We start from the raw sequence: 144,179 nt of genomic DNA, 5'->3' as shown, positions 1-144,179 counted from the left end.
TAGAGAGAATATTTCCCTTGACATTTATTATTTCATTCAAATGTTCTTATAGAACCAACGTTAACACTGAATACCAAATGTTAACTTTCAAATTTTGAATGTAATATCAAATGTTTTTCCAATATTTTCGATGAATATTGATGTCCATAGACTTACATTTAACAGCTGCATTTTTTGGTAGTACTTGTGTTGCAAAATGCTGCTTATAAAATTTGAAGTGCTCTAACGTACAGGTTAAATTTGACTATAATGTCCCTTTAATGTTATTAAGCTACCACGTGAGCAAGCAACATCGAAAGTTCAAAAACTGTAGATTGTGCCTTTAAATTGAGCCTTAACTCTTTTTCTAAACAGAAAAATAAAAGAAAAACTAAACAAGTGCAAAATATTTTTTACCCAGCTAAACCACTTTCAAACTTTGTTTGATAAAGCATAACTTAAAAAAAAAAAAAATAAGCTATAAATCATAAGACTAGAACACAGATATATTAATTTTAAATTCAATTTGCAATTTCAAACATAGCAAAAAAATTGTGACATTTATAGAAGTTTAAAGAATCAGGTCTGCATATGGCAGCACAAATAGTTAACCAGCCAAAACATTGCAATATTATTTTTAATTTCCTTTAACAAAAACAAAGAAGTTTACATTTCTGTGAAAAGTCTGATCCCTACATATTTTCTAAGGAATTGTGCCTGTGAATTATATTTTTTTCCCTTCATCCAGTACATAATGAACATCATCTGTACTTTGTATAAACTTTAGTTATTATTATAAAATATTGCTATATTGGGCCACATTGTGATGAAAATGATATGAGTTTTTAAGGATTGATTTAATATTTGATAAAGATGATTGTGAAATGCAGAGAACCACACACATACAGTATATATTGTAAACACAGGGGCTGAGTATTTGATAGATAAAATCTCAGTTGTCCTTTTTTTGGTCCATCCAGCTAAAGGATTTTTGTACACATTTTTGTCTTTTTTCCATCTACAAAAGGCATTTTATAATATAATCTGTACACAAATGTGATGTTCCAGTTATAGATAAACCAACTTTTTCCTGTGAAGTTTATGGATACTGGTCCCTCTCCGCTAATGGAGATAGGGGAGTTGTCTGTATTAGCCACTCAACATTAATACAGAAGTATCAGTTGTACACAGTTTTCATGTTTTAAATTACATTTACCTTTATGATCTTTTTTCATGCAAAAATATTTTAACATTAGTTGTTCACAGGCTCAACAGAAAATAAAGCATAATGTCCCTTTAAAATTTTAAATTTTACACCACTTGACTTTTTTCCTAGTTAAAGTTTTTTTTTATGTATTTATTTAAATAAAGTTTGGTTAAAGTTGTTTAAATTACCTTTGATACTATTAGGAAGTGCTTCATTGTGCACAATCCATTCTTTAAGGCAAACTGCCCATTGGCCAATAGGTGGAACTCTCAAAGCATTATTGGTTAACAGTGACAAACCCCACAAGCTTAACATATTCCTAACACAGGGACATCTGTTTGTTTTTGTAAAAAATTAAGAAGAAATGTGTCCACAAATATACATATTTTTTATTTACTGTTTTGGTTTACCAAGTATTACAAATACTAACTCAGTTATGGGCACACCAAATGCATTAACGGGCAAAATATGTACACTGAATCCTCGTAAGGATGGGTGATATTTTAACCCTTATCTTGTTAGCGTCCACTTTATACAACTGAGTTTTGAACTAAAAAGAAAGGGAGGAATGGGTAATGATTACCCTAAATGGCAGGATAGGGTCTTGGAATGTTATATGTACATTCTCTCCTTTAGATATCTATCGCCAGTCATTATTCTGAATGGTGGAAAGTCACGACTTTACAATCCATCCTGTAAACCAGTTCATCCCTGACTCCCACTGGTGATGTATATTTTCTCTAGATATTACAGTAATAAGAAATAAATGCTTCAGGCAGCAAGTTTATGGGAAAAAAAAGGCATATAGATTTTCAGTACAGTGAAGTACCAGTCTGATCTGCCTGTTCTGTAAAGGCTTATTCCTACTATTCTTAAAACAAATACCATGATGGTTCGACTGAACAGACAGGCAAAGGGAATAGAAGTGTTAGAGAAGAGAAAAATACAGACGGGAATAAGCAAAATAAAAATAAGTGGATGCATTGCTGTTCTGTTTATTTATACACACACACACACACACATACATATATATACACACACACACACACACATATATATATATATATATATATATATATATATATATACTGTACATATGTGTGTATAAATATATAGTATTTTTTGCTTTTATCTATAAAGGGTGAGGGTGTGTGCATACTCCGCGAATGGGAATCTGACCCTGCAGTATTCTACACACTGATTGCTTGATCAATGGAGAAACTCAATAATAATGTCTCTTTTTGCCACTACTAAAGAGGTAAGATAAACCATATAATGTTTAAAAAGTATACGCAAAACAAAGCAAATGTTTCTAATATTACAGTTTTAAAAGCTTTTAAAATAATTACCTTGAATTTAGCTATTTTGCAATGCACAGTTGGATGGTGATTTATACTATGTAGAAGGGGCTGGGCTGTACTTTTTAAGGGGGATCTCATATAATGCAGCTATGTTTTTATCTGTGAAAAACAAGTTGTCCCAGGGAACAGCAGCTAGCTAATTATATATTATACCTTTTTTTATTTCCTGGCTGAGAGTTTCTCTCTTTTTATAAGGCAAATCATTTATACATGCCAAATTTATATATTTATGTTGTCATTTATGAAAAACATATAAAGAGATAATTCCACAATCCACATCACTAATATTTTATCTTTTATCACTGTTTCAATAAGCATTTAAATGGCAGTAAAATCTACAACAGTTTTTGCTATACACTTTTCAATATAAAATTGTGTAATGTCTTTGCTTTTAATTCGACAGCTTCTGTGTATATTTCACCTCAGAAGGAAAATCTATAACCTTGTATCAGGCATTAAATCTAGTAAATACATTGCTTTATAGTATAATACAGCTTAAAATAACCAGTAAGATTCCCCCACATCTAGAAAGAGAGTATTTTAAAGTATGAACACATTTCAGTAACTGAAAAAGAAATGTGCAGAAGTAGATAAGGGACTTGGAAAAAAAAGTGCAAAACTGCATAAACTAGTCAAAATAAAAATGATAATATTTTATATAGAGTGATATGCAAAGTAAATTGGCGATCTCCCATGAATTTGTAAATTATTTTAAATGTGTCTCAAACAAAACATTAGGAATAACTTATTGTTACTTTATCACAAAAATGATAAAACTGTTAGATACATATTAAAATGTAATGAAGAATAGATACAGGAAAAATACATGATGGAAGGAATCAGGGTGTCAAACATATTTTGTACAACAAGAATAATTAATCAATGTATTGACTACAAAAGATCAATGGGTATAGAAGACAGTGCTTCTAATTTACATCATGTGAGATCAATAAACACATTTTTCTGTCAGTGAGAACTGAATCAAATTAATATAAATATAATCACCAGTTGGTGGATGTAACCAAGTGAGTAATATAACATTTTATATTCATAATTTAATGTAAAGTAATAACAATGATTGATAAATACAATGCAGAGTCAATAAGCAGGATGATTAAAGAGCTGTATAAATCCTTTGGAGATAACTGTAATTCTGACAGGATCAAATAATACAAACAGTGAGACAACTACTGTAAGTACATAAGATTTTTGACCTGTGCTGAACGCAAAAGTCTTTAACAATACCCAAATCACAATAACGTTATACATTGATCATAACCCTTATACTGGTAACTGTATAATATTCAACATTTAAAGGGACAGTCAACACCAAAATTGTTATTGTTTAAAAAGATATATAGTGTCTTTACTACCCATTCCCCAGCTTTGCACAAACCAATATGGCTATAATAATTTAGTTTATAACATTTAAAGCTCTAAATGTCTGTCTGTTTCTAAGTCACTACAGACAGACTCTTACCACATGTTTTTTAATTAACTTATCACAACAAGAGACTGCTAATTCATGTGTGCCATATAGCTCTGTCCTGTGGAGTTGTGCATGACACTGCACCAATTGGCTAAAATGCAAGACAGTAGATAATAAATAAATTGCCATGTGATCAGGGGGCTGTCAAAAGAGGCTTAGCTACAAGGTAATCGCAGAGGTTAAAAGTTTATTAATATAACCAAGTTGGCTGGGTAAAACTGGGTAATGGGTAATAAAGGGATTATCTATCTTTTAAACAACAATCATGTTGGAGTTGACTGTCCCTTTAAGATCACAGCAATATGATCAACATTCAATAATAATTAAAGATACATTAAACAAAACTTTGAAGCAGCATAGCACAACAGGTTTATAATTGATAATTGTTTTGCCATGTCCTGTGCAGCTTTGTTTTATACAAATTATACATTTGTGCGTTTTTTCAAGAGCTGTTGCAACCCACACTCTGATATGTATCAATGTGATTAACCAATAAGAATTCTGTTTAAAGGAGACGTTCATGCATGTGCAATCAGAGCATGTGACATTGGGTTTGATGTTATACAGCAGTCAGGGACAGAATTTGGTTAGAAAACACATAAGAACAGGTAGAATAAGCATTGTGTAGGTAGCCACTCACAAAACTTCTGTTGAGTGATGTCAGCAACTGGTAATTGAAATGCTTGTGTGCATAGCTCCAGCTGCACACAATATATATGCAGGCCCATTATGTGCACGTGCACTTGCATGTGTGCGCACTATGGGGCCTATCTATCAAGCTCCGGATAGAGCTTGAGGCCCCGTGTTTCTGGCGAGCCTGCAGGCTTGCCAGAAACACCAGTTATGAAGCAGCGGTCTAAAGACCGCTGCACCATAACCTGTCCGCATGCTCTGAGCAGGCGGACAGACATCACCGCAATTCAACCCGATCGAGTACGATCAGGTTGATTGACACCCCCTTGCTGGCAGCCGATTGGCCACGATTCTCCAGGGGGCGGCGTTGCACCAGCAGCTCTTGTGAGCTGCTGTTGCAATGCTGAATATGGAGAGCGTATTGCTCGCCGTATTCAGCAAGGTCTGGTGGAACTGATCCGCACTGTCGGATCAGGTCCGCCAGACTTTGTTAAATATGGGTTTATTCAGTAATCTCCCTCATTCTGCTTGACAATCATGGTGTAAATCCGCTACCCTTTTGCTAATAGTACATTGTTCACAATTACATTTTAAATGCTGTTTTGTAATAGTTTAAGTATTATTGCGACTCAAGATTAAAGGGACATTCAAATGGAAAGTTGCATTGCGACTCAAGATTAAAGGGACATTCAAATGGAAAGTTGCATGCCAATTTGTTAGATAATATAATTTTTACATTACTTACACCAGCTAGCTATATGTTAAACACATATGTAAAGACCAGTTCTCAACCAGAACACAACCAATGATTGGCTAGCTGTTTAAAAGCCACTTATGATTGGTTTAGCTGCCAATTCCTGCTTCCAATGCTTGCAGTTCCAAGTGGAATTTTACCAATGTACTTACTGTTTAACCCATTTGTAAGTTAAAATAATGTAACTGTTTTGATAGTAAATAACAAAGTAGTCCCCTGTATTCAGTTAGGATTAAAGGGATAAGAAAGTAAAAATTAAACTTGCATGATTCAGATAGAGCATGTAATTTAAAAAAAAAAAATTAAATTCACTTCTATTTTCATATTTGCTTTGCTCTATTAGTATCCCTTGTTGAAAAAGAATACACACATATGCTGCACTAGTGGGAGCTAGCTGTTGATTGGTGCCTGCAAATGTGTCTCTTGTGATTGGATAACTATATGTGTTCAGCTAGCTGCCAATGTTCCTTCAGCAAAGAATAACAAGAGAATAAAGTAAATTTGATAATAGAAGTAAATTGTAAAGTTGATTAAAATTGTATGTTATATGCTTATAATGAAAGAAAATGTTGTTGCTTCCTGTCCCTTTAAATGAACTTGCCACTGAAAAAAAAAAAAAAACTTTCTAAATATGATCTTGTGGAGCTGATTCACTAACATGTAGAGATTTTCCTAAATGTGTTGTATCCTTATTTACCAAAAATCTAATTTAGGAAACAACTTATACAAAGCAATGAGATTTCACAATTCTGAAGCACTGTTTTCGCAGAACTTTGACATATACATTAATGCACTAATATCAGTAATGAAGATACTACTTACCGCACACCACAGAAACTAAAAGTTGTAACAGAGACAAGACATGTTTATCCATTCCGATCTCAGGTAAGCTCAACAAATATCATAAGTTATAAGCATGTGAGGCAAGCGAGTCCTGAGTCAAAAAATGAGTGAGGTTTGTCTTATCTTCAAAAGAAAAGTACTTAAATGAGAATCAGCTTCATCCTCTGCAGATCCAGAATCCACACTACAAACCAAAACTAGATAGCCAAAGGCAGCAAAAGGGGTCAGCAATTTCCTGAGCTCCAGTTAATGTCTCAGCGTATTAGAATCACTGCAAACACAATTGAACTAACAGCTTCAGAATCCCGGCAGATCCTGTATCCCTCTGCATCTCAGACACCAGCATCAAGCACCAAACTCCTCCCCTGCTTCCAACAAATTCTGCACTCTTTGTTCACTTAAGGTGGATTAGCACAGTTGCTGCTCGATTAATGAATAATCACAGTATATAAACCTAATTTAATTTAAAGGGACATTATACACTAGATTTTTCTTTGCATAAATATTTTATAGATGATCCATTTATATAGCCTATACAGCTTCTTTTTTTTTTTAAATGTATTGTTTTGTTTATTTTTTAAATATCATTTCACTGATTTTCAGACTCCTAACCAAGCCCCAAAGTTTTAGAAGAATACTGATGTATACCTACTCCAGCTTGCTCCTGTTTGTGTTAAGTGTCTTTTCATATGCAGAGGAAGGGGGGGGGGATTGTCTGCTCTTTTTGCAATATAACCACTTTCAAAGGGTGTTCCAGCTAACCTTTTAAACCTTTTGCTAAACTGTTTGCTTCTAAGTAAGTTATTAAATGGTTTTATGCTGGATTTTTAGATCAGTTTCTGTGCATATTATTCTTTATTGTAGTGTCTATTACATGCAGTTAAATTAAAAGTGATGTATACTATCCCTTTAAAGGGACAGTCTAGTCCAAAATAAACTTTCATGATTCAGATAGTGCATGTAATTTTAAACAATTTTCCAATTTGCTTTTATCACCTAGGAGGTTTATATGCTAATATCTTGAAGGCCACCTCTTTTCTGAATGTATTTTGACAGTTTTTCACCACTAGAGGGTGTTAGTTCATGTGTGTCATATAGATAACACTGTGCTCATGTACGTGGAGTTACCTGGGATCCAGCACTGAGTGGTTAAAATGCAAGTCTGTCAAAATAACTGAAATAAGGGGGCAGTTTGCAGAGACTTAGATACAAGATAATCACCGAGGTAAAAAGTGTATTAATTCAACTGTGTTGGTTATGTAAAATTAGGGAATGGGTAATAAAGGGATTATCTACCTTTTAAAACAATATGCATTCTGGTGTAGACTGTCCCTTTAACTGTATGTACTACTCAAATATATACTATTTCATACAGATAGAAATGCTTCTAAGTGCAAAAAGAAAATGTGTAGAGTATTTTATTACTGTACTACTGACTGCATATAACTACTTTTAATACACTACTGGAACTTAGCTAAACACATCTGGAGAGCCAATGACAAGAGGTATATGTGTATAGCTTCCAATTACCAGCTAGCTCTCAGTAGTGCATTGCTGTTCCAAAAGCCTACCTTGGTATGCTTTTCAACAAAGGACACCAGGTGAACAAAATAAATATGAAAGAAAAACTAAATTGAAAAGTTTCTTAAAATTGTATGTTCTATCTAAACCATAAAAATTTAATTTTGATCTTTAAACATGTTTAATTGCCAAAGACTAAAATTTATATAATTTCCAGCCTCCAAATTTTATAAAAAGACCTTCATTTTAAAACTGGTTCCATAAGTACAAAAAGCAACAACGTTTCAGACCTGCAATAGGCCCTTAATTATATTATAACATGATTAAGGGCCTATTGAAGGTCTGAACCCTTGTTGCTTTTTTGTACTTATGGAACCAGTTGTAAAATAAAGGTCTTATAAAATTTGGAGGCTGGAAATTATATGAATTTTAGATTGTGATTGGGACTCGGCAAGTCTTTTTTCCATACCGTGCCCCATATATCAGGTGTGCTGTCTTCCTACCTTGGATAATTTCCCAATGATAAGGCCCAATGTTCAAAGCATTGTCACACTTGCATTATATTATAAAGATATATGCGCTGCAAACAGATTGCAGGTGAAATGTTCTAAAGGGATCTAATCATTGTGTGAAGGTTGTCTCGCCTTTGACTGTGGGATGTGATGGTTTTCTGCCAGTGGCGGAATGTTCAAGGCAGCATTACCATGTGCAGTTGTGTGTAATGTAAATGATCCCTTTAGACAGTATTGAATGACACTACAATTTACATGTGTGAACTGAAACCAACTCTTTTTGCTACAGTACAATAATTAAACTTGTACATGAGTAATAACCAATCTGAGCTGGACGATATATTGCACATGTGTATATAACGTGTAATTATACACGTAATATATGTGTATCCATATTATTATTATGGATTAAAAGTTGTTTTGTTCTTTCTTTGCAAATCCAGTGAGCGCAGTCTTTCTCTTTTGTTTATATATATATATATATATATATATATATATATATATGTGCACATATGTATTTATTTATTTATATGTGCATTTATGTAAACTATTAACCCCTATATCCGCCATCAAACCCACACCGCAAGTAATAATTAAATTATTAACCCCTAAATCCGCCATCAAACCCACACCGCAAGTAATAACTAAAGTAATAACCCCTAAATCCGCCAACGCCAACATCGCAAACTTCCTAATAAAACAATTAACCCTAATCTGCCATTAACCCACAAATCAATAAACCTATTAAAGTATTAACCCCTAATCCGCCATACCCACACAACGCAATGCTAATAAATCTATTAACCCCTAAACCTCCAAAGCCCACAACACAATTAAATAATTAAATTACTAAGCCTCCTAACCTAACACCCCCTAAATTACCCCAAATTACCTACATTCAAAAATACTAAAGTTGCTAACTATTAAAATAAAAAACCTAACATTACTTCAAAATAAAAAAATAAATAAATTTAAATTAATCTAAAATTACGGAAAATAAAAAAATCTAATATTACAGAAAATAATAAACAAATGATCAAAAATTAAAAAAATAAACCTAATCCCTATGAAAATAAAAATCCCCCCTAAAATAAAAACACCCCCTAATCTAATGCTAAACTACCAATAGCCCTTAAAAGGGCTTTTTGTAGGGTATTGCCCTAAGTTAAACAGCCCTTTTACATTACAAATAAACAAAGTCCCCCCTAACAGTAAAACCCCCCACCCACCAAACCCCCCCAAAGAAATAAACCTAACACTAAAAAACTTAAACTGCCCATTGCCCTGAAAAGGGCATTTGTTAGGGGATTTAGCTCTTTTAAAAAGTGCCCACTCTAATCTAAATTAAAAAAAAAACAAAAAAACCTAGGTTGGTACTCACCATTCCTGAAGTCCAGTGGAGAAGGTCCTGTTCCATGCGGTGAAGTCTTCTTCCAATCGGCGACCTCTTCTTTCTTCTTCAAGGAACAATCTGGCGCAGAGCGGAGGGCGGAGCTGAAGACCGATGACCGCGCTATTCAAATCAGCCAATAGAATTTCAGTAGTTCTCATCCTATTAGCTGATTTGAACAGCCAACAGGATTTCATTAGCTCTCATCCTATTGGCTGATTTGAATTTGAAGAATCAAATCAGCCAATAGGAATTCAAGGGACCCCATATTTAATTGCGTACCTTGAATTCACTATTCAGTGTACGGCGGAGATCGTACAAAGAGGATCCTCCATGCTCCATTGCTCCGCGGTTGCTGCTCTTCAGTTCAAGGGTCGCCAGTCTTCAGTTCCAGCGTCACTGGTCTTCAGCTCTGCCCGTCGCTCTGCACCGGATTGTTCCTGGAAGAAGAAAGAACAGGTTGCCGCTTGGAAGAAGATTTCACCGCATGGAACAGGACCTTCTCCACCAGACTTTGTTTATTTTGAATGTAAAAGAACTGTTTAACTTAGGGCAATGCCTTAAAAAAAGGCATAGTTTTTTTTATTTTAATAGGCACGGAAAATAAAAGAACAAGCAGGAGTCATGATACCCAATGTCTCTTTCTTTTTCTCAGTTTATTTGGTATTACAACAAAAACAAACAGAAACAACAACGCTATGGTTGTCGGTTAAAAATGGCTATGTTGATAAATATGCTGTCAGCACTAGTATTTGAATTCCAGTGGGAGAGGGGAAACACCAGCTGACGCGTTTTGGCTCGTGGCCATAGTCCTAGCTGTTAAAAGTTTAAAATAAACCGCCCTATTTAAAGGGCTACCCTCCCTCCCATTGGACCAAACCTGCACCGAGGCGCACATAACATAACACTGTACTGTTTTTTACACAGACTATACAATATAGAATAACACCTTGAGGGGATCATATTATTAAAATTATCCCTTGTTCCTAAGATGAACAATTTGACTCTGCTTAGATTATGATATTAAACTTGTGATCTAACTTTAAACATCGTAAACGACAGTACATTCATTGTTAATTCTACATAGGTATTGAAGACAAGATTACTGTCAAATTATATTAAATATCATATATAGCCTTTAAATAAGCAAATTAATTATTGGCTTGATCATATATATAATATAAAGATTGTTCAGTTTAACTACCGCTATACACATCCTAGTGCAAAACCAACTCCAAAGATACGTGCATAACCAGAGTGTGAACTGTGGACACAGAACCACATCTAATGTGTAACATAGAAAAAGGTGGAACAGAAGATTTATTTACATAACAAAATGTGTGTTGGTGTTAATAGATTGTATATGTGTACCAGATGGGGTAGCTAATTTAAGCCAAAAATTGATGAGGTCATAAACTGAGTTTAGGCCTCCTGGTAGTCTCGTCTTCAATTTGAAGATCCAATGGACCTCTTGTTTCCCAAGGAGTTTCTCTCTGTCTCCTCCACGTTTAGGTATCGATACCTTCTCAATGATAATCCATGAAAAACTCTGTGTTCTTCTCGTGCACTTGTACAAAATGTTGCACCAGAGGGGCACTAGAACTACCTGTTCTAATGTTAGATACATGCTCTCTAATTCTGGAGCGTGCCTCTCTGGTAGTCAACCCCACGTACTGTACCGAACACTGTGTACATGTTATCAAATAGATAACGTATTTGGATCTACAATTCAGACAGGTATTGATCCTAAATTCTTGTCCAGTGATAGTGGACCTAATGGAGTCTCCTAATGTCACCTTTTCACAAGCAATGCAATCTCTAAAGTTGCATCTATGCATGCCCTTTATGATCAGCCAAGCTGATCCATCAGCTTGTTTTCTTCTCAATTTTGTCGAAGATACCATATTTCCAATGGTTTTATTCTTTTAATATGTGAAAAGGAAACCTTTGTTTGTAATGTTGGCTAAATCGTCATCTGCCGACGAAAGTGAAAAATGTAACTTTATTATCTTACAGATCTTGTAGTATTCTTCTGAATAATTTGTAACAAATTTATTTTAATAGTTAGTAACTTTAGTATTTTTTAATGTAGGTAATTTGGGTTAATTTAGGGGGTGTTAGGTTGAGGGGCTTAGTAATTTAATTATTTATTTGCGTTGTGGGCTTTGGCAGTTTAGGGGTTAATAAATTTATTAGCATTGTGTTGTGTGGGTATTGTGGGTTAGTGGTTAATGCTTTAATAAAGTTTATTTCGTTGTGGGTTAATGGCGGATTAGGGGTTAATTGTTTTATTCGGTCGTTTGCGATTTGGGGTTGGCGGATATAGGGGTTAATACTTTAGTTATTACTTGCGGTGTGGGTTTGATGGCAGATATAGGGGTTAATTTACTTTATTAGTTAGGGTTGGCGGTTGACAGGTAGCTAGATATTGCTAGATATTGCGTATGCGTTAGGTGTTAGTTTATATTTTCAGGCAGTTACGGGAGTTACGGTGCTCCCATACTCAGTGCAAAGTTTGCTGCGGCTGCCTTTGTGTAGTGAGGTGAAAATTGAGTAAATTTCTCCATTTTCGCCACGTAAGTCCTTGTGCTGAATAATGAATACCGATTTGCGACGCAGTCCCATGTTAGCTTATGGGAGTAAAAATTGCGGCCGACGGGTGAATTATACGTGCCGCATTTATATGCGGCACTGTATATAGGATACCAAAATTGCGGAAAAACTGTTTACTTGAGCACAATTGAATTTAAAAATCTTACTCCATTTTCACCTCACCATACGAGGCAGCCGCAGCAGGCCTTGCGCTGAGTATGGGAGCACCGTAACTCCAGAAACTGCCTGCAAAAATAAACTAACACCTACATGCGCAATATCTATCTACCTGTGAACCGCAATCCCCCACCGCAATAACTAAGAAAGTGTATTAACCCCTATATCCGCCATCAAACCCACATCAGAACTAATAAAAGAATTAACCCCTAAACCGACAACCCCCCACAACGCAATATGCCTAATTAAACTATTAACCATTATATCCGCCATCAAACATACAAACTACCTATTAAAAAATTGACCCCTATACCACCAAAGCCCACAACGCAATAAACCTATCAAAGTATTAACCCCTAAACCGCCAAAGCCCACAACGCAATAAACCTACCACCCCCTAAATGAACCCAAAGTACCTAAATTACAAAATACTAAAGTTACTATTAAAATAAAAAAACATAACACTACTTTAAAAATAAAAATAAACTAAGTATAAATTAAAGGGACAGTCTAGTCAAAATTAAAATTCTGGTATAGACTGTCCCTTTAAGCTACAATTACAGAAAATAAAAAAATCTAAGATTACATAAAATAAAAAACAAAATTACCAAATTTTAAAAAATTATACCTAATCCCTATGGCCTAGATTTGGAGTTTGGCGTTAGCCGTGAAAACCAGCGTTAGAGGCTCCTAACGCTGGTTTTAGGCTACCGCCGGTATTTGGAGTCACTCAAAATAGGGTCTAACGCTCACTTTTCAGCCGCGACTTTTCCATACCGCAGATCCCCTTACGTAAATTGCGTATCCTATCTTTTCAATGGGATTTTTCTAACTCCGGTATTTAGAGTCGTTTCTGAAGTGAGCGTTAGACATCTAACGACAAAACTCCAGCCGCAGGAAAAAAGTCAGTAGTTAAGAGCTTTCTGGGCTAACGCCGGTTTCTAAAGCTCTTAACTACTGTACTCTAAAGTACACTAACACCCATAAACTACCTATGTACCCCTAAACCGAGGTCCCCCCACATCGCTGACACTCTATTAATTTTTTTTAACCCCTAATCTGCCGACCGCCACCTACGTTATCCTTATGTACCCCTAATCTGCTCCCCCTAACACCGCCGACCCCTGTATTATATTTATTAACCCCTAATCTGCCCCACTCAACGTCGTCTCCATCTGCCTACACTTATTAACCCCTAATCTGCCGACCGCAAAGCGCCGCCACCTACGTTATCCTTATGTACCCCTAATCTGCTGCCCCTAACACCGCCGACCCCTATATTATATTTATTAACCCCTAATCTGCCGACCGCCACCTACGTTATCCTTATGTACCCCTAATCTGCTCCCCCTAACACCGTCGACCCCTGTATTATATTTATTAACCCCTAATCTGCCCCCTCAACGTCGCCTCCATCTGCCTACACTTATTAACCCCTAATCTGCCGACCGCAAAGCGCCGCCACCTACATTATCCTTATGTACCCCTAATCTGCTGCCCCTAACACCGCCGACCCCTATATTATATTTATTAACGCCTAATCTGCCCCCCACAACGTCGCCTCCACCTGCCTACACTTATTAACCCCTAATCTGCCGAGCGGACCTGAGCGCTACTATAATAAAGTTATTAACCCCTAATCCGCATCACTAACCCTATAATAAATAGTATTAACCCATAATCTGCCCTCCCTAACATCGCCAACACCTAACTTCAAGCATTAACCCCTAATCTGCCGACTGGAGCTCACCGCTACTCTAATAAATGTATTAACCCCTAAAGCTAAGTCTAACCCTAACACTAACACCCCCCTAAATTAAATATAATTTCCATCTAACGAAATTAATTAACTCTTATTAAATAAATTATTTCTATTTAAAGCTAAATACTTACCTGTAAAATAAATCCTAATATAGCTACAATATAAATTATAATTATATTATAGCTATTTTAGGATTAATATTTATTTTACAGGTAACTTTGTATTTATTTTAACCAGGTACAATAGCTATTAAATAGTTAAGAACTATTTAATAGCTAAAATAGTTAAAATAATTACAAAATTACCTGTAAAATAAATCCTAACCTAAGTTACAATTAAACCTAACACTACACTATCAATAAATTAATTAAATAAACTACCTACAATTACCTACAATTAACCTAACACTACACTATCAATAAATTAATTAAATACAATTCCTACAAATAAATACAATTAAATAAACTAGCTAAAGTACAAAAAATAAAAAAATATTTACAAACATAAGAAAAATATTACAACAATTTTAAACTAATTACACCTACTCTAAGCCCCCTAATAAAACAACAAAGCCCCCCAAAATAAAAAATGCCCTACCCTATTCTAAATTACTAAAGTTAAAAGCTCTTTTACCTTACCAGCCCTGAACAGGGCCCTTTGCGGGGCATGCCCCAAGAAGTTCAGCTCTTTTGCCTGTAAAAAAAAACATACAATACCCCCCCCCCAACTGATCGGAACAGCCAATAGAATGCGAGCTCAATCTGATTGGCTGATTGGATCAGCCAATCGGATTGAACTTGATTCTGATTGGCTGATTCCATCAGCCAATCAGAATATTCCTATCTTAATTCCGATTGGCTGATAGAATCCTATCAGCCAATCGGAATTCGAGGGACGCCATCTTGGATGACGTCCCTTAAAGGAACCGTCATTCTTCAGTTGGACGTCGCCGGAAGAAGATGGGTCCGCGGTGGAGGTCTTCAGGATGGAGCCGGTCATCATCGGATGAAGATAGAAGATGCCGCTTGGATCAAGAATGGATCGCCTCTTCTTCCCGGATAGGATGAAGACTTTGGAGCCTCTTCTGGACCTCTTCAGCCACCGGATGATGGATTGCCAACCCCCGCTTGGGTTGGATGAAGATTTTGGAGCCAGGATGGATCGGTGATACCTGGTGAGGTGAAGACAAGGTAGGATGATCTTCAGGGGCTTAGTGTTAGGTTTATTTAAGGGGGGTTTGGTTTAGATTAGGGGTATGTGGGTGGTGGGTTGTAATGTTGGGGGGGGGTATTGTATGTTTTTTTTTTTTACAGGCAAAAGAGCTGAACTTCTTGGGGCATGCCCCGCAAAGGGCCCTGTTCAGGGCTGGTAAGGTAAAAGAGCTTTTAACTTTAGTAATTTAGAAAAGGGTAGGGCATTTTTTATTTTGGGGGGCTTTGTTGTTTTATTAGGGGGCTTAGAGTAGGTGTAATTAGTTTAAAATTGTTGTAATATTTTTCTTATGTTTGTAAATATTTTTTTATTTTTTGTAACTTAGTTCTTTTTTATTTTTTGTACTTTAGCTAGTTTATTTAATTGTATTTATTTGTAGGAATTGTATTTAATTAATTTATTGATAGTGTAGTGTTAGGTTAATTGTAGGTAATTGTAGGTAGTTTATTTAATTAATTTATTGATAGTGTAGTGTTTAATTGTAACTTAGGTTAGGATTTATTTTACAGGTACTTTTGTAATTATTTTAACTATTTTAGCTATTAAATAGTTCTTAACTATTTAATAGCTATTGTACCTGGTTAAAATAATTACAAAGTTGCCTGTAAAATAAATATTAATCCTAAAATAGCTACAATGTAATTATAATTTATATTGTAGCTATATTAGGGTTTATTTTACAGGTAAGTATTTAGCTTTAAATAGGAATAATTTATTTAATAAGAGTTAATTTATTTCGTTAGATTAAAATTATATTTAATTTAGGGGGGTGTTAGTGTTAGGGTTAGACTTAGCTTTAGGGGTTAATCCATTTATTAGAATAGCGGTGAGCTCCGGTCGGCAGATTAGGGGTTAATAATTGAAGTTAGGTGTCAGCGATGTTAGGGAGGGCAGATTAGGGGTTAATACTATTTATTATAGGGTTAGTGAGGCGGATTAGGGGTTAATAACTTTATTATAATAGCGGTGCGGTCCGCTCGGCAGATTAGGGGTTAATAAGTGTAGGCAGGTGGAGGCAACGTTGAGGGGGGCAGATTAGGGGTTAATAAATATAATATAGGGGTCGGCGGTGTTATGGGCAGCAGATTAGGGGTACATAGGGATAATGTAAGTAGCGGCGGTTTACGGAGCGGCAGATTAGGGGTTAAAAATAAAATGCAGGTGTCAGCGATAGCGGAGGCGGCAGATTAGGGGTTAATAAGTGTAAGGTTAGGGGTTTTTAGACTCGGGGTACATGTTAGAGTGTTAGGTGCAGACGTAGGAAGTTTTTCCCCATAGCAAACAATGGGGCTGCGTTAAGAGCTGAACGCGGCTTTTTTGCAGGTGTTAGGTTTTTTTTCAGCTCAAACAGCCCAATTGTTTCCTATGGGGGTATCGTGCATGAGCACATTTTTGAGGCTGGCCGCTTGCGTAAGCAACTCTGGTATTGAGAGTTGAAGCTGCGTTAAAAATGCTCTACGCTCCTTTTTTAGAGCCTAACGCAGCCTTTATGTGGACTCTCAATACCAGAGTTATTTTTATGGTGCGGCCAGAAAAAAGCCGGCGTTAGTTTTTCAGGTCGTTACCGACAAAACTCCAAATCTAGCCGTATGAAAATAAAAAATCCCTCCAAAATAAAAACACCCCCTACTCTAAGAATAAACTACCAGTAGCCCTTAAAATGGCTTTTTGCAGGGCATTGCCCCAAGATAATCAGCTCTTTTACACCAAAATACACAAAGTCCCCCCTAACAGTAAACCCCCCCCACTCACCAAATCCCCCAAAATAAAAGAACCTAACACTAAAAAACCTAAACTACCCATTGCCTTGAAAAGGGCATTTGTTGGGCATTGCCCTTAAAAGGGCATTTAGCTCTTTTACTGCCCACCCTAATCTAAATAACCACCCAAAAATACATTAAAAAAACCCCTAAGTCTAACCCCCAGGTTGATACTCACCATTCCTGAAGTCCGGCGGAGAAAGGTCTTGTCCCATGAGGTGAAGTCTTCTTCCAAGCGACGGCCTGTTCTTCCAGGAACAATCCAGCGTGGAGGGCGGAGATGAAGACCGGCGACCCTGGAACAGAAAACCACGGAGCCATGGAGCATGGAGGATCCTCTTCATACGATCGCCACCGTGGATAGAGAATTCAAGGTATGCGGTTAAAAATGGCGGCCCTTGAATTCCTATTGGCTGATTTGATTCTTCAAATTCAAATCAGCCAATAGGATGAAAGCTACTCAAATCCTATTGGCTGTTCAAATCAGCCAATAGGATGAGAGGTACTGAAATTCTATTGGCTGTTTTGAATAGCCAATACACACACACACTTTAGTGCCCTTTCCACTCAAATACCTTAAAAGTTGAAAATTAATATTTAATCAATTTTAATATTTAGCAATGTGTTTTAATCTGTTTTTACTGTACCAAACGTGTTTCATTTTAATAACATGTTTGATCACAATAGTAGAACTAAACTTCTAATATCAGGTTGGCACTGTATTAAACGTGATATTAAAATTTAAAAATACAATCCTAAAAACCCCCTACTTTAACATGTTTTAAATAGTGCAATGTTTAAAAAATGTACAATAGTAAATGCTGCTACTGTCTTCTATGGGATATTAATATCCCCTACACAATATCATGTTCCTACAAATGAAAAAACATACCAAAAAGTATAGTACCTACATATAACACATCCCATCTAGATTGTAAGTTCCCACGGGAATAGGACCCTCAATTTCCCCTGTATTTGTCTGCAAAATGTCTTTTGTCTTTTATTGTATTGTTTCTCCATTGTACTTGTATCCTTGTACCCATGGGCAGTGCTGCAGAATCTGTTGGCACTTTATAAATAAATAAAAAAAAATAATAATAATAACACACCATATACACATGTACAATATATCCAATAACCCCCAGCTCATATAGGTTTTTTATTAAGGTTTTTTCTTTTGTTCTTTATTAACAAGGGACAACACATACATATAAAATATAAGCATACCATGTGAGTAACTTGTATAACAATGGGGAACCTTTACAGGTATGTTCCTATGTTCTCAATAATCCCTTCTAGTTTAGGTAACATTTTCACACATACCTGTCTAACCAGCCTTTTAGTAGTGAGATAAACAATTTTAAGAAATGTATTGCATTCACTGTGAAATTTAGCTTGTTTATAGATTATTTGAGCTAAAAGTAGCGAGGTCCTGCGCTGGGTAAAGCAGCCAACAGCTTCACCCAGGAGCAGGGCCGGTACAAGATAGTGTGCTGCCTGGGTCAGAGAATAAAATGACTCCCCCCCCAAGCAGTAACATTATTGATTAGCATAACAACATACTAGCCTGGCCGCTGACCTACTAAGTCTGCCAACCTGCATGTAACTAATGCTTATGCACCATTGCGCAATAAGTGGGAAGGAAGTTGGGGAAGCACTTTTTCTACCTTGAATGTTGCCCCTGACCGGCTCTGTGTCTTTGTGTATGATGAGGCTATGCTGCTGGGAGCCTACGACTTTCCCTACAGAGACAGAGGAAAAAAGCGTTCTAGGTCTGACAGTGACTGACTCAGTCCCTGAAGTGCCATCCCCTGTGCATGATGCGATCATGTGCAGCAAGCCTGCAGCTTCTCCTACAAAAGGAGACGGAGGGCAGGAGTTGTCTGGGTCTTACAGTGACTGACTAAGTCACTGAAGTGCTACCCCTTGTCAGGTGCTGCCTGGAGCTGCAGGACCCACTCTGTCCCATGGTTGATCCGGCCCTGCACAGGAGCACGCTACATTTAGTTTAACAGCGCGATTGGGCAAGCTGTGATTAGACACAATTTTGAAACAAATAGCTGAGCAGAAGAGGACGATGATGAACTTAAGGTAAATAAACATTTTGGGGGTTAATTCTTTAATTTCCTTTCTGTTTTTTACAGGTACAGTTAGCATGATGTTGCATAATTCAGCACATAGAACAGTAATATGTAACACTAATTCCTACGTTTACTTTCCCTTTAGGTACCATAATGCAGTGGAAAGCAGATATGATTTGTTGTTAATTTCATAGGAGAGAGCTTGCATTTCTGCTATGGTTTTACTGTGATTTGGTTATTCTTCAGCTTAATCTAGGATTTACTAGGAGATCAGCGTTTCCTGCACAGGCTGCTGTTCTCTGTATTTTAACTACTTTATATTTAGTTGTTGGCAACAGCATTTAACAAGAAGTTGTCTGCCTTGGTTTCTCACTTTTTGGCTAGGTTACAATAAGGAAATCTGCTCTTTTTTTACACCGCCCTATTGACATACCCCATTCTTACCTCCAAATAATCCGCAGCTGAACTAGAGAGCGCTGTGTTACTGATAAATTGTTTCTTCTATCAAATACAAAAATCGTTGTCATTTTTATTTTGCATTTAAGATGTAAAGAGATTTTTTTGAAAATACGTAAATCTTTATTACATTTAAAGTAATATGATAGAAAAAAATTCTGTTCTCAGAACACTGTGTAAAAGAGCAGGGATATGAAACCCAAAAATGTTCTTTTGAGATTCGGACAGAACATACCATTATAAAAAGTTTTCCATTTACCTCTATTATCAAATTTGCTTCATTCTCATGGTATTATTTGTTAAAGAGATAACTAGGGAGGCGTCTGGAGAACTACATGATAGGAAGTGATGCTGCCATCTAGTGTTTTAGTAATTGGATAACAACATTCTTGCAAAACTGCTGCCATATAGTGCTCTAGACATGTCCATGTTCCTGATCTAAAAGTGATCGTAAATTTAAGTATCGATTAATTATAATTCTTTACCTGTGCATTTTATATGTACTGGTACATTTGTATGCTGCTACGATAGTGTCCCATACCTTATATTTGTTCCGTTGTTTTTATTTTCTTAACCTCCCTCTGCCTGCCCACTTCATTCTTCCTTTTTTTCCTGAGGTGATGTTTTCACCTAACATCCAATCAACAATGAAAGGACCCTAATGTATGTGACACTATTGTAGCTGCATACAAATGTACCACTACATATAACAGAATGCAAAGATTAAGAATTGTAATTAATCTACTTCAATTTACCATCACTTTAAATCCCTGCTTTTCAACAAAAGATAGCAAAAGTTTTGATAATAGAAGTAAATTAGAAAGTTGTTTACAATTACATGCTCTGTCTGAATCATGAGATAAATTGGGTTGCATATCCCTTTAAAGAAATAAAAGAAATTGATCAATTAAAATAGCAGAGTAATAATTTGCAGTGGGCTGCTATTCGGCAGTTTTGGTTTTAAAGATATACATATACAGTACATGCACACAAACTTCTTATAATGCCACAGTTTAAGTTCCCAGTCAAAATTTAAAAAGCAAGGAGATTATGGAATTAGAAAATACAATTATATTATCTTATCTTATTAAATGTAGGGGGAAGAGTTTGTTTAATTACAGAAATTCCATGAATTTGCTAATTATGTTTTTACATGAACTGCTATTTGCTAGAAATGTATCTGTGTAACCACATGTGTAGTGAGTGTGTGTGATGGTTGTGTATTATGTGTAGTCTAGCTTGTGTGTGCGATGTTTGTGTATTATGTGTAGTCTATCTTGCGTGTTTGTGTGTGATGTTTGTGTATTATGTGTAGTCTAGCTTGTGTGTGTGATGTTTGTGTATTATGTGTAGTCTATCTTGTGTGTGCGATGTTTGTGTATTATGTGTAGTCTAGCTTGTGTGTGTGATGTTTGTGTATTATGTGTAGTTTATCTTGTGTGTGTGATGTTTGTATATTATGTGTAGTCTAGTGTGTGTGTATGATGTTTGTGTATTATCTGTAGTCTATCTTGTGTGTGTGTGTGTCTGTGTGATGTTTGTATATTATGTGTAGTCTAGTGTGTGTGTGTGATGTTTGTGTATTATCTGTAGTCTATCTTGTGTGTGTGTGTGTCTGTGTGATGTTTGTATATTATGTGTAGTCTAGTGTGTGTGTGTGATGTTTGTGTATTATCTGTAGTCTATCTTGTGTGTGTGTGTGTGTCTGTGTGATGTTTGTATATTATGTGTAGTCTAGTGTGTGTGTGTGTGATGTTTGTGCATTATGTGTAGTCGAGCTCGTGTGTGTGCGTATGTGTGTGTATGTGATGTTTGTGTATTATGTGTAGTCTAGCTTGTGTGTGTGTGTGTGTGATATTAATGTATTATGTGTAGTCTAGCTCATGTGTGTGTGTGTATGTGTGTGTGTGTCATGTTTGTGTATTATGTGTAGTCTAGCTTGTGTGTGTGTGTGTGAGATATTAATGTATTATGTGTAGTCTAGCTCATGTGTGTGTGTGTGTGTATGTGTGTGTGTGTCATGTTTGTGTATTATGTGTAGACTAGCTTGTGTGTGTGTGTGTGTGTGTGATATTAATGTATTATGTGTAGTCTAGCTCATGTGTGTGTGTATGTGTGTGTGTGTCATGTTTGTGTATTATGTGTAGACTAGCTTGTGTGTGTATGTGTGCATTTATGTGTGTGTGTATGTGATGTTTGTGTATTATGTGTAGTTTGGCTTGTGTGTGTGATGTTTGTGTATTATGTGTAGTCTAGCTTGTGTGTGTGATGTTTGTGTATTATGTGTAGTCTAGCTTGTGTGTGTGTGTGATATTAATGTATTATGTGTAGTCTAGCTCATGTGTGTGTGTATGTGTGTGTGTGATGTTTGTGTATTATGTGTAGTCTAGCTCATGTGTGTGCGTATGTGTGTGTGTGATGTTTGTGTATTATGTGTAGTCTAGCTTGTGTGTGTGTGTGTGATATTAATGTATTATGTGTAGTCTAGCTCATGTGTGTGTGTATGTGTGTGTGTGATGTTTGTGTATTATGTGTAGTCTAGCTCATGTGTGTGCGTATGTGTGTGTGTGATGTTTGTGTATTATGTGTAGTCTAGCTTGTGTGTGTGTGTGTGTGTGTGTGTGTGATATTAATGTATTATGTGTAGTCTAGCTCATGTGTGTGTGTATGTGTGTGTGATGTTTGTGTATTATGTGTAGACTAGCTTGTGTGTGTATGTGTGCATTTATGTGTGTGTGTATGTGATGTTTGTGTATTATGTGTAGTTTGGCTTGTGTGTGTGATGTTTGTGTATTATGTGTAGTCTAGCTTGTGTGTGTGATGTTTGTGTATTATGTGTAGTTTAGCTTGTGTGTGTGATGTTTGTGTATTATGTGTAGTCTAGCTTGTGTGTGTGATGGTTGTGTATTATGTGTAGTTTAGCTTGTGTGTGTGATGTTTGTGTATTATGTGTAGTCTAGCTTGTGTGTGTGATGGTTGTGTATTATGTGTAGTCTAGCTTGTGTGTGTGATGGTTGTGTATTATGTGTAGTTTAGCTTGTGTGTGTGATGTTTGTGTATTATGTGTAGTCTAGCTTGTGTGTGTGATGGTTGTGTATTATGTGTAGTCTATCTTGTGTGTGTGATGGTTGTGTATTATGTGTAGTCTAGCTTGTGTGTGTGCATATGTGTGTGTGTATGTGATGTTTGTGTATTATGTGTAATCTAGCTTGTGTGTGTGTGTGTGGGATATTAATGTATTATGTGTTGTCTAGCTTACGTGTGTGTGTGTGATGCTTGTGTATTATGTTTAGTCTAGCTTGTATGTGTAATCTATCTTGTGCGTGTGTGTGTGTGTGGGATATTAATGTATTATGTGTTGTCTAGCTTACGTGTGTGTGTGTGATGCTTGTGTATTATGTTTAGTCTAGCTTGTATGTGTGTATGTGTGCGTGCGTGCGTGTGTATGTGTATGTGTGTTTATGTGATGCTTGTCTATTATGTTTAGTCTAGCTTGTGTGTGTGTAAATGTGATGTTTGTGTATTATGTGTAGTCTAGCGTGTGTGTGTGTGATGTTTGTGTATTATGTGTAGTCTAGCGCAGTGTTTTTCAACCAGTGTGCCGTGGCACACTAGTGTGCCGTGAGAGATCCTCAGGTGTGCCACGGCAGACTGACAACAGTGTGACATATTTTTTAAACTTTGCTTGTTTTTTACTCCCAGTGCAGGGGTAGTTTGTAGGAGGCATGGAATAACAGCACAATACATACAGTATGTGTGTGTTTGTGTGTATGTGTATATATATATATATATATGCTGTATTAGGCTACAATGTGTGATTTTTTTAAAATTTTGGGATGGTGGTGTGCCACAGGATTTTTTAATGCAAAAAAGTGTGCCACGGCAAAAAAAAGGTTAAAAATCACTGGTCTAGCGTGTGTGTGTGTGATGTTTGTGCATTATGTGTAGTCTAGCTTGTGTGTTTTTGTGTGTGTGATATATTTGTATACTACGTATATCTAGCTTGTATCTGTGTATGTGTGATTGATGTTTGTGTATTATGTGTAGTCTAGCTTTTGTGTGTGTGAGTGATGTTTGAGTATTAAGTGTAGTCTAGCTTATGTGTGTGTGTGATGTTTGTGTATTAAGTGTAGCCTAGATTTTGTGTGTGTGTGTATGTGATGTTTTTGTATTATGTGTAATCAAGCAAGTGTATGTGTGTAATATTTGTGTATTGTGTTTAGTCTAGCGTGTGTGTGTGTGGTTTGACTTCCACTTATTACATGCTAAAAGAATTGACTAGAGATACTCACTGCCCTCCAGGATACAGCTCCATACAGACCAATATCTAGAAAAACAACTTCCACAAACCTACCCTGCTAAATTACTATTGAACATATCTCCATTTATTTTTTCAGCTGTTTACTGATTACATTTAACTCTCTGTAGATGTGTTTTGTTACTGGATAGTCATAGGTTGTTTTTTTTTTTTTTTCGATTTTTGGGTTTGATAATTTTGAAGATCTACAACACAGTAAAGTTAATGGCAAGACTTATAGTGATTTTAAAAGTTAATTTTATTTTGCTTTATCGTTTGAAGATATATATTTTAGAAGTTTGGCATATGTATTGTTTCAGGGACATTACCTAGGGGTTTGTGTAATATTAAAACCTCTAATTTTACAAAAGGGAATGCAAAAATGTGAGCATTAAAAGTGTTAACCCCTTAACGACCAAGGACGTACGCCACACGTCCTCAAAAAAAATACAGTTAATGACCGAGGACGTGTGGCATACGTCCTTGGTCCGGAAAGCAGCTGGAAGCGATCCTGCTCGCTTCCAGCTGCTTTCCGGTTATTGCAGTGATGCCTCGATATGGAGGCATCCTGCAATAACCCCCCTTGGCCATCCGATGCAGAGAGAGACACTCTGTGGCCCTCTCTGCACCGGACATCGGTGGCCGGTATGGTTGGCGGGTGGGAGCTTACGTGGGAGGCGGGTGGGCGGCCATCAATGCTGTGTGTGGAGTGGAGGGGGGCGGGATCGGGGGCGGGACCTACGGGGGCGCGCACGGGAGCGCGCGCGTGCACGGGGGGGTGTTGGGCGGGCGCATGCACGGGCGGGAGCGGGTGGGAACCGCTACACTACAGAAAAAAAAAGTTCAAAGTAAAAAAATAAAAATACATTTTCAGTATTATAAATCTAATCTAAGGGATCTGGAAGGGGTTGAGGTTGGTCTTGGTGGGGGGGGAAGCTACACTACAGAAAAGGGATTTTTTTTAAAGAAAAGCCACATTTTTTACAAAACTGGGTACTGGCAGACAGCTGCCAGTACCCAAGATGGCGCCCATTAAGGCAGAGGGGAAGGGTTAGAGAGCTGTTTGGTGGGGGATCAGTGAGGTTGGGGTCTAAAGGGGGATCCTACACATCAGCATATGTAAATATGCTTCTTTTTTTTTTTTTTTTAAAAAGGGCCAAATACCTTTTATTTTAGTACTGGCAGAGTTTCTGCCAGTACTTAAGATGGCGGGGACAATTGTGGGGTGGGGGAGGGAAGAGAGCTGTTTGGGAGGGATCAGGGGGTCTGATGTTTCAGATGGGAGGCTGAGCTCTACATTAAAGATAAAATTAACCCTGCAAGCTCCCTACAAGCTACATAATTAACCCCTTCACTGCTAGCCATAATACACGTGTGATGCGCAGCAGCATTTAGAGGCCTTCTAATTACCAAAAAGCAATGCCAAAGCCATATATGTCTGCTATTTCTGAACAAAGGGGATCCCAGAGAAGCATTTACAACCATTTGTGCCATAATTGCACAAGCTGTTTGTAAATAATTTCAGTGAGAAACCTAAAATTGAGAAAAATTTAACGTTTTTTTTAATTTGATCGCATTTGGCGGTGAAATGGTGGCATGAAATATACCAAAATTGGCCTAGATCAATACTTGGGGTTGTCTACTACACTACACTAAAGCTAAAACTACCCCAAAAAGCTCCCTACATGCTCCCTAATTAACCCCTTCACTGCTGGGCATAATACACGTGTGGTGCGCAGTGGCATTTAGCTGCCTTCTAATTACCAAAAAGCAACACCAAAGTCATATATGTCTGCTATTTCTGAACAAAGGGGATCCCAGAGAAGAATTTACAACCATTTATGCCATAATTGCACAAGCTGTTTGTAAATAATTTCAGTGAGAAACCAAAAGTTTGTGAACAAATTTGTGAAAAGTGAACGATTTTTTGTATTTGATTGCATTTGGCGGTGAAATGGTGGCATGAAATATACCAAAATGGGCCTAGATCAATACTTTGGGTTGTCTACTAAAAAAAAATATATACATGTCAATGGATATTCAGAGATTCCTGAAAGATATCAGTTTTCTAATGTAACTAGCGCTAATTTTGAAAAGAAATGGTTTGGAAATAGCAAAGTGCTACTTGTATTTATGGCCCTATAGTTTACAAAAAAAGCAAAAAACATGTAAACATTGGGTATTTCTAAAATCAGGGCAAAATTTAGAAACTATTTAGCATGGGTGTTTTTTGGTGGTTGTAGATGTGTAACAGATTTTGGGGGTCAAAGTTAGAAAAAGTGTGTTTTTTTCCATTTTTTCCTCATATTTTATAATTTTTTATAGTAAATTATAAGATATGATGAAAATAATGGTATCTTTAGAAAGTCCATTTAATGGCGAGAAAAACGGTATATAATATGTGTGGGTACAGTAAATGAGTAAGAGGAAAATTACAGCTAAACACAAACATCTCAAAAATGTAAAAATAGCCTTGGTCCCAAACGGACAGAAAATGGAAAAGTGCTGTGGTCATTAAGGGGTTAAAGGACCATTAAACTTGACATTTCAACAACGCATAAAATGTTTCTTTAATAATGAAACATTATTCCAATATATATTCATTATTTAGTTTGCTACCTTTTGCTGTGAAATACATCTAGATATGTGTTTGTTTTACTTTATCCCAGCGAGGTTTGAGTTACTACTTTTAGGAAATTTATGCAAGTTTTTGTTTACTTTTCGCTCGTCCCTAAGCTAGTCAGCAGTCACATGTTTGTAAAAGGTGGATTATCAGTTTTGCATCAACAATCAGGATAGGAGAATCATTCTTTGCAATAGCAACTAAGTTGAATCAGTGCTAAACCACCTTAAGAGAAGAGATAAGGGCAGGCTTCCCCAGTCTCTCTCAACTACACATGTGCAAACAGAGTTCAAGCTATATCTGAATATTAGTTTGTGATTTTGTTCTGGGGGACAGGGAAATCATCAAAATGAATAAACATAAACCAATATACTCATTTGATAATATAAAGCTGCAGTTTTCATTGCAAATTTATTTTTAGATATGGAGGTTCAAAATCATGTAGTTTACAATTTGTGTTTAGTAATCCTTTAAATGGACGGGTGTTTATGTGCATAGTTTAACCACAAATTCCTGAGGGGAGATAATTTGAGTAGTAGTATTATTTGTTAACACTATTAACAAGATTATCTACAGAAGTGATACCTTAAGAGGACGTGTACAGTGTACTGTACACAGCAAAGACATTGAGGTTCACAGGTTCAAATCTCAATGAAAGCAGTTAATTTGTTTACTTTTTAACTCTATATTAGAGCTTATACTGGCATTTCACAAACCTACAAACAGTTTTGAGGTTCACTTAGCTTAAGATAATATATAAATAATGACGTGTTCTGCAGCAGGTACATGTAAATTGTATTAATAATAATAATTATTATTATTTTAGTAAAATTATTATTATTATTATTATTAATATTATTATTATTATTATTATTATTATTATTAATATTATTTTGCTAAAATTATAACAACATGGAAAGTAATTTTCTCTCCAAAGTGGGATTCTTTGATATATAAATATAACAAATTTAACTTAAATTATTTTTAGATGTAATAATCAAGTGCATTTTCCATTTTGTATGTTTCCTGCTTATCAAAATGATATACTAGAATACTTTACAGTACATGCATTTAAATATATAAATAAAGATTTTACAAATTTAAAAATCCAAAATGCTTTGTTTTTTATCATTCATATATATATATATATATATATATATATATATATATATATATATATATATATATATTCATTAAAATTATGGTGGAGATAACATTTTGAGACTAAAATCCTCCATGTCTCAAAAGTAAATCAATAAAACATTTTTGCATAGGAAATTAGCACATCTAGGCAAGTATCCCCGCTTGCTTTTCCCCAATAAAACTCCATATACATTGTTACCAATTCACAAGAGGATTCTGTTGATTTGCTGTTTCACAAATTTTGGACCTAATGCGCATGCGTGCCAGCGTTATCACATACATAGACGCATACCTCACTGGTAAAATATTTAGAGCTGTGAAATTCCAGAGACTCAGCTTTAGAGTAGTAGTAGAGTAGTAATAGTAATGGGAGTAGTTGCAGTGGGGGGCAGAGTTCCGAATATTGCTGAGGAGCCAAATAAACAGCTTTCCATGAGCGCACCATTTGTGATACAAAATCCCACGCATGCGGCCAGATATGTGATGACGCTGGCACACATGCACATTAGGTCCAAAATTTGTGAAATAGCTGATGTAACGTCACAGGAAGTGACAGGGTTCGCTGTTTTCCAAAGTTTGCCCTCTTACCAGAACAGGGGAAAAGCAAATGGGGATACTTGCCTAGATGTGCTAATTTCCAATTTTTTTTTTATATATATATCTCAGATGAAGCACGTCTGAGCATGCACGAAACGCATCAGATCTTCTGCACCTGTCCTGTTCACTGAAATGTGCCTCACTTGCAAACTTGAATAAATCACTTTTGGTTATTGATTCTGGGAGTCCTCGTTTCTGTTTGCTTGTATTGTATATATATATATATATATATATATATATATATGTATATATATATATATATATACAGTATATATAAATAAATATATAATTTCTCTTTAAATCTTCTAAAATGACATCCTTTAAAATTCTAAACTGCATTTTACATTTTTTGCAGTTAAATACATTATGTGTCATAGAATTTATTTATAACAGAATTTGTTGAATTATTCATATAAGATCTTAAAATAATTGTGTTCAAGTATTTGCTAACATAAAGGTAAAAACAATTTGGAATGCCTGCAAAATATTTTAGGACTACATTCAAGATATATTTTTGTCATCCATGTGCTCTTCCTAGATAAGGTATCACTCTCTGACAAATATTCTGAGCCAACGCTGGCATTTATAGGGGGTTTACAAGCTTTCTTAACTTAGTCTATAATTTTAGCATCTTTTCACATACATATTTTTTTACTATAATAAATAGTTGGCAATAGATAATGTTTTTATTTTTTTTATCACTATCCAATGTTTTTCATTTTGATTTATGGACATATAATTCAGACCAATTTTCCAGTCTTCATACTGCAAATAATTGCATAGATTTAGAGTTCTGCGGCCAAAGGGGTGCATTAGCTACGCATGCTTTTTTTCCACCGCACCTTTTAAATACCGCTGGTATTTCGAGTTCACAGAAGGGCTGCATTAGGCTCCAAAAAGGGAGCGTACAGGCATATTTACCGCCACTGCAACTCTCAATACCAGCGGTGCTTACGGACGCGGCCAGCTTCAAAAACGTGCTCGTGCACGATTCCCCCATAGGAAACAATGGGGCCGCTTGAGCTGAAAAAAAAAACCTAACACCTGCAAAAAAGCAGCGTTCAGCTCCTCACGCAGCCCCATTGTTTCCTATGGGGAAACACTTCCTAAGTCTGCACCTAACACCCTAACATGTACCCCGAGTCTAAACACCCCTAACCTTACACTTATTAACCCCTAATCTGCCGCCCCCGCTATCGCTGACCCCTGCATATTATTATTAACCCCTAATCTGCCGCTCCGTACACCGCCGCAACCTACGTTATCCCTATGTACCCCTAATCTGCTGCCCCTAACCCCCGCCGACCCCTATATTATATTTATTACCCCCTAATCTGCCCCCCCCAACGTCGCCGCTACCTACCTACAATTATTAACCCCTAATCTGCCGACCGGACCTCACCGCTACTCTAATAAATGTATTAACCTAAAGCTATTAAATAAATTAATCCTATTTAAAGCTAAATACTTACCTGTAAAATAAACCCTAATATAGCTACAATATAAATAATAATCATATTGTAGCTATTTTAGGATTAATATTTATTTTACAGGCAACTTTGTATTTATTTTAACCAGGTACAATAGCTATTAAATAGTTAATAACTATTTAATAGCTACCTAGTTAAAATAATTACAAAAGTACCTGTAAAATAAATCCTAACCTAAGTTACAATTAAACCTAACACTACACTATCAATAAATTAATTAAATAAACTACCTACAATTATCTACAATTAAACCTAACACTACACTATCAATAAATAAATTAAATACAAATACCTACAAATAAATACAAATAAATACACTAACTAAAGTACAAAAAATAAAAAAAGAACTAAGTTACAAAAAATAAAAAAAGAACTAAGTTACAAAAAATAAAAAAATAATTTACAAACATTATAAAAATATTACAACAATTTTAAGCTAATTACACCTACTCTAAGCCCCCTAATAAAATAACAAAGTCCCCCAAAATAAAAAAATGCCCTACCCTATTCTAAAATAAAAATTGAAAAGCTCTTTTACCTTACCAGCCCTTAAAAGGGCTTTTTGCGGGGCATGCCCCAAAGAATTCTGCTCTTTTGCCTGTAAAAGAATTCTGCTCTTTTGCCTGGCGTGCCTCGAATTCCGATTGGCTGATAGGATTCTATCAGCCAATCGGAATTAAGGTAGGAAAATTCTGATTGGCTGATGGAATCAGCCAATCAGATTCAAGTTCAATCCGATTGGCTGATCCAATCAGCCAATCAGATTGAGCTCGCATTCTATTGGCTGATCGGAACAACCAATAGAATGCGAGCTCAATCTGATTGTCTGATACAATCAGCCAATCGGATTGAACTTGAATCTGATTGGCTGATTCCATCAGCCAATCAGAATTTTCCTACCTTAATTCCGATTGGCTGATGGAATCCTATCAGCCAATCGGAATTCGAGGGACACCATCTTGGATGACATCCCTTAAAGGAACCGTCTTTCGTCGGGAAGTCGTTGGCCAGGATGGATGTTCCGCGTCGGTGGGATGAAGATGGAGCCGGAAGAAAGAAGATTGAAGATGCCGCTTGATAGAAGACTTCAGCTGGATGATGGACCTCTTCAGCCCCCGCTTGGATGAAGACTTCAGCCGGATGATGGACCTCTTCAGCCCCCACTTGGATAAAGACTTCACCCGGATGATGGACCAATTCAGCCCCGGATAGGAGGAAGACTTCGGACCCCCTTCTGGACGGATCGTGATACCCGGCGTGGTGAAGATAAGGTAGGAAGATCTTCAGGGGCTTATTGTTAGGTTTATTTAAGGGGGGTTTGGGTTAGATTAGGGGTATGTGGGTGGTGGGTTGTAATGTTGGGGGGGGGTATTGTATGTGTTTTTTTACAGGCAAAAGAGCAGAATTCTTTGGGGCATGCAAAAAGCCCTTTTAAGGGCTGGTAAGGTAAAAGAGCTTTTCAATTTTTATTTTAGAATAGGGTAGGGCATTTTTTTATTTTGGGGGGCTTTGTTATTTTATTAGGGGGCTTAGAGTAGGTGTAATTAGCTTAAAATTGTTGTAATATTTTTATAATGTTTGTAAATTATTTTTTTATTTTTTGTAACTTAGTTCTTTTTTTATTTTTTGTACTTTAGTAAGTTTATTTAATTGTATTTATTTGTAGGTATTTGTATGTAATTAATTTATTGATAGTGTAGTGTTAGGTTTAATTGTAACTTAGGTTAGGATTTATTTTACAGGTAATGTTGTATTTATTTTAACTAGGTAGCTATTAAATAGTTATTAACTATTTAATAGCTATTGTACCTGGTTAAAATAAATACAAAGTTGCCTGTAAAATAAATATAAATCCTAAAATAGCTACAATATAATTATAATTTATATTGTAGCTATATTAGGGTTTATTTTACAACTAAGTATTTAGCTTTAAATAGGAATAATTTATTTAATAAGATTTATTTTATTTCGTTATATTAAAATTATATTTAATTTAGGGGGGTGTTAGTGTTAGGGTTACACTTAGCTTTAGGGGTTAATACATTTATTAGAGTAGCGGTGAGGTCCGGTCGGCAGATTAGGGGTTAATAATTGTAGGTAAGGTAGCGGCGACGTTAAGGGGGGCAGATTATGGGTTAATAAATATTATGTAGGGGTTGGCGGTGTTAGGGGGAGCAGATTAGGGGTACATAGGGATAATGTAGGTTGCGGCGGTGTGCGGTCGGCAGATTAGGGGTTAAAATTTTTTATTAGAGTGGCGGCGATGTGGGGGGGGGCCTCGGTTTAGGGGTACATAAGTAGTTTATGGGTGTTAGTGTACTTTAGAGCAGAGTAGTTAAGAGCTTTATGGACCGGCATTAGCCCAGAAAGCTCTTAACTCCTGGCTTTTCTCTGCGGCTGGAGTTTTGTCGTTAGATTTCTAACGCTCACTTCAGCCAAGACTCTAAATACCGGCATTAGAAAGATCCCATTGAAAAGATAGGCTACGCAATTGGCGTAGGGGGATCTGCGGTATGGAAAAGTCGCGGCTGGAAAGTGAGCGTTAGACCCTTTCCTGACTGACTCTAAATACCAGCGGGCAACCAAAACCAGCTTTAGGACCCCCTAACGCTGGTTTTGACGGCTAACGCAGAACTCTAAATCTAGGCGAATGAGTCTTATCTGTAAATCTATGTAAATCTATGTGAATTATTTTGAAATTAAAACCTCAAAATGTGTCTAAAATATGCATTTGTAGAACTTTTTATTTTAGGTCTTTAGTTTTTTTTGGGTATTGCATTAATTACATGTATATTGGATGGGTTGAATTGGTCCATAATTACCAGCTATAGATATTGTAAAGATTTCTGTAATGATGATAGTTGTGTAAGCATCTCCCAAAATAGGAATATCCAACAAAAAGAAACAAACCATAAATAAAAAATGCATACAGTGAAATAGCGTGAGTACAATTTGATTGTTATTTAAAGGGACACTGAACACAAATTTTTTCTTTTGTAATTCAGAAAGATCATGCAATTTTAAGCAACTTTCTAATTTACTCCTATTATCAATTTTTCTTTGTTCTCTTGCTATCATTATTTGAAAAAGAAGGCATCTAAGCTTTTTTTTGTTTTAGTACTCTGGATAGCACTTTTTTATTGGTGGATGAATTTATCCACCAATCAGCAAGGACAACCCAGGTTGTTCACCAAAAATGGGCCGGCATCTAAACTTAAATTCTTGCATTTCAAATAAAGATACCAAGAGAATGAAGAAAATTTGATAATAGGAGTAAATTAGAAAGTTGCTTAAAATGTCATGCTCAATCTGAATCACAAAAGAAACATTTTGGGTACAGTGTCCCTTTAATTATTTGTAGTCATTTGAAAACCAGTCCATATAATTAATACATACTTTATAAAACAAACATAAATATTATCTGATATGAATATATGTGGTACTCACCAACTAATTATCATTATGTTGGCATAAATGGAGGATATAAGGGCTGTGCCATGTGTCCTCAGATTACATCAGCCATAAAACTAATTATGTGTAAGTGGTAAGTTAAAAACTGTGTCACAGTGTGCCTAGTCCAACACTATGCAGAACTTAAGTATACAGTATAAATACACTTATGCCCCTAGTCACCTATATCTTGTCTTCCATTTAAGTGATTTTCAATTATAATGAAGCATTCTTTATAACTAAGAAAGCTGCCCATATTTATCACTAATTGATGGAACTAAAACAATCTACAAACACAAACAATTGTTCAACAAGTTAACCCAACCTATCCCTGCTATAATTAGTCACTTGTGGGTTGACAGAATTTTTGTGAACTTGGGGAAGTTTCCCACATAAAAGGTATATAAATAACATTTGATTCATTAGCACTGCTTATAATAATAAATAGAGTATATCTTTCAATTTTTCCTTAAAAGTCAAAGTATGATTTCCATTTAACTGCACATTTTCCAGGGTCTTCAAATTGCCTAAAAGCTTTAGCTACATAACCTTTTCTGTTTAGCAGCACTAATAGTAACTTAATAGTGATGGATATCCTGTATCATGCTTACAGTTAAACATCTGAAAGAAGCTTATTAAAGGTACTCACTATGACCTGTTAAAGTTAAATGGAAATATTTACATACTTGCACTATATACTGTAATATGTCAGTGAAGACATTGAAGTACCTGAACACATCTGATGAGCCAATGGCATCCAGCTAGCTCCCAGTATTGCATTGCTGCTTTTGAGCCTATCTAGGTATGCCTTTCAACAATAGATATCAAGAGAATAAAGTAAATTTGATAATAAATTAAACTGAATAGTCTTATCAAATTGCATGCCTTTCATGTCCCTTTAATGGCTAGCTGCCAAAAAACAGCCAGCAACTCCTACATACAGATTATAACATAGCATTATGTTTTCAAACATGATTAATTGACTATAAACATATTTTTGGTATTCCTTTTCCTTAACCCTTTCATGCCGGGGTTAACGTGTCTACATCGGAACAACTGTTCCGATGTAAACAAATTGAAATCTCGCAATCATGCACGTGATCACGAGATTTCTATGATGGGATCGTGTCAGGGGGGCGTCCCTATGATGCTAGGCATGCCCTCCAGATCGCGATCCCATCAGGGAAGCGCTAGTGGCTTCAGGAAAGCCAAGCTGTTAGGATGTTGTATTCCATCCTTCAGCGCTAAAGCAGAGAAAAATTTGGACGGAATACAATGTCCTAATGGCGTTAAAAGGTTAATCTGGTTTATAAGAAAAGTAGTTTTACTCTGAGACAACTTCAACAGAATTTTTCCTACTAAAATGTACCTTTATAGGGCCAGATTACAAGTGCCACGTTAACAGTTATTAGCGAGCGATAAGGGGTTTATAGCGGGTGTTTCGGGGTTTCGGTTCCTCTGCTCATATTACAAGTTAACCGTAATCGCAATTTATGCTTGAATGATTACCACGTCCTCAGAGCTCTGGTTTAGTGTTTCACGAAACAAAAAAGTGTCACAAAACACATCAAAAGTTCATTACAAAGTACAGTTCCACTCATAATAACACCTAATAACATTTTCAAAAACAATATTGCACAAAAAGGTTATAAGGGCTCAAAAATGAAGTCTCGGGTCTTAATAAAAAGCAAAAAAATGGCTTATGTAAGAGGAGTAAGTATATTGTAACAGCAACACATCTATCAGAGACATCAGGGGATATATACTGTATGTATATATATATATATATATATATCCTGTAATTTACAGATGCAAAATCCTACCTTTTTCTTCAGTGTTGATTATGTCTTTCTCCTTTGTTCAGGGCAAACAAATTATATTCCGATGATTATCTTCAGTTAGATATTTTCATATTGTGTGATGTCACTTTCAAAATATTACATCCCTTCAGGCAGCATATTTTAATCTTCTTTTATACATTCAGTTAAAATATTAATGTGCTTTAATATATACGTATAACGATTTTAATTACATTTTTAATATTGTAGCCTAAAGCTTGTGTATGTTTTTGTAATGAAATCTTAAAGTTGTGATCTATGATCCATCTATGATTTTGCAATGAAATGCAATTGCTTTTTTTAACCTTTTACTAGTATAGGGAATGGCTATGCATTTCCAATCAATGAGGCAACTCTGTTAGCTCAACGTTAATCCAATATTACAGTCACTGGTCAACCATGCATGCTTTCCTAACTATAACCATTTTCTTAGCTACTGTATTATATTATGCTATTCATTTCGATCAAATCTCTTTACCTCTTTTTCAATTGTCCTTTCCCTCCAATATATTTTATGTATCCATATAAATTTGTAGTATGAATTGAATTAAGGTTTCAGGTTACTGCCACAGGAAAATATGTAATGTATGACATCCTAGACATGTGTATAAAATAAATAGCACATGATAACACTTGAAGGGACAGTCTACTAAAAATAAATATTTTTTAAAAAGAAAGATAATAGTTAATGGTTATATTAATATACTTTTTATCCCTGTGATTACCTTGTATATCTAAGCCTCTGCAGACAGCCCCCTTACCTCAGAGCTATTTCTTTATTATCTATTGACTTGCATTTTAGCCATTTAGTACTGTGTCCTGCATGACTCCACAGGAGTGAGCAAAATGTTATATGGCACACATGAATTAGCAATGTCTTGTTGTGAAAAGCTAATAAAATAATGTGAGAAGAGGCTGTCTGTAGTGGCTTAGAAACAGGCAGAAATTTAGAGGATTAAATGTTATAAAGTATATTAATATAACAATGTTGGTTGTGCAAAGCTCGGGAATGGTTAGTAAAGGCGTTATCTATTTGTTAAACAATAACAATTTTGGTGTAGACTTTAAGATATTAGACAGAGCTACTGTGTCTGGCATCTATTAATCATAATGTTCACATTATCTCAGTACATGTATAATACGATTCCCATAGTTATAAGTGAAATTGCAAGAACGTATCTAGATGCTTTTAGCGGATGTGGGGACTATGGCTATTTTCTTTGAAGGTACAATATAAATGGTCTTTAGCACCAGATTCAGGATAAAACTTGATCAAAATTTTTCAGCAAAGCTATTAAACATAATGGCAAAGAAATACAGCAAAAGAAGGTTGGAGCGTGTGTGATGAGTCACTCCGTGACCCGCTGAGGCACTTCATCAGGAGCCGTAATCATAGCTAAGGTTACTAAGGCAATCCATGTCCTTTATACCTAAAAAGATCAGTAATTGGCTAAAACAAAGCCTTGACATCACCAACACACCTCTCACATTTCTAAAGGATTTATAATACTGAAATACTGATACATAAGATAAATATGGCAATATTCAAGGTAAGTGCATGCAGAATCAGACAGCATATAAACATATTGGATATTTTGTGAACATACCTAAGTTAACACTAAACACACCGGACACATACTGGTTAGTAATGCAACACATGAATATAATAAATTCACAAAACTATGATGCGGTATAGCTACAATATACTAGAAACTTTTTATTTATTTCAGTATTAATCTGTGAAAGTACATGCACCCAAATGAACACCTAAAAATTTAAATTTTTGGGATAACAGTTGTGCAGTGCTAATGAGCAGTTTTCCCTCACTGCTCACTTGCAGACAATGCTGGTATTACAGGTTTTTAGAAACCCGGCGTTAGCCGCAGAAAAGTGAGCGTAGAGCAAAATTTTGCTCCACATCTCACCTCAATACCAGCGCTGCTTACGGTAGCGATGAGCTGGCAAAACGTGCTTGTGCACGATTTCCCCATAGGAGTGAATGGGGGAGAGCCGGCTGAAAAAAAACCTAACACCTGCAAAAAAGCAGCGTTCAGCTCTTAACACAGCCCCATTGATTTCTATGGGGAAATACATTTTATGTCTACACCTAACACCCTAACATGAACCCCGTGTCTAAACACCCCTAATCTTACACTTATTAACCCCTAATCTGCCGCCCCCGACATCGCCGACACCTACATTATATTATTAACCCCTAATCTGCTGCCCCCAACATCGCAGACACCTACATTATATTTATTAACCTCTAATCTCCCGCCCCCAGTGTTGCCGCCACCTACCTACATTTATTAACCCCTAATCTGCTGCCCCCAATGCCACCGCCACTATATTAAAGTTCTTAACCCCTAAACCTAAGTCTAACCCTAACCCCCCTAACTTAAATATAATTTAAATAAATCTAAATAAAATAACTACAATTAACTAAATTATTCATATTTAAAACTAAATACTTACCTATAAAATAAACCCTAAGATAGCTACAATATAACTAATAGTTACATTGTAGCTAGCTTAGGATTTATTTTTATTTTACAGGCAACTTTGTATTTATTTTAACTAGGTAGAATAGTTATTAAATAGGTATTAAATATGTAATAACTACCTAGCTAAAATAAAGACAAATTTACCTGTAAAATGAAACCTAACCTAAGTTACAATTACACCTAACACTACACTATAATTAAATTAATTCCTTAAACTAAATACAATTAAAATCAATTAAATACAATTATCTAAAGTACGAAAAAAAAACACTAAATTACAGAAAATAATAAAATAATTGCAAGTTTTTAAACTAATTGCACCTAATTTAATCCCCCTAATAAAATAAAAAGCCCCCCAAAATAATAAAAAGCCCTACCCTATACTAAATTACAAATAGCCCTTAAAAGGGCCTTTTGCGGGGCATTGCCCCAAAGTAATCAGCTCTTTTACCTGTAAAAAAAGTACAATACCCCCCAACATTAAAACCCACCACCCACACACCCAACACTACTCTAAAACCCTCTCAATACCCCCTTAATAAAACCTAACACTAACCCCTTGAAGATCACCCTACCTTGAGAAGTCTTCACCCAACCGGGCCGAAGTCCTCAACGAAGCCGGGCGAAGTGGTCCTCCAGACGGGCAGAAGTCTTCATCCAAGCTGGGAAGAAGAGGTCCTCCAGACAGGCAGAAGTCTTCATCCAGACGATCTTTTATCTTCATTCATCCAGCGCGGAGCAGCTCCATCTTCAAGACATCCGACGTGGAGCATCCTCTTCAAACGACATCCAACTGAAGAATGAAGGTTCCTATAAATGACGTCAATCGGAATTAAGGTAGAAAAAATCCTATTGACTGATGCAATCAGCCAATAGGATTGATCTTGCATTCTATTGGCTGATCCAATCAGCCAATAGAATGCAAGCTCAATCTTATTGGCTGAGTTGATCAGCCAATAGGATTGAACTTCAATCCTATTGGCTGATTGCATCAGCCAATAGGATTTTTTCTACCTTAATTCCAATTGGCTGATAGAATTCTATCAGCCAATCGGAATTAAAGGGACGCCATCTTGGATGACGTCATTTAAAGGAACCTTCATTCTTCAGTTGAATGTCGTTTGAAGAGGATGCTCTGCATCAGATGTCTTGAAGATGGAGCCGCTCCACGCCGGATGGATGAAGATAGAGGACTGGATGAAGACCTCTGCCCGTCTGGAGGACCTCTTCTTCCCGGCTTGGATGAAGACTTCTGCCCGTCTGGAGGACCACTTCGCCCGGCTTCGTTGAGGACTTCGGCCCGGTTGGGTGAAGACTTCTCAAGGTAGGGTGATCTTCAAGGGTTTAGTGTTAGGTTTTATTAAGGGGGTATTGGGTGGGTTTTAGAGTAGGGTTGGGTGTGTGGGTGGTGGGTTTTAATGTTGGGGAGTATTGTACTTTTTCTTAACAGATAAAAGAGCTGATTACTTTGGGGCAATGCCCCGCTAAAGGCCCGTTTAAGGGCTATTTGTAATTTAGTAAAGGGTAGGGCTTTTTATTATTTTGGGGGGCTTTTTTATTTTATTAGGGGGATTAGATTAGGTTTAATTAGTTTAAAAAACGTGTAATTATTTTATTATTTTCTGTAATTTAGTGTTTGTTTTTTTCGTACTTTAGATAATTGTATTCAATTGTATTTAGTTTAGGGAATTAAGTTAATTATAGTGTAGTGCTAGGTGTAATTGTAACTTAGGTTTTATTTTACAGGTAAATTTGTCTTAATTTTAGCTAGGTAGTTATTAAAAAGTTAATAACTTTAATAACTATTGTACCTAGTTAAAATAAATACAAAGTTGCCTGTAAAATAAAAATAAACCCTAAACTAGATACAATCTAATTATTATTTATATTGTATCTATCTTAGTTTTTTTTTACAGGTAAGTATTTAGTTTTAAATTGGAATAATTTAGTTAATGACAGCAATTTTATTTAGATTTATTAAAATTATATTTAAGTTAGGGGGTGTTAGGTTTAGGGTTAGACTTAGGTTTAAGGGTTAATAACTTTATTATAGTGGCGGCAACGTTGGGGGCGGCAGATTAGGGGTTAATAAATTTAGGTAGGTGTCAGCGATGTTAGGGCAGGCAGATTAGGGGTTAATAATATTTAACTAGTGTTTGCGATGCGGGAGTGCGGTGGTTTAGGGGTTAATATATTTATTATACTGGCGGCGATGTCCGGTTCGGCAGATTAGGGGTTAAAAATTTATTTTAGTGTTTGCGATGTAGGGGGGCCTCGGTTTAGGGGGTTAATAGGTAGTTTATGGGTGTTAGTGTACTTTTAAGCACTTTAGTTAAGAGTTTTATGCTACGGCGTTGTAGTGTAAAACTCTTAACTACTGACTTGACAGGAGAGGGTCTACCGCTCACTTTTGGTTAGACTCGTAATACCGGCGCTATGCAAGTCCCATATATAGGATACGCAATTGATGTAAGTGGATTTGCGGTATTTCCGAGTCTGGCCAAAAAAGTGAGAGGTGAGCCTCTCATTTCAAGACTCGTAATACCAGCGGGCGTTAAAAAGCAGTGTTGGGACCTCTCAACGCTGCTTTTTATCCCTAACACACAACTCGTAATCTAGCTGAATGTATTTACTCCTAAAAATAGAACCTATAAGATTTGACAATATTCATATATATTTGCAATACTCCTCATCTTAATGTCTATAAGATAGGCTACATATAGTTTGGGTACTAAATAACCACCATTATATTTTATATCATCTATTACATTCAACTTACACAAGACTTTATCTTGTGCCATAAGTATCAAACTTCTGGGAAACGCCTACAAATTATACATAAGTGTATCTTAAGTGTGGAAGTATTTTTAATGTAAGGTGAGATAGATAAGAGAGTGAGAAACCAAGGGGCCATTAAACAAATTCACTGCCAGAAATTAATAACATCCTATTTGGAGTTCAGATTATGGGGCACCCTGGTCTGCAAACTGTGTATCCAAACAAAACCTTGCTTGGCTAATAGGGCATGCCTATCGCCTCCCCTCTTGTTGGATGACACAACCTCTATCACCATCCATGTCAGGGTGTGGATCTGTTTATTATGTCTGTGCTTAAAATTATGTACTGAAGGGGTTCACAAAGATTCCTGTTTGATATTAGACAAATGTCCCCATATTCTGGACCTAACCGTTCTGGTATTGAGGCCTACAGTACATACTGTACCTCACAAACAGTGCAGGTTAGTAAGTAAACAGAATATGTTGATCGGCAATTGAAACAGACTTAATGTTTGAAGAATTCCCCAGTCTACATACACTTGAACCTACTACCTACTACCAAAAATTCACAGGCTGTACAATATGAATTACTGCATTTGTATACTCCATAAAACTGTAACCAAGAGTTATGTTCCTCAGTTAGAGGTTTTAATTGTGTAGGGACAACTATATTGCCAACAATTTTTCCTCTTCTGAAGGCAAATTTGCACCCACAAGAAACAACCTGTTAATCCATCGTCTGCCTTAAAGAGTTAAAAATGCTTTTGAATAATGTTGCAGTTTTGGTGGTATTGAAACAAGCAAATAGCTTACAACATAGATTTTTAGAGAGAGGCTATTAAAAGAAAATATTGAAAAAATGCACTAGAGCGGACCTCCTTATTGATAAAAAAAAAAAGTTAACAGAATTCAATCAATACCACCAACATTGTCACAATCTGTCGATCATGTCTATCATGCTACATCGTATTTAACAATAGCTCCTGGTCTGATTTAAATCAATACACACAACATAAGTAATATTGCTCACTAGGGGAGGCAGCTAGCTTGTCTGTTTATTGTAAATTGGACACAAACCTATTGTTAAAAGTAGTTTCACACTGAACCATCAGGTGCTGACGATACTTTTGTGTTTGTTCCTTTCTTTGCAGCTCCACTATGCAGTCTGCCTCAAGAAGCCCTTGACTGTGTGTCTCTTTGCCAGTATGTTGTACAAGGTAACAGCCTATCAACACCATCCTGCTATGGGCTACTTTTATGCTGTGAATATTGTAGTACTTCATTTTCCTTTTAACCTGGTAATCTAAACTTGGTATTCACAAATGGCATTTTGGTCTTTGTATTTTGCTCGTTCGTGTTTGTGATCTTGCATGATCTAGATTCTGTTTCTATTTGTTTTGTCCTAGATCTAGTAAATGCAGGCTTTTGTCATTGGTATTTTAAATGTTTATGATAATAACTAAGTCCTTGAGAAGAGGACATCATGGTGCATATCTCCATGAAAAACAAAAATGAAATATTGGTAGCTACATGGTATAGGGTTAAAAACAAAAAGCATTAAAGGGATACTTAACTCAATTTGTTTTCTTTCATGATTCAGATACAGCATGCAATTTTAAGTAACTTTCTAGTATACTCCTACTATCAATTTTTCTTCATTCTCTTGCTATCTTTATTTAAAAAGCAGGTATTTAAATCTTAGGAACCAGTGCATTTTAGGTTCAACACCCTGGATAGCTCTTGCTTATTGGTGGCTATATTTAGCAAACCAATAAGCAAGCATAACCCAGGTCTGAAACAAAAATTGGCCGGCTTTTAAGCTTTACATTCCTGCTTTTTAAATAAAGATAGCAAGAGAACAAAGAAAATTGATAATAGGAGTAAAATAGAAAGATGCTTAAAATTGCATGCTCTATCTGAATCATTAAATAATTAAATTGGCTTTAGTGTCCTTTTAATATAAGGGATCCATTTGTGAAGGTGTGGATGCAGAATGTATTCTGACAAATTGTATGTGATATCATATGATGCAATATTTAACATAAGCTTTCAATTCAAATTTTTACTATAAGATTTGAATGACATAATTTTTTACTTCGTTTTTTTTTCTTACTTCCTAAAATAATCATCTTTAAATGGGTTTCAATGGAAATGAAAACGTTTTCTACATTTTGGCCCAGATTACAAATAAAGCACAAAACTATTAGTGCTGTTCAGTGCTAACACTGCCCAAGTTAAATCAATAGAGCTTCTATTCTTGCGTTCATATTACAAGATGAAAGTAAAATGAAAGCAATTGAGCAAAAGTCTAGGGGCCTATCTATCAAGCTACGAATGGAAGACTCGCCAGAAACAGCAGTTATGAAGCAGCGGTCTAAAGACCGCTGCTCCATAACCCTGTCCGCCTGCTCTGAGCAGGCGGACAGGAATCGCCACAATTCAACCCCATCGAATACAATCGGGTTGCTTGACACCCCCTGCTGGTGGCCGATTGGCTGTGAGTCAGCAGGGGGGCGGCGTTGCACTAGCAGCTCTTGTGTGCTGCTGGTACAATGCTGAATACGGAGAGCGTATTGCTCTCTGCATTCAGCGAGGTCTTGCTGATCCGAACTGTCGGATCAGGTCCGCAAGACCTTTCATAAATAGAGGCCATAGGCTTCTATAAACTTTTCTGGCTTTCATTTAATCTCTAAACCAAAGGTGCACTAAGCCAAAGATCATTAAGATAAAATACCTTTGTTCTTCACTCAGAAGAAAATGTTATTTTATATATATACAGTGTATATATATATATATATATATATATATATATATATACAGGGAGTGCAGAATTATTAGGCAAATTAGTATTTTGACCACATCATCCTCTTTATGCATGTTGTCTTACTCCAAGCTGTATAGGCTCGAAAGCCTACTACCAATTAAGCATATTAGGTGATGTGCATCTCTGTAATGAGAAGGGGTGTGGTCTAATGACATCAACACCCTATATCAGGTGTGCATAATTATTAGGCAACTTCCTTTCCTTTGGCAAAATGGGTCAAAAGAAGGACTTGACAGGCTCAGAAAAGTCAAAAATAGTGAGATATCTTGCAGAGGGATGCAGCACTCTTAAAATTGCAAAGCTTCTGAAGCGTGATCATCGAACAATCAAGCGTTTCATTCAAAATAGTCAACAGGGTCGCAAGAAGCGTGTGGAAAAACCAAGGCGCAAAATAACTGCCCATGAACTGAGAAAAGTCAAGCGTGCAGCTGCCAAGATGCCACTTGCCACCAGTTTGGCCATATTTCAGAGCTGCAACATCACTGAAGTGCCCAAAAGCACAAGGTGTGCAATACTCAGAGACATGGCCAAGGTAAGAAAGGCTGAAAGACGACCACCACTGAACAAGACACACAAGCTGAAACGTCAAGACTGGGCCAAGAAATATCTCAAGACTGATTTTTCTAAGGTTTTATGGACTGATGAAATGAGAGTGAGTCTTGATGGGCCAGATGGATGGGCCCGTGGCTGGATTGGTAAAGGGCAGAGAGCTCCAGTCCGACTCAGACGCCAGCAAGGTGGAGGTGGAGTATTGGTTTGGGCTGGTATCATCAAAGATGAGCTTGTGGGGCCTTTTCGGGTTGAGGATGGAGTCAAGCTCAACTCCCAGTCCTACCAGTTTCTGGAAGACACCTTCTTCAAGCAGTGGTACAGGAAGAAGTCTGCATCCTTCAAGAAAAACATGATTTTCATGCAGGACAATGCTCCATCACACGCGTCCAAGTACTCCACAGCGTGGCTGGCAAGAAAGGGTATAAAAGAAGAAAATCTAATGACATGGCCTCCTTGTTCACCTGATCTGAACCCCTTTGAGAATCTGTGGTCCATTATCAAATGTGAGATTTACAAGGAGGGAAAACAGTACACCTCTCTGAACAGTGTCTGGGAGGCTGTGGTTGCTGCTGCACACAATGTTGATGGTGAACAGATCAAAACACTGACAGAATCCATGGATGGCAGGCTTTTGAGTGTCCTTGCAAAGAAAGGTGGCTATATTGGTCACTGATTTGTTTTTGTTTTGTTTTTGAATGTCAGAAATGTATATTTGTGAATGTTGAGATGTTATATTGGTTTCACTGGTAAAAATAAATAACTGAAATGGGTATATATTTGTTTTTTGTTAAGTTGCCTAATAATTATGCACAGTAATAGTCACCTGCACACACAGATATCCCCCTAAAATAGCTATAACTAAAAACAAACTAAAAACTACTTCCAAAACTATTCAACTTTGATATTAATGAGTTTTTTGGGTTCATTGAGAACATGGTTGTTGTTCAATAATAAAATTAATCCTCAAAAATACAAACTGCCTAATAATTCTGCACTCCCTGTATATATATATATATATATATATATTTATATATTTATATATATATATATATATGTGTGTGTGTGTATTGGAATGTTTGTATGTATAAATGTCTATGTGTGTGTACATATGTGTGTGTACGCATACATTCTCACACATACACATATACAGTATATACATATGCACATAATAATCCACACACAAATATGTTGAAAGTATAGGTAATTCTGTTTAACCATTCACTTGTAATACCAGATTGTGTACTATTCTAAGCATGGGTCTGTGATATTGATATCTCACCCTGTACTATGAATAGTGTTCCACTTGTAATCTAGGCCTTTTTGTGTTTTTCTGTCAATTATTTTAGTAAGTACTGAGTATTAAGTATTCCATAAAAGACTTTAAATTTATTTTGATTGACTTTGTCCTCTAAGGTAGTTGAATTAATAGGATATTGTCAGATGTTTAGGTGGTAAAGGAGAAGGCCAACTCTAGAATTGTCAGAGTTTAGGATCTTTTCTGAAGAAGACCCAAAGGCTAGAATAAGTTAATGATACACTTTAGCACACTGAATATAATCCAGGACGTGACCCCCAGAGACAGCTGTAAAGAATTTAGTTAGTGCTTTAGAATAACTCACGTGTCATTGAATAATGAGGATCAGAACAGGAAGATAGGTAATTCACTGATTCTGAATGAAAGCTGGATTCAGATCAAATGCAGAATTAAGCACTTCAGGTAATTCAGGCAAGTAAGTAACAGGTTAATAAAGGCTTCGACTGAATAGCTTGATAGAGGTTAAATGCAGAGTTAAACACTTCAGGTAATTCAGGCAGTTTAGGAAAGTAACAGGTAAATGCAGGCTTTGACTGAATAGCTTGATACAGGTTAAATGCAGAATATAGCACTTCAGGAATTTCAGGCAGTTTAGGTAAGTAGCAGGTTAACACAGGCTTTGATTGAATTGCTTGATACAGGTTAAATGCAGAGTTTAACCTCAAAACATATATAAAGATTACTGGCACTGTGAACAGTACTAAGAGAAAAGGATCTAACTTCTAATTAGGTAGGTTCTCAACTTGCGAAACTGTCCGCCCGCCTTCACTACATACAGGCAGCGGATCTGTTTGTTCGCTGGCCCGTATGCATCATAACAACCTCATTGCAGTGTGTATTGCCCACCCCTTCATTTGCATGACCAATCGCGTGACTGAAGGGGCTGACAACCACAGAGGTGGTGTAGGGTGTAAGAAGCAGCTGTCTAATGCCCACTGCTTCTTACATTGCGGGAAGCAGGCTCACATATGCAAACCTGCCCCGCAAAGTCTCCTGAGCAGCTCTCACTGCTTCGTTCATAGAGCCATAAGTAACCATGACAAAAAACCCCACCACCACCTAAAAAAAATGTGATACACCCCCTGTTTCCTGGCCGATAACTGGATACATCGGCTTCAGGGGCCAGGGGTGTAAAGCATGGGAGAACAACAAACGCGTTTCGGCCTTGACACAGCCTTTCTCAATGTTTTTTTTTTTTTTAAATGCAGCGTTTAAACAGTTCAGATATTTCAGGTAGCTTAGGCAAATAGCGTACTCACAATCAGGCAGAGAGGTTAACAGGTAGCCACAAAGTTGAAAGAAAAAACTAATGGGAACCAGAAATCCTGCAGTTCATGGCTAAATAGGCATGTAATGTCATCAGGAGGCCGGCGATAAAGGCCTATATCACGTTGCTAGGCAAAGTGGTGCAAAATACCTCTTTATCAAGCAGAGAAGGAAAGTGCCGGAGTGAATCATGACAAGAATTGGATTAGGTAAGACAACAGGACCAGGGCAGTATTTGACAGGTGTCATATAAGCAGAGTATATTCCAGCTAATTGTGTTTTTAGGAAAAATTGATCTTAAATGTGGTTTTTCACCTGGAAATGAGCATCTAGTTTGAAATTTTTATCAGCTAAACAATAATCTTTGAGACTGATTAATCTTTGAGAGTGATTAAATTTAGACTGCAGTGGACAAAGAGTTGGTGGGTGTCAAGGGTTATGGATAAAGGGATATTAAAGTCAAGTAATCCCCTGACATTTGCTTCACATAATTACAGTTTATATGGTTTTAAAATATTTATTTTGTATAAGGACCTTTTTCAATGCAGTTCTTTGTGGATTATACTATAAATATATTAAGAACATAAGATTGAAGTACTTTTAATGTATTGAATTCAGCTGAAGGGAAAATGACACAAGAAGACTCTCAGTGATTAGCATTATGGTAAGTTTTGATTAGCAGTTATATCAATAATACTATCACCTCCATTTAACGAGCTGCAGATGCAGCTTTGGAGATCCAGCTATAAGATAAAGGACCATTAAATACAGTGATCCATAATTAAAAAGTTCATAATAAAAAGATATTGCAATCACAATTACTATGAATTTCAAATAAGCAGTTAATTTTTCCCATTTGCCAGCCCCCTGTATCATGTGACAGCCATCATCCAAGCACAGATTAGTATACGTATACTCTGTGAACTTTGTGCAAATGCAGGACCTGGTGCATCAGAAAGTGTGCAAATAAAAAGACTAAGCACAATTTTATAATGGAAGTAAATAAGAAAGTCTCCTAAAATTGCATAATCTATCTAAATCATGAAAGTTTAATTTTGACTTCACTGTACCTTTAAGTAGCCGTGGTCACACAGTGCAGAATTATATAACATTATTTAAGTGGTAACTTAAAAAATTAAAAGTATTTTCAGATGTTGCAGTGTAACGTTGGACTCTGCTCCAGGATCTACTAAGCGAGTCGTGGATATCCAAAGCGCTTTGCAGGCTTGCTGGCTAGTCATAGCACACCCGGTCGTGCTATTGGAATAAATGTAGCTTGCTCCCGCTCTGGTCTAGTAGCGGAAGCGAGCTACATTTATTCCAATAGTGCGACCGGGCGTGCTGTGACTAGCCACCAAGCCCGCAAAGCAATTTGGATATCCAAGAACCGCTCAGTAGATCCTGGAGCGGAGTCCAACTTTACACTGCAACATCTGAAAATACTTTTAATTTTTGAAGTTACTGCTTAAATAATGTTATATAATTCTGCACTGTGTGCAGAATTATATAACATTATTCTGAACCTTTACTGTCTCTTTAAGAACATAGCTACTTAAACATCCTGGTCAGAATAATTTGAAATGATTGACAAGTCCTGCTCTTGCAAAATAAGTTGCACAAGAGTAGGGGGTGCAGCTACACAAGCAATTGCTTGCTCATACAGACTTTAAAGCAATGGTAAATAATGTATTCTTTAAGGCAAACTTTTAAATCAATGCATTGCCTTGAGGATGTAAGTATCTTTTTTTTTTTTTTTTTTTTAAAAGCATTATTACATCAATATTTTTAATCTGATTCAGTCACCTTCATTATTCAGTTGCATGCCCCCCACCAAGATAATTATTTTCCATTCTACGGTACAGCCTATCAGAAGATGTGTCATGCTCTGTCAATAGGGTATTCCTCTAAAACACCCAAATGTGCAAACCTTGAGTAGGCTGAGACCCCTATCCCATGTTTAGAAATACACTGCTGGGTGGCCAGATCTAATGAAATTAGGTATGACATATAAATAATTCTTATGGAGAAAAAAAACTTTATAAAAGTTTGATTGAATATTAAAAATGTACGAGTCCTATATGATTGAAATACTTAATTCATATTTGTAAGTTTACCACCACTTTAATAAATAGGTTTCAAGCAAAGGTAAGCTTTTTTGATGATATAAAGTTGTGTAAAAGCTGAGGGATAAATGACATCAGTGTTGAGTTAAAAATGCTAAAGCAGTAGATTGATATTTTGGAATGGTATTATGACAAAGTGCACAGCACTGCCTAAATCACAAAAAAACAAGAGAGGCTGAATATAGGTTTTATGGTATGTTAACACAGCAAAAGAAAAGGAAAGATGTACTTGGTAGTTATTATTTCTAATCATTTAAAAGTAGAAATAAATGCAGCAAAGGTATCTAGAAAAGTCACTAGGTTTGTTTGATGATCAGCAAAAAGATCTTAGTTGCAGAAAAAGAAATGTACTTATGCCACATTACAGATTATTAGGGAGAACATGAACACATTACAAACTGTTACAAAGTCTACTAAATGGTGGGTGGTCAGAAAGCTAAGACTTACAGCCCCAGAAACAAGTATTTTAAATGAAGTAAGGAATTAAATAATGGCCAATATATAAAAACATTGCCATGCAGAAAGAGTATGTTAAATAGCCATTATAGTAAACAAAACAAAACAAAAAATTAAAGAAACATTACGTGCTCTAATCCATTAGAACATATAATTTGAAGACTATCAACCTTGGACTGCTGTGGGTCCCAAGCGAAAAACACTGCTTATCCAATCAGTAGCAGTAGTCGCACGACTCAGATATGGAACTACCGCTGTGTTTTCACCTTGGGACAAGCAGTAGACAAGAATGCTCTAATGGATTCGATTAGATTTGCATTAAAGGACAGAAAATTGAAAATAGTTTTCTCCATAAACGTTTAATTATGCATAATTTCAAAACTTAGCAATACACTTTCATTATTTATGTTGACTGCTTTTCCTTTGAGAATTGTAGGGTTCCCTCTCCTCCCAGAAAGGCTGGGCAGAAAGGCTGGGCTGCATTCCATTAACGGAATAGGAAACTCCAAAATTGTCTTTCATGATTCAGATAGAACATTACATTTTAAACAACTTTCCAATTTACTTCTATTATCAAATTTGTTATCATTTTATCCTTTGCTGAAGGAACAGCATTGCGCTACTGCAGCTAGCGGAACACATCTAGTTAGCCAATCACTAGAGACAAATGTGTGCTAGCACCAATCAGCAGCTAGCTCCCTATAGTGTATGATATGTGCGTATTCTTTTTCAACAAAGGATTCCAAGAGAATGAATCACTTTTGAAAATAGAAGTGAATTTAAGAGAGTCTAAAAATGACATGCTCTATCTGAATCATGCAAGATTCATTTTGACTTTCCTATCCCTTTACATGCAGAACCCTGACACTCTTTACTTTCTGCACAATGATTGGTTGATACATGCAGGAACTTATCTATATGTATCCCTTATTGAGGGCAGCAAAAGATGTAAGATAAACAACTCTAAATTGGGCTTTAAAGGTGTGTCCTGGGACTGTAAAAAAAAAAAAGGCATAGTTTTCAGTGCTTTTAAAATGCATTTTACAAGCAGATCTTTCTGATGCATTAATAAAAATTGAAAGTTCTATCCCAAAATGTATTGGGATTGTTTAATGCGGCGTTGACAAATTCCACAATAGGCTCATTCATCTGGAGCATTTAAATCACACTGTATAACTTGCATGGGGGCAATTAAACACCACTATTCCAATTAATCAGAAAACATGTTTTCAGTTTGTTTTGTTTTTTGTTTTTTCCATTTTTTACTAAAATGTTTAAAACCTGTTAAAATAATATTTGACTTCATTCACGCACCCAAATAGTACTCTTTATAATCAATAGAAATCACCCAAAATGTGCTCAAAGATATTTGAGTTTTTACAGTGAACTTATGACTATTTATTATATCAGTATATCAGAGTGTTAAACATATTAAAAAATATTTGTTTCATAAAAATTAAAATAAAGTACATGATTATGTACAACTGAGCCCTGAGACTCTACTGCTCACTGGTTGGCAAGGACAACTCCCATAGAAAAAAATAGCACAGGAGCATCAGAATTTTTTTTAAATCAAAGCAATGTAAAGAATTTTGAAACATTTTCGATTAGACAGACTTTTGAGTATAATTTATTTTTAAGTCACTGATAGGAGCAAATGACAAATCAAAATGGGTTCTAACATTTTTTGTTGGACATAATAATATATAGATAAAAAAACTGAAATACAATTTACACGTTGCAAACGTATCACAATTACATTTAAAAGTACAGTCTCTCTCTCTCTCTCTCTCCCCCCCCTCTCTCTTTCTCTCTCTCTCTATCTATCTATCTCTCTCTCTCTCACAATCGCTCTCATTCTCTTTATCTATCTCTCTTTCTCTCTCTCTCTCTCTCTCTCTCTCTCTCTCTCTCTCTATATATATATATATATATATAAAGTCCATATAGAAAACAAGGCAACAGCACCACAGTACAGGGTCCTTTCTTAAAGGTGAAAAATGTTCTTTATTGAGGTATTACAACCATAAAAGCGACGTTTCGGACCTACATGGTCCTTAATCATGCATCATGTAGGTCCGAAACGTCGCTTTTATGGTTGTAATACCTCAATAAAGAACATTTTTCACCTTTAAGAAAGGACCCTGTACTGTGGTGCTGTTGCCTTGTTTTCTATATGGACTGTATACATTGGAGCTTGGCTGATACTCCTTGGTAACGAGCACACAGAAAACTGGTGAATTCTATGGTGCTGGACTCGATCCCTCTACCTTTTAAATATATATATATATATAAAGATAGGGTCCCAGAAATATATGTGGAACCAAAGAAGGACAATGCTGCACAGGATATCATTTTAAATCAAACGTTTTGTTAAAGGGGAGATAAGAACTCCAGATCTGCCTTTACAAATAAAATAATAAAATATTATACCAGACAACAGGTAGAGCTGATTATGCACATAACAAAGCTGCAGCAATCAAAAAGAAAAAATTCCCTATCCCATGCTAGCATGTACTCTCTAGGCCAAAATAGTCCAGTAAACATTCCGGGCACTTATTGTAAAGACACGCTCCGGTAAAATCACAACCAGGTACTGTCCCAAATACTCTGCTGTAATCCGGGCACTTAGGTGTAAATACACGCTCCGGCAGCCATATTATAAGTCCGGTCTCATATGTATTGTAAGAAGGCTGATGACAACCTTCCAACTGGCCGTATGCTCAAACACAGTTCTCAGGGAAATCATACCGGGTGCAAGACTTAAACCGCATGGCTTACCTTCACAGCCTTGACAACCTTGACAATTCAGGGCGATACTTTCTGAATATCACTTGCCTCTGTGTCTTTATATCGCATGATACCTATGTCGATGCAGTACTTCACTTGCTAAACTCCGGTGAGTGCACAGCATGTGAATAGGTACATCAGAGCAGCTTCACCTGTGGCGTTCTCCTTGGCTGCACAAATTAGACTCCACACATTATATTAATACTTTTAATACATTACATTAAACAAAATACGCATTAGAGGTGACACACCTTCATGACTTATTAACAAATGTTAACATCAGCATATTGTACGTCAAATTCTTCAATTCAATATAAATAGAAGACAAATATATTCTCACAATGTCTCCCAATACATATTGTAAGATTCCTTTATATACTTCATGTATCATAATTAATTCAAATGACTACAGAGTCATAGAAAACAGGCATATTCAATCTTTTCATTAAGGCCTGTGGGGGACAGTGTGTCCAATCTATACAACCAGCATGATTCATGCTGGAGTAATATTTGATCCACACTGCCCCCCTCTCCTTTTAGGTTTCACATGTTCAATGCCAAGTATTTTTAATTGTGCATAATCTGAGTTATGGAACATCTGGAAATGTCTGGCCACAGGGCTATCTTGATCGTTATCTTTGATGCTATCCCTGTGCTCCCTAACTCTTTCTTTCAGTTCTCATGTCGTTTTACCAATATAAAACTTTAGGCATGAGCAATGTAGCAGGTAAATTACATTTTTAGTGTTACATACAATTCTTTCATTGATATGATACATTTTATCTGAGGTTTCTGTACTAAAGCTGGATGATTTTTCAATAAATTTGCAGTATACACATCGACCACATGGGTGGCATCCTTTTACTACCTGAGATCTAGTCAACCAGTTTGTAGGAACCTCCTTTTGAAATTCACTGTGCACTAGCTTATCTCTTATGCTAGGGGCCCTTTTGGCAGTCATCAGGGGATATTCTGATATATATCTCGCCACTGAACTATCACTGGACATTATGTGCCAGTGCTTGTTGAGTATATTACGAAGTTTATTCCAGTGAGAATTTTGGGACGGTACCTGGTTGTGATTTTACTGGAGCGTGTCTTTACATTAAGTGCCCGGAATGTTTACTGGACTATTTTGGCCTAGAGAGTACATGCTATCATGGAATAGGGATTTTTTTCTTTTTGATTGCTGCAGCTTTGTTATGTGCATAATCAGCTCTACCTGTTGTCTGGTATAATATTTTATTATTTTATTTGTATAGGCAGATCTGGAGTTCTTATCTCCCCTTTAATAAAACGTTTGGTTTAAAGTGATATCCTGTGCAGCCTTGTCCTTCTTTGGTTCCACATATATTTCTGGGACCCTATCTTTTTAAGTACGGTATTCATTCTTTTGGGACTGCTTGCACGGAGCATGCACTTATTTGGTACAATTCTGAGTGCCCCCTTTACTTGTTAAACAATATATATATATATATATATATATATATATATATATATATATATATATATATATATATATATATATATAAATCTCTCTCTCTCTATCTCTCTCTCTCTCTTTTTTTAATATATTTTTTTTTAACAAAGTCATTATTCTAATGGAGACCACTTTGGAGTAATGTTTTGATGGGACTACTAGGTATAAGTAAGCAGTGGTACAGATGTTGCTACTGTTCTGTTTGCATAATGCATTTGCCATATCGTGATGTCCTCAAGGAAATACGAAATAAGAAATTTATATATAGGAAAGTCAAAATTAAACTTGCATGATTCAGATAGAGCATGTAATTTTAAGACACTTTTAAATGCACTTCTATTTTCAAATGTGCTTCATTCTCTTGGTATCCCTTGTTGAAAAATAATATGCACATATCCTACACTAGTGGGAGCTAGCTGCTGATTAGTGCCTGCATATCTTTGTCTCTTGTGATTTGCTAACTAGATGTGTTCCTCTAGCTGGCGGTAGTGCAATGTTGTTCCTTCAGCAAAGGATAACAAGAGAATGAAGCAAATTTGATAATAGACGTAAATTGGTAAGTTGTTAAAAAATGTATGTTCTATCTGAGTCATGAAAGATTCTTACGAGTCGGCCATCTTTGGTTCATCACCTGGGTAGTGCTTGCTGATTGGTGGTTAAATGTAGCCATCAATCAGCAAGCAAAACCCAGGGTGCTGAACCAAAATGGACTGGCTCGTAACCTTACATTCCTGCTTTTTCAAATAAAGATACCAAAAGAATGAAGAAAAATTTATAATAGGAGTAAATTAAAAAGTTGTTTAAAATCTCATGCTCAATCTGAATCATGAAAGAAATAATTTGGGTTCAGTGTCCCTTTAATTATTAAATCTTGGTAGGTTGTTTGTAGTGTTTTTGCGCTGTCTGCAAGCAATGTTCTTGTTTTATGTCTGCTATATTGGGCTGAGAGCTAGAAAGCAGATGAGGACTGGTAATGTGTTATCTGAAGAAAGAGATGTATGGCCATGCAGACTTTTTGGTGTGTGAGTTCTTTGCAGTTCTACAAAGTAAATGAACTGGAATGTATAAAAGACAAATGTAAGTATAATAAATAACATTTCTTTCATGTAATTGGCAAGAGTCCATGAGCTAGTGACGTATAGGATATACAATGCTACCAGGAGGGGCAAAGTTTCCCAAACCTCAAAATGCCTATAAATACACCCTCACCACACCCACAATTCAGTTTTACAAACTTTGCCTCCCTATGGAGGTGGGCCATTTCTATGGCTGATATTGCAGCTGCATCAACTTTTTGGTTGGAAAGTTTAGCGCAACAGGAAATGGATCCTGATTTGTATAGCATTGTTTGCTTGCTTCAACATGCTAATCATTTTATCTGTGATGCCATTTTTTGATATCATCAAAATTGATGTTAGATCTATGTCTTTAGCTATTTTAGCTAGAAGAGCTTTGTGGCTCAAATATTGGAATGCTGATATGGTATCTAAGTCTAGATTACTATCTCTTTCTTTCCAAGGTAATAATTTATTTGGTTCTCAGTCGGATTCGATTATCTCAACTTTCACTGGGGGGAAGAGAGTTTTTTGCCTCAGGATAAAAGACCTAAGGGTAAATCTAAAGCTTCTAACCGTTCTCGTCAAAATAAGGAACAGAAACCCAATCCTTCCCTCAAAGAATCTGTTTCCAATTGGAAACCTTTTTCAAGTTGGAATAAATCCAAACCGTTTAAGAAACCAAAGCAAGCCCCCAAGTCTGCATGAAGGTGTGGCCCTCATTGCAGCTCAACTGATGGGGGGGCAGATTAAGATTTTTCCAAAGCATTTGGGCAGATTCTGTCCAAAATCAATGGATTCTGAGTATTGTCTCTCAAGGGTATCAAATAGGATTCAGAGTAAGACCTCCTGTGAGAAGATTTTGTCTCTCACGCATCCCAGCAAATCCAGTAAAGGCTCAGGCTTTCCTGAAGTGTGTTTCAGATCTGGAGCTTTCAGGGATAATCATACCAGTTCTGTTTCAAGAACAGGGTCTGGGGTTTTATTCAAATCTATTCATTGCCCAAAACAAAAAAAATTAATTTAGGCCAGTTCTGGATCTGAAAATTTTGAATCGCTTTGTAAGAGTGCCAGCTTTCAAAATGGTGACTATAAGGACTATTCTGCCTTTTGTTCAGCAAGGTCATTATATGTCCACGATAGACTTACAGGATGCATATCTTAATATTCCGAATTATCCAGACCACTATTGGTTTCCGAGATTCTCTTTTCTAGACAAGCATTACCAATTTGTCGCTCTTCCATTTGGCCTAGCGACAGCTCCAAGAATCTTTTCAAAGGTTCTCAGTGACCTACTCTCTGTAATCAGAGAACGGAGTATTGCGGTGTTTCCTTATTTGGACGATATTTTGGTACTAGCTCAGTCTTTACATTCTGCCGAATCTCACATGAATCAACTAGTGTTGTTTCTTCAAAGACATGGTTGGAGGATCAATTTACCAAAAAGTTCCTTGATTCCTCAGACAAGGGTCACGTTTTTATGTTTCCAGATAGATTCAGTGTCCATTACTCTGTCTCTAACAGACAAGAGACGATTAAAATTGGTTTCAGCTTGTCGGAGCCTTCAGTCTCAATCATTCCCTTGAGTAGCTATGTGCATGGAAGTTTTAGGTCTCATGACTGCAGCATCGGACGTGATCCCCTTTGCTGGTTTTCATATGAGACCTCTCCAACTTTGTATACTAAATCAATGGTGCAGGGATTATACAAGATATCACAATTAATATCCTTAAATCCCAATGTTCGACTCTCTCTGACTCGGTGGTTAGATCACCATCGTATAGTTTAAGAGGGTTTTGTTCGTCCAACCTGGACTGTGATCACAACAGATGCAAATCTTTCATGTTGGGGAGCTGTCTGGGGATCTCAGACAGCATAAGGGGTTTGGAAATATCAAGAGGCGAGGATACACATCAATATTTTAGAACTCTGTGCTATTTTCAGGGCTCTTCAGGTTTGGCCTCTGTTGAAAGAAGAACTGTTCATTTGTTTTCAGACAGACAATATCACAACTGTGGCATATGTCAATCATCAGGGTGGGACTCACAGTCCCCTAGCTATGAAAGAAGTATCTTGGATACTTTCTTGGGTGAAATCCAGCTCCTGTCTAATTTCTGCAGTACATATCCCAGGTGTAGACAATTGGGAAGCGGATTATCTCAGCCGTCAGACTTAACATCCGGGGGAGTGGTGGCTCCATCCAGATGTGTTTTCTCAGATTGTTCAGATGTGGGGTCTTCCAGAAATTGATCTGATGGCTTCCCATCTAAACAAGAAACTTCCCAAGTACTTGTCTAGGTCCAGGGATCCTCAGGCGGAGGTGGTGGATGTGTTAGCAGTTCCTTGGTGTTACCAACCTGCTTATATCTTCCCGCCTCTAGTTCCTCTTCCAAGAGTGATCTCCAAGATCATCATGTAACAATCATTTGTGTTTCTGGTAGCTCCAACATGGTCTCACAGGTTTTGATATGCGGATCTTTTCCGGATGTCCAGTTGCCAACCTTGACCACTTCCTTTAAGACCAGACCTTCTGTCTCAAGGTTTGTTTTTCCATCAGGATCTCAAATCATTAAATGTGAAGGTATGGAAATTGAACGCCTAGTGCTTAGTCATAGAGGTTTCTCTGACTCAGTGAATAATACTATGTTACAGGCTCGTAAATCTGTTTCTAGAAAGATTTATTATCGAGTTTGGAAGACTTATATTTCATGGTGTCTTCTCATAAATTCTCCTGGCATTCTTTTAAAATTCCTAGAATTTTACAGTTTCTTCAGGATGGTTTGGATAAAGGTTTGTCCGCAAGTTCCTTGAAGGGACAAATCTCTGCTCTTTCTGTTTTATTTCACAGAAAGGTTGCTAAGCTTCCTGATATTCACTGTTTTGTGCAGGCTTTGGTCCGTATCAAGCCTATTATTAAATCAATCTCTCCTCCTTGGAGTCTTAATTTGGTTTTGAAGGCTTTACAGACTCCTCCTTTTGATCCTATGCATTCTTTGGACATTAAACTACTTTCTTGGAAAGTGTTGTTCCTTTAGGCCATCTCTTCTGCTAGAAGAGTTTCCAAATTATCTGCTCTTTCTTGTGAATCTCCTTTTCTGAAATTCCATCAGGATAAGGCAGTTTTGCGGACTTCATTTAAATTTCTACCTAAGGTTGTGAATTCTAACAACATTAATAGGGAAATTGTGGTTCCTTCTTTGTGTCCTAATCCTAAGACATCTTTGGAGAGATCCTTACATTCTTTGGATGTTGTAAGAGCTTTGAAATATAATGTTGAAGCTACTAAAGATTTCAGGAAGACTTCTATTCTAATTATTATCTTTTCTGGTTCTAGGAAAGGTCATAAAGCTTCTGCCATTTCCTTGGCATCTTGGTTAAAGCTTTTGATTCATCAGGCTTATTTGGAGTTGGGTCAGGCCCCACCTCAGAGAATTACAGCTCATTCTACTAGACCAGGCTCCACTTCATGGGCTTTTAAGTATGAAGCTTCAGTTGATCAGATTTGCAAAGCAGCAACTTGGTCTTCTTTGCATACATTTACTAAATTCTACAGTTTTGATGTATTTTCTTCTTCGGAAGCAGTTTTTGGTAGAAAAGTTCTTCAGGCAGCTGTTTCAGTTTGATTCCTCTGCTTATGTTTAAGTTTTATCTTTTCAACTATGAGAATAAACTTATATTTTTGGTTGTGGATTCATTTTTTCAATGGAAAATGGCTCTTATTATTTTTATCCCTCCCTCTCTAGTGACTCTTCTGTGGAGTTCCACATCTTGGGTATTACTATCCCATAAGTCACTAGCTCATGGACTCTTGCCAATTACATGAAAGAAAACATAATTTATGTAAGAACTTACCTGTTAAATTAATTTCTTTCATATTGGCAAGAGTCCATGAGACCCACCCTTTTTTATGGTGGTTATGATTTTTTGTATAAAGCACAATTATATTTCCAGTTCCTTTTTTGATGCTTTTTACTCCATTCTTTATCACCCCACTACTTGGATATTCGTTAAACTGAATTGCGGGTGTGGTGAGGGGTGTATTTATAGGCATTTTGAGGTTTGGGAAACTTTTCTCCTCCTGGTAGGATTGTATATCCCATATGTCACTAGTTCATGGACTCTTGCCAATATGAAAGAAATTAATTTATCAGGTAAGTTCTTACATAAATTATGTTTTTGTGTGTTCCTGAGAAGAGAAAAATTAAAGTTAAAGTAATATATGTCTATATTTCCTAAATGTGCTGGGATTACTTTGTGTCACCCCCTTAAGAGACCTCAGGCTGCAATTTGTCTATGTTGTGGTGAAGCATTTCTTCTCATTTGTCATAGGACTTTTTTTTAGCAAGATCTACTCCATTTTTCTTCTGTGTCAACCTTCACTTGTTCTATGCTGAGAACAACACTGCACCATTCTTTACACAGATTTTTTTTTCTAATTGTTTAGTTGGTCACTGGGGAGGGACCTCTAATTCCTAAAAATCCTACAACTATGTGATCTCATCAACCTTGTGATTCAGCAACAGTACTCTAGTCAATCTTGACACTTTATGCCTCCTAATATACAAGGCATAGTATCAGCAAGCAAAGTACTTTCCAACACTTCCCTAGTCCCTAGGACTAATAATATCTTGTGAGTTTAGGATACTGCATGAGGGGTCTTGAGAAGGAGAAGTTAGTACTAAGCTCTGAAGGTAAAATGGCACAAGGGAACCATAATGTGTTTAATAATGTTTTAATATGTTTTAATATGATATGATATTATAACCACACTCAGGACTTTACCATGGCAGATTCAAGGCCAGATCACAGATCTTCTGCTGTTAGGGACACTACTGATAGAAGTTCTAATGCAGCTACACAAAGTAAGGGAAATTAATCTTAAAGTTGGAGATTTAAGTTCTGTAGATGTAAACTTCTCTCCTTTTTTATGTTTTTAAAAGTTAAAGGCAGTTAAAGTTAAACCTTGAGATTTCAATCTAAATATTTAGTTCTGAATAGTGTGGTTCTTCTAATTCTTAAACTGGCAAACCAATGCACTTTATACTAAGATAATGACCATGTCTAGCCTTGTCTGCAACTCATGCCCAGATTGGGACCTTCAAATAAGGCATGGAGGTGGGGGGAGTATGAATATTCAAAGACAGATGCTTTAACAAATGTTTAGACTTGGTTGAAATGTTATTCTATAGCAAGATAACAGGAATGTCTTATAATTACACTGTGATTTCTGTCCCTTTAAAACAATTAATCAATGTGTGAAATTCTGAGTCTAGACTGATTGAATTCTGGTTATATATTGATAGATGACATATAGGAGACCTCTTAAAGGGACATTAAACTGTTGAGTACAACTACAGTAACATGGTTACTACATATCATGCTATTGTTTTTCCTCTTGTGCTTGCAGCTCTCGTCAATGTTTTTCTCTTACTTTAACCACTTTTAATTATCAGTTAGTGAAAAAACTTTTAAACTACGCAAAAAACTTCCAAAATGTAACACTTCTGCTCTCTTATCTGAGCTAAACTTAACTGCAAAATACAAAAAGCCAGGTCTGTAAAAGTGCACTGCTTCTGTCACAGGATGCAACGATATGTGGGCTACAAGATGGCAGTTCCCAGTATAAAATGCAGAGCAGCTGGATTATGAGTTAAAATAAGAGTACGGCTTTAACACCTTAAAGGGACGTAAAACCCATTTTTTTTCTTTCATGATTTAGATAGAACATAAAATTTTAAACAACTTTCTAATTTTCTTCTATTATCATATTTTCTTCGTTTTTTTCTTGTTCAAGAGTGTGCACGTGTCTACAGCACAATATAGCAGCATTTTTGCAACAATATTATACATTAGCAGGAGCACTAGATGGCAGAACTATTTCCTGTCCGGTAGTGCTTCAGGCATGAACACGCTACCTTCCTCGGTATCTCTTTAACAAAGAATAACATGAGAATGAAACATTTTTGATAATAGAAGTAAATTGGAAACTTTTTAAAAATGTTATTTTCTATCTGAATAATGAAAGAAAATGTTGGGGTTTAATGTCCCTTTAACAACAGTTGTTCCCTTACCCCATTATGTTATTCTGTAATATTGCATGTCTGCATGTCTTTCTCTTCGGATATGAGGCATGCAGTACTAGCGCAGCTTCCGGGCTGTTGCCACGCTGCGCTATTAAATCCCATAACAACTGCATGATGTACAGGGTATGTTGGTTGTTAAGGGGTTAAAGAAAGCAGCTGGAACATGAGGAAACACAATATTATGGTGAGTAGTAACCATGCTACCATAGTTGTACTCAGCAGTTAAATGTCCCTTTAAATTAAAATCTAATTGAGTGCTTAATTGCTATTAATCTATTTGTTTACTCATTTTTGTGACAAGCATTGTGAACTGAATTCCTAGTTTTATGCATCATAGATAACAGGCACTTTTATTCTGTTCAGACTTATTTTAATGCACTTCAAAGCATGGGTATGCAGTCATTATTCACTGACTGCGCACTAAATTACCAATATCAATCATACAGGTAATTTCATAAACATATTTGGAAAGTACCAACAAAGTCATTTAAAACTGTATATACAGCCCTTGCAATTTTAGACAAATGTTCTGTAAACTATATTATTTAATCTTGCTAATGATTAAAGAAGAAAAGCCCAGAGTTTTCATTATCTCAGTATAAGTTATAAAATATGTATTCTATTCCAGGCACTTTTCATTTCTGAATTTGATTCCAACACCTCTTATGTGAGGTTAAAAAAAATACGCCTATGGCCTTCTATAATAATAATTAAGCAAAATAAATATCAATCTTATTTAAATGTTTTGTTTTCTTGATACGTATCCTTAGGCAGAAAGGACGTTAATGTGATTTGTGTGACTTTTATCATGACAAAGACAGGAATGTCCAGAAGAAATTTATATTGACTATTGTCAACATAAAGAAGCAAATATAGGGCTAACATGACATAAGTGTTTATATTAGATGAGCTTAGATTTTTAGTTTAGTTTTCATTTTGAATTTACATTATATAAATGTTCTAGATTGGTGTAGGAGGTCACCTTCTGAATATTATACAGTTACTTAAAGGGGTATGAAACCCTGTCATTATTTAGATACAGATTTCAAATTTAACCTTTTAACACCGTTAGAACGTTGTATTCCATCCGAATTTTGCTGGGCTTTAGCGCCTAAGGACAGAATATAATGTCCTAACCGCTTGGCTTTCCTGAAGCCACAGGGGCTTCCCTGATGGGATCGTGGTCTGGAGGGCATGCCTAACATCATAGGACCGCCCCCCTGACACAATCCCATCATTAAAATCTTGTGATCACTAGTCATGTCGCGAACAGTTCGCCGGAGAACAGTTCCCGGCGAACATAGTTTGTTCGCGTTCGCTGCGGCGGGCGAACATATGCGATGTTCGATCCGCCCCCTATTCGTCATCATTGAGTAAACTTTCACCCTGTATCTCACAGTCTGCAGACACATTTCAGCCAATTAGCAGCAGACACTCCCTCCCAGACCCTCCCAGCTCCTGGACAGCAGCCATTTTAGATTCATTCTGATCCTGCATTCTTAGTGAGAGGAGGGATAGTGTAGCTGCTAATGATTTTATAGGGAAATTGATAGCTAGGCTAGTGTATTCAGTGTCCACTACAGTCCTGAAGGACTCATCTGATCTCTGCTGTAAGGACAGCACCCAAAAATGCCCTTTTTAGGGCTAGAACATCAGTCTTTTTTTTTTTTTCTTTGTAATCTAATTGCATTTGCCTGCCTGTCAGCGTGTGTCAGACTCACAGCATATACTGTGCCTACTTGCTCAGTGCCACCACTCATATCTGGTGTAACAGTAGTGTAAATTTAAAAAAAAAACTTTTACATCAGTCTGCTAGTGTAATCTAATTTCAGTTGCCAGGCCAGCCTGCCACTGCCAGCCTTGTGTCAGGCTCACAGCATATACTGTGCCTACTTGCTCAGTGCCACCACTCATATCTGGTGTAAAATAAGTGTAAATTTAAAAAAAAAAACTTTTACATCAGTCTGCTAGTGTAATGTAATTTCAGTTGCCAGGCCAGCCTGCCACTGCCAGCCTGTGTGTCAGGCTCACAGCATATACTGTGCTTACTTGCTCAGTGCCACCATCAGTCATATCTGGTGTAACAGTAGTGTAAATTTTTAAAAAAAAAACTTTTACATCAGTCTGCTAGTGTAATCTAATAGCAGTTGCCTGCCTGCCACTGCCAGCCTGTGTGTCAGGCTCACAGCATATACTGTGCCTACTTGCTCAGTGCTACCACCAGTCATATCTGGTGTAACAGTAGTGTACATTTTTTTAAAAAAACTTTTACATCAGTCTGCTAGTGTAATCTAATTGCAGTTGCCAGGCCAGCCTGCCACTGCCAGCATGTGTGTCAGGCTCACAGCGTATACTGTGCCCACTTGTCCAGTGCCACCACTCACATTATCTTGTTTAATAATAGTAACATTTAAAAATAAAAAAAATATATTTTGACTGTGAAACATCAGTCTGCTTTTTTGTTTCAGGTTCACAGCGTATACTGTGCCCACTTGCCCAGTGCCACCACTCATATCTTGTTTAATAGTAGTGTAAGTGTACATTTTAAAAATAAAAAAACTATTTTGACTGTGAAACATCATTCTGCTTTTTTTGTGTCAGGCTCACAGCGTATACTGTGCCCACTTGTCCAGTGCCACCACCACTCATATTATCTTGTTTAATAGTAGTGTAAGTGTACATTTTAAAAATAAAAAAACTATTTTGACTTTGAAACATCAGTCTGCTTTTTTTTTTTTTTTTTAATTCTGTTTCATTGAGGACAAGAGAAAGTGTACAAATAAGTTTGCATCTATACATCCAAGACAACATCATCATGAATGAGTGAACACTTGTACATTTAAATACAAATAAGTACAAAATAAAGTGATGCCATACATCAAATTCTCAGGCCCCATTTCTTTGGTTTCAGTTTCTTTCCATTTCTTATGGAGTATCAACATATATTAACCTTGTAAACTCAAACTTAACTTAGCTAAACTCAATCTAATCAACCGTGTGATGTCGAGTCTATTATCGTAGAATAAATCAACCTTGGTTCATACCTTGTGGGCTGCGAAAAAAAAAAAAAACACACACAGGGGTTTGGAGGGGGGTAGGCAAGCAGGAATTGGGACAGGTAGGCAGGTTCTACTCACTAGATATTAATACTCTCTCTCCCCTCCCCCCCGTCTCGTCGTGTCTGGTATAGAAATCCCCACTCTCCCCTCAGAGAGGCTGTCAGCATATATTCAGTGTGTGCAAAAGGAACTAATAATTGTCTTTGTGAGTCCAGACTTAAAGTCCCGATGTATTCCCGCCATTTATTTATAAAGTGTCTAAGTCTTCTATCGGTGTCCATCTTAGTGTCTAGTTGTTCGATGAGCAGTTGTTTGTGTAAGTTATGTTTAAATGCATTAAAGGCGGGAGCAGCGCTCCCCGTCCAGACCCCAAGAATGACTTTTCTGGCAATTAAAATCATAGTAGTGAGTATAGGGATGTGTCTAGGGTCCTGCTCCCTCCACTCCAGAAAACAAATTTGTTCCACTTCTATCTGGACCCTGATTTTGATGACATTTGTGATCCAGAAGGCTATCCTACCCCAAAACTGTCTAACTCGTGGGCAGGTAAAGAAGTAATGAAGAAAATCTGGGTCACTAATTTTACACCTATTACACTCATTCGCCACCCTGTGCTTCCATTGAGCTAATCTTCGTGGGATAATATAATCCTTATGCAGCATTCTCATCTGAGATTCTCTCAGAGTCATAGACAGCGTTGCTCTTTTAACATTCTCTGTGCTCTGCTGAATTAGCTCTGACAGGTCCTCCCTCTCCAGATTTCCCCTCCACTTATTTTCTAACAAAATTAAGTTTTTAGATTCAATATGACTCAATAGTGTTTTGTATATCCCTGAGATTGAGAAGTTTCCGAGCTTGAATGCGGTCATTGACACGCTGAATGCGTGCGGTTCCCAAAATTGTGGGTCCTCTCTAATTAGCTGGTCAGTGTAATGCCTCATCTGGAGGTAGGCATAAAAGTGGGCCCTCGGTAGCCCATATTGAGTTTGCAGATCAACAAAAGACCTAATGCATTTTCCAGAGAGATCCAGAGCATCTCCCACCAAGCATAGTCCCTTGGTTTCCCATATAGCAAACGGGGAGGTGTCAATCCCAGGGGGGGAAACAAGTGTTATTTCGCAGCGGGATTAACCTAGGAGACACAGAACGACGACCAATGTGTCCAAGGGCTAATCACCAAGCCCTTAGTACATCTTTATAAAGAAAGCTATCCTTGACCTCCGCGGGGATGCTATTAGGCAAGGCATAGGGTAGGAACGAGATAGCAAATCCCCCCAAGGCATGTTCCTCTAATTCAGATGTATAGAAGTGCTTTGTTTTTAGTTGCCAATCCAGCATGAGGCGACTGAGTGTTGCCCAATTATACAGTTTCAGATCGGGAAGACCCAGTCCACCACATGAGGGGTGTGCATATAGTTTCATGAGTGCTATTCTAGGTCTGCCCCCCTTCCATAGAAACTTTGTTAGGGCCCTTGTGTACAGCGCCATGTCTTTTCTAGTAATCAGAAAAGGCAGCATCAAGAGGGGATACAGAATCCGTGGCAGGATTACCATTTTTACCAAGTTAATTCGTCCTGTAAGGGAAACCGGTAGGTTCCTCCACCCCTCTAAAGTTTGAGCAATGTCACGACACACCTGCGTGACATTATTATGGTATAAAGTTTGACTGTTGGTAGATAATTGAATGCCCAGATAGGTCAGGGTGGCCTTGGCCTCCCGAAATGGGTAGGAGCATAACTGAGCCTTGCGTTTCCGAAGCCACAGGATTTCCGATTTAGTTTTGTTTATCCTATAGCCCGAAAAGCACCCGAAGGCTTCAATTGTCGCCAGGATTCTTGGGATGTGCTTTTCCGGGTGCTCTACAAATAGGAGCATGTCATCCGCATAGAGTGCTAGATGCAGTCTCTCTTTTCCCAGTGCCATGCCTGGGTAAGTTTTACGTAATTTTACAGCCAGTGGCTCTAAGGCCAGGTTAAAAAGAAGGGGGGATAAAGGGCACCCTTGACGAGTGCCCCTCTGCAGAGTAATACGCTGCGAGAACAAGCCGTTAGCCATGATGAAGATCCATGGAGCAGCGTATATGTTGCCAATATAGTGAAGAAACGATCCCGAGAAGCCAAATCGTCACAATGCATCCAACAAATTGTCCCATTCCACCCTGTCGAAGGCCTTCTCCGCATCCAGGGATAGCAGGAAGGCCTCCGGTTTATCTTGCGTTTCCAGGAGTTCCGATCCAGTCGCATAATGTGCTATAGTATGCAATACCCTTCGCACATTAGTCACAGACGTTCTGCAGCACATGAATCCGGTTTGATCCGGATGAATAATGTCAGTCAGAATTACTTTTAGCCTGTCGGCCAAGATTTTCATTAGTATCTTGTAGTCCGAATTGAGTAGGGAAATGGGACGATAAGATTCAGGGAGACCGAGGTCCTTCCCCGGTTTCGGGATCAACGATACATGCGCCACTGTGAACGCCTGAGAAGGAGTCACCAACTCTTTATAATACAAGTTATATAATTTAGTTAAGGTAGGTGTGATCTGGGGCTTCAGCAACTTGAAGAACTCAACAGGGAGGCCGTCGGGACCCGCTGCCTTCCCGTTGGACATAGAGGATATAGTTTTTAGAATTTCCTCAGGGGAGATAGGTGAGTTCAGGGCCACCACCTGTTCCTCTTTGAGTTGTGGGAGATCAAGGTCCTTCCAGAAAGACGTTATGATCCCCTGAGAAGGTTTCTTTTGGCTAGCATATAGGGTGGTATAGTAGTCTGCTAAGGCCTCCACTATGGATTCTGGGGTTTTATGCATCTTGTTGCGGTAGGTGATAGCTGCAATAGGTCTACGAGCAGTCCGCCTGTTTACCAATGAGGCCAACAATCTACAAGATATGTCTCCTTCTCTATAGTATTTAACAATGGTTCTGAGAAGTTGTGTAACCGCTTGGTGACTCAAAAACACATCCAGTTTGCCCTTTGTAGCAAGATACCTGTCTCTTGAGGCCTGGCATGGGTTGCCACAGTATGCTTGATAAGATTCCGTTAAGGCTTCTTGCAGCTTTTGCAACCTGGCTTGTGCTTTTCTCCGTAAGGCGGCTACATAAGAAATTATGTCGCCTGTAAGAACCGCTTTTGCCGTGTTCCAGAACAACTCTGGATTGTCCTGATGAGCTTGGTTATCTGTATAAAAGTCATTCCATGCATGTGTTAGATGCTTGGAAAAAGCATCAGAAGTGTAAAGGAAGCCTGGGAATCTAAGCGTCTGTTTATTGGCAATCATAGCTCCAACCGAGAGCACAAGTTCAACTGGCGCATGGTCAGAGACCACCACATTATGAATCTTGGTTCTAGTAACCCTTGGAATTATGCTAGAGGATGTCATAAAGAGATCTATACGCAATAGTGTAGGCGTAGCTCTAGAGATGCATGTAAAATCCTTACTTTCCGCGTTCCGTAACCGCCAAACATCAACAAGCTGTAGGGAGTTAGAGAGTCTAGGGAATATCTTTCATTCAAAAGTGCCACTGCACCCTTGACCGACACCTCCCCCCCCCCCCCCCGCCCGGCGCTGTACGTTCCGGATCCCGCATTCTATCGCAGATGGGATTTGGTGCCAAATTGAAATCCCCCCCAAGTATGATCTCAAAGCCCGAGAAAGGAGTAAGTGCTTGTATGAGTCTTGTCCAAAAGGTAGTAGACTTACAGTTTGGGGCATATATGTTACAAATTACCAACACCCTCTGGTTTATTCTGGCTTTAACTACTAGAAATCTTCCCTCTTTGTCTTTAAGAGTGTTTAAAATATCAACGTTCCCTCTCTTCCCAAACAGAATTGCAATGCCTCTACTCAAATTAGTGTATGAAACATGCTCTATTGAACCCACCCAATCTTTTCTTAGTTTTTCGTGCTCTATCTCAGAAAGGTGAGTCTCCTGCAATAGTGCAATGTCAGCTCCCAAACGCCTTAAATGTGTCAGTATAGTACTTCTCTTAGCGGGAGAGTTAATCCCCCCACATTCCATGTTATAAACCTTACCGCCATCTAAGTGACTTCTTGTGAACCCGGGTCCAGCCAGTCCCCTGTAGGAGAGGAGGAGAGAGAGGGGGAGAGGATGGGGAAAAAAAAAAAAAAATACGCCCACAAATGTTTCGTATACACAGAGCAACATCCTGGCTATAAACACAACAGTTACTCGCAATCCTGAAAGAAAACATGATGGATTACAAAGTACTCTGGAATGGAGTTTGCGTCTTACATCCTCATTGTAATGAACATTTAGACTAATAAACTCTGGATACACCACATCCAGATATAAAGCCAGTGTTCCATTCCTAAGAAAAAATAATAATACTTTGGCTGCAGTGTTTAAAAAGAATGATATATACAAGTAAATCCTACAAACATAAACAGATACACAATACTTGAACAGTACTATTTGACAGAGCAGGAATCTTTGTCGCTCCCTCGGCTGATGTACAAATTTCTCATCCAGATTGTTAACTGTATTAATGCTACCATCTTTTGAGAGCAGCGCCACACAGTGTATTAGCCCACGTATACTGTGCCCACTTGTCCAGTGCCACCACCACTCATATTATCTTGTTTAATAGTAGTGTAAGTGTACATTTTAAAAATAAAAAAACTATTTTGACTTTGAAACATCAGTCTGCTTTTTTTTTTTTTTTTAATTCTGTTTCATTGAGGACAAGAGAAAGTGTACAAATAAGTTTGCATCTATACATCCAAGACAACATCATCATGAATGAGTGAACACTTGTACATTTAAATACAAATAAGTACAAAATAAAGTGATGCCATACATCAAATTCTCAGGCCCCATTTCTTTGGTTTCAGTTTCTTTCCATTTCTTATGGAGTATCAACATATATTAACCTTGTAAACTCAAACTTAACTTAGCTAAACTCAATCTAATCAACCGTGTGATGTCGAGTCTATTATCGTAGAATAAATCAACCTTGGTTCATACCTTGTGGGCTGCGAAAAAAAAAAAAAACACACACAGGGGTTTGGAGGGGGGTAGGCAAGCAGGAATTGGGACAGGTAGGCAGGTTCTACTCACTAGATATTAATACTCTCTCTCCCCTCCCCCCCGTCTCGTCGTGTCTGGTATAGAAATCCCCACTCTCCCCTCAGAGAGGCTGTCAGCATATATTCAGTGTGTGCAAAAGGAACTAATAATTGTCTTTGTGAGTCCAGACTTAAAGTCCCGATGTATTCCCGCCATTTATTTATAAAGTGTCTAAGTCTTCTATCGGTGTCCATCTTAGTGTCTAGTTGTTCGATGAGCAGTTGTTTGTGTAAGTTATGTTTAAATGCATTAAAGGCGGGAGCAGCGCTCCCCGTCCAGACCCCAAGAATGACTTTTCTGGCAATTAAAATCATAGTAGTGAGTATAGGGATGTGTCTAGGGTCCTGCTCCCTCCACTCCAGAAAACAAATTTGTTCCACTTCTATCTGGACCCTGATTTTGATGACATTTGTGATCCAGAAGGCTATCCTACCCCAAAACTGTCTAACTCGTGGGCAGGTAAAGAAGTAATGAAGAAAATCTGGGTCACTAATTTTACACCTATTACACTCATTCGCCACCCTGTGCTTCCATTGAGCTAATCTTCGTTGGATAATATAATCCTTATGCAGCATTCTCATCTGAGATTCTCTCAGAGTCATAGACAGCGTTGCTCTTTTAACATTCTCTGTGCTCTGCTGAATTAGCTCTGACAGGTCCTCCCTCTCCAGATTTCCCCTCCACTTATTTTCTAACAAAATTAAGTTTTTAGATTCAATATGACTCAATAGTGTTTTGTATATCCCTGAGATTGAGAAGTTTCCGAGCTTGAATGCGGTCATTGACACGCTGAATGCGTGCGGTTCCCAAAATTGTGGGTCCTCTCTAATTAGCTGGTCAGTGTAATGCCTCATCTGGAGGTAGGCATAAAAGTGGGCCCTCGGTAGCCCATATTGAGTTTGCAGATCAACAAAAGACCTAATGCATTTTCCAGAGAGATCCAGAGCATCTCCCACCAAGCATAGTCCCTTGGTTTCCCATATAGCAAACGGGGAGGTGTCAATCCCAGGGGGGGAAACAAGTGTTATTTCGCAGCGGGATTAACCTGGGAGACACAGAACGACGACCAATGTGTCCAAGGGCTAATCACCAAGCCCTTAGTACATCTTTATAAAGAAAGCTATCCTTGACCTCCGCGGGGATGCTATTAGGCAAGGCATAGGGTAGGAACGAGATAGCAAATCCCCCCAAGGCATGTTCCTCTAATTCAGATGTATAGAAGTGCTTTGTTTTTAGTTGCCAATCCAGCATGAGGCGACTGAGTGTTGCCCAATTATACAGTTTCAGATCGGGAAGACCCAGTCCACCACATGAGGGGTGTGCATATAGTTTCATGAGTGCTATTCTAGGTCTGCCCCCCTTCCATAGAAACTTTGTTAGGGCCCTTGTGTACAGCGCCATGTCTTTTCTAGTAATCAGAAAAGGCAGCATCAAGAGGGGATACAGAATCCGTGGCAGGATTACCATTTTTACCAAGTTAATTCGTCCTGTAAGGGAAACCGGTAGGTTCCTCCACCCCTCTAAAGTTTGAGCAATGTCACGACACACCTGCGTGACATTATTATGGTATAAAATTTGACTGTTGGTAGATAATTGAATGCCCAGATAGGTCAGGGTGGCCTTGGCCTCCCGAAATGGGTAGGAGCATAACTGAGCCTTGCGTTTCCGAAGCCACAGGATTTCCGATTTAGTTTTGTTTATCTTATAGCCCGAAAAGCACCCGAAGGCTTCAATTGTCGCCAGGATTCTTGGGATGTGCTTTTCCGGGTGCTCTACAAATAGGAGCATGTCATCCGCATAGAGTGCTAGATGCAGTCTCTCTTTTCCCAGTGCCATGCCTGGGTAAGTTTTACGTAATTTTACAGCCAGTGGCTCTAAGGCCAGGTTAAAAAGAAGGGGGGATAAAGGGCACCCTTGACGAGTGCCCCTCTGCAGAGTAATACGCTGCGAGAACAAGCCGTTAGCCATGATGAAGATCCATGGAGCAGCGTATATGTTGCCAATATAGTGAAGAAACGATCCCGAGAAGCCAAATCGTCACAATGCATCCAACAAATGGCCCCATTCCACCCTGTCGAAGGCCTTCTCCGCATCCAGGGATAGCAGGAAGGCCTCCGGTTTATCTTGCGTTTCCAGGAGTTCCGATCCAGTCGCATAATGTGCTATAGTATGCAATACCCTTCGCACATTAGTCACAGACGTTCTGCAGCACATGAATCCGGTTTGATCCGGATGAATAATGTCAGTCAGAATTACTTTTAGCCTGTCGGCCAAGATTTTCATTAGTATCTTGTAGTCCGAATTGAGTAGGGAAATGGGACGATAAGATTCAGGGAGACCGAGGTCCTTCCCCGGTTTCGGGATCAACGATACATGCGCCACTGTGAACGCCTGAGAAGGAGTCACCAACTCTTTATAATACAAGTTATATAATTTAGTTAAGGTAGGTGTGATCTGGGGCTTCAGCAACTTGAAGAACTCAACAGGGAGGCCGTCGGGACCCGCTGCCTTCCCGTTGGACATAGAGGATATAGTTTTTAGAATTTCCTCAGGGGAGATAGGTGAGTTCAGGGCCACCACCTGTTCCTCTTTGAGTTGTGGGAGATCAAGGTCCTTCCAGAAAGACGTTATGATCCCCTGAGAAGGTTTCTTTTGGCTAGCATATAGGGTGGTATAGTAGTCTGCTAAGGCCTCCACTATGGATTCTGGGGTTTTATGCATCTTGTTGCGGTAGGTGATAGCTGCAATAGGTCTACGAGCAGTCCGCCTGTTTACCAATGAGGCCAACAATCTACAAGATATGTCTCCTTCTCTATAGTATTTAACAATGGTTCTGAGAAGTTGTGTAACCGCTTGGTGACTCAAAAACACATCCAGTTTGCCCTTTGTAGCAAGATACCTGTCTCTTGAGGCCTGGCATGGGTTGCCACAGTATGCTTGATAAGATTCCGTTAAGGCTTCTTGCAGCTTTTGCAACCTGGCTTGTGCTTTTCTCCGTAAGGCGGCTACATAAGAAATTATGTCGCCTGTAAGAACCGCTTTTGCCGTGTTCCAGAACAACTCTGGATTGTCCTGATGAGCTTGGTTATCTGTATAAAAGTCATTCCATGCATGTGTTAGATGCTTGGAAAAAGCATCAGAAGTGTAAAGGAAGCCTGGGAATCTAAGCGTCTGTTTATTGGCAATCATAGCTCCAACCGAGAGCACAAGTTCAACTGGCGCATGGTCAGAGACCACCACATTATGAATCTTGGTTCTAGTAACCCTTGGAATTATGCTAGAGGATGTCATAAAGAGATCTATACGCAATAGTGTAGGCGTAGCTCTAGAGATGCATGTAAAATCCTTACTTTCCGCGTTCCGTAACCGCCAAACATCAACAAGCTGTAGGGAGTTAGAGAGTCTAGGGAATATCTTTCATTCAAAAGTGCCACTGCACCCTTGACCGACACCTCCCCCCCCCCCGCCCGGCGCTGTACGTTCCGGATCCCGCATTCTATCGCAGATGGGATTTGGTGCCAAATTGAAATCCCCCCCAAGTATGATCTCAAAGCCCGAGAAAGGAGTAAGTGCTTGTATGAGTCTTGTCCAAAAGGTAGTAGACTTACAGTTTGGGGCATATATGTTACAAATTACCAACACCCTCTGGTTTATTCTGGCTTTAACTACTAGAAATCTTCCCTCTTTGTCTTTAAGAGTGTTTAAAATATCAACGTTCCCTCTCTTCCCAAACAGAATTGCAATGCCTCTACTCAAATTAGTGTATGAAACATGCTCTATTGAACCCACCCAATCTTTTCTTAGTTTTTCGTGCTCTATCTCAGAAAGGTGAGTCTCCTGCAATAGTGCAATGTCAGCTCCCAAACGCCTTAAATGTGTCAGTATAGTACTTCTCTTAGCGGGAGAGTTAATACCCCCACATTCCATGTTATAAACCTTACCGCCATCTAAGTGACTTCTTGTGAACCCGGGTCCAGCCAGTCCCCTGTAGGAGAGGAGGAGAGAGAGGGGGAGAGGATGGGGAAAAAAAAAAAAAAATACGCCCACAAATGTTTCGTATACACAGAGCAACATCCTGGCTATAAACACAACAGTTACTCGCAATCCTGAAAGAAAACATGATGGATTACAAAGTACTCTGGAATGGAGTTTGCGTCTTACATCCTCATTGTAATGAACATTTAGACTAATAAACTCTGGATACACCACATCCAGATATAAAGCCAGTGTTCCATTCCTAAGAAAAAATAATAATACTTTGGCTGCAGTGTTTAAAAAGAATGATATATACAAGTAAATCCTACAAACATAAACAGATACACAATACTTGAACAGTACTATTTGACAGAGCAGGAATCTTTGTCACTCCCTCGGCTGATGTACAAATTTCTCATCCAGATTGTTAACTGTATTAATGCTACCATCTTTTGAGAGCAGCGCCACACAGTGTATTAGCCTTGACCCATCCTTATAAGAGCAGCCAGGCAGAAGACCCAGTATGCACAGTACAGGTAATGCAAAAGAAAAAAGTGTAGTATAATAAACAAAACTAACTTTCAAACTAAACTTATCTATGCAACACATTAACATGAACAGAACATTTACTTGCAGTCCTGAAAGAAAATATGATGGGTTACAAAGTGCCCTGGAATGGAGTTTGTGACATACATCTGTATTGTAATGAACATTTAAACTAATAAACTCTGGATACGCCACATCCAGATATTGAGCCAGAGTTCCACTCCCAAGAGAAGATATTAATAATTCGGCTGCAATATTTAGAAAGAGTGACATATACAAGTAAATCCTACAAACATGAACAGGTGTACCATACGTAAATAGTTTCCTTTGACACTGAAAAAATCTTTGGTGTTCCCTCGGCTGGTGCAGAGACACCCCATCCAAATTGTTAAGTGTATTTATGCTAATGACTTTTGAATGTATCACTACATGGTGTGGTAGCTTCGACCCAGCCCCGTGGAAGCAACTGTATAAAAGGCCTGTTATGCCAGGAATAATTAGTGCAAAAGCAAAGAATGTAGTGTAAAAAATAAAGCTAACTTTCAAACATAACATATCTATGTAACATATTAGTATAACAGTCAAGAACAAAGTCGACCCCACTCAGGGTATGTTTTGGGAAATTACTAAGATATTCCTGCTCCCATCCCTCATCCTGGGTCTGAACGGGATGACCTAGGCGAATCTTCCCCATCCCTATTTCCATTATTACTCAAGTATTCGTTAGCCTCTTGCAGGGAGTCGAAAAACTTGAGGCCAGAAGGGGTAAGCAGCTTCAGTCTAGCAGGGTACAGAAGGTACACTTTTTTTCCCTTCCTATTTAGTTCAGAACATATAGGTGAGAATTATTTGTGCTTTCTCATTAGCTCAGATGAGTAGTCCTGAAATATTAAAAGTTTGGAGCCCTTGAATAGGACAGGGGAGGCTTTTCTATAAGCTCGCAGTATCTCTACCTTGAGCTGAAAATGTAGCAGTCTGGTCATAACCTGTCTGGGTTGTGTATTACCTCTGTCTGTTTGCCTTTCTGGGCCTACCCTATGGGCCCGTACCACACTGCCTTTAAACACAGCTGGGGTCAGTTTAAGGAGCCTAGGAAGGGTGTCTTCTACAAAACAAATAAGGTCTTTCGGTTTTACACTTTCGGGAATTCCTAGTATGCGCAAATTATTGCGGCGTGACCTGTTTTCCAGATCTTCTAGCCTCTGGTTTAAATTAATGTTTTGTTTCAGTAGAGCATCTAGTTGAGTGTCATGTGCTACAGAAGTATCTTCTAGCCCTGACACCCTATCCTCCATTTCGGTGAACCTAACTGAAAATTGCTTCATTTCCCCAGTTAAATGATCTAGACCTTTTTGGAGATTCTCTATCTTTGGGAGGAAAATGGAGGAAAGCTGCTGGACCACTACATGTGTGTCCATAGAATTTACATTGGACTCCTGCCCAAAAGAAGGTGCATCTTGCAGATGGTCAACAGCTCCCCTGCTCTTGTTCACATTTTTATTTTTGCCAGACATCTTGCTCCCAGACATAAATCTATCCATGAACCAACACAATATAACTTTGCTTTTGTTCAGAGAGAAAGTATTGAAAATAATGAAACACAATAATTACAACAAAATGGCATACACAAATCTCTTCTCAGCAGATAGAGAGAAACAACTTCCAGTTAATTCAAAGTAAGTCATTTGATCAGAGACTAGTTTCCCAATAGCTCAGCAGTGTTCTAGGCGTTTAGTGTCTCAGGCTAGGAAGCAGGGGCAGTAGGATGACTAGAGAAAAGGAAGGGCCATCTCTGCAAACGTCCTTTGGAAGTATTCGTTTAGGACTGTGAACTCACTTAAGAGGCAAGCAAAGTGTCCAAGCCAGTCCCCATTCACAAATTAAATATTAATCCTACCCATAGGGCTCTAGGAAGTCAGTATTTGTGATCTCAAGGGGCGCAGGCACCAGTAGTGTAGTTAAGGTGCCGCACTCTCTAATCTGCAGAGCGCAATGTCCACAACAGGGGGCAATCAGGAGCTCCCTAACCCCAGCCCCTAGGAAAAGAATGTCCCTTAGCTATGCACAGAGAAGGGCCTGTGTTTAGGTGTGAGTGTTGTACGTTACCCTTTCACCTCTTCCTCAAACCGGAGCCTGGGGGAGAGCCACACCGGCATGGATCAGGAGCCTTCCGGTGATACAACTTGCTGCTCGGCCTCAGTCAGGTGCCTGCTTCAGCTCCCGGTGTAGGGATTGCAGAAAACACTCTCCGGCTCGATATATGAGAGTCAAGATGGTGCCCGGAACTTTTTGCGCCACTGGGAAAGGTCTGCTGCAAGCGGGTAAGTCCGTTTGTTTCCGATGCCGGATTGTAGCGATCCTTCCTCTGTGACCCCTGCAAGGCCTCCTCCGGGGAGAATTGACAGCTCTCTCTCCACTTGTGGGGTTCGGGTCTTCCTCCGGTCCACTTCAAGTCCGTCTGATAAGTGTAGCTACACGTGGGGGAGGGGAGCCGGCCCCTGTCACTGCCGCACAAACGGGCTCTTGCCCTGGGTATGGAGCTCCGTAATATACCTCTAGTCTTTAGCCTTTGTCCGTGTCCTTACCCAGGTGCGATCAGCAAATTGGTCCTTGAGTCTGTGATGTCGCTATTTACAAATGCACTTCATGTGCTAGCGAACTTATGGTGAGGGAAAATGGTGTTAACTGATGCAAAAGTTGCCGGGTACCGAGTGTACCAAGGCTAGGGTGCACCTGGGCTGTTAGGAGGGTGTTATAGTACTATAGCCGTTTCAGTAATTACAAGTATAACACTTATTTTAAGCTTTTAGCTCCAGAGCTCACACTCTGAGCTGCTCTCTCCTCAGCCCGCCCACCGGAAGTCTGTCATCAGTCTGCTTTTTTGTGTCAGGCTCACAGCGTATACTGTGCCCACTTGCCCAGTGCCACCACTCATATCTTGTTTAATAGTAGTGTAAGTGTACATTTAAAAAAAAATAAAAAATATTTTGACTGTGAAACATCAGTCTGCTTTTTTGTGTCAGACTCACAGCGTATACTGTGCCCACTTGTCCAGTGCCACCACTCACATTATCTTGTTTAATAATAGTAGTGTAAGTGTACATTTAAAAATAAAAAATAAATATTTTGACTGTGAAACATCAGTCTGCTTTTTTGTGTCAGACTCACAGCGTATACTGTGCCCACTTGCCCAGTGCCACCACTCATATTATCTTGTTTAATAGTAGTGTAAGTGTACATTTTAAAAATAAAAAAAATATTTTGACTGTGAAACATCAGTCTGCTTTTTTGTGTCAGGCTCACAACGTATACTGTGCCCACTTGTCCAGTGCCACCACTCATATTATCTTGTTTAATAGTTGTGTAAGTGTACATTTTAAAAATAAAAAAACTATTTTGACTTTGAAACATCAGTCTGCTTTTTTGTGTCAGGCTCACAACGTATACTGTGCCCACTTGCCCAGTGCCACCACTCATATCTTGTTTAATAGTAGTGTAAGTGTACATTTAAAAATCAAAAAAATATTTTGACTGTGAAACATCAGTCTGCTTTTTTGTGTCAGGCTCACAGCGTATACTGTGCCCACTTGTCCAGTGCCACCACCACTCATATTATCTTGTTTAATAGTAGTGTAAGTGTACATTTTAGAAATAAAAAAACTATTTTGACTTTGAAACATCAGTCTGCTTTTTTGTGTTAGGCTCACAGCGTATACTGTGCCCACTTGCCCAGTGCCACCACTCATATTATCTTGTTTAATAGTAGTGCACTGTCAGTGTACATTTAAAAAAAAAAAATTTGACTGTGAAACATCAGTCTGTTTTTTTGTGTCAGGCTCACAGCGTATACCGTGCCCACTCACAGTAGCTTGCACGCATAGTAGCACTAATTGAAAAAAAAATGACAGGTAGAGGCAGGCCAACCCGCAGGGGCCCTCGTGGTCGTGGTGCTGTGATTCCCTTTGGCCATAGAATAATGCCCAGTGTTAGGCCACGTACCATGAACACGAAAAGTTCTGATGAAATAGTTGACTTTATAACACAGGACACCCAATCTTCTACAGCTTCCGCTCATAACCTTGACGCACCATCCTCCTCCTCTAGCTTAGCTTCGGGCACCTCTCAACTTACCACTCGCCCGCCTGCTGCCACCACCGACACTAGCACCACAGCCACCTCAATTGATCTGTCAGAGGAGTTATGTACACCTCAGTGTGAAGAAATGAGTGATGCGCAACCATCATTGACAGAGGATGTAGATAACTGTGATATGTCTCAGTCAGGCAGCATTACAGACATGGACGACGCACGGTGTGATGATGATGATGATGATGATGATGTTTTACCCGCCGTTGCTTCCGTTGTTGAGTTGTCAGATACAAGTGAAGGGGTTGATGATGACGATGCGTCCGTGGATGTCACGTGGGCGCCCGGTAGAAGAGAAGAAGAACAGGGGGAAAGTTCAGATGGGGAGACAGAGAGGAGCAGGAGGAGGAGACGAGTTGGAAGCAGGGGGAGGTCATCGCAAGGAGCTAGTGGCACAGTCAGACAGAATGCATCGGCACCTGGGGTCAGCCAGACAGCACGCCAATCAACGCATGCTGTTGACACCACCAGAATGCCGTCATCGCAGAGCTCAGCAGTGTGGCTTTTTTTTATGTGTCTGCCTCTGACAACAGCAATGCCATTTGCAACCTGTGCCAAAAGAAACTGAGTCGTGGGAAGTCCAACACCCACCTAGGTACAACTGCTTTGCGAAGGCACATGATCTCACATCACAAACGCCTATGGGATGAACACATGAGCACAAGCAGCACACAAACTCAAAGCCACCATCCTCCTCCTGGTCCAGCATCTTCAGCCACGTCAACCACTGCTGTGCTCCTTGCCCCCTCTCAACCATCCGCCAATCCGTCTCTCTTCCGGAGCAGATCCTGCTCATCTGCCCACAGTCAGGTGTCTGTCAAGGACATGTTTGAGCGTAAGAAGCCAATGTCACTAAGTCACCCCCTTGCCCGGCGTCTGACAGCTTGCTTGTCTGAACTCTTAGCCCACCAGCTTTTACCATACAAGCTGGTGGAGTCTGAGGCGTTCAAAAAAATTGTAGCTATTGGGACACCGCAGTGGAAGGTACCCGGCCGAAATTTCTTTGCACAAAAGGCAATCCCCAACCTGTACTCGATTGTGCGAAAGAAAGTAATGGCATTTCTGGCACACAGTGTTGGGGCAAGGGTCCATCTGACCACTGATACCTGATATGCAAAGCATGGTCAGGGCAGGTATATCACCTACACTGCGCATTGGGTAAACCTGCTGACGGCTGTCAAGCATGGAATGCCTGGCTCTGCAGAGGAGTTGGTGACACCGCCACGACTTGCAGGCAGGCCTGCTGCCACCTCCAGTACTCCTCCTACTCCATCCTCTTCCATAACCTCCTTGGCTGAGTCCTCTTCTGCTGCTGCATCTTGCTCCACATCAACGGCACCCCCCCCAGCTCCCCAGGTACTATTCCACATCCCGGATACGGCAGTGTCACACCGTCTTGGGGTTGACTTGCCTGAAAGCAGAGAGTCACACTGCAGCAGCACTCCTGTCCGCCCTGAATGCACAGGTGGATCAGTGGCTGAAGTAATTTGGTGGCGGCATTGAAATTGGGCAAGTTGACACATGTGCCGTGCATGGCACATGTGTGTAATCTGATTGTACAACGCTTTGTGCATAAGTACCCAGGCATACAGGACGTCCTTAAGCAGGCCAGGAAGGTGTGTGGCCATTTCAGGCGTTCCTACATGGCCATGGCGCACTTGTCAGATATCCAGCGGCGAAACAACCTGCCACTGAGGCGCTTGATTTGCGACAGCCCGACACATTGGAATTCAACACTCCTAATGTTCGACCGCCTGCTCCAACAAGAAAAAGCCATTAACGAGTATTTGTATGACCGGGGTGCTAGGACAGCCTCTGGGGAACTGGGAATTTTTTTGCCATGTTACTGGACGCTCATGCGCAATGACTGTAGGCTCATGCGTCCTTTTGAGGAGGTGATAAACCTAGTCAGTCGCACCGAAGGCACCATCAGCGACATCATACCATTTATTTTCTTCCTGGAGTGTGCCCTGCGAAGAGTGCTGGATCAGGCCGTAGATGAGCTTGAAGAGGAAGAGTTGTGGTCACCATCACCACCAGAAACAGCCTTATAAACATCGCTTGCTGGATCAGCGGCAACGCAGGAAGAGGATTGTGAGGAAGAGGAGTCAGAGGAGGAATGTGGCTTTGAGGAGGAGGAGGAAGACCAAGCACAACAGACATCCCAGGGTGCTCGTTGTCACCTATCTGGTACCCGTGGTGTTGTACGTGGCTGGGGGGAAGAAGATACCTTCAGTGAGATCAGTGAGGACGAGGAACGGGACATGAGTAGCTCGGCATCCAACCTTGTGCAAATGGGGTCTTTCATGCTGTCGTGCCTGTTGAGGGACACTCGTATAAAAAAGCTGAAGGAGAACGAACTGTACTGGGTGTCCACGCTACTAGACCCCCGGTATAAGCATAAAGTGACTGAAATGTTACCAAATTCCCGCAAGTCGGAAAGGATGGAGCAGTTCAAAAATAAATTAAAAAGTATGCTTTACACAGCGTATAAGGGTGATGTCACAGCAAAACGGGAATCTAACAGGGGAAGAGGTGAAAGTAATACTCCTCCTCCCACGACCACACTGGCAAGGACAGCACGCTTTCCAGACGTGTTGTTGATGGAGGACATGCAGACCTTTTTAACACCTATGCATCGCCACAGCCCTTCGGGATCCAGCCTCAGAGAACGACTCAACCGACAGGTAGCAGACTACCTCGCCTTAACTGCAGATCTCGACACTCTGAGGAGCAATGAACCCCTTGACTACTGGGTGTGCAGGCTTGACCTGTGGCCTGAGCTATCCCAATTTGCAATCGAACTTCTGGCCTGCCCCGCTTCAAGTGTCCTGTCAGAAAGGACCTTCAGTGCAGCAGGAGGTATTGTCACTGAGAAGAGAAGTCGCCTAGGTCAAAAAAGTCTTGATTACCTCACCTTTATTAAAATGAATGAGGGATGGATCCTGAAGGCACTGACATTGGGCGATACATTCGAGTAAAAAAGGCCTGATGAGATGAGCTGCCTTGGGCTAAAAATGGTCCACACCCTGTTGTATTTTATCTTCGAATGCCGGATGACTTGCGTGACTTATCCGCCAACAACTAGGGTTCAAGCCGCAATGTTTTAGGGCACTTTCTAACTGTCAAACAAATATCAATTTTTCTGGCCGCTCCTACAGCAGCGGCTGCAACAATACCTAATTTTTCAGGCATGTGTACATGCCTAATTTTTCTGGCCTCTGGTGCTGCACTGTGGCTTCAAAACCCAAACCAAAAAAAAGGCACATAACAGGGATTAAACTGCTAAGAATAGTACTACTTAACACACCACTCATATCTGGTGGCACAGTAGATTGAACGCGCAGTGCCTCAAATTTGAAGTAGGAGGACCGACCAAGCATCTTTTTCCATCTCCCGGTTCCTAGAATCATCTCCGGGTTCCTAAAATCGATGCCATACCTGTACGCGATTGTGCAAAAGGAAGTCATGGAATATGGGGTCTTTCAAACTGTCTGGCTTGTTGAGGTTCGGGGACCCTCGTATAAAAAGGCTGAAGGAGAACGACCTGTACTGGGTGTCCAAGCATCTTTTTCCATCTCCCGGTTCCTAAAAATTATCTCCAGGTTCCTAAAATCGATGCCATACCTGTACTCGATTGTGCAAAAGGAAGTCATGGCATATGGGGTATTTCATGCTGTCGTGCCTATTGAGGGTCGGGGACTCTCGTTTAAAAAGGCTGAAGGAGAACGACCTGTACTGGGTGTCCAAGCATCTTTTTCCATCTCCCGGTTCCTAAAAATTATCTCCGGGTTCCTAAAATCGATGCCATACCTGTACTCGATTGTGCAAAAGGAAGTCATGGCATATGGGGTCTTTCATGCTGTTGTGCCTGTTGAGGGTCGGGGACCATCGTATAAAAAGGCTGAAGGAGAACGACCTGTACTGGGTGTCCAAGCATCTTTTTCCATCTCCCGGTTCCTAAAACTTATCTCCGGGTTCCTAAAATCGATGCCATACCTGTACTCGATTGTGCAAAAGGAAGTCATGGCATATGGGGTCTTTCATGCTGTCGTGCCTGTTGAGGGTCGGGGACCCTCGTATAAAAAGGCTGAAGGAGAACGACCTGTACTGGGTGTCCAAGCATCTTTTTCCAGCTCCCGGTTCCTAAAAATTATCCCTGGGTTCCTAAAATCGATGCCATACCTGTACTCGATTGTGCAAAAGGAAGTCATGGCATATGGGGTCTTTCATGCTGTCGTGCCTGTTGAGGGTCGGGGACCCTCGTATAAAAAGGCTGAAGGAGAACGACCTGTACTGGGTGTCCAAGCATCTTTTTCCAGCTCCCGGTTCCTAAAAATTATCCCTGGGTTCCTAAAATCGATGCCATACCTGTACTCGATTGTGCAAAAGGAAGTCATGGCATATGGGGTCTTTCATGCTGTCGTGCCTGTTGAGGGTCGGGGACCCTCGTATAAAAAGGCTGAAGGAGAACGACCTGTACTGGGTGTCCAAGCATCTTTTTCCATCTCCCGGTTCCTAAAAATTATCTCCGGGTTCCTAAAATTGATGCCATACCTGTATTCGATTGTGCAAAAGGAAGTCATGGCATATGGGGTCTTTCATGCTGTCGTGCCTGTTGAGGGTCGGGGACCCTCATATAAAAAGGCTGAAGGAGAACGACCTGTACTGGGTGTCCAAGCATCTTTTTCCATCTCCCGGTTCCTAAAATCCATGCCATATACACGTCCCCTGATAGGGGACACCACAGTGGAAGGTACCCGGCCACAATTTCTTTGCACAAAAGGCAATCCCCAACCTGTACTCGATTGTGCAAAAGGAAGTAACCTTACCATGGGTCCCAGAACGCACTCCTTGTAATTCTCTGTCTGGTAAATTATACATCTATCAAATCTATCTATTTATCTATCAAATCTGTCTAACTATCAATCGTATCTATCAAATGTATATTGCATCTATTGATCTATGTAATTCGTATCTATCAAATGTATATCGCATCTATTGATCTATGTAATTAGTAGCTATCAAATGTATATTGCATCTATTGATCTATGTAATTCGTATCTATCAAATGTATATTGCATCTATTGATCTATGTAATTTGTATCTATCTAATGTATATTGCATCTATTGATCTATGTAATCTATGTATCTATCTATCAAATCTATCTATCTCGTGGCCGGACTGTTTTGTGACAGCCACTTGTGTTTCGGCCAAATTTGAAGTAGGAGGACCGACCAAGCATCTTTTTCCATCTCCCGGTTCCTTAAAATCCATGCCATATACACCTCCCCCGATAGGGGGAGTAACAGGTATTAAACTGATCAGAATAGTACTACTTAACACACCACTCATATCTGGTGGCACAATAGATTGCACGCGCGGTGCCCCAAATTTGAAGCAGGAGGACCGACCAAGCATCTTTTTCCATCTCCCGGTTCCTAAAATCCATGCCATATACACGTCCCCTGGCGCCGCAACTGCCTCTGGGAACCTTACCATGGGTCCCAGCCTGCACGTCTTGTAATTCTCTGTCTGGGAAATTATATATCTATCAAATATATCTATTTATTTATCAAATCTATCTAACTATCAATCGTATCTATCAAATGTATATTGCATCTATTGATCTATGTAATTCGTATCTATCAAATGTATATTGCATCTATTGATCTATGTAATTCGTATCTATCAAATGTATATTGCATCTATTGATCTATGTAATCTATGTATCTATCTATCAAATCTATCTATCTCGTGGCCGGACTGTTTTGTGACAGCCACTTGTGTTTCGGCCAAATTTGAAGTAGGAGGACCGACCAAGCATCATTTTCCATCTCCCGGTTCCTTAAAATCCATGCCATATACACCTCCCCTGATAGGAGGAGTAACAGGTATTAAACTGATCAGAATAGTACTACTTAACACACCACTCATATCTGGTGGCACAATAGATTGCACGCGCGGTGCCCCAAATTTGAAGTAGGAGGACCAACCAAGCATCTTTTTCCATCTCCCGGTTCTGAAAATCCATGCCATATACATGTCCCCTGGCGCCGCAACTGCCTCTGGGAACCTTACCATGGGTCCTAGACCGCACGTCTTGTAATTCTCTGTCTGGGAAATTATATATCTATCAAATCTATCTATTTATCTATCAAATCTATCTATCAATCGTATCTATCAAATGTATATTGCATCTATTGATCTATGTAATTTGTATCTATCAAATGTATATTGCATCTATTGATCTATGTAATCTATGTATCTATCTATTAAATCTATGTATCTCGTGGCCGGACTGTTTTGTGACAGCCACTTGTGTTTCGGCCACGAAAAAGCTAAAAAGTTAAAAAGTTAAAAAGCAGAGACATAAGTGAAGGAGCACACACGGGTCTGGAGCACTATATGGCAGCAGTTTTGCTAGAATGTTATCTATTTGCAAGAGCACTGGATGGCAGCAGTTTTGCTAGAATGTTATCTATTTGCAAGAGCACTATATGGCAGCAGTTTTGCTAGAATGTTATTTATTTGCAAGAGCACTAGATGGCAGCAGTTTTGCTAGAATGTTATCTATTTGCAAGAGCACTATATGGCAGCAGTTTTGCTAGAATGTTATCTATTTGCAAGAGCACTAGATGGCAGCAGTTTTGCTAGAATGTTATCTATTTGCAAGAGCACTAGATGGCAGCAGTTTTGCTAGAATGTTATCTATTTGCAAGAGCACTAGATGGCAGCAGTTTTGCTAGAATGTTATCTATTTGCAAGAGCACTATATGGCAGCAGTTTTGCTAGAATGTTATCTATTTGCAAGAGCACTATATGGCAGCAGTTTTCTAGAATGTTATCTATTTGCAAGAGCACTATATGGCAGCAGTTTTGCTAGAATGTTATCTATTTGCAAGAGCACTATATGGCAGCAGTTTTGCTAGAATGTTATCTATTTGCAAGAGCACTATATGGCAGCAGTTTTGCTAGAATGTTATCTATTTGCAAGAGCACTATATGGCAGCAGTTTTGCTAGAATGTTATCTATTTGCAAGAGCACTAGATGGCAGCAGTTTTGCTAGAATGTTATCTATTTGCAAGAGCACAATATGGCAGCAGTTTTGCTAGAATATTATTTATTTGCAAGAGCACTAGATGGAAGCAGTTTTTCTAGAATGTTATCTATTTGCAAGAGCACTATATGGCAGCAGTTTTCTAGAATGTTATCTATTTGCAAGAGCACTATATGGCAGCAGTTTTGCTAGAATGTTATCTATTTGCAAGAGCACTATATGGCAGCAGTTTTGCTAGAATGTTATCTATTTGCAAGAGCACTAGATGGCAGCAGTTTTGCTAGAATGTTATCTATTTGCAAGAGCACTATATGGCAGCAGTTTTGCTAGAATATTATTTATTTGCAAGAGCACTAGATGGCAGCAGTTTTGCTAGAATGTTATCTATTTGCAAGAGCACTATATGGCAGCAGTTTTGCTAGAATGTTATTTATTTGCAAGAGCACTATATGGCAGCAGGTTTGCTAGAATGTTATCTATTTGCAAGAGCACTATATGGCAGCAGTTTTGCTAGAATGTTATCTATTTGCAAGAGCACTAGATGGCAGCAGTTTTGCTAGAATGTTATTTATTTGCAAGAGCACTATATGGCAGCAGGTTTGCTAGAATGTTATCTATTTGCAAGAGCACTATATGGCAGCAGTTTTGCTAGAATGTTATCTATTTGCAAGAGCACTAGATGGCAGCAGTTTTGCTAGAATGTTATTTATTTGCAAGAGCACTATATGGCAGCAGGTTTGCTAGAATGTTATCTATTTGCAAGAGCACTATATGGCAGCAGTTTTGCTAGAATGTTATCTATTTGCAAGAGCACTAGATGGCAGCAGTTTTGCTAGAATGTTATCTATTTGCAAGAGCACTATATGGCAGCAGTTTTGCTAGAATGTTATCTATTTGCAAGAGCACTAGATGGCAGCAGTTTTGCTAGAATGTTATCTATTTGCAAGAGCACTAGATGGCAGCAGTTTTGCTAGAATGTTATCTATTTGCAAGAGCACTATATGGCAGCAGTTTTGCTAGAATGTTATCTATTTGCAAGAGCACTAGATGGAAGCAGTTTTGCTAGAATGTTATTTATTTGCAAGAGCACTATATGGCACCAGTTTTGCTAGAATGTTATCTATTTGCAAGAGCACTATATGGCAGCAGTTTTGCTAGAATGTTATCTATATGCAAGAGCACTATATGGCAGCAGTTTTGCTATAATGTTATCTATTTCCAAGAGCACTATATGGCAGCAGTTTTGCTAGAATGTTATCTATTTGCAAGAGCACTATATGGCAGCAGTTTTGCTAGAATGTTATTTATTTGCAAGAGCACTAGATGGCAGCAGTTTTGCTAGAATGTTATCTATTTGCAAGAGCACTAGATGGCAGCAGGTTTGCTAGAATGTTATCTATTTGCAAGATCACTATATGGCAGCAGTTTTGCTAGAATGTTATTTATTTGCAAGAGCACTAGATGGCAGCAGTTTTGATAGAATGTTATCTATTTGCAAGAGCACTATATGGCAGCAGTTTTGCTAGAATGTTATCTATTTGCAAGAGCACTATATGGCAGCAGTTTTGCTAGAATGTTATCTATTTACAAGAGCACTATATGGCAGCAGTTTTGCTAGAAAGCTGTCAATCAACCCGATCGTACTCGATCGGGTTGAATTGCGGTGATGTCTTTCCGCCTGCTCAGAGCAGGCGGACAGGGTTATGGAGCAGCGATCTTTAGACCGCTGCTTCATAACTGGTGTTTCTGGCGAGCCTATAGGCTCGCCAGAAACATGGGGCCTCAAGCTCCATTCGGAGCTTGATAGATAGGCCCCAATATCTCAATGAAATAAGTGGAAACCTGGTACTAACATAGAGTCGTAAACTATTCTTAGCTGTTGGCTTTGGTAGCTTAAGGCTCCATTTTTAATGACTAAATGGAAACAAGACCCTACAGAGGTATCTCTTCAACAAAGAGTATAATGGGAATGAAGCAAAATTGATAATATAAGTAATATAATATAAGTAAATTGGATAGTCAGTCTTTTTATATATGTTTTAATGAAATAGACAGTAAACAAATTGCAAAATACCTTTGTCAAAAATTCAAAGCAAGGATGAACTAACATTTTTATAGTTAAACCTCTTTGATACTGTTACATACGTAATAGAGTGGTCAGTGTTGTGGTTACCTACTAATGCTGTTATGATTATTATATGTCTATATTTGATTACCACTGTAATACATTACTTTTTATCATTTATTTACAGTAATGACTCAATGTAATGATGACTATTACTTCTATGTACCCATTTTATTTAAGTTTACACTGAGGTCTTACACAATTATGGCAAAAACCAGATTGCTAAAGGCAAAGTTTAAATGATTACACAAATGTACAAAAACTGAGTAATACATGAAAGCTTGGAAATTCTGTAGGTTGTCATGGGGCTACCAGGTCTTTTTAACATTGCATCATTCATAAATGGTTTTAGTTCCATGTTTGTGACCTTTTTCACTTTGGTGCTGAGTTTGCTTTGTTGTTCATTTGGAGCTATTCATGACATGGAGACATTCAGAATAATGCTCTTTTATTACAATCAGTCACTAATGGCCAGGGCCGCCATCAGGGGGTGACAGGGGTGACTCCTGTCAGGGGCCCAATGGGCCAGGGGGGCCCCATGAGGCAAGACATTTGACAATGCTGTAGAAATTCTATATTTAAAACCATGCATAAATTATTCCTCCTCAAAACACCCTTTTGGCAGATATGCATTTTTTTATTTCTTTATAAATATATATATATATATATATATATATATATAACATTCCAGTTTACTGCCCCTTTGTGCAAGGACTTTCCAGATGCAAGTAGGCATTTGATCTAAGATTGTTACATCTGCATAACATGTTATACTCTCAGACTAAGATTGCTCAGTGTTTGAAATGAGACAGGTTAACTTAAAACTGTTCAGTTTACACTACAGCTGACTTAATTTTGAAATACATACCAACAAGCCTAAATCCTGCATTTAACAGATCTAATGGTATGAGTACCATAGCTTATGGTTCCACCAAGACCATATGGAGTACAGCATTTTCAAAATCCATAAGTACAGCTGAGAGATGGGAACATTTGTACACTATATTTGAAGTGGTGCTCTTGGTTGGGGAAAATGGGGAAAAATCAGACAAACATATGTCAACCTTTTAAAAGTACTTTTCTTCATCTAGCCATCTACCCAGATCATTAATGTGCAATTTTGAATTCACAGAATTATTTTTGGTTGCACATTTACAAATATGATTCTTTAAAAAGTGATCTTTTTATCATGCATGTCACACACTGTTGATTTAGGGAATGCATAAATGTTTCCTCCTGTGAGTGTTTCTGTGGGTGTCTGTGTTTATGTCTTTGTGCGTTGGTTTGTGTTTCTATGAGTGTGTATGTATTTTTTTTCTGTGGGTCTCTCTGTGGGTGTGGGTGTTTATGTCTTTGTGCATTTTCTGTGGATGTCTGTGAGGGTGTGTGCATATGTCTTTGAGCTTTTTCTATTGGTGTCTCTGTGAGGGTGTGTGTATGTCTGTCTTTGTGTATTTTCTCTGGATACCTCTGCAAGGGTGAGTGTGTATGTCTGTGTTTTCTGTGGATGTCTCTGTGAGGCTGTGTGTTTTCTGTGGGTGTCTCTGTGAGGGTGTGTGTATATATGTCTTTCTGTGTTTTATGTGGTTGTCTCTATGTGTGTGTATGTTTTTGTGTGTTTTCTGAGGCTGTCTCTGTCAGCATTTCCTTGGGTGTATGTGCAAGTTTGAGTTTATGTGTGTGTGTGTCCATTGTCTGTTCCTTTTTTGGACATTTTGACCTTACTACTGATTATTCACACCTTTCTACAAACTTTGAGACTAATTAGACCTTTCCAGAAGTCTCCAATCTACCATTTAACCTTTAAAGTATTTTAGGCAGTTCAGGGCCCTTCCTTTCAGCCACTGCATGCTGTTGTCATCATTTAGTTGGCATCTTCCTTTACAAAAAGGTAATCAGAACTCCATATTTTGTTTTCTAAATCTCCTTTTTTTACAAAACGGTAGTTTACCTCATTACTTGTCAGGTCAATGTAAACAAGTGCTGAGTTTCTGTTTGGGTGTCTGTGTCTGTGTGTGTTTCTTTGCGTGTCTGCTAGAGTGTATGTATATATGTGAATCCTTATGTGTGAGTGTGTGTGTGTGTTTTTCAGTGTATGAGTGTGTCAGTCTGTGTGTTTGTATGTTACTACCTTTACAACATTTCCAAGTTTAAATAGACACTTAAGAATAAAGTGCATATACGTTTTAATCACTTGGTCAAAAATTGCAAATGTCAAAGAAGGGGGGGAGGGGGGCCCTGATCAATGGTTAAGTCAGGGGCCCCAAAATTTCTAGTGGCAGCCCTGCTAACAAATTTAATTGTATTTTCTGGTTTTGAACTTCTCTCTTGTCTCCCAGTTTAGCAACTAATATTCCAGATTATCTCTGAATTATGAAAAACCGGTTGTTTTAGGCAGTAAATCTTCCGCTATAGATTATATGCATAACAAACTCACTCCTTTTCAATCATATGATTACATGTGAGTAGTATAAACAGACCTGTCACAAGGAATAGTTCAAACACTCCGGTCTTGTAATAGTAAAACGTAGCCTTTATTGGATACAGGTTGAAATAAAAGTTCACAGACCTTAATGTTGTCGGTGCATATACAAATGAAGTACCTCTGACCCCCTTAAGCGCATCACCAGACGCGTTTCGCCATAGCTTTATCTGAATGGATGAAGATCGAAGATGCCATCTGGATGAAGACTTCTGCCCGTCTGGAGGACCACTTCTGCCCGGTTGCATGAAGATGTCTCCCGGTAAGGTGATCTTCAAGGGGTTAGTGTTAGGTTTTTTTAAAGGGGGATTTGGTGGGTTTTAGAGTAGGGTTGGTTGTGTGGGTGGTGGGTTTTAATGTTGGGGGGGATTTGTACTTTTTTTTACAGGTAAAAGAGCTGATTACTTTGGGACAATGCCCCGCAATAGGTCCTTTTAAGGGCTATTTGTAATTTAGTGTAGGGTAGGGCTTTTTTATTTTGGGGGGGCTTTTTTATTTTGTTAGGGGGATTAGATTAGGTGTAATTGGTTTAAAAAATTTGCAATTTTGTATTATTTTCTGTAATTTAGTGTTTGTTTGTTTTTTAACTTTATATAATTGTATTTAATTATAGTGTAGTGTTAGGTGTTATTGTAACTTAGATTAGGTTTTTATTTTACAGGTACTTTTGTCTTTATTTTAGCTAGGTAGTTATTAAATAGTTAATAACTATTTAATAACTATTCTACCTAGTTAAAATAAATACAAACTTGGCTGTAAAATAAAAATAAAACCTAAGATAGATACAATGTAACTATTAGTTATATTGTAGCTATCTTAGGGTTTATTTTACAGGTAAGTATTTAGTTTTAAATAGGAATAATTTAGTTAATGATAGATATTTTATTTAGATTTATTTAAATTATATTTAAGTTGGGGGGGTTAGGGTTAGACTTAGATTTAGGGGTTAATAACTTTAATATAGTGGCGGCAACGTTGGGGGCGACAGATTAGGGGTTAATAAATGTAGGTAGGTGTCGGCGATGTTAGGGACGGCAGATTAGGGGTTAATAAATATAATGTAGGTGTCGGCGATGTTGGGGGCAGCAGATTAGGGGTTAATAAGTGTAATGTTGGTGGTGGCGGTGTCCGGAGCGGCAGATTAGGGGTTAATCAATATAATGTAGGTGTCTGCGTTGTTGGGGGCGGCAGATTAGGGGTTAATTAGTGTAAGATTAGGGGTGTTTAGACTCGGGGATCATGTTAGGGTGTTAGGTGTAGACATAAATGTATTTTCCCCATAGGAATCATTGGGGCTGCGTTAGGAGCTTTATGCTGCTTTTTTTTTAGCCGGCTCTCCCCCATTGATTCCTATGGGGAAATCGTGCATAAGCACGTTCAGCCAGCTCACCGCTAACGTAAACAACGCTGGTATTGAGGTGAGATGTGGAGCAAAATTTTGCTCTATGCTCACTTTTTTGCGGTTACCGCTGGGTTTGTAAAAACCTGTAATACCAGCGCTGTCTGTAAGTGAGTGGTGAGCATAAACTGCTCGTTAGCACCGCACCGCTGTTAGTGCATGTTTCTTATAGTTGTTTTCATGTGTCTAACTAGATTTTACTGCTAAACAATTTTCTAAATTCTCCCGTTTTATTCATTCTAACCACAGCTCTTCACCTGTATTGGATTTACTTTGAAAAAGGAAGCCAAAATTCACCTGAGTTGCCATCCAATTTTTTCTCACTGGAATTCTGATGCAGGGGAAAGAGAGATAGCGATAGTAAACTTAAAACACTATTCAGATGAAGAGCTATAGTATATACATAATGAAAACCACACAGTGGAAAACTTTGCATTGAAATGCAAAAAAACAATATTCTGAACAATTAAATATAGAATATCATGAAACATGATAAATTTACCATTGGAAGAATGGAATAAAAGAAGAATGAGTTACCTTTATAGAAGTCACTCAAAAAAATTGATGATGTAGAAGGTAACTGAAAATGTAGTGATGAGCAAGACACAGAGGGGGATATTCATCAAAGTGTCAACCAAAAATTCACCAGAATTCCGCATCGTAATTGTTGCGAGATTGATCCGACCTAGTTATCAAAGCCTCAAGACCGGCAAATGTTGAAATTTGTGACGTAACATACGATCCCGCAATCTCAATCCAATGCAGATCAATGCTTACGTCATTACAGATGTTCCGAATACACATTCGGCTCTATTTGACAATTTATCAAATAGTTAACAGATACGCTCGTGGCTATTCTGACGCATCGTACCTGTTTTTCAATCCGTCACCCTTGAGGCCGCGGATGCCATAGAAATCAATGGAAGTCTGAAAGCACCAAAAGCTTATGATCGATGCTGCAAGAGAATGAAGCATACCCCTTTGATTTCTATGGTAGAAAACAAGTTACATTTACACCTAACATAAACCCCGAGTCTAAACACCGCCGATACCTCCGCAACCTAAATAAAATGTATTAACCCCTATTCCGCCGCTCCCCGACAACGCTGCAACTAAATAATCTTCTTAACCCCTAAACCTCCCACATCACCACCACTAACTAAACCTATTAACCCCTGTTCAAATCAGCCAATAGGATGAGAGCTACTAAAATTCTATTGGCTGATTTGAACAGTCAATAGGATTTCAGAAGCTCGCCTCCTATTGGCTGATTAGAATTTAACACTCAAATCAGCCAATAGGAATGCAAAGGGACGCCATCTTGAATTGTGTCCCTTGCATTGAAGCTTCAGTTTACGGTGGCGACTGTAAGAAGAGGAGCTCCGCGTCGGATGGCTTCAGGTTGGACACGCTCCGTGCCTGCTGGATGAATACTTCTTGCTGCGTGGATGATGACTTCACCTGCTGGATGAAGATAGAAGGATGGATGATGACTTCGCCGGCTGGATGGATCCTTCAGTTAGGGTTTTTATTTGGGGGGTTTGGTTGGTGGTGAGTTTTACTGTTGGAGGGTGTTTGTATTTTTTTTTTACAGCTGAAAGAGCTGATATCTTTGGGGCAATGCCCCACAAAAGGCCCTTTTAAGGACTATTGGTAGTTTATTGTAGGCTACGGTTTTTTATTTGGGGGGGGGTTATTTTGTTAGGGCTATTAGATTAGGTGTAAAAAAACTATTTTTGATAATTTGGTTTGTTATTTTTCATAATTTAGCGTTTGTTTGTTGTTTTTGTAACTTAGTGTTTGTTTGTTTTTGTAATTTAGTACTTTTAATAAGGTTTAATTGTATATTTAAATCATTTTAGTAGGGTTAGGTTTTTTTAATATGTAATTTAGTTTATTTAATTGGTAGTTTAATTTAATTTTAGTATAATAGTTAGGGTAGGTTAATTAATAGTTTAAAATTAGTTTATTTTAATTCTACAGGTAAGTTTTAATTTATATTAAGATAGGGATCTTGTAATTCTAATTTAAAGTTAAGGGGTTGTTAGGTTTAGGGGTTAATAGCTTAATTTAGTTTTTGGCGATGTGGGGGGCTGACGGTTTAGGGGTTAATAGGTTTAGTTAGTGGTGGTGATGTGGGAGGCCAGAGGTTTAGGGGTTAATAAGTTTATTTAGTGGCGGAGGTGTCGGGGAGCGGCGGGCTAGGGGTTTATAACTTTATTTAGTTTGCGGCGTTATCGGGGAGCAGCGGGATAGGGGTTAATAACTTTATTTAGGTTGCGTCAGTGACGAGATAGGGGTTAAACATTTTACTATAGTGGCGGTGTTTAGTGAAATGGAATAAATATATTTGGGAAAAACACGAATAGCAGCGTCATCGATGACTGTTAGTTAACAACAGTCCGATGCTCATCACTCCGTACTTGGTGCGCGTGTTTTTGACTGCTTTTTTTATAAATATGGAGATCGTATTCAGATCTGCGGCCGCGATGTTTGGCAAAGTTAGGTGAGCGTATTGATGCCAGCGAATGCAACATAGTTGACGCTTTGATAAATATCCCCCAGAGTCTGTATCATTTATGGTAAATATTTACCACAAGGATAAATTAATAAAACAATGCACGCAACCAGTCTGACGAAAATGGGCACATTCTATCTTAAAACACGCAGGCTAAAAGACAGATATGTCACCTTGTCCCTGCTCATCATGCTCCTACTTGAGCACGAACAGGGACAGCTTGTCACAGTGAGAAATTTTCAGTACTTTCAGGAAGAAAAATATTAAAAAAAACTCAGATTCTGTAGCTGAGAAAGCAATTCAGCAGTTCTTTACTGTAAGCATACTAATATTGTTTCTGTTACCATGGAAAATGAATAAAATTACCCAACAAAAAATATCCAGAGTTTGAACGAATTGTAACTGCATTGCTTTAAATGCAACTTGTAAAGTACACTCTTCATAAACTATCCAGCATAACAGCAATATTCACCTAAACAAGCAAGGCATGAGCTATAATTGAAAAAGGTGCAACCCTGGAAAGGATTTAACCTTTCATTTTTTTATTTCATTTTTTTACAAGCTTTCCTTATAAATACATAAAAACAGGCTGTTGGTTACAATTTAGTTGAGATGCAATAATGACGTAGGTATTAAAATATATTGGGCTAGATTACAAGTAAAGTGATAATTAACGCTTCCGCTTGAGCGATAATTGCACTAGAAATAAGATTTTTGCACTAGTCAGGTAACCTAACTAGCGCAAAAATCCGAACTTAGAATATCGTGTACATGTTCACGTGATCCAGACGTGGACCCCGTGCACACATGCCCTTAGAGAGATACAACTGCACCTCACTGACGAGGCCCACAGAAGGCCGAAACGATCGTCTGGGGTTGTTGCTTCCCTTGTTCAGAGAGGAATTGCCTGGTATTTCGGCGCTGGACTGTCATTGGGCCGGATCAGACTGATAGGCTACAGGATATTTTTTCTCTGTAAAAGGGCATAGTGTGCTAAAAGAACGCGCACCCTGAGTTGCAATAGAAATGAACAGGCATGGAAGTTATTCTAGCTTTTGTTCTATATCAGGAGTGCTGTTCTCTTTCTCTTTTTTCATATATACAGTATATATATATATATATATATATATATATATACACACCTACATATGCATCTTTACACCCAAGATCTCATATTTTTGAGCCTTTATACCTTTTGTGTGCAATATTGTTTTGAATAATTTGTATTAGATGTGTTATTATGATTGTAGTGTATTTTTGATGTGTTTTGCACAACTTTTTATTTTTGCAGAACAGTTAACCAGCGCTCTGAAGTTGCGGTAATGATTCTAGCTTAAATCTTGATTGCGCTCACGCAATCGCATTTCCACTGAACTTGTAATATGAGCAGTAAGCCCAATAAGTGCAAACCCTTGCGATAGACCCCTTATCGCTCAGGCGCAAACAATTGTGCTTCACTTGTAATCTAGCCCATTGAAAGTTTTTTGTTTTTTTTTTAAATAAAGGGTCATAGTATTTACATACAGTTCAAAGAATTGCATTAAAAATGTGCTGCTTGTGTCCAAGATTAATTTTCACCCACAACATATTTTCTACTACAATCTAAACCCAAACATTGCACTGCATTAAATCATCTCAAAGGCAAAAAGAGTTACATACTTACTGTAAATACAAGTAACTTGGGGACCTTTACAATATTTAAGGCAACCATATTCTCCTAATGTGCTCCTTCGTTTAAAAGCTGCCTGGTCCCATGGTCCCACCAGATTAAGAGCCAGACCCTCCCATAAGGACCCTCACATTCACCTAGATTACAAGTTTTGCGCTAAACAGGTTGCGCAAAGAACGCAATAAAATGAGCGGTACCACACTTTCCATAGTGCTGCCATTACGGGTTACTGAAAAACCTCCTTGTGCTGTGCATTATGGTGCGTTAAGTTCCATACCGCACAAAAGCCAAGGGCTAAGTTTACGTGCTTGTGCACACTTTCCCCCATAGACATCAATGGGGAAAGAGTGTTAGAAAAAAAACTAACACCTGCGATCGCCAGAAACGTAAATTACATTTAAACCTAACACCCTAACATAAACCCCTAGTCTAAACATCCCTAGTCCGCCTCCCAGACACTAAAAAAAAGATATTAACCCATAATCCACCGCTCCCCGACATCGCATACACTAAATAAAGTTATTAACCCCAATCTGTTGCCCCGACATCGGCGACACCTAAATAAAGTTATTAACCCTAATCTGCCGCTCCCCGACATTGCTGACACCTAAAAAAAGTTATTAACCCCTAATCAGCTGCTCCTCGACATCGCCGACACCTAAATAAAGTTATTAACCTCAATCCCCCGCCCAGACATCACTGACACCTAAATAAAGTTATTAACCCTAATCCGCCGCCCCCCCAATATCGCCAACACCTAAATAAAGTTATTAGCCCCTAATCCACCGCCCCCGACATCACTGACACCTAAATAAACTTATTAACCCTAATCCAGCGCTCCCCGACATCGCCAACACTAAATTAAGCTATTAAACCCCAATCCGCCAGCCTCCCACATCGCAAATAATAAATAAACCTATTAACCCCTAAACTGCCAGCCCCCCAACATTGTAACTAATAAACTAAACCTATTAACCCCTAAACTGCCAGACCCCCATATCGTAACTAATAAAATAAACCTATTAACACCTAAACCGCCGGACCCCCACATAGCAAAACACTAAATTAAACTATTAACCCTTAAACCTAACACCCCATAACTTTAAATTAAAAGTTACAATATTATTATCTTAAAATAAATAAAAACTTACCTGTGAAATAAAAAAAAAACTAAAATTAAACTATAAATTAACCTAACATAACTATTCTAATAAAATTAAAAAAAACTACCAATAAAAAAAAACAAAATTACAAATTTCAAAAAACCTAAAACTGCAAAAAAATAAAAAGATTACAAAAAAAAAAAAATTATTACAAAAAATAATAAACAAAATTATCAAAAATAAAAACAATTACACCTAATCTAATAGCCCTATAAAAATTAAAAGGGCCTTTTGAAGTGCATTGCCCTAAGTTAAACGGCTCTTTTGCCTTTAAAAAATACAAAGTCCCCCCAAGAGTAAAACCCCCACCCAACCAACCCCCCCAAATAAAAACCTAAGTCTAAATAAAAACTAAGGTACCCATTGCCCCTAAAGGGACATTTATATGGGCATTGCCCTTTAAAGGGCATTCAGCTCTTTTACAGTGCCCATCCCTAATCTAAAAAAAAAACACCCCAAAAAAAAATTAACACTAACCCCATAAAATCTACTCATGGTTCCTGAAGTCCGGACATCCATCTCCATCCAGGCGACGAGAAGTCTTCATCCAGGCGGCAATATCTTCATCCATCGCGGAGGCGTCTTTTATCTTCATCCAGGTGGCACTGAGGGAATTATCCAGGATCGGCGATGACATCCTGCGCGGTGTTCTCTTCATACAATCACCGATGTACACTGAAGTTGAATGCAAGGTACCCATTTAAAAATGCAGTACCTTGCATTCCTATTGGCTGATTTGATTCTTCAAATTCAAATCAGCCAATAGGATGAGAGCTATTGAAATCCTATAAGCTGATTTGAACAGCCAATAGGATTTCAGTAGCTCTCATCCTATTGGCTTTTCAAATCAGCCAATAGGATTTCAGTAGCTCTCATCCTATTGGCTGATTTGAATTTGAAGAATCAGCCAATAGGAATGCAAGGTACGCCATTTTTAAACGGGTACCTTGCATTCAACTTCAGTGTCCGGCGGTGATCGTATGAAGAGGATGCTCCACACAGGATGTCATCGCTGGTCCTGGATAGCTCTGCTCTGCGCTGCCAGGATGAAGATAGAAGATGCCCCCATGATGGATGAAGATGTCCCCGTCTGGATGAAGACTTCTCGCCGCCTGGATGGAGATGGATGTCCAGACTTCAGGAACCGTGAGTAGATATTGTGGGGTTAGTGTTAGGTATTTTGTTTTGTTTTTGGGGTGGGTTTTCTTTTAAGATTAGGGTTTGGGCAATGTAAAAGAGCTGAATGCCCTTTTAAGGGCAGTAAAAGAGCTGAATACAATTTTAAGGGCAATGCCCATACAAATGCCCCTTTAGGGGCAATGGGTACCTTAGGTTTTTTTTAGATTTAGGTATTTTTTATTTTGGGGGGTTGGTTGGGTGGTGGTTTTTACTGTTGGGGGGACTTGCAATTTTTTGTATGTAAAAGAGCTGTTTAACTTAGGGCAATGCCCTACAAAAGGCCCTTTTAAGGGCTATTGGTTGTTTATTGTAGGTTACGGGGTGTTTTTATTTTGGGGGGGCTTTTTATTTTTATAGGGCTATTAGATTAGGTGTAATTGTTTTAATTTTTGATAATTTTGTTTATTGTTTTGTAATCTTAGAGTTTTTTATTTTTCGCAATTTTAGTGTTTATTATTTTTTGTAATGTTATATTTTTTAATTTTTTTCATAGTATTAGTTTTTTTTTATATTTCACAGGTAAGTTTTTATTTATTTAAAGATAGTTATATTGTAACTTTTAATTTAAAGTTATTGGGTGTTAGGGTTAGGTGTTGCGATGTGGGGGTCCGGCAGTTTAGGGGTTAATAGGTTTTGTTTATTAGTTGCAATGTGGGGGCCTGGCAGTTTAGGGGTTAATAGCTTTATTTAGTGTTGGCGATGTAGGGGATCGGCTGATTAGGGGTTAATAGGTTTATATAGTGTTGGTGATGGGGGGCCGGTGGTTTAGGGGTTAATAGGTTTATTTTAGTGTCGGTGATGTGGGTGGGCGGCAGATTAGAGGTTAATAGGTTTAATATAGTGTTTGCAATGCAGGAAGGTGGCAGTTTAGGGGTTAACAGGTAGTTTATGGGTGTTAGTGTACTTTGTAACATGTTAGTTATGAGTTTTTGTGAAAAAAATTTGTTTCGCAATATCCATAACTACTGGTCTCAGATGGCGGAATGGAACGTGTCAGTATAGGCTGTAATGGAAGTATTTTTGTCGGACCGCAACAACCTATAATACGGCGCTATGGAAAATCCCGCACTCGAACATAATTTTTTTGAGTGCGGAATGGATGTTGCGTTACAGGCTAAAATGCTTGCGATATAGTTGTACCGCCGTGACTCATAATATGAGTTACCTGCCATTCCAGTGCAATGGCCAATTTTTCATTGGTAATAGCGGTACCGAACCATAATGCAAAACCCGTAATCTAGACCATTGTTAATTAACAACTATATTGCTCTATTGTAAAAATAAATGCATTACTGCTCTCTTCAATTAAATATAAGCATATTTTTAAATTTTATGGATTGTAGATATAAGTGTATTAACACCCAACCAGAACTAAATTACTGCATTCATTTAGGTGGAGTAGTATCATTTCCTTTCCATATTGGCTTTAAAGGGAACCTAAACACCATCTTTTTTTCTGTGATTAACTTTTTTTTTAAACGTTTTTGTATGGTTTTAAACGTTGTTGCTTACTTTGTTTATTTACCTAGCCTCTGCTCAATTATTTTTCAGTCTCAATATTACCCCTAAACCACTGCCTACTGAATGCGGTGCTAGCCGCCATGTTGTAACGTGCGTTGTCTATATAGACTGGATGCGCACTCCCTTGCAAATCCAAACCGGAAGCCTGCTTAGTGCTGTGAGCGTGCACACATATAGACATTGCGCTCACAGCATAACTAAAAAACTACTGCTGCTATAAAGTTTGCAGCTATTACCTGCTTCACTGCTAAAGCATATCTTTTGAACCGGTGTTGTGCCGTGAATGGATTCCTCATCGACAATGGTTTCCCCGGCACTCGGCAATCTATGGCGCTCTGCCCCCGCTACATCTACTCCTACTATCCTTGCCCCACTCATTACAATACTATTTTCTAACGCCTCCACATTCTTTGCGCTCCGCCCCGCTGCATCTGATCCCTGCCCTTGCCCTATTCATTCATTGTATATTTTTCATTATACCGTGCGCGTGCACGCACCATGTTTCCCCTATCAACAAATATAATATAAACATTAAAATAATGTTCCTGAAAAAGCTATCAGCAGCATAAATTAGAATATAATCATACTTTATATTTATATATATATATATATATATATATAAAGTATGATTATATTCTAATTTATGCTGCTGATAGCTTTTTCAGGAACATTATTTTAATGTTTATATTATATTTGTTGATAGGGGAAACATGGTGCGTGCACGCGCACGGTATAATGAAAAATATACAATGAATGAATAGGGCAAGGGCAGGGATCAGATGCAGCGGGGCGGAGCGCAAAGAATGTGGAGGCGTTAGAAAATAGTATTGTAATGAGTGGGGCAAGGATAGTAGGAGTAGATGTAGCGGGGGCGGAGCGCCATAGATTGCCGAGTGCCGGGGAAACCATTGTCGATGAGGAATCCATTCACGGCACAACACCGGTTCAAAAGATATGCTTTAGCAGTGAAGCAGGTAATAGCTGCAAACTTTATAGCAGCAGTAGTTTTTTAGTTATGCTGTGAGCGCATTGTCTATATGTGTGCACGCTCACAGCACTAAGCAGGCTTCCGGTTTTGGCAACATCACTTTCACCCATATCTGCAGAGAGCGGTCAGAAAGTCACATAAATGTAAAAAAAAAACTAAAAAAAATAGAACACCTATAATAAAAAAAAAGGGATTTGCATTTTAAAAACTGAAAAAAACATTATGAATAAAAAAACACAAAACCCTAATGACAAGTGTTTAAGGTCCCTTTAAAGGGACATAAAACCCACATTTTTTCTTTCATTATTTAAAAGGAGCATACAATTTTAAACAACTTTCTAATTTACTTCTATTATATAATTTGTTTTATTCTCTTGATATTCTTTGCTGAAAAGCATATCTAGATAGGCTCAGTAGCTGCTGATTTGTTCCTGCACATAGAAGCCTTGTGTGATTGGCTCACCCATGTGGATTGCTTTTTCTTCAACTAAGGATATCTTAAAACTGAAGCAAAATAAATAATAGAAGTAAATTGTAATATTGTTTAAATTTGTATTCTCTATCTGAATCATGAAAGATTTCTTTGGGGTTTAGAGCCCCTTTAATATTTTGTTCAAAGGTATATGCTATTTCCTCTAAGGCTTGTATATTTTGAATTAGGGCTTAGGTTAATATATCAGATATAAAAGATACTGTGCAAAATGGGTGAATGTGAATGCTTTGGGGCCTTCTCTATTACATGCAAAGACACAATGTACTACTATGTTTCCTGAAAACAAAATCACAAGAGTAATGTGATACTGACATCCCTTTTTATTTGTGATTTCCAAATGACTTAAACTCCCCCTAAGCTTTCATTAATATTTAAAGGTACAGTAGAGTCAAAATAAAGACATATAGGTGCTAACAAGTCTAGGTTCATGAAGACCTGATCTGGTAACAATAATACTTAGCATTTTTCCTGGATCACCTGTGCGTCATTTTGTTGGAGGCAGCTGGCCAGCTTAGCCTCAAATTGAAATCTATAAATGGTGATTTTAAAAAAACAATAATTATAGTATACCAGTTCCTTCTTAACCATAAATATCATATGATTAGATCATTGAGAGGATTTCTTAATAAATAAATAATAGTTAAAAATAATTATTCTGTTCCTACATCTGTCTGGGAATCTGACCAAAACTGTGAGGCAGAACAATGCAAAGCGATAATGTAGGAAATGGATATTACTCAACATAAAACACTTGTAAAATATAACGCCTCTAAAAACAGCTGCAATAAAACTGCACCAAGACTTTCATCATTCAGTCCATTTAAACAAATTTCAATTATACTTGTTTTCTTGGCAGTTAAGATACTCCAAAAAAAATAATAATATTTGATTCAGTTTTTTCGATATCGAACAAGAATTTCATAAAGATTGGAATTGAGGCCTAAAATGAATTAACAAAATAGGAGGCGCTGTAGGGAAATCTGTGTCTGCCATCGTTCTTTATAATGGTTTCATCTTTGTAGCTGCTTTACATTAGGGGATTTTGGTTCTTACTCAGGCTTACTACTTATCTGTCTTTGTAGCCTTGTAGCTTTTTCAGTTGGAAATAGCACACAGAAAGATTTGTCTGGCATAAATTACCATAAATCTCATTACTTGGCGATAGCTGCTAAGGCATCAACAAACTGAATTTAGTATGTCAATGTCTCATAACCAACACTTTAAAATAATAGAAAAACCCATTGCTTGGTTTATATCAACTACTATTGCTGCTCTTCTTCATTTTTTAATACATAATTTTGTAAGGAAAAATGTCCATAACCAAGTAAATTGTCCAAGAAAATGTAAGAATTTGTGTATAGAAAGTGACATTATGTTGGTGATCCTTCCACGAGAAAGACTTATATCTCATATGAGAAATTAGAATAGGAACCATCATCTTCATCATATTCCTAAGTGGCTCAAAGTACTTAGTTCACTGAGATTTCAAAGAATTTTCCAGTCAAAAAAGGATGTTTGCCCACAGTGTATCTTACTTATAATTTAGAGTTGATGACTTAGCTTCTTAGAATAACATAACAGCTAGAGATTCATTTTAGTGGTACCTAGTGATTAAATGTACTACTAATAGCAAAATACATTCTTTTTACCTTGTATCGTCAAAAGTAATACTGGCAGCTATAAACTGGTATAATTATGATACACAACCACCAAATCTGTCTAACATGGCAAATTGAATATAAGGAATTAACATGTCAAAACATTTTTTAGTTAGTGTACGGAGAGTCAGATGCAAACAAGATAAAAAAGTAAACAGTATGCATAAGCAATCAGCAATGATCAATACAACATAGGTATATATGTGTAAAATCATATTTATGCAATATTCATGTTATGTTATACTGTGTATTTACTGTAAATATTTCACATTTCAATGTTCTGTACATAGCAGAATATATTCTGAGTATTTATAAATAGATATTCCTATATATATCTGTATATATTTATACCTATATATAATCATGTATATATATATATTTTTATATATATATATATATATATATATATATATATATAGATATATAGATAGATAGATAGATAGATAGATAGATACAGTTCATTTATCCTTCCAGAGAATAAAACCCTGCTGTGTAGGGGTATTTGTGCAGTGATATTCTGATGTAATAAATTCATCATTTTTGAAGACCGGTGAGTACAGCGTTTTATTCTCTGGAAGGATAAAGGAACTGTATCTGTATGTGTTACGCAGCTGGAATTGGATATGTATATATATATTTACTGTATATATATATATACACACACACAGTGTATTGTTCCAAAAAAACATCAGATATATATAGAAATATTTATTTATGAAAAATAGAACATATGCCTGTATGTAAAGATCATTGGAATGTGAAATCTTCATATTTTCATATCGGGTTAACGCACATGAGAATATGCAATGGGGTTTCCGCATGAGTAGGGTGTTTTTTTATTTGACTTTGCTTAATTGATTTCTATGGGGAATACATTGTGAATTCGCACACAATATTCTAATTTTGGCTTTTTGCCCTCATCGGGTTAGCGCACAAGCGAAAACAGTTTACTTTCAACTCAAAATACGAGTGCAACTTGCCGAGTACAAAAAGTCGAACTTCTAGCAGAGTTAACACTTGAATGGGAGCGTTAATTAGCTCTCCATTTGTAATCTGGACATTAATCTGATAATCTCTATGAAAAAAAGAAATCCAATAATAAATTATCTCTTGTGCCATAAATATTACAAAGGTTATTATAATGGGCTACTTTAGGTTGGATTGTTTTTTTTTTTATTGAGAGAGGAACCTCTGCAAGGAAGCAGATTAGAAGACCTGATCCTACTGGCTGGAAGAGGCAGAAGAATTACAATTCTTCTACTTTTGGTAAGAAAATTTAAAGGTTATTCAGGTATCATAGCACACTTAAAATGGATGGACTTGTCCCTTTCCACCAGTGTAGCAGATTTAGCTTCAGCATCTTTAGCTTCACTTAGTGCGCAATGCGCATGCAAAATTTGCTGTGTACGAGCGTAACTCAATGTACACAATATACAACCACCATTCGCATCCTCAACCCCATGGACATAGTGAGGCCCATTTAACAAGCTCCGTAGGGAGCTTGTGGGCCCGTGTTTCTGGCGAGTCTTCAGACTCTAAAGACCGCTGCTCCATAACCCTGTCCGCCTGTTCTGAGCAGGCGGACAGGAATCGCCAGAAATCAACCAGATCGAGTACGATCGGGTTGTTTGACACCCCCCTGCTGGCGGCCGATTGTGAGCTGCTTGTGCAATGCTGAATACGGAGAGTGTATTGCTCTCCGTATTCAGCAAGGTCTTGCGGACCTGATCCGCAGTGTCGGCCTTTCTTAAATAGGGGCCAGTGAGTTTACATGTAGGAGGGATCAGAAAGCCATTATAACATTTTAGAAACGTATTTGTTTTTTACCGGAATGGGAATACAAATGTTCGTGGGGGTAGTGTGATCACTGGGCAAGCATTACAATAATGTAAGTACAGATGCAGTGTATACTGTCACTTTAAACACAAAATTATATTCTCAAGGGAAAAGGTAATATTTTTGTATAGTTTATTAAGTGATATCATAAATACATGTATTAATATATATTAATACAGTTTAGATTTATTGTTTATAAGTTATTAGTGTATAGTTGGATCACTATATATTCTGATGCATTTGCTTCCTACAATTTGTAAAGGTGACTTAAAAACGCATTGATGTAGGAGAATTAATTCTATTCAATATATTACAGCAAAATGTGTGGCATTTAAAGTTTAAATGTATAATCAACAATTGCCCAGGACAGAAAGTTTTATATTATTATAATGTGTTTTTGTGCTTTATATATAAATGTTATGATCTTGGTAAAAACGTATAATTCTAGTTAACATTTCCTATAAAAAAATTAAAATGACAAAGTGACATAGCATATCTACACGTCACTTTTTTCTGCTTACGGGAAAAACAGAAAGCTGTCAAACTGTCAGGATATAAATATCAACATTAAAAGCAGTTCATATGAAATACTGTGCTCCCTGACATTTACATGTTGGTATTCAGCATCAAAGTGTGCACAGTAGCATTGCCGGCAGGAATGGAAGCACTGACAGTATACCTTGGCCACTTGCCTTCAGGTAGTGATGTAGGCAGCTTTATACACTAATGAACACATCTCCCTAGGTCCTTCTTGCCCTTACTGCTGTATTTTGCACTCAAAAGTACTACTTGGGTGTACCATGATCCTCAGCCATGGTGGGAAGATTTGACCTTGTACTTCAGATAATTCAGGTCTTTACAGATCTAATTGTTTAAGCCCTGATCTTTTTCTTGTAAGCAGACAACATTCAGTTGTATAAAATGTATAAATGTGTCTCTTCCTTGACCTGGAGTTACAGAAGATTCTATTCTGCGGACTATTTCAATATGTTCAACTTAAAAATAATTATTTATAATGCCTATGGCCTCTAGTTATCAAGGTCTGTCGGACCTGATCTGACAGTGCGGATCAGGTCCGCAAGACCTCGCTGAATACGGTGAGCAATACGCTCGCCGTATTCAGCATTGCACCAGCAGCTCACAAGAGCTGCTGGTGCAATGCCGCCCCCTGCTGACTCGCGGCCAATGGGCCGCCAGCAGGGAGGTGTCAATCAACCCGATCGTACTTGATCAGGCGGACAAGTTATGGAGCAGCGATCTTTGTGACCGCTGCTTCATAACTGCTGTTTTTGGAGCTTGATAAATATGCCGCCAATGTGTTTTTTTTAGTGCCTACTTTGGAATATGGTGTTTGATTTGCCGGCCTTTAATTTATCTATATTTCATGGAAAGGTCCTGAAGTAATCAGCAATTTCCCCAGGTGCTTCAGGCCCATATGTTAATTTATCTCTATTTGAGCAAGTTCACCGCTTACAAAAGGTGCCCTGGGATTCACAAACCGTGTATGAGACATTCTTAAAGGCACAGAAAAATAAATATGAAACTATCATGATTCAAATAGTGCATGCAGTTTTTTTGAGGTTTTTTTACATTTACTTCTATTATCTATGTTGCTTTGTTCTATTAGTATCCTTTGTTGGAAAGCATACCTAGGTAGGCTCAGGAGCAGCAATGTTCTACTGAGAGCTAGCTGCTGATTGGTTGTTGCACATGTATGACTCTTGTTATTGACTCACCTGATGTGTTCAGCTAGCTCCCAATAGAGCATTGCATGCCCTTTAACACAAACAATGTCAAGAGAATGAAGCAAATGTGATTAGAGAAGTAAATTGGAAAGTTATTTAACATTGTATGCTCCATATGAATCATGTCCCTTTAAAACTGAGTTAGTAACTGATGTTGTGTTTACCCAAAAGAAAACATTGGGGCCTATCTATCAAGCTGTCAACCGCAAATACGCCGAAATGTTGTGAGCTTGATCCGACCTAGTTATCAAAGCCTACAGATCTGCAAAAGTTGAAATTTGTGACGTAACATGTGATCCGCCGGTCTCAATCCGACGCAGATTGATGCTTACGTCATTACAGATGTTCCAAATATACATTCAGCTCTATCTGACACTTTTTCCAAGTTATCAAACTTTTAACAGGTACGCTTGCAGCTATTCCGGCCCAGCGTACCTGGTTTTCAATCCGACACCCTGGAGGCCGCGGATGCCATAGAAATCAATGGGAGTCTGAAAGCAGAGAAAGCTTATGTTCGATGCTGCCAGATATCCCATTGATTTCTATGGTTGAAAAAACAAGTTACGTTTACACCTAACACCCTAACATAAACCCCAAGTCTAAACACCCCTAATCTGCCGCCCCCACATCGCTGCAACCTAAAAAAAGTTATTAATCCCTATTCTGCCGCTCCCCGCCACTAAATAAACGTATTAACCCCTAAACCTCTGGCCTCCCACATCACTACCACTAACTAAACCTATTAACCCCTAAACTGTCATCCCCCCACATCGCCAAAAAATAAATTAAGCTATTAACCCCTAAACCTAACAACCCGCTAACTTTAAATTAAAATGACAACATCCCTATCTTCAAAAAAATTTAAACTTACCTGTAGAATTAAAATAAACTATATTAAACTATAAATTAACCTACTCTAACTATTAGCCTACAATTAAATTAAACTACCAATTAAATTAAATAAATTACATATTAAAAAACCTAACCCTACTCAAAATAATTAAATATACAATTAAACATTATTAAAAGTACTAAATTACAGAAAAAAACAAAAACTAAGTTACAAACCCCCCCACTAAATTACGAAAAATAAAAAACCACATTATCAAAAATAAAAAAGAATTACACCTAATCTAATAGCCCTATCAAAATACCCCCCCCCCAAAAAAAACAAAAAACCCTAGCCTACAATAAACTACCAATGGCATTGCCCCCCAAAAATCAGCTCTTTTACCTGTAAAATACAAACACCCCCAACAGTAAAACCCACCACCCAACCAGGCAACCCCCCCAAACAATTATATAAAATAACCTAAGCTCCCCATTGCCTTGAAAAGGGCATTTGTATGGGCATTGCCATTAAAAGGGCATTTAGCTCTTTTACATGCCCAGACCCTAATCTAAAAATAAAACCCAACCAAAAAACCCTTTAAAAAACCTAACACTCGGGGTGGAGCTTGGCCGCTTAGAGAGATGGCCGTGTAGTTGAATAGCTCCTAGGCCCACGTCTGCTATTCCCAGCAAAATTAGCCCAATACACTAACCCAAATATTACCTGTCAGGGGGCAAGCTACATCAGAGTTCGGGGAGGACAGAAAAATAGGAGACGCGGCAGACTGCTAACATCGCAGACAGATCCCCTGCATAGCCAGACCCGCGCATCAGCTAAGTGAAGCCGCGCCATCTTGGCAGACCTTGCTCACACGCAGACCCGAAAGCTGCAGGGATCTGGACGGCTGAAACAGAAGGCGGCTAATGTGACTATCATAAATTAGCAAATTAGTCACACAGCTGGTCTCCGGTGAACGGTGAGCACAAGCCCTATACACTTACCCTTAAGCCGCCCGACATTGCCGCACTAGCTCTCCCAGGGGGACTCCTCTATGGCTTAATACCGCCACAATCTTAACCGGCTTGCTCTCATAGGAGGGACCTTATTTCAGGGGCATAAAACACAGTGGCATAAAAAGCACACGCAAGTACAGGAGCCCCTATAAGTTAGAAAAAGAAAATGTGGAGTGATATGTAGATAGGACTCAACTAGCTTCCCCAAATCTGATATGCTCCCAATATCAGATGTGTAGAAATGTGCAAATAGGGGTGGGTGTGGGGAGCGCTCTAAAAGAGCTGTGAGTATAAACTGTGATTAGAGTGTGTATAAACTATGATAGAATGTGTATGGATTTACCAAAATTTCACAAATATAATTTCCTTGAATCGTGTTAGAAGTGTATCGACTCAGATGCAATAAACAATGTGTCGGTTTGTTGGAAAAAAGTTTCCCTGCGTGGTTCTGGTGTTAAATAGTGTCTCTCCAAAAATATGTGAACAAATAAACAAACAAAAAGCTGACTCTCAAAATTCCTCAAGGACAATTTTATAAAAACTCTTCTATTTCTTCAAGATGTGTATTAGTGTATCCACCGTGTATTATCACTGTACCTCTAAATTAATTAATACACAAATAATACTTCTAAATGAATAAACAAACAAATCGTGATAAATTTAAAAAGACATTTACTAAGATAAAAAACAAAAAACAATATAAAATCGTTTCAGTAGTATTATATGGTTGTACCATACAGTGAATCTGTTTAGAGCATATGGGGGTACATCCTTATCGTATAAAATTGCTGAAAGTTCGGATTTGTAATCCTTGTGATTTTCTTAAGTTGTGGCCACAACTTAAGAAAATCACAAGGATTACAACCATATAATACTACTGAAACAATTTTATATTGTTTTTTGTTTTTTATCTTAGTAAATGTCTTTTTAAATTTATCACTATTTGTTTGTTTATTCATTTAGAAGTATTATTTGTGTATTAATTCATTTAGAGGTACAGTGATAATACACGGTGGATACACTAATACACATCTTGAAGAAATAACATAATTTATGTAAGAACTTACCTGATAAATTCATTTCTTTCATATTAGCAAGAGTCCATGAGCTAGTGACGTATGGGATATACATTCCTACCAGGAGGGGCAAAGTTTCCCAAACCTTAAAATGCCTATAAATACACCCCTCACCACACCCACAATTCAGTTTAACGAATAGCCAAGAAGTGGGGTGATAAGAAAAAAGTGCGAAAGCATATAAAATAAGGAATTGGAATAATTGTGCTTTATACAAAATCATAACCACCACAAAAAAAGGGCGGGCCTCATGGACTCTTGCTAATATGAAAGAAATGAATTTATCAGGTAAGTTCTTACATAAATTATGTTTTCTTTCATGTAATTAGCAAGAGTCCATGAGCTAGTGACGTATGGGATAATGACTACCCAAGAAGTGGATCTTTCCACACAAGAGTCACTAGAGAGGGAGGGATAAAATAAAGACAGCCAATTCCTGCTGAAAATAATCCACACCCAAAATAAAGTTTAACGAAAAACATAAGCAGAAGATTCAAACTGAAACCGCTGCCTGAAGTACTTTTCTACCAAAAACTGCTTCAGAAGAAGAAAATACATCAAAATGGTAGAATTTAGTAAAAGTATGCAAAGAGGACCAAGTCGCTGCTTTGCAGATCTGGTCAACCGAAGCTTCATTCCTAAACGCCCAGGAAGTAGAAACTGACCTAGTAGAATGAGCTGTAATTTTCTGAGGCGGAGTTTTACCCGACTCAACATAGGCAAGATGAATTAAAGATTTCAACCAAGATGCCAAAGAAATGGCAGAAGCTTTCTGGCCTTTTCCAGAACCGGAAAAGATAACAAATAGACTAGAAGTCTTACGAAAAGATTTCGTAGCTTCAACATATTTCAAAGCTCTAACAACATCCAAAGAATGCAACGATTTCTCCTTAGAATTCTTAGGATTAGGACATAATGAAGGAACCACAATTTCTCTACTAATGTTGTTGGAATTCACAACTTTAGGTAAAAATTCAAAAGAAGTTCGCAACACAGCCTTATCCTGATGAAAAATCAGAAAAGGAGACTCACAAGAAAGAGCAGATAATTCAGAAACTCTTCTGGCAGAAGAGATGGCCAAAAGGAACAAAAAACTTTCCAAAAAAGTAATTTAATATCCAATGAATGCATAGGTTCAAATGGAGGAGCTTGAAGAGCCTCCAGAACCAAATTCAAACTCCAAGGAGGAGAAATTGACTTAATGACAGGCTTTATACGAACCAAAGCTTGTACAAAACAATGAATATCAGGAAGAATAGCAATCTTTCTGTGAAAAAGAACAGAAAGAGCAGAGATTTGACCTTTCAAGGAACTTGCGGACAAACCCTTATCTAAACCATCCTGAAGAAACTGTAATATTCTCGGTATTCTAAAAGAATGCCAAGAAAAAAGATGAGAAAGACACCAAGAAATATAAGTCTTCCAGACTCTATAATATATCTCTCTGGATACAGATTTACGAGCCTGTAACATAGTATTAATCACAGAGTCAGAGAAACCTCTTTGACCAAGAATCAAGCGTTCAATCTCCATACCTTTAAATTTAAGGATTTCAGATCCTGATGGAAAAAAGGACCTTGAGACAAAAGGTCTGGTCTTAACGGAAGAGTCCACGGTTGGCAAGAGGCCATCCGGACAAGATCCGCATACCAAAACCTGTGAGGCCATGCCGGAGCTACCAGCAGAACAAACGAGCATTCCTTGAGAATCTTAGAGGTTACTCTTGGAAGAAGAACTAGAGGCGGAAAGATATAGGGAGAATGATACTTCCAAGGAAGTGATAATGCATCCACTGCCTCCGCCTGAGGATCCCGGGATCTGGACAGATACCTGGGAAGTTTCTTGTTTAGATGAGAAGCCATCAGATCTATTTCTGGAAGTTCCCACATTTGAACAATCTGAAGAAATACCTCTGGGTGAAGAGACCATTCGCCCGGATGCAACGTTTGGCGACTGAGATAATCCGCTTTCCAATTGTCCATACCTGGGATATGAACCGCAGAGATTAGACAGGAGCTGGATTCCGCCCAAACCAAAATTCGAGATACTTCTTTCATAGCCAGAGGACTGTGAGTCCCTCCTTGATGATTGATGTATGCCACAGTTGTGACATTGTCTATCTGAAAACAAATGAACAACTCTCTCTTCAGAAGAGGCCAAGACTGAAGAGCTCTGAAAATTGCACGGAGTTCCAAAATATTGATCGGAAAATCTCACCTCCTGAGATTCCCAAACCCCTTGTGCCGTCAGATACCCCCACACAGCTCCCCAACCTGTAAGACTTGCATCTGTTGAGATTATAGTCCAGGTCGGAAGAACAAAGAAGCCCCCTGAACTAAACGATGGTGATCTGTCCACCATGTCAGAGAGTGTTGTAAAATCGGTTTAAAGATATTAATTGAGATATCTTTGAGTAATCCCTGTACCATTGGTTCAGCATACAGAGCTGAAGAGGTCGCATGTGAAAACGAGCAAAGGAGATCGCATCTGATGCGGCAGTCCTAAGACCCAACATTTCCATGCATAAGGCTACCAAAGGGAATGATTGAGACTGAAGGTTTTGACAAGCTGATATCAATGTTAAACTTCTCTTGTCTGACAAGGACAGAGTCATAGACACTGAATTTATCTAGAAACCTAAAAAGGTTACCCTTGTCTGAGGAATCAATGAACTGATTGGTAAATTGATCCTCCAACCATGAACTTGAAGAAACAACACAAGTCGATTCGTATGAGATTCTTCGAAAATGAGAAGACTGAGCAAATACCAAGATATCGTCCAAATAAGGAAATACCAAAACCCTATTCTCTGATTACAGAAAGAAGGGCACCGAGAACCTTTGAAAAAAATTCTTGGAACTGAGGCTAAGCCAAACGGTAGAGCCACAAAACTGGTAATGCTTGTCTAAAAAGAGAATCTCAGACACTAAAAGTGATCTGGATGAATCGGAATATGCAGATACACATCCTGTAAATCTATTGTAGACATATAATGCCCTTGCTAAACAAAAGGCAGGATAGTCCTACAGTAACCATCTTGAATGTTGGTATCCTAACATAACGATTCAATAATGATAGATCCGGAACTGGTCTGAAGGAATTGACCTTCTTTGGTACAATGAAGAGATAAAATAAAACCCCAGCCCCTGTTCCAGAACTGGAACTGGCATAAATACTCCAGCCAACTCTAGATCTGAAACACATTTCAGAAATGCTGAGCCTTTGCTGTGTTAACTGGGACACGGGAAAGAAAAGAATCTCTTAGCAGGAGGCCTTAACTTGAAGCCAATTCTGTACCTTTCTGAAACAATGTTTCTGAAACCAGAGATTAAGAACGGAATTGATCCAAATTTCTTTGAAGAAAACGTAATCTGCCCCATACCAGCTGAGCTGGAATAAGGGCCGCACCTTCATAGGTACTTAGGAGCTGGCTATAGGTTTCTATAAGGCTTGGATATATTCCAAACTGGAAATAGTTTCCAAACTGATACCGCTCCTGAGGATGAAGGATCAGGCTTTTGTTCCTTGTGAGGAAAGGAACGAAAATGATTATTTACCCTGGAAAGAAAGGGAAAGCAAAGTTGACTTAGAAGACATGTCAGTATTCCAAGTTTAATCCATAAAGCTATTCTAGCTAAAATAGCTAGAGACATATACCTGACATCAACTCTAATGATATCAAAAGATGGTATCACCAATAAAATTATTAGCATGTTATAGAATAAAAATAATGCTATAAAATTATGATCTGTTACTTGTTGCGCTAAAGCTTCTAACCAAAAAGTTGAAGCTGCAGCAACATCCGCTAAAAATATAGCAGGTCTAAGAAGATTACCTGAACATAAGTAAGCTTTTCTTAGAAAGGATTCAATTTTCCTATCTAAAGGATCCTTAAATGAAGTACTATCTGCCGTAGGAATAGTAGTACATTAGTAGGAGTAGAGACAGCCCCATAACCTTAGGGATTTTTGTCCCAAAAAACTCTAATCTGTCAGATGGCACAGGATATAATTTGCTTAAACGTCTAGAAGGAGTAAATAAATTACCCAAATTATTCCATTCCCTGGAAATTACTTCAGAAATAGCATCAGGGAGATAAAACACTTCTGGAATAACTACAGGAGATTTAAAAACCTTATTTAAACGTTTACATTTAGTATCAAGAGGACCGGAATCCTCTATTTCTAATGCAAATAACACTTCTTTAAGTAAAGAACGAATAAATTCCATCTTGAACAAATACAAAGATTTATCAGCATCAACCTCTGAGACAGAAACCTCAGAACCAGAAGAACCATTATCAGTATCAGAATGATGATGTTCATTTAAAAATTCATCTGAAAAAAGAGAAGTTTTAAAAGACTTTTATCTATACTAGAAGGAGAAATAACAGACATAGCCTTCTTAATGGATTTAAAAAATAAAATCTCTTATGTTATCAGGAACACTCTGAAAATTAGATGTTGACGGAACAGCAACAGGTAATGTAACAGTACTAAAGGAAATTTTATCTGCATTAATAAGTTTGACATGACATGCAATACAAAAAACAGCTGGAGAAAACAGATACCAAAAGTTTATAGCAGATACACTTAGCTTGGTAGCTCCAGCATTGTGCAGTGATTTTCCTGAAGTATCTTCTGACTCAGTTGCAACGTGGAACATCTTGCAATATGTAAAAGAAAAAAACAACATATAAAGCAAAATTGATCAAATTCCTTAAATGACAGTTTCAGGAATGGGAAAAAATGCCAAAGAACAAGCTTCTAGCAACCAGAAGCAATAAAAAATGAGACTTAAATAATGTGGAGACAAAAGTGACGCCCATATTTTTTCGCGCCAAATAAGACGCCCACATTATTTGGCGCCTAAATGCTTTTTGGCGCCAAAAATGACCCCACATCCGGAACGCCGACATTTTTGGCGCAAAATAACGTCAAAAAATGACGCAACTTCCGGCGACACGTATGACGCCGGAAACGGAAATAGAATTTTTGCGTCAAAAAAGTCTGCGCCAAGAATGACGCAATAAAATGAAGCATTTTCAGCCCCCGCGAGCCTAACAGCCCACAGGGAAAAAGTCAAATTTTAAGGTAAAAAATGTTAAATTAAAATGCATTATCCCAAATATGAAACTGACTGTCTGAAAAATAAGGAAAGTTGAACATTCTGAGTCAAGGCAAATAAATGTTTGAATACATATATTTAGAACTTTATAAACAAAGTGCCCAACCATAGCTAGGAGTGTCACAGAAAATAAGACTTACTTACCCCAGGACACTCATCTACATATAGCAGATAGCCAAACCAGTACTGAAACGAGAATCAGCAGAGGTAATGGTATATATAAGAGTATATCGTCGATCTGAAAAGGGAGGTAAGAGATGAATCTCTACGACCGATAACAGAGAACCTATGAAATAGACCCCGTAGAAGGAGATCACTGCATTCAAATAGGCAATACTCTCCTCACATCCCTCTGACATTCACTGCACGCTGAGAGGAAAACCGGGCTCCAACTTGCTGCGGAGCGCATATCAACGTAGAATCTAGCACAAACTTACTTCACCACCTCCATCGGAGGCAAAGTTTGTAAAACTGAATTGTGGGTGTGGTGAGGGGTGTATTTATAGGCATTTTAAGGTTTGGGAAACTTTGCCCCTCCTGGTAGGAATGTATATCCCATACGTCACTAGCTCATGGACTCCTGCTAATTACATGAAAGAAAGAAGAGTTTTTATAAAATTGTCCTTGAGGAATTTTGAGAGTCAGCTTTTTGTTTGTTTATTTGTTCACATATTTTTGGAGAGACACTATTTAACACCAGAACCACGCAGGGAAACTTTTTTCCAACAAACCGACACATTGTTTATTGCATCTGAGTCGATACACTTCTAACACGATTCAAGGAAATTATATTTGTGAAATTTTGGTAAATCCATACACATTCTATCATAGTTTATACACACTCTAATCACAGTTTATACTCACAGCTCTTTTAGAGCGCTCCCCACACCCACCCCTATTTGCACAGCCCCTATAAGTTATGCAGCCTATCTCAGCCAATTGAAGTGGAGGTATTTTTTGAAGGCCATATACTACTGAATAGCTTTTCACAGTCAGCCTTAAAGGGCCCCCATCAGCACACACTCAGAAATAACAGAAGAACTGTACAACACTGGACATCCCCTTACTCACAATACATAAGTTCCTAAAAGGACAGCTCTGGCCAGCATTGGGTCTTTAATAAAGAGAGGTGCTGGAAATCTTTATTAGGAATTGTAAAGATCCCTATTAGGCAATAAGGCGTTACTTTGCATGGTGTGGTAGGCGGATTGATGTGGGAACCTGCAGCAAGTTTGTACATCTGAGTAGCAAGGAGAGTAAATAAAACACCACAGAAAATCTATACATACTTAACCTGCTTGGAGTGGGGGAATCCCTTAGGCTTATACCTTGGACATGCCAGGTAAAAGAACACATAAGTTAGACACCCCATCCACCGCTCGAACAATGCAAAATTACTTAAAACAATCAGACTCCAACCAATCTTCTTCTACTGATGCGTTAAACCAGAATATACAAAAAGCAGACATGCAGAACAAATCCTCCCAAGCCACAAATCCTGCAGATATCAGACCTGAAATCGCTCTGCACCAAAGAAGATGTTAAGGAAATGATGTCTGAGGTAAATAATTGGTATGGGGAGATAAAGAAAGATCTAACAAGGGTCGTACAAAGAGTCACAAATCTGGAGGAGAACCACAACACCACCTTTAATGTCATTCAACACGTATCCCACCTGGCATACGAACAAGAAGAAACAATCCACCATCTTCTGGAAAAAGTAGAGGACTTAGATAACCGGGGAAGGAGGAACAACCTCCGTGTCAGGGGTATACCTGAAAGCATACAACCATCGGCCCTGGAGGGCTGCCTCCAGAGCTTATTTCGGACCCTAAAGGGAGACGAAGGGGCACCAGACATAAATATTGAAAGAGTCCATAGAGCACTATGGGCAAAACCACCCCCAAAAGGCACCTCTGAGAGACGTCATCCTAAAACTTCTACACTTTAAAGACAAAGAGGATATAATGAAGCATGCCAGACAGAAGTAGGACTTTACACATGCGAGAAACAGAATACAAATCTTCGCAGATCTAAGCCCCACCACTTTACAGAAGAGGAGAGATCTCAGCCACATCACCACGACTCTAAGAGAACAAAACATCTAATACAGATGGGGCTTCCCAGTGAGCATCATCACCACTAAAGGAGACACCACTGCCATATACAGATCTCAAGATGACCTGTCATGTTTCTGCGAAATTTTATGGATTAACATCAAACCTACAGATCCGAATCACCAAGACACAATGGAACACTCCGCTTTGCCAAGAGGAAACAGCTTCCTGCCAAGAGAGAACCGCAGAGATGGGGATAGCAATCAACCCGCTGCGGCTAACAGAGACACAGTTACTACTGGGGGTATGACCTAGTCCACAACTGCCTCCTGATGGGACTTTGAACTCTTCCAAAAAGGGCTACAGGTTGTAAATGTATCTTCATTATAATTGTAAAATTTGCATTTATGGGATTGCAGACGTGGGGTACCACCTTTCTACTGTTTAAATTTGTTACTTGTTATAGAGAATCTTGTTTGTTGTTTCTATTGCTGGCACCTATTCAACAGTATTTTTCTCTCAAACTTGATTGGTTTCATAATTAGAATATTTGTGTATAACTAGAAACCTTTAGACTACTTTTCACATCAGTGGTACATATATAGGGTGCTACAGTGTTTAGATAACGACTCCAATCCCTGACCACTCTTCTTTAGAGACGGTGACGTCATAAGATAACAAGTGTCACTAGCCACCTTCCGCATAAGACACACATTTGACTGATTTGCTTCACAACAATGGCGACTGATTCTGAACCAAACACAAGGTCATTTACACTGATCTCTATTAATGCAAAGGGTTTAAACAGTCCGGAGAAACGATCAATAGCCTTTCGCCAATTGCACCACGCCTCAGTGGACATACTCTTCATTCAAGAGACCCACTTTCAAATAGGGAAGGAACCAGCGTTTCTCCATCAGAGATACAAAACAGCCTATTTGGCATCAGGAAAGGAAAAAAAGTGCGGAGTAGGGATCATATTCAACAACTCAGTCAACTTCACACCCACTCACACACTTAAAGACCAAAAGGGCAGGTATATCATAATTTCTGGCCTTTTATATAACAACTATGTAACTTTTGCAAATATCTACCTCCCAAATACGGGCCAACACTTACACCTAGATTTAGAGATTTGCATTAGAAGGGGTGCGTTAGCTACACATGTTTTTTTCCCCCCACACCTTTTAAACAACGCTGGTATTGAGAGTTCTCTGAAGGGCTGCGTTAGGCTCCAAAAACGGAGCGTACAGGCATATTTACCGCCACTTCAACCCTTAATACCAGCGTTGCTTACGGACGCGGCCAGTTTCAAAAACGTGCTCGTGCACGATTCCCCCATAGGAAACAATGGGGCAGTTTGAGCTAAAAAAAAACTAACACCTGCAAAAAAGCAGCGTTCAGCTCCTAACGCAGCCTCATTGTTTCCTATGGGGAAACACATCCTAAGTCTGCACCTAACACCCTAACATGAAACCCGAGTCTAAAAACCCCTAACCTTACACTTATTAACCCCTAATCTGCCGTCCCCGCTATCGCTGACACCTGCATTACACTTTTAACCCCTAATCTTCCGCTCCGGACACCGCCGCAACCTACATTATAGCTATGTACCCCTAATCTGCTGCCCCTAACATCGTCGACACCTATATTATATTTATTAACCCCTAATCTGCCCTCCCCAACGTCGCCGCTACCTACCTACACTTATTAACCCCTAATCTGCCGACCGGACCTCGCTGGCACTATAATAAATGTATTAACCCCTAAACCGCCTCACTCCCGCCTCAAAAACCCTTTAATAAATAGTATTAAGCCCTAATCTGCCCTCCCTAACATCGCTGACACCTAACTTCAAGTATTAACCCCTAATCTGCCGACCGGACCTCACCACTACTATAATAAATGTATTAACCCCTAAAGCTAAGTCTAACCCTAACACCCCCCTAAGTTAAATATAATTTAAATCTAACGAAATAAAATAAATCTTATTAAATAATAATTACATTGTAGCTATTTTAGGATTAATATTTATTTTACAGGCAACAGGTAACCAGGTACAATAGCTATTAAATAGATAATAACTATTTAATAGCTACCTAGTTAAAATCATTACAAAATTACCAGTAAAATAAATCCTAACCTAAGTTACAATTAAACCTAACACTACACTATCAATAAATTAATTAAATAAACTACCTACAATTATCTACAATTAAATCAACTAAACTAAATTACAAAAAACAAACACTAAATTACAAAAACAAACAAACACTAAATTACAAAAAATAAAAAAAGATTACAAGAATTTTAAACTAATTACACCTACACTAAGCCCCCTATAAAAATAACAAAGCCCCCCAAAATAAAAAATGCCCTACCCTATTCTAAAATAAAATGTTTACAGCTCTTTTACCTTACCAGCCCTTAAAAGGGCCTTTTGCGGGGCATGCCCCAAAGAATTCAGCTCTTTTGCCTGTAAAAAAACATACAATATCCCCCCACAACATTACAACCCACCACCCACATACCCCTAATCTAACCCAAACCACCCTTAAAAAACCAAACACTAAGCCCCTGAAGATCTCCCTACCTTATCTTCACCACGCCGGGTATCACCGATCCGTCCAGAAGAGGCTCTGAAGTCTTCATCCTATCCGGCAAGAAGAGGTCCAATCAGCCAATCGGATTGAACTTGAATCTGATTGGCTGATTTAATCAGCCAATCAGATTTTTCCTACCTTAATTCCGATTGGCTGATAGAATCCTATCAGCCAATCGGAATTTGAGGGACGCCATCTTGGATGACGTCCCTTAAAGGAACCTTCATTCGTTGTCTAGTCATCGGGAGGAGAGGATGTTCCGCGCCGGAGGTCTTGAAGATGGAGCCGCTCTTCATCGGATGGATGAAGATAGAAGATGCCACTTGGATGAAGATGTTTGCCGGTCCGGATGTCCTCTTCTTGCCGGATGGGATGAAGACTTCGGAGCCTCTTCTGGATGGATTGGTGATACCTGGCGTGGTGAAGATAAGGTAGGGAGATCTTCAGGGGCTTAGTGTTTAATTTTTTAAGGGTGGTTTGGGTTAGATTAGGGGTATGTGGGTGGTGGGTTGTAATGTTGGGGGGGTATTGTATGTTTTTTTACAGGCAAAAGAGCTGAATTCTTTGGGGCATGCCCCGCAAAAGGCACTTTTAAGGGCTGGTAAGGTAAAAGAGCTGTAAACTTTTTATTTTAGAATAGGGTAGGGCATTTTTTTATTTTGGGGGGCTTTGTTATTTTTTTTAGGGGGCTTAGAGTAGGTGTAATTAGTTTAAAATTCTTGTAATCTTTTTTTATTTTTTGTAATTTTTTTTTTTTTGTAATTTAGTGTTTGTTTGTTTTTGTAATTTAGTTTAGTTGATTTAAATGTAGATCATTGTAGGTAGTTTATTTAATTAATTTATTGATAGTGTAGTGTTAGGTTTAATTGTAACAGGTTAGGATTTATTTTAATGGTAATTTTGTAATTATTTTAACTAGGTAGCTATTAAATAGTTATTAACTATTTAATAGCTATTGTACCTAGTTAAAATAAATACAAAGTTGCCTGTAAAATAAATATAAATCCTAAAATAGCTACAATGTAATTATTATTTATATTGTAGCTATATTAGGGTTTATTTTACAGGTAAGTATTTAGCTTTAAATAGGAATAATTTATTTAATAAGATTTATTTTATTTCTTTAGATTTAAATTATATTTAACTTAGGGGGGTGTTAGGGTTAGACTTAGCTTAGGGGTTAATACATTTATTATAGTAGCGGTGAGGTCCGGTCGGCAGATTAGGGGTTAATACTTGAAGTTAGGTGTCAGCGATGTTAGGGAGGGCAGATTAGGGTTAATACTATTTATTAAAGGGTTTTTGAGGCGGGAGTGAGGCGGTTTAGGGGTTAATACATTTATTATAGTGGCAGTAAGGTCCGGTCAGCAGATTAGGGGTTAATAAGTGTAGGTAGGTAGCGGCGACGTTGGGGGGGACAGATCAGGGGTTAGTAAATATTATGTAGGTGTCAGCGATGTTAGGGGCAGCAGATTAGGGGTACATAGGGATAATGTAGGTTGCGGCGGTGTACGTTCGGCAGATTAGGGGTTAAAAAATTTAATTATAGTGGCGGCGATGTGGGGGGACCTCAGTTTAGGGGTACACAGGTAGTTTATGGGTGTTAGTGTACTTTAGAGCAGAGTAGTTAAGAGCTTTATGAACCGGCGTTAGCCCATAAAGCTCTTAACTCCTGACTTTTTTCTGCGGCTGGAGTTTTGTCGTTAGAGTTCTAACGCTCACTTCAGCCAAGACTCTAAATACCAGCGTTAGAAAGATCCCATTGAAAAGATAGGATACACAATTGATGTAAGGGGATCTGCAGTATGGAAAAGTCGCGGCTGGAAAGTGAGCATTAGACCCTTTCCTGACTGACTCTAAATACCAGCGGGCGGCCAAAACCAGCGTTAGGACCCCCTAACGCTGGTTTGGACGGCTAACGCAGAACTCTAAATCTAAGTCGATAGTGTTTAAACAGGTTGTTCAATTTCTGCTCGAACACACGAAGGGCATACTTTTCCTGGGGGGTGACTTCAATCTGCCATTAGACCTCACAATTGACACTTCGGTGGAATATCTTGCATTCCGAAATGAACAACTAAAGCTATAAACATGCAGATCCATCTCTTAAGACTACACGACATATGGAGAACTATACACCCAAACGAACAAAATTACACTTTCTCCTCCCACCCACATCGCTTATACTCTAGAATAGACTATATTCTAAGTGACCAACTAGGTCTCTTTATGGTAGACAGTTCCACTATACTACCCCTTACTTGGTCTGACCACGCTCCAGTACAATGCAAAATTATATGGCCATCCACCCCTGCATCACCCTTTATATGGAGGTTAGATGAAACAATGCTGGATAATCCACTGCTCAGATCAGACATTGACACTACTCTAGAACACTACTTTAAGGAAAACACAAGTGACGCCACCTCTCATGCGACACTATGAGAAGCCCACAAATGTGTAGCAAGGGGGGAATTAATCAAACATAAGACAAGAGACAACAGAAACAACCGTCAATTCCAGAACTCTACTCTAGCTCAGATTAGATATTGGGAAAGGGAACACAAACAGAATCCATCCTCTCCCAACATACTAAAATAATTTACAGGTCAGAGAGGTTCTACACACCCACCTTACAAAAGCCTACCAGAGGAAGGCAGCTTTCTTGAAACAGAAATATTTTGACCTCAATAACAAAGCAGGTTCATCGCTGGCAAAAGCACTCAAACGCAAACAATTGAATACATATGTACACGCTATAGTAGATAAGACAGGCACAACATACAAAGATAGTAAAAACATTGCTGAGACCTTCAGACTGTACTATGAACAGTTGTATAACTTAGACAACGATAGCGGGCAGGAGGACATAGATCAATATCTAGCCAACCTCTTTCTCACTGAGCTGAGTAGGGAACACTCCGAACTTTTAGAAGCACCCATCACTATTGAGGAGACTAAACTCTCCATCAAGAGCATGCCTAATGGAAAAAGCCCAGGCCCAAATGGCCTGGGAGTAAAATACTATAAGACATTTATGCACACCCTCTTACAACCCCTCACCTCTTTATTTAACTCAATTATGAAAGAGGGAGGTTTCCCGGAAAGGTCGCTAGAAGCACATATCAAAGTCCTCCCGAAACAAGGCAAGACACCTGATAGACCCGAGAATTTTAGGCCCATTTCATTGCTCAAGATATGGGATATGGGATGTAAAGATATATGCCAAAATATTAGCCAATAGGATAAATAAGTTCCTCCCAGCCTTAATCCACCCCAACTAAGTGGGCTTCATACCCGGTAGGGAAGCCCAAGACAATACCCTTAAGATATTTCAGCTCATGGCACATGCACAAGCCCATCATATCCCTCTAGTGCTAGTCTCAGCAGACGCTGAGAAGGCGTTTGACAGGGTGCGCTGGCAGTTCCTGCGGGCGACCCTGGCAAAAATGCAATTTAGTAAAACTTTCATAGCACAAATTTTCTCCCTCTATAGTACACCAACCGCACAGGTCAAGGTAAATGGCATTCTTTCAGATATGTTTAGCATTCAAAACGGGACGAGACAGGGCTGCCCCCTATCACCCGCGCTATTCTCCATTACCATTGAGGCCCTAGCCCAATCAATTCGATCAAATAGACAAATTAAAGGCATCCACACTAAATCAGGCGAACATGAACTAGCACTATATGCGGATGATGTCCTACTCACTCTTTCTGACATAAACTTATCTATACCCAAAGCATTGGAGGCATTTGACGAATGTTGCAAGGTTTCAAATTTTCATCTCAATCTGAGTAAATCTGAATTCCTAAACATTACATAAAAACCTGAACAGCTGTCCACAATACTACAAAACTGCCCATTAAAACGGCAACAAACAAAGATGAAATATCTGGGAATATATCTGTCTCCAGACCCCCAGGAGGTATTCCAAGCCAACTACAAAAAGCTAGAGAACAGCCTAGTAGCGGACCTGTCCAGCTGGAGGAATAAATCCATTTCCTGGCTGGGACACATCAATGTAGTAAAGATGAATGTCCTACCTAGACTACCCTACATTCTACAAACTACACCCATACCTCTTCCAATACATTACTTAGATAGGATACAAAGGCTCATAGACCAATACATCTGGAGGGAGGTCAGACCCAGGGTGGCAAGACGTTCACTACACTTTCCAAAAGACAGAGGAGGGCTGGGGGTACCACATATTGCTATGTACAAACAGGCGATCACATTGCACAGACTGCTAGAATGGTGCCAAAATGAACCAAATAAAGAATGGGTTCAACTGGACTGCGACATCCTGAACACAAACAACGCAGGCCTGACTGCTTGGCTCTCTATGAGACACAGACCAAAGGTAGTGATGGACTATCTGTTACTACTGGACTTTTTTCAAACCTGGGATAAGATTCTAAATACCTCGACACATATATCCAGCACTACTTCGCCACTCACTCCTGTATGTAATAATCCCAAGCTGCCCTGGGATTTCAGAGAAACAAGATCAAACTGCAACATACATATAGGAGAGAGAGTATTCTCAGCAATAACAGAAGAGCACAGACTCAAGACACTAAGGGACTTACAGGAACAGTTTCCTAACGTACCAATAAACTGGCTCACACATGCACAAATTGCTCACTACATTTCTACGCATCAACATAAACAAGATTTTACAAGACCAAAAACCACATTTGAGGCCCTTTGTCTAAAAAAAAAAAAAAAAACACACAACACGCAATCTCAATACTATATAAGCTCCTCTTACTTGGAGATGCACATGCCCTTCCTTCCTATGTTAAAGCATGGGAAAGGGAACACAGAGATCACGTATCAAGAATGGCAGACAGTCTTTCAGAACACAAAAAAATCATCTATCTCGGCCAGAATCCAAGAGTCAAATTATAAACTGCTTTCCAGGTGGTACCTTACCCCTGTTAGATTACAACATATATACATATCGAGATCAGGGAAATGTTGGAGAGATTGTGGCGGGGAGGGCTCGCTTACACACATTTGGTGGGACTGTCCCAAACTTGACACATACTGGACTGGGATTCTTTCCCATATCAAAGACATCTCGGGTTTTTCTTTACCCAATGACCCAAAGATTCTTTTGTATCTTTCCCTACCCAAAATTGACAGAAAGGAACACAGAGAGCTGCTGATGATCATGCTAAATAGTGCAAAAATGCTGATTCCTAAAAATTGGAAATCCAGAACAATCCCAACACTGACAGAATGGAAATTACAAGTTACCACACTACTCCACCTAGAGAGATATCACCACTTAGTGCAGGGCACTGTTGACATGCATGAGCTAACATTGTCAACATGGGCGAACACCCTGTCAATATACTTTATCTTGCACGGAGCCCCTTTGGACCCCCCCGGGGCCGGCACGGGGGGGGGGGGGCTGGCATACGGACATTATATATATTATGTACATCCACTAGCATTATATAAGAGATTTATATTTGATAGCATGTTTTTTTATTCTATAGTATAATCTACCACTGCGATTTAGGCCCATAAGAAACTGACACAGGATATACGTCTGTATGTATATGATGGCCTAAAAGTTATGTTAGGAGATACACCGAGATATAATATGCAAATCTTGTTCAACTTATGGACGATACATATCAATCATAGTTAAGTGTTTGGACATTTGGAAAAGAGACAATTTTGATGTAAATTGTTTAACTTTATTGCATAATATGTATGTTTAGAATTTGCAAATAAAGCTCTTTTGGGAAAAAAAAACAAAAAAAAACCTAACACTAACCCCCGACGATCCACAGTTATTGAAGTCCCGCTTGAAGGATCCATCCAGCCGGCAAAAAGTCTTCATCCAGACGGCCTCATCCAGCCAGCGAAGTCCTCATCCAGTCGGCAAGAAGTCTTCTTCCAGATGGCATCTTCTATCTTCATCCATTCGGCACGGAGCGGGTCCATCCTGAAGACATCCGGCGTGGAGCATCCTCTTCATACGGTCACTGCCATAAACTGGAACTTCAATGCAAGTGACGTCATCCAAGATGGCTTTCCTTGCATTCCTATTGGCTGAAAGATTTCAATCAGCCAATAGGATTAGAGCTGCTAAATCCTATTGGCTGTTCCAATCAGCCAATAGGATTTGAGCAGCTCTCATCCTATTGGCTGATTGTAACAGCCAATAGGATGAGAGCTGCTCAAATCCTATTAGCTGATTGTAACAGCCAATAGGGTTTGATCAGATCTAATCCTATTGGCTGGCTGAAATCTTTCAGGATGAAGACTTCTTGCAGACTGGATGAGGACTTCTTCGGCTGGATGAAGATGGAAGAGGCCACCTAGATGAAGACTTCTTGCCACCTGGATGATGACTTCTCTGGCTCCGGATGGATCCTTCAAGCGGGACTTCAATAACTGTAAGTGGATCGTCTGGGTTAGTGTTAGGTTTATTTAAGGGTTTTTTGGGTGGGTTTTTATTTTTAGATTGGGTCTGGGCATGTAAAAGAGCTAAATGCCCTTTTAAGGGCAATGCCCATACAAATGCCCTTTTCAGGGCAATGGGGAGCTTAGGTTATTTTAGATAGGTTTTTTATTTGGGGGGGGTTGGTTGGTTGGGTGATGGGTTTTACTGTTGGGGGTGTTGTATTTTTTTACAGGTAAAAGAGCTGATATCTTTGGGGCAATGCCCCACAAAAGGCCCCTTTAAAGGGATACTAAACCCAATATTTTTCTTTCATGATTCAGATAGAGCATGATATTGTAAGCACCTTTCCCATTTACTCCTATTATCAATTTTTATTTGTTCTCATGCTATCTTGATTTGAAAAAGTAGTACTGTAAGCTTTAGAGCCGGACCATTTTTTGTTCAGCATCTGGGTAGCACTTGCTGATTTGTGGCTAAATGTAGCAAACCAATCAGCAAGTTCTACCAAGGTGCTGAACTAAAAATGGGTCGGCTCCTAACCTTTTATTACTGCTTTTTCAAATCAAGATAACATGAGAACAAAGAAAAATTGATAATAGGAGTAAATTAGAAAGTTGCTTAAAATTGCATGCTCTATCTGAATCATGAAAGAAAAAAAATGTGGGGTTACTATCCCTTTAAGGACCATTGGTAGTTTATTGTAGGCTAGGGTTTTTTTTTTTTTTTGTTTTTTTTTGGGGGGGGGGGGTTATTTTGATAGGGCTATTAGATTAGGTGTAATTATTTTTTATTTTTGATAACGTGTTTTTTATTTTTCGTAATTTAGTGTTTGGTTTTTTTGTAACTTAGTGTTTGTTTTTTTTCTGTAATTTAGTAATTTGTAATAATGTTTTAATAGTATATTTAAATAATTTGAGTAGGGATAGGTTTTTTAATATGTAATTTAGTTTATTTAATTGGTAGTTTAATGTAATTGTAGGACAATAGTTAGGGTAATTAATTAATAGTTTAATATAGTTTATTTTAATTCTACAGGTAAGTTTAAATTTATTTAAAGATAGGGATGTTGTAATTTTAATTTAAAGTTAGCGGGTTGTAAGGTTTAGGGGTTATAGCTTAATTTAGTTTATGGCAATGTGGGGGGCTGACGGTTTAGTGGTTAATAGGTTTAGTTAGTGGTAGTGATGTGGGAGGCCAGAGGTTTAGGGGTTAATAACTTTATTTAGTTTGCGGCGGGGTAGGGGAGCAGTGGGATAGGGGTTAATAAGTTTATTTAGGTTGCGGCGGTGTTGGCGATCGGTGGGATAGGGGTTAAACATTTTAGTATAGTTGCAGCGTTTAGTGACAGGGTATAAATAAAGTTGAGAAAAAGCCGAATAGATGCGAGATCGATGACTGCTAGTTAACAACAGTGAGATGCGTACTTGGTGCGCATCTTTTTGCCGGCTTTTTTTATAAATAAGCAGAGCATATTGAGATACGCGACCACGATGTTAGGCGAGCATATTGGTGCCGGAAAATGCAACAAAGTTGATAAATATCCCCCATTGCCTTCAGTAAATATATAAAGACTTAAACTTTATTTGACTTCTTCTCCTCAGCCAGGCTATTTTTAATAATTCTTTTAGATTTCTTGGATTTGCAAGTACTAAATAGCTGTTCAGAAAACTTCCAAGATCTTTTCTCTAGATAGATTCCAGAAAATCAATAATAAGCAGATTATTATGTCAGCTACAGCTAAACAAATCCACTTGCCTATATCTCATCATCCTACATGAGTTTACCAATGTCTGTAACTTCTATTCACTGCTCTCTAACATCCTTTTCACAATTGATGGGTTTACATGTTTAAATGCTCTTAGAGAGTTGTAGCTTTTGTCAAGGCCTTTTCATGGGATCTATATTCCAAACACCCTCTTCAGCAAACAAATCAAAAGTTATAACCAGTGTCAGGGGTGGAAATATAGACCTCACTAAACTCCAGAGAAAAGGCTGTGGGGCCCCTTCCCAATTTCAACTGTGCTCATTCTGGCTGTTTACAATAAGCATAACCAGGGCCTGCTTAACCTCTTAAGGACATATGACGGAATTTTTCCGTCATAAAACAATTGAGCAAACTGAAAGCTGTGTCTTTAAAGGGTTAATTAAAGGGACAGTCAACACCAGAATTTTTGTTGTTTAAAAAGATAGATAATCCCTTTAGTACCCATTCCCCAGTTTTTTGCAAAACCAACCCTGTTATATTAATACACTTTTTACTTCTGTGACTAACTTGTATGTAAGCATCTTCTGACCGCCTCTAATCACATGACTTTTAGTTATTTTGCATATAGTTGCATTTTAGCCAATTAGTGCAGTGTCTGCCACTAGCCACAGGCGTGATCACAATGCTATCTATATGGCCTACATGAGCTTGTTCTCCCCTGCTGTGAAAAGTAAATAAAATAGAGGCAACCTTCAAGGGCTTAGAAATTATCATATGTGCCTCCCTAGGTTTGCTTTCAACTAGAATACCAAGAGAACAAAGCAAAATTGTTGATAAAAGTAAATTGGAAAGTTGTTTAAAATTACATGCCCTATTTGAAAAATGAAATTTTTTTTTGGACTTGACTGTCCCTTTAATTGTTATTTCTGGGTCCAAGAATAAAAGAATGCCCCTCAACTCTCTGCACACTAATGTCTAAAACCAGGGGTGGGCAATTATCGGCCCTCCAGATGTTATAGACTACATCTCCCATTATGCTCTTTCAGCCACATTTCTGGAAAAGCATCATGGGAGATGTAGTCCATAACATCTGGAAGGCCGGTATTTGCCCACCCCTGGTCTAAATCCAACCAGAGTCAGTTGTCTCAAAGATTAAAATTCTTAAAATTAAATATTCACATGAGAACATGCAGATGGCCATTAAATTAAATTGATTTCTCTTTAAAAATACTATTATCCAGAATATGCTCTCCCTATGTGTTGCCCCTGTCAAGTGTTGCCTAGGTTCCGTGGCCCAATTATAGAGCCGGCTCTGGCAGAATCTGAGCTGGTAGCCACATAGGAGAAAAAGGAACTTCTTCTCTGTGACTGTGAATCATCCTTTACCTTTGGTTAGTCTGCACCAGAGAATATGCAATTGTGTAGCCTTCCTGTACAAATGTGGTGAGAGTTTTTTCTGTGCACATTGGTGGCCATACTGTAAAGGCATATCATTACACTTTCCTTAAACTGTAAGCCCTGGTTAGAAGGAAGTCAGACATAATGCAGGTGGAGCACTGGTCTAATAAGGCCCTGTATAGTGAAGCCTGTGCACATTTTGTTAATGAAAGTAAATTGGAAAGTTGTTTAAAATTGCATGTTCTAACGGAATCATAAAAGTTTCATGTTGACTTGTGTCCCTTTAAGATACACAAATTAATTGCTCAAACCAATGCATTATTTATTATGAAATCCATAAATGTTATAGTTATTGCAGAAGTTTCTTGAATAAATTAAACTCTCATCATATCTTGTTTTTATATTGGCATAACATCTAATTAAAGGGGGGGGGGCAGAGTCAACTGTTGATCCTAGCAGACGTGCAAGTGAGGAGCTCTCCGACAAAAGCTTTAGAATTAGCCACTTTTGCATCTAAAATATATCAGAAGTTACTCATAAGTACTTAAAGAGACTGACAGGCAATAGTAGGTCTGCATCTACAATATTTGCGAGCCAAACTAACCTGCTTCGGACGCCAAAGAGGCAGTTGCTATCACATTGGAGGTCTAAGTACAAGCATTGGACGGCTATTAGTGTTTATAACACCTCGGCAATACTCCGGAGGGTCAGGACTCCACTCTGGAGTTCAATTTACCCGGTTCGTTAGACAAGCAATTGAAAACCAAAGAGGGAATTGTGTCTTAGCGATGGCCGTACAGCAGTGGCGTGAGTCGCCATCTTGGATCCTAGATGCCTCACTACACACGCTGTGAGTTTCTCTTTAATCAGTTCTATCCTCAGTAACTCAGGCATAGCGGCTCCTAAACATCAGCCCCCCCACCCAGTGCACTGGGGTAAGAAGCAGTACTATATCTATACGGATAATTTAGCAGACGTTCACGTCATATAAGTGCAGCAACACCTTCACTCAGTATGGAAGCATATATCAACAAAGCATTACGCAACTTATTTGACAAATTAGATACCAAATATGACGCTCTCATACAGGAGTTGAGGTCTGATCCCTCCCCAGCCCAGAGGAGATGTGATGAACATGGGAAAGAGTCTAACGATAGTCTACCTCCATTTGTTGCTCCAGTCTACTCATACAGTGCTGTTAAGCTCACAGGAAATAATGCCTCTAATGATCAGTATTGGAAAAAAGAATGCTGTGAGTTTCTCTTTAATCAGTTCTATCCTCAGTAACTCAGGCATAGCGGCTCCTAAACATCAGCCCCCCCACCCAGTGCACTGGGGTAAGAAGCAGTACTATATCTATACGGATAATTTAGCAGACGTTCACGTCATATAAGTGCAGCAACACCTTCACTCAGTATGGAAGCATATATCAACAAAGCATTATGCAACTTATTTGACAAATTAGATACCGGAGGTCTGATCCCTCCCCAGCCCAGAGGAGATGTGATGAGCATGGGAAAGAGTCTAACGATAATCTACCTCCATTTGTTGCTCCAGTCTACTCATACAGTGCTGTTAAGCTCACAGGAAATAATGCCTCTAATGATCAGTATTGGAAAAAAGAACATCTGCATCAGGTTGTTCTCGAGGAATCCTGACATAATACTGAAGTACATCCTACACCAGACTCCCAATGCCAAATTGACCCCCTAAGTGGAGTATAATTTGCATCCCAATTACTTACCCTTTTTATAAGAAGAGATTATAAGGTTAATCAGCAATGGACTACAACAAACTATACAAGAACAGGCATTGGATAGTCACTTTTTATTTACCTTTGATCTTGACTTGATAGGGTTGAGTTAACATATATAGCCCTACAGGTGGTAATAATGCTCAGTTGCACATTCTGTCTTTATTGGTTGAAGAACTGTTTTGCTCTAGTTCATTAATATGTTTGATCACTATATATCTAGCAGATTAGGGGATTGATGGGGTACTCAACTTATTATCATTATAATGTCTTCATGTGTTTTCCCAATATTTTTCATGTTTAATCTTGTCTTCCTCTGGTAATCTTTGTATGCTACGTACCACACATTTGTCACATTTATCAGAGACAATAGGTGTCCCCCTTCTCAATTAGCCGGCAGGGGAGAGGAGGATTTGTATATAGCAACACTAAGAAATAGTGGTCAACTTTAAAATTACATATCCTACATGTTCAATATTATACAGTTTATATTGGAGTCCAGAAGTAGTACAGACAGTTTCTGATAAAACTCATACTTATATACTTTACGCATACATTTTCCATACCCCATATATCTATCCGACTGATATTCCAGATAAGCCATATCAGACACACTCCTAATTCAGTAGAGGTTCTCCTGTAGTGCAAACCTTCTTACAATAGAATCTTACAATAGAACTATAGTGTCCTTACCTAAATAATAAATGCACAGTTTATCTGTTCAGAAAACTTGACCCATTGAGAGATACAGTGAGTGTGGGCCCCCAATTTCTCCTTTGCAATACTTAATCTACACTTTGTGTATCACCTAATTATATGGTATCCCACATAATATTCTGTAACAAAGGTTAATATGTATATATCACTTGCTTAATCAGTCGCCACTCTCTCAGCAAACTCACAAGATTGTACATCAGTCCCAAGACTCAAGGGCAAACACATGTCACTATCTCATACATCTCTCACACCTTTTATCTCTTAGTTCTTCAGGTTATTACTTATCAGACTTCACATATTCAACTACGTGGTTATATTGCTACTACCTAAGCCATGGAAGTGCTGTCTGCGGCCGGGACAGCATGCTATATTCTGACTGGGTAAAGTAACCATACCATTTACCTTACATCATACACTTATTTTAATATAGCACCTAGGAGGCTATTCATCTGTAATATTACCTTCAACCATCCCAATAAGTTCAACTTGGTTACATTTTTTCATATAATAGACCCTCAAAGAGGCTCCAATACATTACCCACACTTACTGATCACCCTTAACTCTAGGATTTCGACATGTAAAATCAGTGAAGAGGAGGCGTATCCCCTAAGTCATTCATACATCAGTAGCTCTAAGGTATTATTATTACTAACACGCAAAAGCTAGCTTACTTTCCTTTGCTTCTTAATATCTACAATTTTTTGGGCGTGCTACATCCAACTCATAACTGGATATTTAGCTATAATTTTACTTTTATCCTCACTTATACACTGAGGTCTCACTTCAATATGAACCCCTCTCCCCCCCCCCCCATAACAGTTATATTCTGTGTCATTATTCTATGCTACTTTACAGTATCTATTTTATATATGCTAATCTCACTTATTCTAAAATATCAAGCAGTGTTTACCTGCTTATAAATTCTCTCAGATTCCATATAAGCGTACATTATATTGTTATTGTTCAGTTTATTATATACAACTATTACTATTACCATTTAATTTCAAATGTATTATATGTCATTAGACCCTTTGGGGTTGTTGATGCGACTAACTTACTTCACCAGTGTTTCCTATATCATGGGGTCTATTACTGGCCAGCCCATTAGTCGTCCATATAAGCTTTTAAAATCATAAAATGGAGGTTTCAGGAGTTCATAGCGTATCATTAATCTTGTTATCTAGCTATATCATTGTAATGTGACTCATGAAAACTATGTCATTTATGTCATGGGACATCTAATGAATGTTTGCTTTTCTTATATTGTACTTGTGCATAACCTCAATAAAAAAATTATATAAAAAAAAATCTAATTAAAGGTCTTTAAAATTGAAGAAATAAAATGCTCTATTGTTTGATCATTGTATCCATTGTCATTTCTGGGTCCAAGAATAAAATGATGCCCCTCAACTCTCTGCACACTACATTCTAAACCCAACCAGATTCAGTTGTCTCAAAGATTAAGATTCTTCAGATTAAATATTCATATGAGAACATGAGGATGGGCATTAAATAAAATTAATTTCTCTTTAAAAATACTATTATCCAGAATATGCTCTCCCTATGTGTTGCTCCTGTCAAGTGTTGCCTAGGTCACGTGGTCCAATTAAAGAGCTGGTAGCCACATAGGAGAAAGAGGAACTTCTTCTCTGTGACTGTGAATCATCATTAACCTTTGGTTAGTCTGCATCAGAGAATATGCAATTGTGTAGCCTTCTTGTACAAATGTGGTGACAGTTTTTCTGTGCACTGTGGTGGCCATACTGTAAAGGCATATCATTACACTTTCCTTAAACTGTGAGTCCTGTTTTGCAGGGGGGTTAACACAGAAGCCAGACATAATGTAGGTGGCGCACTGTTCTAATAAGGCTCTATATAGTGAAGTCACGGTCACCACTATTTGTAGGGTCAGATAAGCCCAAGATATATGGGCTCAGTACACCAGACTCAATTAAGACCTCTGAGACTTCAATAGCCCCATACTTCACAGGCATAGAAATACATGTTTTTTTCAGTCAGAAACATCAGTTTACCACAAAAAAGTCTCATTTTTTTTTGCTGCTAATGCTTATTTTTAGCTCTTTTCTTTTCCTTTTTATTACTCTATACTTTTTATATTGACTACGTATTATAATGGATCATGTGATCCCTCATTTAAGTGCGTTCTTGTGTATATGGATATATATTAGTGTTGTTAGAGCCACAGTATTAAAGGTTTCTGTTTATAACATGTTAGAGAATTTCCATTTTTCACACTCACGATGGAATAAACAGAATAGCTACTCATTAGAAGTCCTTCTTTTCAATGAGGTGTCGCATGTCTCTCTTTGCTTCACAGGGTTGTGTTAAGGTCTTTTTTTTCTGCATCAGGCTTGGACTCTACACATGGGCCTATGCCATATTTACCGCCTTTTGGACCCCATATAGATACCTGTAGTTGTTTCTAAATTTTTACCCAGAAAAATGGATGCATATGTTTCTTGCATGAGCGCTTAGATGATTCAAAATTGGATGGATCAAAAATAGTACATTCTTCTTCTGTATACTATATATAATGTAGATCATCAAAGCCACACATTTTGGGATCACTATCATTTGAATTTGTAGTATAATTATTCTATTTCTTTCATTTTTTTGTGGGAAGATAGTGTACTGACTATGTAATCAGTGCCTTAAAGACTAGTTAATTTTTTTGTAGCAATAATTTCATCACTGCTTAAAGTAATTTTAAGAAATTAAAAGGTTTACTCAAAGGGACAGACTACCCCCCATTTTAACAATGATCCGTTACATCAATCACACTAAAAAACATACCGCTGCACCCCTTTACATACATACCAGATGGACAGTTTTGATAGTAAACAAACGATAAGTAACTTGATTTTGATTATAGATATGGTCACCAAACTCCTCCTCCTCCTCCTTCGTCCCCTTCTATATTGATTTCCATGCTCGTTCATGAAAATATGATATTGCTGTTTTGCTAACGTGCATGCGCATATTCTATTCGCCATGCACGGGTCTTGAAAAACCAACCAAGGAGTAGATTATGATTGGAGGATTTATTTTAACAGAATAAGAATAGGTAACAGTGTGGGGAGTTTGGCGGCCATATCTACATGGAATAAACTGATGTTCTTTTGATGATTACTCCTATACCGGTCGAGCTACTGAACATGCAATGCAGTGCAGGTACATCTTCTTTTCTTAATCTAAAGTATGGATTTAGGTTTAATCAGCTGTTGACTGTCCCTTTAAAGGACCAGTAAATACAGTAGATTTGCATAATCAACAAATGCATGATAACAAGGCAATGCAATAGCCTGAAATTTAAATGAGTAGTAGATTTTTTCCAGACACATTTTAAAGTTTTGTCTTTTTCTACTCCTCCTGCACCTTTTTTTACAGCAATCAGCAAATCACAAATGCATATATGTATGTGAATTCTTGCACATGCTCAGTAGGAGCTGGTGACTCAAAAAGTATAAATATAAAAAGCCTGTGCACATTTTGTTAATGGAAGTAAATTGGAAAGTTGTTTAAAATTGTATGTTCAAACTGAATCATAAAAATTTCATTTTGACTTGTGTCCATTTAAAGGACACAAATTAATTGCTCAAACCAATACATTATTTATTATGAAATCCATAAATGTCATAGTTCTTGTAAAAGTATCTTGAATAAATCAAACTCTCATCATATCTTGTTTTTATATTGGCATCAAATCTTATTAAAGGTCTTTAAAATTGAAGAAATAAAATGCTCTATTATTATGATTATTTTATCATTGCACTGCTGCTTGAATATAACAATTTGTTTCACTTTAACAAATTAGAACATTTTCGTATCTCAGTTTTAGCTTCCTTTTAAAGCCATCACATCCATTTTGCAAATTAAAGTAATATTTAATTTGAAAACTTAAAATATTATAATAACAGCTGTGGTTTTTGTTAAAAAGAAACCACCCAATACTGTAATTTATTTCTTCTCCAAGCAGAATAAAAATCAATATACAATTAATTGTAGAGTACTAGCTAAATAGCCAAAAGATTTCCTATTCATGTCTCAGTAATCTTATTATTAAAATGTTTTAATCACTATGGGGACAACTTCTCCCTTCTGAACTTGACATTGATATAGTTCTTGATTTCTACATATTTTCCTATAATGTGATTTTTCGAATGCAGCACATTTACTTTATTAAAGGGACAAGAATGCAATACATTTTCTTTCATGATTCAGATAGAGCATGCGATTTTAAGCATCTTTATAATTTACTCCTACTTTCAATTTTTCTTTGTTCTCTTGGTATCTTTATTTTAAAAAGCAGGAATGTACGCTTACGAGCCAGCTCATCTTTGGTTCAGCACCTATGTTGTACTTGATGATTGGTAGCTAAATGGTATTAACCAATCAGCAAGCGCTATCCAGGGTCTGAACCAAAAATGGGTCGACTCGTAAGCTTACATTCCTGCTTTTTCAAATAAAGATAGCAAGAAAATGAAGAAAATTGATAATAGGAGTAAATTAGAAAGTTGCTTAAAATTGCATGCTCTTTCTAAATCATAAAAGAAAAAAATTGGGTTTAGTGTCCCTTTAATAGAAGTAAATTGTAAAGCTTTTAAAATTGTTTGTTTTATCTGAATCCTCAAATAAAAAAAATGTGTTTTATGTCCGTTTATTGTTTTCTCTCATTAACACTTGCCTGGAGCTTTAGTGTTACTTTAGCCAGTGGCATCTCCAGAAAATAGTAACTAGAGGGACACTTACCATTTTTGTTGTTGCTGGAGCCTTGAAAGGAGGGATCAGGGTCAAGCAATCCTCGGGTATAGTCTGGGTGATCTGTGGGTGTAGCCACCACTTTTATGCCCCGTTAAGGAAAATTTTAGGACTAGGGTTATCAGGTATTTCCCTCCACCCCACAACAGTCATTTATGTTTTAAGAATTTGCCAAGGTTATACATAACATAATTTTAATTATTAATATAAGATTATTGTATTTATTACTGCTATAATATAAACATTTACTTGTAATGCAGTTGTTCTTGATAAAACTTCCAGTAGGAGTTACAAAATGCTATTTGTAGTTGGCACAAGGACTTAATGTAAAACATATTCCATCTAAGGTCTTGGCTGACTTTGGAAATATATTTACCTAGATTACAAGTGGAGTGTTATCATTATTGTGAGTAGTGCAAAAAAAAGCTCATTATACCTCTAGAACTTCTATTACAAGCAAAAAAAATAGAGAGTTTATACTTTCAATGACAAGCGCAAGACAAAAATTAGCGCTCGTATTATAAATTTATATTTAGGCATTGTGCTCCTGTGATAGTTACATTAACGCTAGAAATGGTACATTATTTCAAGACTTTTCACATAAAAACATTGCTTTTCACCACCCACCACACCACACACCACCCACCACACACCACCACCACACCACACACCACCCACCACACACCACCCACCACACACCACCACCACACCACACACCACCCACCACACACCACCCACCACACACCACCACCACACCACACACCACCCACCACACACCACCACCACACCACACACCACCCACCACACACCACCCACCACACACCACCACCACACCACACACCACACACCACCACCACACCACACACCACCCACCACACACCACCCACCACACACCACCACCACACCACACACCACCCACCACACACCACCACCACACCACACACCACCCATCACACACCACCACCACACCACACACCACCCACCACACACCACCACCACACCACCAAAACCCAGAAAAAATAACAAAAAAACATTGCTTTAATACAGAGACAAAACACATTGATGCCACATTAAATGTACTAAATATACAGTGGTCTATATTCATTAAGGATCTATTTATATCTGTTTTATAGTTTGCTATTGGTTGGTCCTGAAATTTAAACATTTTACTATATTGGGGCCAGATTACGAGTGGCGCGCTGTTGCGGACAAGTGATATCGGGTTTATTACGGCTGTTTGCGCACATCTGAAGTAGAACGCACATTACAAGTTGAAAGTAAACACATTCGCTCATGTGCAATTTAATTTAATGAACATCGGGTAGCGCAATCTCAGAGCTCTCGTTAACTGTTATGCTTGAATAAAAAGTTGCACAAAAGACATCAGTTACATTAAAAAGTTCATAATATCCAAAAGATGAGGCAGCAGTCAATTCCTTGTATGCGTAAAAAACAAATCTTTATTCTTCTGTTTAAAACATCACATCACAGCAAACAGGTAAAAGGAATACAGGTAGTTGACTAGTTTCGGCAGTGCCGTAATCATAAACCTGCAATCACTTAAGAAGTGAACATATTTAAAGGGATAGCTAAACACAGTGATTGGTCAATGTTAATGGGAGGTTACAACCCCTCCCTTACATATTAACCTCTTACTTGTAAATAACTTATTACATTTAACACATTTAAATGCAGCATTTAACATCAAATATTCAAACTGTGGCTATAGAACATGAATTAAATTGCTTTCCAAATACAAATACAAAATACAGATTACAAAGTGCAATGTTCTAGTATTCTTGAAGGCTAACCTGCTGGTTAGAGCCCTATACAATGGATGGGAAACCTTTATAAATAAATGCAAAACCTTTCATTTATAACTGTGATGTATCAAAGTTATGTCAGAATTATATAAATGTAGGGAAATAGCAGTAATTAATTATTCAACTCTCAATAAGCTGTTAATGAATATATTTACAAAAATATACATATATGAGGATACTAAACTAGTGAGGGCCATCATAGTTATACACCTGGTTTAGAAAACATAAGTGCCATCAATAATAGGACTATTCTCATAATAACCAGATATTGCTATAAACCTTAATGTATCTTAGCAGCTGTATGGTGATCTATAACACCAGCAAATGCATTTACTATAAGAGCAATATTTTAGGGAATACATGAGAAAAACTATTTATAATGATAGCCATAATATATTTTTCCTAACACATGTATGTTACAATTGAACATGTTTTAACATATTAAAAATGCCCATAACAATGTATATTGTATATATAGCCAGTTTGAGAGTTTTATAGTCTATAGGACAGAAACCAGCATGTGAATTATAATATTACAACAATGTGTGTTTGTTCTCATAGAAACTAGTACCAGAACGATCACAGTGGAAGATTGGCAGTATTACAAATATGGTACCGGTGGGCACCAGCCCAGATCACTGGAAAAATACATAAAGGGTAACGGTGTAGGTAATAGTGGAAATGTCAGCAGACCTCTGAAAAGGACCCTCTAAATCTAAGCTCAAAAATATATATAAGTAACTAAAACTAAAATTAAACTGTAATAAAGAAAATAATAATAATAATTAATAAATGATAATAGTAATATGAATGAAATGAATGAAATAAATGAAATCAGATAGAGTCAGATAGAGTCAGAGTGGGAAATATTGGGAAATACTCATTAATGCCAATGATTGATGAGATCGAACTCAGAATTGAAGCCCTCCGGTACCTGTGTACAGAGTTTGAAGATCCAGAAGGCTTCCTGTCTGGCTAGGATCTCATCTTTGTTACCCCCTCTTGAGGGTTGCTTAATCTGTTCAATTGCCCTCCAATTGAATGTACTGACATCTCCGTCGTGCACCTCAATGAAATGCCTCGCCAAGGCCGAACAAGTTTTTTCGTTTTTGATATATCCTAGGTGCTCTCGTATCCTCGTACGGACATCTCTCGTGGTCATACCTACATATTGCCGGCGATGTTGAGTGCATTCAATGAGGTACACGACGAATTGAGTTGAGCACCTGATGCATCCTTTTGTATCAAATGCATCATTAGTTACATAAGAGTAGAATCTCTTTCCCTCTGTTATAAAGTCACACGCCTTACATCTACCACTTCCGCATTTATATGTACCATTCACAGCTAGCCATGTGGCAGATCTCTCCTTTTGGGGTAAAAGGGATGGAGATAAAATATTACCTAGAGTGAGACCCCTAGAGTAAACACAATTAAAACCCTTTTCCACTGTCTTTTTTAAGGCCTTATCCCCATACAATAATGGGAAATATTTTCTTATGATATTACAAATGTCGTTATATTCAGAAGAGTATTGAGTAATAAAAAGGGTTTTTTTGTCACCCTTTTTATTGGGTCTACTCCTGAGGGTATCGCGTCTGTCCACTTTCCTCACTTCCTTAGCCACATTTTCCACCATATTGGGCTGGTACCCTCTCTCTATCAATCGATTTACCATATGTGCACTCTCTTCCTCAAAGTCAGTTTCAGTATTACAGATACGCCTTGTCCGCAATAGCTGACCTTTAGCTATCCCTCGGAAAACATGCTTCGGGTGAGCACTCCTGCTATGCAGGAGTGTGTTACCCGAAACAGGCTTCCTATAGAGACGGGTGATAACCTTTCCTGTGTCAGCAACCCCTCTGAGGGTGACATCCAGATAGTTAATGGTTGATTTATTCCACTCAAAAGTGAAGTTCACACCATTGTCACTTTCATTGAGGTAGCGCACAAAATCACCTGCCTCTGTCTCACTCGATTTCCATACCAAAAGCAAATCGTCAATAAAGCACCTATACAGGCTGATATGTTTCCTATAGGGATTACTATCTGCATAGACAAAGCACCTTTCCAGCCAACCCATGAAGATGTTGGCATAAGAGGGGGCAAATTTTGCCCCATCGCCGTGCCTTGTCTCTGCAGATAGTAAGTGCCCTCAAAAAGGAAGTAATTGTGCTGCAACAGAAAGGTAGTAACCCTAAGAATATATTCCATTAGGTATTCCTCCATGTTGTAGTGCAACTCCAAAAAATATTTGATGGCTTATACTCCCAAATCTTGTGGAATACTGGAGTATAATGATATCACATCCACCACCAACCAACTGTGGTCTGCGGTCCATGTGAAATCATCAAGGAGCTGCAATACATGTGTCGTGTCCCTGATATAGCTGTGTAAGTTAAGAACAATTGGTTGGAGGATGGCGTCCAACCATTCAGACAATGGTTCCAAAAGGGAGCCAATGCCTGAAACGATTGGGCGTCCCTTTACATCAAAAAGACATTTGTGGACTTTAGGCAGGTGGTGAAACACTGGAGTGATAGGATTTACCACATATAAATATTTCAGTGTCTCACCATCCAAAATGCCATACTGCATGCCATCGTCCAATAAGCTGTAAAGTTCCTTTTGAAACCTATTGGTTGGGTTACTAGTTAAAGTGACATATGTGGTGGTATCTTCTAGCTGCCTCTTGGCTTCTGAAATGTATGATGTTTTATCCATAACAACCACACTTCCTCCCTTATCGGCATTTTTTATGACGATAGACTCATTGCTTTTGAGGTTGTTTAATGCCAATTTTTCATTTACCGTTAAATTGTGACTTCTGACTTTGTTTGACTGGTGTAGACTAGTGAGATCATCAACCACACATTTATGAAATAACTCAAGTGCTTTCCCTCGACTATGTATGGGATAAAAGGTTGTCTGTTTTTTAAACCTTGGAAAATTTATCAGATTTGGACTTTCACCATTGTCGGTATCTTGTAAAAGACTTTCCAAAGTGATAATGTCACATGTCTCTAAAAAATCCCTGTTCTCTCTATTGCTACTTGTTACATTATATACTTCATCTATTTGTTCTGTCGTGATTTCATTCGTGTCTACGTTTGTGGAAAAATGTTTGTCCAGAGTCAATTTTCTAATAAATTTGTTTTGGTCAATAATGGTGTTAAACAAGTTAAAATTATTATTGGGACAAAATCCCAATCCATAATTCAAAACATTGTGTTCTGCTTTTGTAAGCTCATGTGTTGATAGATTAACCACACTACTTATTTTATTTTGTTACCGTTCTTGTTCTCCCTGAGGGTATACCTGTGCTGTACCTGGGTGGGGCCCTTCCCTCCTCCTCTCGGTTGTTTTAGTGCCGACCGAAAAACCTGAGTGTTATCCTTTGGGGTCGCCCCCATATTTACATTACCCTTAGTTCTAGCAACATCAGTTAATACCACTTGTGTATGTGATTTATGTACCATTTGGCTATTGTTCTTAGATTTAGCCCAATTGGCTCCTATTCCTGTAGAGCTTTCATTTACATTCATCATACTGACCTGTGCTAGAACCTCAGGAGTGGGCAACCCTAAGGCTCCCTCACTGTCTGACCCTGAATTATCTTCACCTGAAGTGGAAGCTGCAAAGGAAGATTGTTCATCGTCTGTAGTGTCAGTTGTTACAAAAGTTACCTTCTTTTTATGTTTGTCGTTTCTGCGCTTACCTGAGGGACCACCTTTCACTTCTTCATTGTCTGAATCAGAGGTGTTCTTAATATTATTAGCTCTACTTTTATTAGGTCTTTTTCTAGACCTTCTAGATTTATGCCAAATGTAAACTTTATTCTCATGGTAGTCCCTCTGATCACGCAGAAATTTACTATGTTTTGTGTTAATCAGTTCCTTTCTGGAAGTTTCCACCACTTCAACCAGCATCCTATCAAACTCACAATACTCACTAGCTTCTTTAAATTATTCAAGCTCTACTTGTAATACAGTGATTTCATGTCTGACTGTCTGCAGCTGTTCAGTTTTCAACCTTACAAGTACCCCCATTAATCTCAATGAACAATCAGATAGAATACTGTTCCATTCACAAATCAAATCATCATTATTTCCCACTTCAAAATTAGGGAATTTTCTTACTCTCAGACCCCTATGGATCATATTCAAGTCCAGATATTTGTTAATAAGACATCAGTTACATTAAAAAGTTCAGCTGCACTCATAATAACACTATCTAAAAAATTATTGAAAAAAATTGCCTTAAAGTTATAAGGGCTCAAAGATATGAGGTCTCAGGTGTTAGAAGAAAAAAAAAAGACTGCAAAGGGCTATAATAGATACCTACATTTACATGTCTAAATATGTATATGCTAATGAGCCCTTTGCAGTTAAGTAGATGAAAACATGTAAAATCCTATTTATGCAATGTTCATACTCAGGGCTGTTTCTAGAGAATTTGGCTCCCAGGGCAAAATTCTAAAATGCGTCCCCCTAACAGATTCTAAAGACCCCCTCCTAGACCTTGCATGTCACTCTGTCATTTAGAGGTCAGCTCCAAAGCAGCAGTGCACTAATGGGACCTAGCTGAACACATCTGGTGAGCAAATGACAAGAGACAAATGTGTGTTACGGCCAACCACCAGTTAGCTCCTAGTAGTGCATGGCTGCTATTAAGGATATGTACATATGCTTTTCAACAATGGATACCAAAAGAACAAGAATAATAGAATTGTCTTAACATTTTTTGGTGTATCCTGAATTATGAAAGTTTAATTTTGACTTTCCTATCCCTTTAAATAAGTCCTTTTCTACTACAATGTTTTTTCCAAATAAATTGATATTATCTAAAAATATCTTTATATCTTTTACTAATTGCCATTAAATTTATACTTTTCTTATAGCTCTGCATATTTATTTGTTTAATGCATATCAATCCCTTTAAATTCTTATCTAAAATGTATCTACAAAACTTCCAATAGACTTTAAATTTGAACTTTGCAAAAAAGTAATCAGGTAAGATTTTCTAAAGGATTACAATATAGGGGTCTATTATAATTATTTAGAAAAGTTATATCAATTTTTTTTACAGAATTCACTATTAAAGTCTATGAGATTTTTGCACATAAATAATTTGATAAAGAACTGTAATAGCTGTTTATTTTTCAAATATACTAAACACACAGGCAGTAAAAGTCAGAGACATGCACACACAGACAGTAATAGACAGAGATATGCACTCAAAAGCAGTAATATACAGAGACATGCACTCACAGATAGTGATGTCGCGAACCTAAAATTTTCGGTTCGCGAACCGCGGACTCAAACTTCCGGTATTGTTCGCGAACGCGCGAACCGCCATTGAATTCAATAGGCAGGCGAACTTTAAAACCTACAAGGACTCTTTCTGGCCACAATAGTGATGGAAAAGTTGTTTCAAGGGTACTAACACCTAGACTGTTGCATGCTGGAGGGGGATCCCTGGCAAAACTCCCATGGAAAATTACATAGTTGATGCAGAGTCTGCTTTTAAGCCATAATGGGTCTAAATCAACTAACATTCCCAAAGTGGCTGTCTCAAAACATCCCGGACAGAAGATAGATTGATAGTGATAGATAGGATAGATAGATATACATAGATTGATAGTTAGATAGAATCGATAGAAGAGAAATAGATAGATTTGTTAGATATATAATTACCCTAATAAATTCTAATAATCAAACATGCGTTCTTGGACCCAACTAGCTTGTGTCAATTAGTACTTTTCTTAGCACTTTAATCCCTGTTCCCCCCCCCCCCCCCTATCGGGGGAGTTCTATATGGCCTGCCAGATTACCCTGAAAAATTATAATAATAAGACATGTGGTCTGCTACCTATTTTAACGAGGTTGTGTTTTAAGTACTACCATTCTTAGCACTTTAATCTCTGTAACTCCCCCTATTTGGTGAGGTCTATACGGCCTGGATGATTACCCATACAAAATATAATAATAAGACATCTGCTCTTGGTCTGCGACCCATGGTAACTATGTTGTGTTAATTAGTAATGGCCTTCGCATTTTAATAGCTGTTACTCATACTCACCCTATCGGTGGAGGTCTATATGGCCTGCATGATTACCCTTACAAAATATAACAACCAAACATATGCTCTGGGACCCATGGTAAGTAGGTTGTGTTAAGTAGTACTGTTCTTTGCATTTTCATACCTGTTACAACACCAAATGGTGGCAGGTCTATCTGGCCTTCATGATTAGCTGCACCCAAACCCAAAAAAAAGCCGAGTGGTCTTAGACTAACACCCATGGCTAACTCTGTTGTTTCAATTAGTACTATTCTTAGCACTTTCATCCCTGTTATGGGCGGTCTACATGGCCATCATGATTAGCCGAACAAAATACTACAATCCAACCTTTGCTCAGTCTTCATAGGCCCTTCATTGTCTGTATTTTGATAGTACAGTTCTTATTATTTTTATAGCTGATACAACACCGAATGTTGTCAGCTCTATATGGCCTGCATGATTAGCTGCACCCAATACAAAAATAAATCCAAGCGGTCTTGGATTAACACCCATGGCTAACTCTGTTGTTTCAAGTAGTACTATTCTTAGCACTTTCATCTCATCATCCCTGTTACTTCCAGGACTCTCGGTGGTGGTGGTCTACATGTCCATCATGATTAGCCTAACCAAATACTACAATCCAACCTTGGCTCAGTCTTCCTAAGGCCCTTCATTGGCTGTATTTTGGTAGTACTGTTCTTATTACTACATGGTGGTCTACATGGCCATCATGATTAGCCTAACCAAATACTACAATCCAACCTTGGCTCAGTCTTCCTAAGGCCCTTCATTGGCTGTATTTTGGTAGTACTGTTCTTATTAGTTTAATAGCTGATACGACACCGAATGTTGTCAGCTTTATATGGCCTGCATGAATAGCCGCACCCAAAGCCAAACAAAAGCCAAGCGGTTTTGCACTAACACCCATGGCTAACTCTGTTGTTTCAAGTTCTACTATTCTTAGCTCTTTCATCTCATCATCCCTGTTACTTCCAGGGCTCTCGGTGGTGGTGGTCTACATGGCCATCATGATTAGCCTAACCAAATACTACAATCCAACCTTGGCTCAGTCTTCCTAAGGCCCTTCATTGGCTGTATTTTGGTAGTACTGTCATCCTTTTGAATAATAGATTACAGGAAAGGCATTGATTTTAGAATCCCAGAGATCATTTATATGACCCGTGAAATAAAAAAAAAAATTCATTAGATACCCGTTACACAATTATTTATCCTCAGGCCTTTTTAATACGAGGGTCCCGGAGCCTCAACCGAAACAACAGCATGAAAGAGGAGATATGTCATGCTTTTGAATAAAAGATTACAGTAAAGGCATTGATTTTAGAAACCCACAGATCATTATTTGCAACCGTGAAATTAGAAAAAAACATTGATTACACAACAGAAATATGATTGCTGACAACAATTGGCTAGGTGGGCCTGGCTCACAGCAGGCTGCAAGGCAGGAGGAAAGTGCTATTCAATGGCACCAGCAAACTGACGATTCAAATCACAGCAACTATTACCAAAAAATTTAATTTTTAATTATTAGAATACTGTCACAACAAATATGATTAGTGTAAATATTTTTTAAGTAGGCCTGGCACACAGGCTTGGAAGGCTGTAGAAAAGTGCAATTCAAAGGCACGAGCAAACTGAGGGTTAAGATCATCAACAATAAAGATTTTTTTAATTTTAATTAGTAACTATACTGTGACAAAAATTAGGATTGGTGTAAATAGTTGGCAAGACGGCCTGGCACAAA

General features: G+C 38.3%; 1 protein-coding gene across 1 annotated transcript in view; it reads right to left on the bottom strand.

Moving 5' to 3' along the window:
* The window catches only part of RAMP3 (receptor activity modifying protein 3), a 487,437-nt gene extending 480,873 nt beyond the window's left edge, over nucleotides 1-6,564 (bottom strand). The window contains exon 1 of the mRNA XM_053714330.1: nucleotides 6,246-6,564. Within this exon, the coding sequence (XP_053570305.1) occupies nucleotides 6,246-6,297 (52 nt within the window). The 5' untranslated portion in view covers nucleotides 6,298-6,564. The remainder of the gene's footprint in view (nucleotides 1-6,245) is intronic.
* Between the last annotated feature and the right edge of the window lie 137,615 nt (nucleotides 6,565-144,179).

The sequence above is a fragment of the Bombina bombina genome, chromosome 5 (genome assembly GCF_027579735.1).
Source record: "Bombina bombina isolate aBomBom1 chromosome 5, aBomBom1.pri, whole genome shotgun sequence".
Taxonomy (NCBI): Eukaryota; Metazoa; Chordata; class Amphibia; order Anura; family Bombinatoridae; genus Bombina; species Bombina bombina.
Note: the sequence above shows the minus strand (reverse complement) of the source record. Positions and strands in the feature narration are given on the sequence as shown.